Source organism: Caretta caretta, chromosome 11, assembly GCF_965140235.1.
Source record: "Caretta caretta isolate rCarCar2 chromosome 11, rCarCar1.hap1, whole genome shotgun sequence".
Lineage (NCBI taxonomy): Eukaryota > Metazoa > Chordata > Testudines > Cheloniidae > Caretta > Caretta caretta.
Window position 1 is genome coordinate 40678635 of NC_134216.1, and position 143055 is coordinate 40821689.

The window sequence follows — 143055 nt, forward strand, 5'->3', positions numbered from 1 at the left end:
AAATCAGATCCACTTACCAGGGGCCTCCTCTCCTGTTTGTGCTTTGCCAAGATCCGACTGCTGTGATTGGCTAAGCTCCTCCAGGGTAGAAAAGAGCTCCTGACTGCATGCATCTCTGGCCTACAAGTCATCCTCTGCCTCTGGGACCCCTCCCCCTCTTGGTCCAAGATTGCCGCCGCCTCCTGGCTCGGTCCACTCTCGATTGGCACACAAGCCAACGAAGTATCCACAGGCTCCTTTGCAGTGGAGGTGAGGTCACCAGAGTATTGTGTCCAGCTCTTTGTAGAACTGGTAGCTTGTGGGCGCAGCACCGGAGTGGCGGTTTGCCTCCTGTGCCTTGTGGTAGGCATTCTGCAGCTCCTTCACTTTGACCCTGCACTGCAGGGTGTCCCAGTCGTGGCCCCTTTTTGTCATGCATCTAGAAATGCACCGTGGGTATCATAATTCTGATGGCTGGAGTGCAGCTGTGATTGCACTGCCTCCTCTCCCCAAATGCCGATGAGGTCCAGCAGCTCAGCATTGCTCTAAGCAGAGGATCGCCTGGTGCATGGAGCAGGCATGCCTGCATGGAGCAGGCATGCCCACCTGGAAAGCTGCACTGTGACCACGGCACGCATCACTGAGCAAACAGGAAGGGGACTTTCAAATTTGCAAAGGAATATACGGGATAGGGCTGCTGGTTGATCACCTGAGGGCATGGCAGCTGAGTTCAAACCGATGGCCAGAGAGGTGAGAACAGGCAGCGTGGGACACCTCCCGGAGTTCCAGGCACAGCTCTGTAATCACCACGGTGTCTACACGGGCACTGCAGTGCTGTAGCCCTGGTGCAGAAAGCTCTACGTCCCTTGGAGTGGTTTTTTTAGAGCACTGCAGCTGCGCGGTTTCTGTGCACGATGTGGCTTGGCCGTGTGTGCACCTCGGGAGTTACAGCACTCAAAGCTGCTTTACTGCGCACAAACTTGCCAGTGGAGACAGGGCCTTGGGAAAGTTTTCAAGCCCTGCTCTGTGACGCACTTTCTGAACGGAGCTCAGAGACGGTCTGGCAGGTTCCAGTGCTGCTTGTTCCACCTCCTCACTTTAAGAGCTGTCCAACCTCAATATTATCAAGAGGAGCTCAGTTGGATGCCTGCAAAAGCGGCTGTAACAGGGGCGAGGCCAAGCTAGCTGCCTCCTCCAGTGCTACAGCGGCTTAGAAGCAGGAGGCCGCAGCAGGCTCATGACTTTCCCTTGTGAGCACTGGCAGTAAGGAGGGGGGTGCGGAGGAAGGGAAGGGAGGGCTCGGGAAAGGGCGGTGGGCCACCAGCGACCCGTTCAGCTGGGGGCTGTAGGGAGGCGGCTTGGGGACTTCTGCCCTGCGAAGCGTAGCACTCTCGGAGCGGGCCGCGGGGGCTAGAGGCCTTGGGCAAGGAGCCGAGTGACCAGGGCGCATGAGGACACCCGACAGTGGCCCTCAGCTGGCCCAGGCGGCGGCAGGCCGGTGGGGCAGCGGGCGGGGCGGGGCGAGGCGGCAGCCCCAGGCGGGGGCGGGCTCTCCTCTAACCTCGCTCTCCCGCTTCCGTTCTCCAAGGAACCTCGGCCGGGAAAGCCGCGCTCCAGGGACCGCCGGGCCGGCTGAGAGCGGGGCAAAGCCCCAGGCGCTCCCTGCTCCGAGCCCGGCGGGCAGAGTGGCTCAGCCAGGCTGGGCTGGGGGTCGGGGCGCTGCAGCATCGGTTACCCGCGACCAGCCGGGAGGGCGGGCTGTGCGTGCGCTGCGCGCCCCTCCCGCCGGGCAGGTCCCCCACCCCCGCCCCAGCCGCCCGTGCCCACGTGACGCTGGCCCATCTGTTCAAGATGGCGGCGCCCAGGGCTGCCTGCACGCTGCTGAGCGGAGGTGAGTGAGTTCCCCACTCTGTGCGTGGCGGTGAAAGTTTCCTTGTAAAACCCACTAACGTATCTTTCCCCGGAGGCGGCAGCCTTACCAAAAACACCACTTAGCAGAATCCTTCCTCCGCCCCCGAGAGAGACACAATCCTCCCCCCACCCCGGAGACCGACTGTAATAAACCTATACAGCAAAATGATCTTCTCTCCACACTCCCCTGCTCGGGAGACGCTAACGCCCGCTGCTGGGCTCCCCCATGGGAAGAAGGTGTAACACACACAACAAAATCACTGATCCCTGGGAGACAGACAGTGACGAACGCTGTCATTTTCCTTTTCCAAGGAGGCGCGGTGTAACTCGCAACAACTTCATCCTCCTCCCCTTTTCCTTGATGGAGAGACTGTGTCTACGCTGTAGAAATTTTGGGGGAAAATTCCCACTAGGTTTAACATTCTTGAGAGATGTTGTGTAGACAAGGTTTCAACGGCTGGACCTCTTTACTGCCATTGTAATTAATGGTAAAAGCAAGTGTAACTGAACAATGGTAAAAATTGGTCCTGCCATGGGAAGCTTGTGTACACTTTCCTCTGTTATGCTCACACCATTTTAGTGGAACTAACAGAAATTTTATTTCTGAGTTTCTAGAGTAGACAATGCTTTTTATAGATGCACACATACGAGAGTAAAATCCCACCTATACGTTCTAGGGAGTTTCAGAGGAACAGCCGTGTTAGTCTGTATTCGCAAAAAGAAAAGGAGTACTTGTGGCACCTTAGAGACTAACCAATTTATTTGAGCATGAGCTTTCGTGAGCTCAAATAAATTGGTTAGTCTCTAAGGTGCCACAAGTACTCCTTTTCTTTTTGCGTTCTAGGGAGTGTAAAACACACAGGAAAATATCCCTCTTCCAAAATCTTTTCAAGGGGAGGGATTCTCTTCCTGTCCCTGCAGGCAGAGATTGTGACCCAAAATAACCCATTCCTACAAGTGAAACTATTATGCAGATATAGAAAACTCACCATACCCAAGGGAGAGGGGGAACACAGTGCTGTCCACCCCGACACACTACTACACACAAGGCACAAACAAACCCATTCCTACAGAAGGTCCCAGTCTACATCAGGATAACTTTCAAAAAAATTCTTCTGTTGCTTGCGCTGCATCAGCTCTACCAGAATTAGTCACTTTGGGAGCCTTAATATAAAATGGCAGCCTTCATATTGGGTATTACTGTCTGTGTTTATTAAACCAGCTCTGAGCAGGATTAGATGATGCGGTCTTAAAATCATATCAGGCCCAAAGTACTACTGAATACATAATATAAAGACACAGGATAATTATTTTCTTCTAACCATTCAGTTATAATTTCAGCTGTTGTTTGTATCAGCAATAGGTTCAATATATTGACAGAAGTGTGTGCATGCATCTCAGCTACCTCTTGTCTCCTTAATAAGGGTCCAATCGTGCAAACCCTCATGATTAGTGCTCACTCCGTACCTTTTTCCACACTGCCACCTATGTGCACAATATGCTCCCCAAACTTATTTGCCAGGTCATCGCTCTCCCCTTGTTCAAATCCCTCCTAAAAGCACCACTTCTAACATGAAACCCACAAGAAGCGAGTCAGCCAAGACAATTTATTTTTATTTAAGTAGCATATTGATTAAAAACTATTTTAAAAAATTGTTCAGACATGCTATGCACTTACCTTTGCTGAGTAACTGTATAATCTTATTGCTGTGATTTCTGTTGTTTTTCTCTCTGAACCCCTTCCCCACTTCGTTTTATTTTGTCACATGATATAAGATTGGAAGCTGTTTCGGGCAGCCATGCTTTTGAGGGGTTGCAAATTAATAATCCTATCAAAGTACTTGCTTGAGTAAGAATTGGTCTCTAAATCTGTAAGGAGTGAGAAATAATGGTCTTTCATGAAGGAAAAGTTCTTTCATGTTGTTCTGGAAAAGTCTGTTAAATAATCTGTTACAATAACAGAGCATAAACTGAAAATATTAGAACCATTAACTGTAACATTAAGCCAAACTCTGCATGCTTCCAACTAAAGCATAAGGTTAGAGCTAATACGTAACAAAAGTTCAGTCTCCTTTCTCTTGTATAAGGAGCCCATATCTTCTGCCATACTTCTTGTTTTAAGTCTATACAACAGTTTTGGAGCAGACTTTGAGTTTGAAAATATAAAAGTCCTTTGTATATAACCCTGAACTTTGAAGGGCAGAAATGTCAGTTTCTTTAGTGATGAATGTTTGTATCAGTAAGGAAATTTTACTTTACTCAAGTCCGTAAAAAGCCACACGGTTTGTCCTTCAGATTCAAACTCTTAGTTATTTATTTTTATTTCTGGTACCTGGTGGATCTTCCCTCTGTCATTCACATCCATTCTTTTCCCTGAACTATGCGGTAGCGCTGCTCTGTGTATAAAGAGTTATTTTCTGGCTTGAGTCTCAAATTAATTGGATTTTAACGTAACAGTTTAGAGGGCTTCACACTGTCACTTTTCTCTAAATTTCAGAAGCTTCAAAACCTGGCAAGGTTTTCCAGGGCTTCTAGTCTAGCATGTCTTGCTTTGAGTGCTTTGTTTCACCAATTTCTGCTTTTGTAGCTGGGACCTCTGCAGCCTGGTTTGAGCATTGGCCTGCTTAACCCAGGGTTGTGAGTTCAATCCTTGAAGGGTCCATTTAGGGATCTGGGCCAAAAATTGGGGATTGGTCCTGCTTTGAGCAGGGGGTTGTTGGACTAGATGACCTCCTGAGGTCCCTTCCAACCCTGATATTCTATGATTAAATCTTGCTTGGCACTTTCTTTCTCCCTGTGGGTGCAAACTTGTGTCTGTTATCCATTTTATTGTCCCAAGTTATTTTTATTTTGTTTAGATATCAAAGCTCCTCTCAGGGCACCTTACTTTATCTAGTTTCCTTCTCAGTTCTGCTTTATGAGATGTTTGTAAACCAAAACCACCAAAGCGTTTGTGTAGGGCTGATTTTCCCTGAACTGGACAGCCCAGTTTAAAAGATTGCTGTTGAGCTAAGGGAATCTATTCCATCTAAATTGAATATAAATTACCTTGTTTTTGTCAGCTGTGCCTTACTGATATCTTTTAATGGATTTTTAAAAATATTTTGATAAATTATGAAAAAGGATTGTTCATTGTGATGGAACTGTTTCTAGAAACTGGGAAAATAAGCATATCTGAAAACCTTGGATATTGGGAATTTGAATGCTGGGTAAATACCCTCCACCAATTATCAAAGAAACTTGATTGGGGAGCATACTCTTTTTTTTAGAAAACTGTGTATTTTTAATGTTAATAAAAGTTGAATTATTGTGATAGGTATGCTTGTGGAAAGATAAAAAGCTCTTTTATATTCTAAAAGTAAACGTTACTACAAATTGATTCAAATAGCGCCTGCTTTACTGTCTGTAGAATTGCATTTTAAAACTTTTAAAACATGATTGAAACTCCTGTGCAATGAGAACTGGTTTACAATAGTATGAGTGGTCTGCACAAATGCAGGTGGGGGCAGAACTGCATTAGATGTACACTTTAAAAAAACTGTTTGAGACAAGCCTTACAATTATCCTAAACTCAATTTTGCTACAACTATGTTTGAACCATATTAGTAAGAGTTTTACAGCCAGTGAAGAGAAGATCTAATTGTATTTGCCAATTTAACAACTTAATAGAAAAGGTGAAAGTGCTGTGTCTTTAACAAAGACATCCTGGATCCCAGATCATTTATTTTGTGTTTATAGTACCACCTAGATACTCTTACTAGAATCCTGGTGCTAGACGCTATATGTATATATAGTACAGAGACAAGGTGGTTGAGAGATAATACCTTTTGCTGGACCAACAACTTCTGTTGGTGAAAGAGACACGTTTTCAAGCTTACACAGAGGCTGAGGGAGCTGGGATTGTTTAGCCTGCAGAAGAGAAGAATGAGGGGGGATTTGATAGCTGCTTTCAACTACCTGAAAGGGGGTTCCAAAGAGGATGGCTCTAGACTGTTTTCAATGGTAGCAGATGACAGAACGAGGAGTAATGGTCTCAAGTTGCAGTGGGGGAGGTTTAGATTGGATATTAGGAAAAACTTTTTCACTAAGAGGGTGGTGAAACACTGGAATGCGTTACCTAGGGAGGTGGTAGAATCTCCTTCCTTAGAGGTTTTTAAGGTCAGGCTTGACAAAGCCCTGGCTGGGATGATTTAACTGGGAATTGGTCCTGCTTCGAGCAGGGGGTTGGACTAGATGACCTTCTGGGGTCCCTTCCAACCCTTATATTCTATGATTCTATGATTCATCTTCAGGTCTGGGAAAGGTACTCCAGAGTGTCACAGCTAAATACAAGGTGGAACACATTGTTAAGCATAAGGAGTTATGTTTTTGCCAGAAGCTGGGAATGGGCGATAGGGAATGGATCAGAACAGGTAATCATACTCTTACTAAAATCTAACCCAGTATCCTGACCACTGCTGGAAGACAGGATACTGGGCTAGATGGACCTTTAATCTGATGGTTGTTCTTATGTACATGTTGCAAGAGACCATTCGAGGTGAAGTGGGCAGTTAACACCTCTGCTGTCCGAGGACAAAGGAGGGTTAGTGGGTTGCAGCTTGTTGTAACAAGCCATAAATCCAGTGTCTTTATTGAGTCCATGGCTTTTAGTGTCAAACAAAGTTATGAATTTAAGCTCCCAGGCTCATCTTTTGAAGGTGTTGTGTAGGTTGCCTTTGTGGGCAAGGGCTAAGAGGTCAGATAGAGAGTGATAGTTTTGTGAAAAGTGTTTGACCATGAGTGATATTGTCGTTTTGTCTTTTATCATTTTTCTGTGTGAGTTCATTCGAGAGTCTAGTGATTCTCTCGTTTCATTCACATAGTTGTTATTGGGGCATTTAGTGCACGTGATGAGGTATGCCACATATTGTGATAGGCATGTGTAGGACTCAAGAATCCTGAATGATGGGTTGTGGAGCGTCTTGATCATCGTAGCAATGGAGATATTCTGCAGGTTTTGGCAGAGTCTGGTGCTGCTTTGAGATAGCGTGTCTTGGTCAGCTTGCTTCTGATGATGGGCTTGGCAAGGCTGGGGGCTTGTTTGGAGGTGCAAAGAGAGAGTTTGGGAAAGATTTCTTTAAGGATGCGGTCCCCACTGAGTATCAGTTATAATAGTTTAATGACACCCCAGATGGATTCCAATGTGGGATGGAAGGTGACTGCTGGGGTATGCTATTGGTGTTTTTTGTGTTTTTTCTTTCTTCTGTATTGAAGCAGGTTCTTTCAGGGTATTTGTGTGTCCTTGCTTGGTGACCACGGTTTTAAGTGTGTTAAGGTGTCCTGGGCCTTCTCCTTGGAACGTATTCTGTGGTATCTCTGAGCTTTGATTTCTTGATGTGCTCGATGTGGTTACTGGATCTGTGAAGGTAAGTGTGGTGATCTATGGGTTTCTTGTATATAGTTGTCTGTAGGATTCCATTGTTGAAGCTGATGTTGGTTTGGAAGTGTTCTAGAGAGAGGGTGAAGTTGTGGTGGAAATCTGTGCAGGAGTATAGGTTGTCTGTCCAGGGGATGAAAATATCATTGATGTTACTGAGATATATCATTGGTTTCATGGTGCATTTGTCCAATAATTCTTCTTCAAGGTGGCTTACTGGGGACCCATTCTAGTCCCCATGGCTATTCTCATGGTTTGGACAGTGCTTGTTGCTGAATGTAAAATTTTTATGGGTGAGGATGAAATGGATGAGTTTGGCGATGTGTTTGGGGTGGATATCTGAATGTTTTCCATTGTCTTGTGGCTATTTGAGGCAGGGAGCAGTGCCATCATGGTGAGGGATGTTGATGTAGAGGTGATTTCTGTGATGACAACCAGGATGATTACATCAATGAGGCCAACCTACAACTCTCTGACACCACCTGCTATAAAGAACTCAAAGAATACCCCATACCATAATTCACCCAAGAATTTAAGGATATCATCAAATCTTTCCCCAAACAACTCCAAGAGAAACTCTGCAACCCCATCCCCAGGGACCTTCTGCAGTGCTGTGATGAAATACCGCCCACAACACACCTTTCAAGATCCATGGGTCCTCCACATGCCTATCACAACATGTGGTGTACCTCATCCAGTGCACTAAATAACTCTGTGGGTGATACAAGAATATCACTATGTTCTTGAATGAACTCTCAAAAAAATGATAAAAGGCAAAAAGACCATATAACCCATGGGTGAACAGCTTTCACAAAACAGTAGTCACTTCATATTTGACCTCTTAGTCCTTGTCCTGGGACCAGGGGAGTGTGCAAGGAGGGGGTGGGGGCAAGCAGGGGCACGTGTCCCCCCCTGCTCCCCCAATTGGTAGGGGCAGAAAACTCCAGAGCTGGGGCAGGGAGTGCAAGCTCCTCTGGCCCTGGGCTGGGGTGGGAGATGACAGCTCCTTTGACCCTGGAGCCACGGCGGGGGGAAACCAGCTCCTCCAGCTGCTGGGGGAGAGTGAGCGCCACTGGCCCGGGACTGTGGAGGATGGGGAGTAGAGCCAGCTCCACCGGCCTGGCTGTGGGAGGGAGAGTCAGCTCCTCTGGCTGCAGGGGAGAGGGACAAGCCAGGTCCTCTGGTCCTGCGGGGCACAGAAAGTGCCCCTCCAAAAGCGGCCAAATTTTTATTCCTGTACACACCCCTGCTTGGGACCAACATGGCTACAACAACACTGCAGACAACATATATATAGTACAACGCCCACTGCCCCAAAGAGCTCATTGGCTAAATAAACAAGACTAAAGAGTGGGGGGAAAGGAATTATCTCCATTTTACAGACAGAGAATTGAAACACAGAGGGTCTGTGGCACAGCCAGTCTCCAGAGTCCCACATAAGTGTCTTAACCACTAAACTACCCTTCCCTTAAATTACTCATTGATGTTAAATAGCTGGCCAAAAACCCTGAACAAACAAACAAAAAAGTTCTTAAACAGCCTGACTAAAAATGTCTTCCACTCAGTTGCTGAACTGTCACTTTCTTGGTTCAAGGCCAGTCCTTGCCTACAGACAGCCCCCCAACCTGAAGCAAATACTCACGAACAACCACATACCACACAACAGAACCACTAACCCAGGAACCTATCCTTGCAACAAAGCCCGTTGCCAACTGTGCCCACGTATCTATTCAGGGGACACCATCACAGGGCCTAATAACATCAGCCACACCATCAGAGGCTTGTTCACCTGCACATCCACCAATGTGATATATGCCATCATGTGCCAGCAATGCCCCTCTGCCATGTACATTGGTCAAACTGGACAGTCTCTACGTAAAAGAATAAATGGACACAAATCAGATGTCAAGAATTATAACATTCATAAACCAGTCGGAGAACACTTCAGTCTCTCTGGTCACGCAATCACAGACATGAAGGTCGCTATCTTAAAACAAAAAAACTTCAAATCCAGACTCCAGCGAGAAACTGCTGAATTGGAATTCATTTGCAAATTGGATACTATTAATTTAGGCTTAAATAGAGACTGGGAATGGCTAAGTCATTATGCAAGGTAGCCTATTTCCCCTTGTTTTTTCCTACCCCCCCCCCCCCCCCAGACGTTCTGGTTAAACTTGGATTTATGCTGGAAATGGCCCACCTTGATTATCATACACATTGTAAGGAGAGTGGTCAGTTTGGATGAGCTATTACCAGCAGGAGAGTGAGTTTGTGTGTGTGTGTGTGTGTGTGTGAGAAAACCTGGATTTGTGCTGGAAATGGCCCACCTTGATTTTCATACACATTGTAAGGAGAGTGATCACTTTAGATAAGCTATTACCAGCAGGAGAGTGGGGTGGGAGGAGGTATTGTTTCATGGTCTCTGTGTATATAATGTCTTCTGCAGTTTCCACAGTATGCACCCGATGAAGTGAGCTGTAGCTCACGAAAGCTTATGCTCAAATAAATTGGTTAGTCTCTAAGGTGCCACAAGTACTTCTTTTCTTTTTGCGAATACAGACTAACACGCCTGTTACTCTGAAACCTTGGTTCTCCTAGTTTCACTAGTTCTCCAGTCACCATAGAGCCTATCGGGCTGGAAGAGATTTGAATTTCTAATAGAAAAAATAGGGATAGGGAATTGATATAATTAAAATAATAATAAAACCAGGCCTTTGGTATACACTATAAAGAAGGAAAAAACAACACTATCTCGAATGCTTTTTTTTTTTTCCCTTTACACTCTCCCCAACCGCTCTTTTTTAACTCCCTACCACAGGCTTTCACTTAATTTCTCTGAGAATGAGAATTAATGGTTTGACTTCAGGGCCTGCCTCTAGTGACACTATAACAGAATATTCCTGTAAACTCTAGTATGCTCACCACATACTTACCCTCAAATTTTCTTCATCTATATTAAGATAGGTTTCAGAGGAACAGCCGTGTTAGTCTGTATTCGCAAAAAGAAAAGGAGTACTTGTGGCACCTTAGAGACTAACCAATTTATTTGAGCATGAGCTTTCGTGAGCTATAGCTCACCGAAGTGAGCTATAGCTCACGAAAGCTCATGCTCAAATAAATTGGTTAGTCTCTAAGATGCCACAAGTACTCCTTTTCTTTTTATATTAAGATATCTTGCAGTGGACGCATCCATAGATCATATTCCTATATGCAAGAAAAAAGATAGTTTTTTCTACTTAAGCTACCATATATCGTGAAGATACAGTGTGTAATACTAAAGATACAGCATATATGAAATGGTTAGTTATGGTCACATCTAATAATAGTTATGCAGCTGAAAAACAGACTGATTTCTACAGGATGCCCATATCTGTATTTATCTCTACCAAACAGGCATGAAAACTTGCAAGCTCCAATTTTGAAAATATATTATTCCTACTGTTAGCTAAGGTTAGCTGGGAAAATAAAGCAGCTACAAACTATATTTTCCTCCAATTATATATCCTTACCAGTTCTTAGATTTTACATTATTAAAACTGAACAAATAAAAATCTAATTTACTCTTCACTGTTCGTTTTTTGATTTTCTCATAGAGATAGGCCCAACTTGTCCAGATTAGGATCTGAACTCCTCAAAATTTAGGAGTGTTTGAATCCAAGGTTTAGGTATTTGCCCATTTTTACTACATCCATCTCGCTCAACTGAATGATGACACTAGATCACTCAGTTTCATTTTTTGATTCTCCTAACCTAGTACAGTGGTGTTTGTATTTCCAGCATTACAGGGCCATGTTAAAATGAACAAACAACTGTTTTTACTGACATTTAAACAAAAGTAAAATGGGCTTAAAGTAAGATGACTGTGCCCCTTTAAAATAGGGACCAGCTTTCTGTGTTTTGATAGTGTCCTCATTTCGCTTTAGCTTTCACACTTAATTTCATTCTTTAGTCCTGAAGTCACTTATAACAGTCATAGGCAAAAATATCACAATATATGTACTAGTGGAGTTCTAATATACTATGTTGCATATGTTTTGTAGCCCTGGAAAACTGTTTCATTCTGACAAAATTCCAAGTTCGTTTTGTGCACTCTCAAGGCTGATAGAAGCAAAAACAAAGCAAGCAAACAACAATGCCAGCATTCTGATTTGTATTTGATAAGGCTAAAGTCTGAAGTTTTTGTCTTTAAATGGTGGAATTGTTCTGTGTAAAATCTGGCCACAGCTGAAGTAGAACCAGAAAGAAAATGGTTTTCTAGTTTTAGATCCTATCCAGTGTGGTTTTTGACTGTCTTGAACCAAGAGCAAATGAAAACAAAAGCTCACAGTTCAACATGAGGAGTGTTAACAGTCACAATTTTGCTGTCCCAACCCAATTAGATAGTCTTTTAAAAGCAACAAATGTTATTTTACGTGATCTATAACTTCAGAGAATGTTTGTTTACATTAAAACTGTTTCTAGAATCCATAGCTGTAGGTAGATAATTTTCAGAATTATCAAGGTACAAAAAAATTTATCAAGGTACCAAAAAAACTGAGGTACAAAAACATTTAAATGAACACATTTTCATAGCATTTAGAAATTGTTTTAAAAATATTTTAATGAAGGAAGGGAAGAGTAGATTCCATTGCTTATTTGCTTTTTCATGCCACTTTACTGGATGGTGAGATCTCGAGCCTTCATTTGTTTTTCGGTGGTTGTTGCAATTGTAGGCTTTTGCAATTAAAATGAAGTGTTAGTGGCTAACTTCTTTTATTAAATACATGAGAATGTTACTGAAAGTATACAAGGAGTTGTCTGTGTTGTGTACAGTCTCTGTTTTACAGTTATGACATCCTATAGAAAGAGACTGTTCGACTAAAGTAGTGTTTTAATTTCATTTTTTAGATTTTAGTTACACATGTCTGGCAGGATCCCTGACCACTGCTGTTACCTGGTGGCGCCTAGACTTCATCAAACAGTCTACCTAGACCTAGGCCCAGATGGACTGTTGTAACTGATGAACATGATCCCCTCTGTTAAGGAATCTAAGACCTATAGTACCAGAATTCCCAAGGAAGTTGAGCTGTAGCTCACGAAAGCTCATGCTCAAATAAATTGGTTAGTCTCTAAGGTGCCACAAGTACTCCTTTTCTTTTTGTGTTCAAGCTTTGGCTCTTGCTTTTATTATTTTATTTGCTGGTGTTACATGGTATCATGTTATACCCATGGGCTAGTGTACATCACCATTAGTGAAACCTCTTTTGGGTTTTTGGTAATTAAGGGAAAAGGATTCTTTTAAAATAGAATAAATACAAACACAGTCAACAGTTTATTCAGTGAAAGAAGTTATCTTGATATCTCTTGATTACTGCTTACCAAAAGAGTGACAAATTATTAAATAAAATAATAAATATGTTACTTATAGCTCTGTAGTTATCTGCTGATCTTTGACAATATTACTACCATTGTTTATACTAACAGAATTTAACTGGTAGACACAATTACATTAATTTTGTTCTTACATGTTTTATTTCTCTAGTCTGGTTCATAGTCTCTTTATAATGGTATACTATTTAGACATTATACAAATATATTATTATTAGCTGCATAATATTATCTTGGTGGATCTTTCATTAGAAAATATTTTAACATTTGTTATGATTGCAGGGTGAGTGTTAGCATTCAATGTAATTAAACTTAATTGCATTTCCTGTTTGGTTTATTTTTAGTTTGCTTCTACATGCCTTTATTTTCATCTGGGGCTGTAAGTTTGTTGTGCATATATAAGGAAAATATGGATTTGGTATGGCAGAAGCAAAAGCCATAGGATTTTGTTTAAAAATAAGCCATAATTATAACCTCAGGCCATACTACTTTAAAACAAAATAAAAACCACTTTAGTTTTAGAGGACGCTTTTTAACTGTTTGCATACTCAACAGCTGCCTCTTCATGTTGTTTAGGACTCTGTCTCCTTGCTGGTTCTTTTTTCTTATTTTTTTATTTTTTTTATTTAAAGTTTTAGAGGGCCAATATGAAGTGGCTTCTTTTCCCTACATCAGCTGTTCTGTCCAGGTGAGCCAGGCATCCCTTCAGAGAACATTCATTACTTTTTCTGCCTGTGACACTTCCTGGGGATGCCCAGGGGTGTGAGCAGGGATCCTAGTTTTCCATGATGAAAAAACCAAAATTCTCTGACAGAAAAACATAAAAATCCATGTTTTTCCATGATTAAAATGAAACGCTGAACTTTAGTTTCCCTCGACTGGGGCTCAGACTATCATGTACTTGCTTCATGAACAGAACATCCCAGCCACGCCTGGCTATAATACGCTGGAAGAATTTGGGGTGAGCTTCAGTTAACACACAGAGCCGGAGAATGAGGCTCAGATAAACAGGTTTCTAATGTATATGGTTATTATTTTTCACAAAATGTAAAAACTGAAGGTTCTGTGTAAAAACGCAAATTCCACATTTTTCCATGGCAAACAGATTTCTAGAATCCCTGGTTGTGAGGCATCTTGCTGCCACTTGCCCTTAGTGTGAGGACATCTTGTCTGTGCCTGCTGGGGTCAGCTCCCTGACTCCACCAGCTATGGGCAACACTAGTACTCACCGGCCCCTTTCTCTTTCTTCATGCAGGTTAGTGAAAGGTGCACTCCAACCCCCCGAGTCCTCTCAGAACCCCCCTGCAGTGTCAAGGCCCTGATCTACTAGACGTTCTCAGAAGTACTGTTCCCAAAGGAACAGTACACGATCACCACAGCTTACTTGTTAGACCACATCTTGGCTTAACCTTAGATTTGTTTATAGTGAAAACAAATATAAGTCTATTTAACAAAGAAAGAAGATTGAAATGATAGCAAGCAGAAATATTTGAAACAGAGTTACATATAAAATAAAATCATAACACACGTATTAGAGCCCAAACTTAACTACAGTAATAGGACATTATTATGTCATAAAAGCAAAAGCTCACCCCAAATCCTTCCAGCGTACTATAGCCAGGCTTGGCTGGGATGTTCTGTTCATGAAGCAAGCCCACTGTCTGCTTACTTCTTAGGTAAAAGATACCAGGGTGGTCCTTTGCAAGCCCAGATATATCAAAACAGTCCTTTGAGCTTTATCCATAAACTGGACACCGTCCTGCTGTGTGTTCCTTCCTGTAGATTTTATCATATCTTGTTAATTTCAGAATTTTGATTAGCTGGTGGATTAATATGCAGATAGGTATCCATTGCATATACAATACTCAGTTTGCATATAGCCCAACAGATAGATAAGCAGCCCCTGCGTGCCTGAAAGGGACATGTATGTCTTCTCCTGGTGACCTGCTTCAACTCTCAGACCTTAATAACATAATTTTCAGTATAGGTACATAACTCCTTAAATACTATCTTTGCATACGTTTTCAGAATGGTTAGGATGACCAGGGTGTTACTGGCTCTCAGTAGAGACCTCACGTGACATCCTTCAGTGAATTATTATGCATATAACTGATCCAGAATCCCTTAGGACAGGCCTAACAAAGAAAATAACAGAATGCCACTAGCTGTCACCTTCGGCCCCCAACTAAAACCCCTCCAACGCATTATTAAGGATCTACAACCTATCCTGAAGGATGACCCAACACTCTCACTAATCTTGGGAGACAGGCCAGTCCTTGCCTACAGACAGCCCCCCAACCTGAAGCAAATACTCACCAACAACCACATACCGCACAACAGAACCACTAATCCAGGAACCTATCCTTGCAACAAAGCCCGTTGCCAACTGTGCCCACATATCTATTCAGGGGACACCATCACAGGGCCTAATAACATCAGCCACACTATCAGAGGCTCGTTCACCTGCACATCCACCAATGTGATATATGCCATCATGTGCCAGCAATGCCCCTCTGCCATGTACATTGGTCAAACTAGACAGTCTCTACGTAAAAGAATAAATGGACACAAATCAGATGTCAAGAATTATAACATTCATAAACCAGTCGGAGAACACTTCAATCTCTCTGGTCACGCGATTACAGACATGAAAGTTGCAATATTACAACAAAAAAACTTCAAAACCAGACTCCAACGAGAGACTGTTGAATTGGAATTCATTTGCAAATTGGATACAATTAACTTAGGCTTGAATAGAGCCTGGGAGTGACTAAGTCATTATGCAAGGTAACCTATTTCCCCTTGTTTTTTCCTACCCCTCCCCATTCCTCAGACGTTCTTGTTAAACCCTGGATTTGTGCTGGAAATGGCCCACCTTGATTATCATACACATTGTAAGGAGAGTGATCACTTTAGATAAGCTATTACCAGCAGGAGAGTGGGGGGGTGGGGGGTGAGAAAACCTTTTGTAGTGGTAAACACCCATTTTTTTCATGCTTTGTGTGTATAAAAAGATCTTCTATACTTTCCACAGTATGCATCCGATGAAGTGAGCTGTAGCTCACGAAAGCTTATGCTCAAATAAATTGGTTAGTCTCTAAGGTGCCACAAGTACTCCTTTTCTTTTTGTGAAACTCTGTGCTCCTTGAGCATTCTGCCAGATGAAATCGAGAGGTTCCTGGTTTGCACTGCCAAACAGGTTTTAATCCCCTTACTCCCTTATCTTTTCTCATATATATTCATTGCACTAACTGTTTATCCCATTGTACATTTGTACATATAATAATAGCCTGAGAAATATCGAAATAAGTGTTCATTACAGCAACCACCATAACATTTGAAAGGTTAAAGGTGATCTGTGATGGGAAAAAATTGGGCATGTGCCCATTGTTCCTTCTTTATGATATATATTTATTTACAAAGAAAGCTTTTTTAAAAAAATTGGGTTTTGTTTACTCTGGAAGACTCTACCGTGACTGGAGCACTTATGAAGTTCTGGTATCACATGAGGCAAGAGGCTGAAAGTTGAGCTGTTGGGAGAGGAAAGAATTGTCAGACTACTTAACACTTTTATTTTTACATATTTAACTCCAATGTCTAACAAACATTTCGGAGAATATTTTAGCACCCTCCTCCCCACCCCTTCAAGTAGACCAGTCTTGATGTACTTAATATTTCTGAGGTAAAAAACAGGATAACCACAAAGAGGGCATAATCCCATTAAAAAAATATCCATTGCAGGTGAACAATAATGGGGAATTGTTGTGGCTGCTAGATAAAGGTAGAGCCATGCTCATCACAGAATTGTGGATAATTTCAGGAGGTCTGAGACATTAAGCAGAAGTTATTTTATTATTTGTAGTAGGGCAGTACCTAGAGGCCTCATCTTAGATTGAGGCCCCTAACACTAAACCCTATAAAACCATATAATCCCTGCCTTGAAGAGTTTATATTCTATATAAACAAGGCAGACAAAGCATGGGAGAGAAAGTATAGGCACAGAAAGATGAACTGACCATGGTCACCATCACACAGTAGATCAGGGCAGAGCTTGAAATAAAAATCAGTTCTCCCAAGACCTTTTCCAGTGCTGTGTCTATTGGACCATCCTGCTCATTTTCAGACATGATAGGAGATCTTGTTATCCTGCCCAGCATCCCCTTCTCAATAGGACAGGTTCTCCTTTCCACAGCTGTACATATGTGAAAGGTGTGATCTGAGCACAGGACTAGGAGCCTTTGGATTCTGATCCCAGCTCTGATAATATGTGGCAATGACAAATCACTTAATCTCTTTGTCTGTTTCTCCACTTACAGAATGGAGATGTTTACCTATCTCACCAGTGTGCTGTGAAGGTTAACGATTTGTTTGTAAAGTACTTGAAGATGAAAAGCGCTGTAAAAATGCTAACTAGTAGTATTATGTGTGAGCTCTTCATAAGTGCATAATGGCTGTTTGCCTGCACAATATTTAAAGCAATTTGTAACACCCCAAGTATGAAAGGCACTACATGAGATCAAAGTCTAGTTTTCTGTTGTCATTTACAAACGTTCTCTCATATTTTGTGTCCAGGAGTTTTTAACATGGAAGTTAGTCCATATCTCCCTCCTATGCTGTCTATAGCAAAAATCTGAACTTCAAAATGGTTTTTAAAATTGAACAACAGGAACTCTTTTTCAGAATTGTAAAAGTTAGATCTTCATAGGACAGGGATCTATTTTCATTCAGTTCCCTTCTCTCTCCCTCACTGCACACTCTTGTTTCTTCCTTTCTAACATCTCTCAAATGTTTCATCTCCTTCCTTTCTGCCAAAAGCCTTGTCCATCTCTTGCCTTGACTACTACAATCTTTCCCACCCCAGTGGCCTGCTCGCCTTCAGTCCGCCTGAAAGACTGCCACTAAAATCCTCTTCCTCTCTTGTCACTTGCATCATGTCTGTTCACTGGCTCTCTCCTCACTTTCCATGTTTATCATTATGGCAATGCCTAAAGGCCAACCAAGAAGACAATGAAGGAGAGGGAGGATTGGGGGAAGCAGCCAATCCACACAGGGCAGAGAAAGTCAGAGAAGTTTCTACAGTTTTGACTGGAATGTCCTAATGTGGAAAAAGGTCCCTGCTTTGGCTGCTTGTTGCTACTGGCTGGAGTCTGGCTGGCTCCTCTCTGCACCTTTTCCCCAAGGCTGTTGTGTGGGGGTGAAGCACCACCTGGATCCTAATGCCCTTAGAGTGTGTGTGGGAAGTCTCCCCTGTATAGTTCTGGGTCCAGGAGGTGTAGCATGACTGATTACTGTCTTCTTCTCACTTTCCGCATTATCTCACTCCCACCACCTCATGCTGTTTGCTCTACCCACGACTCCTTTTTATCTTTCTTCTACTCTTGGTTTTTTGTCTTCTTCCATGATGCATCCTGTCCTTGGAACCGTCTTCCTTTTCTAGGTTTCACAGTAACAGCCATGTTAGTCTGTATTCGCAAAAAGAAAAGGAGTACTTGTGGCACCTTAGAGACTAACCAATTTATTTGAGCATAAGCTTTCGTGAGCTACAGCTCACTTCTGACCACATTCAGTTTGTAAGGATCCATCCTTGAGACACAGTTCTTTTGGATATCCTGCCGACAGTGATCCACTCAGGAAGAAAACAACACAGAAAACTCAAACCAAAAGCAACAGTGCACCACTCTGAGACTGGACCTTCTGGTCCTTGATCACCTTTATGTATTTGCACTGTATGGTCTGTCCAATTTAAATTGTAAACTCCTCAGCTTAGGGGCCTCATCTTGCAAATGCTTATTTTTGTAAGTATGGGTTTTCAGGATCAGGACGTAAGTATTAAAAAAAACCCCAACAAAACAAATGCTCCAATCTTGTAAAGACATGTTTACAATTACTCATGTGAGAAGTACCACTGACTTCTCTATTACTACTTGTGAGCAAAGTTGTGCACTTGTGTAAGTTCTTTCAGGACTGGAGGTAGGTGGAATAGAAGGCAGTAAGTATCTCTACTGAGCCGAGTTAAGGTTCTTTGGATTTTTGCACAAACAAAAAATTCCAGTCTGTGGCTGTGTTACTATATAGTGTATTAAGCAGTATCAAAATTGTTTGTTTAAACTTAGTTATTTTCAGTTTTTAATGTGTTTTAAATGAACTACGTACAGGAGTAACCATCTTTGGAGTAACATTTACCAATCTTAACTGTTACTCAGTGAAGTTTCATTGTTTCATTTCATTTGTGGAAAGTTGAGAGACCAAGAATACTAGCAAAAAGAAAAGGAGTACTTGTGGCACCTTAGAGGCTAACAAATTTATTTGAGCATAAGCTTTCGTGAGCTACAGCTCATTTCATCGGATGCATGCAGTGGAAAAAAACAGGAATACTAGCACTCTCTAGGCTATTCTTTGTAACTCTCCATTCAGTTTGTTTTATGCTCTTTAAGTAAGTGCAAGGACATGATGAATCCTACTCAGATAATTGCATTGGTTTTGTTTAATGTACTGAATAATGACTTTATTGAACTGACTTTTTCAATTTAAATAAATGACTTCAGTAATATTGCTGTTGCATCTAATATCACCATTAAAAACTGACAGATGTTTGGGTTTCAAGGTCTGAGGGCATAACTTTATTAAAGCCTGTACAAAAGGACAACTTTATAAAAGCCTAAAGAAAGTTTTCCAAACACTTCTTAGTCTTGCAGTCACAGTTAAGATCACTGCAAAGTAAAGAACGAATTACTGTAAGCTACTGACCAAGTAGCATGAGTTGTGGTCCTCTGCTACAGCCCTTGTGTCAAGCCTTCCTCTAGGGGTATTAGGTTCTTTGATAGGACAAGCCTTGTACTTGTGCCTGCTCCCGTGTTCAATTTCCCACCTCTGTACATACCACAAGGTCTCCCATTTCAAAAACAATATTCAAGTTTGGAGATGGGGCTAGGACAATGCGTCTCCCTCCACACTGTCAGCAAAACACAGCTGTGATTCCCACCAATTCCTGGTGGGTAATCAAAAACTTTTCACTATCCACAGATAGCCATAAAAGTTATAATCAGTCCCTGTGTCTTATAAATGCAGCCCATTCCCTAAAAAGATCTGGCCAACTATAGCTCATCTGATAATGTTTAATAACACAACCCTCGCTTCTGAAACAAAAAGGTGTGTAATATTTTATATATTGGACTGGCATATGATCTTAACAATGTGGGAAGATCTGACATTCCAGGGTGCAATCCAGATGAGTGAGGGGCTGTGGCACCTCTGCCTTGCAGCCTTGGATGCCTTACAATGCTTTGACTTTGTGGCTCCCAACAAGAGCGCCTCACAAACAGCAAGCAGGTCACTCCTGGAGTGTCTGTGTATAGCCACAGTCCTGGTTTTGCAATTCTGACTCCAGCATCCCGTCAGCAAACACCAGCCAGAATCTGGCTTCCAGCAGCCTTGGTTATTATATTCAGGGTGACCCCAACTCATCCCCAATCCTGGATTCCACCCCCCAAAAAATGTGTATTCTGTACTGCGCTGTCCAGCCCTCTCCTGACAGTTCAGGTAATAAAGGTCCGTTGTCCCTATAAGGGAGCAATATACAACTTGCCAGCTGTAGTGAGGCAGAGTGGCCTCCCACAGACCCGGAGGGGGAGGAACCCCTCACTGAGCCCTGGTGGGTGGAGCCAAGCCGGACTCACCTCCCCACCCCACCCCCCCCGAAGACAGTGGGCAGGAGAGGACGTAGAAAAGGCGGGTCTGGGAGCTCAGTTGGGCTGCAGCCGCCAGAGGAGGCAGATGCTTCCTGCTTGCTTCCGAGCTGGGAGACTGCTGCAGACCCCTGGGGAGCTGAGGACTGGCCAGAGCCGCTGAAGCCATACACCGACCCGACCACAGAGGAGTTGCCAGGACTACCAAAGGCCTTCTACCCTGATGATCTGGACTACCCTCTACAGACCCAGGTACAATCCAAGGGTGAGTTAGGAAGTGGCCCAGGGGCAGCAGACCCTAGTCTGGCTGCAGCACTGCCTGAATTTAGGTCAGTGTGTTGTGGTCAGGATCCCCTCTGACTCAGTTGCAAATCCCGCTGCCACTGTTAGAGTCTTGGACTGGGGCTCAGTGGAGTGAGTGGGCCTGTGCGCCCCTGCCATCCCAACCCTGGGGTGGCAGTCTTCCTCTCTCTAGGCTAAAAAGCCAGTGCTTGTCAGCCATCTACTGGAGCTAGGATGCCCGAACCCGGTGCTGCTTGGCTCTGAATACAGGCCCAAGACATAGGTCTTTGTTGCCCACCCTGACTAAGGGCCTGGGCGCCTTAACTGTGTTTGCTGCTCAGCCCTGAACACAGGCCGGAGCTATAGACTCATTGCCCTGCGCTGACTGAGGGCCTGGGTTACTTAACTGCCTTTGTTGCTTGACCCTGACCACAGGCCCGAGCTATAGACTCTTGCCACGCCACTAAATCCCCATGACAGGCAACGCCCAGAGACGTAGTGAGGTGGAGTGGCCTTCTATGGTCCCGGAGGGGGAGGAACCCTGCCGCTGAACCACTACACCACCTTACATGGAATTATCCACACAGCTCACAAAACTGAATTAATGGTGATTAAAGAACAAAAAAGTTTATTTAACTACAAAGAGAGAGATTTTATGTGAGTACAAGTATTAAGGCATTAAAGTCAGAAGTGGTTACAGGAAGAATAAAGATAAAATGCTTTTTAATACTCAACTAAACAAACGAGGCTTGGTTCAAAGTAAAATTCTTACCACATGCTCCCAGCAGCGCTATTGACCAGTTTTCAGGTCAGGATTGCTCCCAAAGTCAAAGAGAAGGATTCTTTTGTCTTCCTAGGTTAAAGAGAGAGTGATAGGCAGCTTATAACTTGGTTTCAACAATACAAAATTTGAGTCTCACGCAGTGACTCAAGTTTCTAGAACAAAAGATATTTTGATTAGTCAGCTGTCTTTCACTGTCCATGGCTGTAGATGAGCCATGGTACCATGGAAGGCCCTCTGTTGACTCCTGGCATCAAGGCTTGAATCTTGTTCACCTGAAAAATACTGGCAGTGCTGCTGTTAAGCCCAGGAACACACATTGCAAATGAATTAATATTATGCATCAGCCATAAATTTTCATGTTTATAGTAGACACATTAACTTTGGTTGGCCTACGTGCAAGGGTAACTCCTGGAGTGACAGCTGATCACATTCACTTCAGTTAGGTTGGCACACCTGGGGCCTATTGTGGATCCTCTTTTTTTTTTTATTTTTTTTTAAATGCTACAAACAACAGGAAGAACTCCAAGAAGTAGATGGTCATGACTAAACCCAGGGCTGCTTTTTGGATGGCTACTGTTTTGGCATATTATTTACCCTAAAAATAAACTACCAAGTCAGTGCTGATGGAGGTTTCTCGCTGTACCTGCATATCTTTCTGGATCCTGGACTCTCTGCATTGTAGTAGTGCCTCATTAATTTGAGCATGGATATATTCCACACTTATCAAGCTCCTCTCATTTCTATTGTTTATCATAATAAAATGGTTTGCTTATATACACTCCTGGTGGTTGTGGAAAGACAATGGCAAAACACCTGCACTGGGGCAACAATGGTGCATGTGAAGTGGAGTTATCAGAGAACTGGCGATAGCTGGTGTAGAGTGACCTTTAGCATCTCTAGGATGGTACAGTCCAAGAAAGGAAGCTGGATAATACACCACCACATGCAGTTCAATGAACTGGAAAACTAGAGATGGTTAATGAAAGCACTGCAGTAGTTCACTAGTAGCCATGGTCCAAACCACACAAGCTTTTATAGCTGCAAGCCAAACACCTTGTATTACACCTAGAAGTATATAGAAAGCCAGTGCAGCTTCTGGAGAAGAGATGTTGCGTTTCTTATCACAAGCAACATTCAGCAAGCAGAGCCACACTCAGCAATAATCAAAGCCTCCAAATGGTCTTCACGTGTAGAAGTAGAACTTATTGCAGTAATGTCACACAGGCATTAATGGTTATGTTGAGATCCATTATGTTTAAATAAGCACCAAACTGCTACCATGCTACCTGGGACTCCAGCAGCAATAGGGGATTCATAAACACCCACAGATTGCTAACCAAACATATAAAGCATCTGCATTAACAGGAAAGATGCCATCCCTGTCAAGCTTTTTCCATTTGATTCCCCATGCTTCTCAAAAACACATTCATCACATCTGGGTTAAAGCTTAACTAACTCAGGCCTGGTCCACACTACACAGTTTGGTTGATGTAAGCTGCCGTACATTGACCTAATCATATCTGTGTCTACACTGCCAGGTCCATTCAACTGACATAACTTGCCTGCCATGTTGGCTTAATTACTCCACCCCCGTCAGAGGTGAAGCACTTAAATCAATGTTGTAAGGTTGATGCGGAGGCAGGGTAGACACAGCATTACTTACGTCAACTTTACTGGCCTCCAGGAGGTGTCCCACAATGCTCCGTTGTGACCGCTCTGGTGAACGATTTCAACTCCACTGCACAGCAGCCAGGTATACAGGAAACAGCTTCTCCCTTGTTAAAGGACTGGGAACTTTTGAATTCCCATTTCCTGTTTGATCAGTGAGGAGAGCTCACCAGCCCAGCTGATCAGGGTGACTCAGTGTCCCAAACGCACTCTAACCTGTAGTACACAGGAGGTGGTGGATCTTATTGTCTGTGGGGAGAAGAGTCAGTGCAGGGCACAGCTCCAGTCCAGCTGTAGAAATGTACACATCTACAAAAGGGTCACGTGGGACATGGGGGACAAGGGCAACACCAGGGACACGCAGGAGTGCCACGTGAAAATCAAAGCCCTTCAGCAGGCATACCAGAAGACAAGGGAGGTGAACAGTCGTTCTGGTTATATACCTCAGACATGCCACTTCTACAGTGAGCTACATGTGATCCTCAGCGACGAACCCATTACGAGCCCCAAGAGCAGTGTGGCTACCTCTGAGGAGTCGGAGTCCTGGGCCACTGCAGGCAACACTGAGGAGGTGAATGGGAAACAGGTGAGGGGGGGATCCGTTCTCCCAGAGAGCCAGGAGCTCTTTAAAACCCCAGAGCAGTCCAGCTGGTTGCAGAACAGCATCGTGGCCAAGCGTGATGTCAGGGAAGGGACCGTTGGTGAGTATGCAATTCCAATTCATATTTTCCAGTTCACATTCTTATAGTCTGTTTAATTTTTTTAAAAAATAGGTGAGGTAGACTGGCTATCTGCTTTCCAGTGGCCAAACCAGCTAGGCAGAGGACTGTTGATGTCCAGAGGGGTGGCCTGGGAATCCTCCACAGAAATCTCCAAGAAAGTTTCCTGGAGGTACTCTGCAGTCCATTGCAGAAGGTTTCTGGGGAGGGCTGCCTAATTTCTTCCACCATGGTAGGGCTCTTTCCCGCGTCACTCCAGTATTAACTCTGCTGGCATCACTGCAGTACACAGCATAGCAGCATAAGGACCCTGTCTGTACCTGGACGCTTGCCGCATCTGTTCTCCTGCCGTCTCTGTTACCCTCAGGAGAGTGCTATCAGCTACGCTCACCTAGGGAGAGGATGGCACTTTTCATTTCAATTGTTCAGACTGCAAACAGTAGTACATGTGATCGCATCCCCATTGTGCTTTTCCGCTCCTTCGTGGTTTCCCAGACATGCCGGTAGTTTGAGTGGCAGGGGTTGGCATTGAGCTTAGCACCTGCGAGCCTCAGGCCATTGCTAGCAGCAGTGGCGCTGCGGGGGTTTAAGGGAAGGGAAATTTTCTTGTGCACTCTCGCCATCGCGAGCCCACCCCCAGTGCTGCCTCTGCTAAGGCTTGTGGTTTGGGAGGGTCAGCAGTGGTCTCCGTTCTCCACACAACATTCATGTTACAAGGGACAAGTGGCATTGGCTCCCTGCCCACTTGTGCTCCCACCATGGGTTGCCTACCCAATGCTGTAGGTGGTCCAGCGCCCATGTCCCTGGGCTATACTCACCATGACTGGGACAGCAAGCTGGTTCAATGAATACCTTGTGTAAATGAAAATGTTCTGCCTTGTACTTCAGTAGAATAAGGGGAGTGATTTTTATATAACAGCTGTGCACTAGACCCTGGGTCTGCACTGACAATGATTGCTTTGTGCTTTCCATGTCTTACAGCTGAAAGTGTGGTCTTCAGCTCTTCCTCCACACTGGTGGAGAGGTTGTCCCAGATTAGAAGAAGGCAAAAGAGAACATTTGACGACATGTTCAATGAGATTGTGAACGCCTTTGGGACAGCAGACACTGAGCAGAGAGCGAAGAGGATTTCTCTCTCTGAAAAACTGGACATGGACATGGCGAGCAGGAGACCAGTCCAGGAGAGTGAGCATGGCGTGCAGCAGAAAATGCTGTGGATTCTGCAAGGATTCTGTTGAGGTTTCTAGTAGACCTTCAGGAGAAACACCTGAGGCTAGACTCTCTTTGCAGCCCCTGCAGAATGGCATTCCTGCAGCTCTGTATTCCCCCTCCCCCTCTCGCAAATCCTCCAGGAGGTGAGGAGGGAAAATGCTATATCCCTTCTACTCAACATTGGGGGAGGGTCCTAAGAGTAAAAGCCGCACATATGATGATGTTTGACAGGCAAGGCCACTGTGCTTTTAAAGACAATATTGATGTGTTTTTCCCCTCCCACTTTTATTCCACTGTCTGTCCAAGATTAAATTATCTTTCTGATCTTTCAGTTTCAATATGTTTGTGCAATAAAAGTGCAGGTCCTGAGAATGAAATAATCTTTATTACTTCACACAATAGAGGGAGGGGAGAAAGGGAAGGTACAGGGAAACTGAGGCAACAGAAGGGATTTGCTGGAGACAGAAACCCAGTAGGCACCGCAAGGTTCACAGTATGGGAAGACACAACTTAAGAAGCAGTGCACAGTACTTGGTCATTACTAAATCGGGTTTTTAAAGCCTCTCTGAGTTGCAGTGCTCCATGCTGAGCACTCTTATTCCGCTGGTATCTGGCTGCTCAAAATTAGCAGACAGCCTATCCGCCTCCACACCCTACCGCTGTGGAAACTTCTCACCTGTGGCCTCACAGATATTATGGAGCACACAGCAGGCAGCTATAACCATGGGGATATTGCTTTCACTGAGGTCTAACCTAGTAAGTAAACTGCGCCAGCAACCCTTTAACAGGATCTTTCCTGGTCAAAGGCACGTTCAATTCTGCACTTGCTCAGCTTATTGTTGCTGTCCCGGCTGCTGGTATATGGCTTCATGAGTCGTGGGAACAAGAGATAGGCTGGGTCTCCCAGGATCACTGTTGGCATTTCAACGTGACCAGTGGTTATTTTGCATTCCAGAAAGAAAGTCCCCGCTTGCAGCTTTTTAAACAGACCTGTGGTCTTAAAGATGCAGGCATCATGCACCTTCCCTGTCCATCCCACGTTGATGTCAATAAAACGCCCCATATGATCCACCAGCACTTGCAGCACCCATTAAAAGTATCCCTTGCTGTTTATGTACTCTTTGGCATGGTGGTCTGGTGCCAAGATAGGCATATGCGTGCCATATGTTGTCCCACCGCAGTTAGGGAACCCCATTGCAGCAAAACCATCCAGTATGTCCTGCACATTGCCAAGAGTCACTACCCTTAGCAAAAGGCAATTAATGGCTCTGCATACTTGGATCATAGCCCCCACAGTGGATTTACCAACTCCAAATTGATTCCTCACTGACTGGTAGCAGTCTGGCATTGCAAACTTCCACACAGCAATCGCCACTCGCTTCTCCATTGTCGGAGCAGATCTCATTTTAGTGTCACTGTGCTGCAGGGCTGGGGAGAGCTCCGCGCACGGTTCCTGGAAAGTGGCCTTGTGCATATGAAAGTTCTGCAACCACTGATCAAAATTGCATAGCTGCATAATGATGCAATTCCACCAGTCAGTACTTGTTTCTTGGGACCAAAATGGTGCTCAACCATGTTTGGCTGCTATGGGATTGCCAGCAGCAACCAGGAATTGTTTTGTTCTGAGGCTTCCAGCAGGGGTGCTTGAAGGACATTGCCATATTCTGCGTGGCTGCTCCTCTCCCAGCTCTGGGAATACTGCAGGATAAAGCATGTGGTATTTGTAATGCTCAGAACTAGAGTGCACAGCTGAGCGGGGTCCACGCTTCTCGGGATATGGTGTACGCGTGGCTATACCAGGCTGTTGAAAAAAGGCATGAAATATTATGGGTTGCAGTTGTGAGAATGTTTTAGTACCAAGAGGCATTCCCAAGCCCTTCCCCAAACCCCTGTGGCAAGCTGTGCCATGCAAGAGCTATCCACAGTGCGCTGCTCTCTGCAGGGCCTAATTTGTAATGAAAGAGGCTCAAGCAGATTTTTTACATTCATAACTGATGCAAAAGCCCCTTCATTTTCAGTTTAAACCCATTTTTACCAAAACATTCACAGGTTTTACAAAAAGTGTTGTTCAGCTTTTTTCTGATTTTCACCCGACTTTTGTATCATTCAAATATATAAAAATAACTTCTGTTATTAGGAAAATACAATACATTGCATGAGATATATGTATTATGATAATACATTAGTCTACACTACAAAATTAGGTCGATATTATTGAAGTTGATTTTTAGAAATCGATTTTATACAGTTGATTGCGTATGTCCCCACTTAGTGCATTAAGTCGGTGGAGCGCATCCTCACTACCGTGGCTAGCATCAACTTATGGAGCAGTGCACTGTGGGTAGCTATCCCACAGTTCCTGCAGTCTTGTTGCCCATTGGAATTCTGGGTTAAGCTCCCAATGCCTGATGGGGAAAAAACATTGTCGCGGGTGGTTTTGGGTACATGTTGTCAGTCACCCCTCCCTCCGTGAAAGTAACGGCAGACAATCGTTTCATGCCTTTTTTTCCGTGCAGACGCCATACTGTTTTCAGCAGATGGTGCAGTCGGACTGCTAACCGTCATCATCCACTGCTTCCGCTGCAGCTCTACTCTGCTGCTTTTGTCTCACTAGCAAATGTCTCCATGTTGTCTGTCATGGGCTTCCGGGTACGTGTGTTCTTCCTCGGGAAATGTGTGAGGTGCTAACCGTTGTCATCCACCGCTTCCGCTGCAACTCTGCTCTCCTGCTCTCATGAATCCACCTTGCAGGTCCTCTCATCGTTCTCTATAAATATCTATTCTCGTGGCATCCATTGTCAGCCACTGCTTCTGCTGCAACTCTGCTCTCCTGCAGACTCCATACCACGGCAAGCATGGAGCCCGCTCAGATCACCGCGGCAGTTATGAGCATTGTAAACACCTCGCGCATTATCCTGCAGTATGTGCAGAACCAGAACCTGCAAAAGCAAGCAAGGAGGCGACGGCTGCGTGGTGATGAGGACATGAACACAGACTTCTCTCAAAGTATGGACCCTTGCAATTTGGACATCCTGGTGGCAATGGGGCAGGCTCATGTAATGGAACACCAATTCTGGGCCCAGGAAACAAGCACAGACTGGTGGGACCACATACTGTTGCAGGTTGGTGATGATTCCCGGTGGCTGAGAAACTTTTGCATGCGTAAGGGCACTTTCATGGAACTTTGTGACTTGCTTTCCCTTGCCCTGAAGCACAAGAATACCAAGATGAGATCAGTCCACACAGTTCACAAGTGAGTGGCGATAGCCCTCTGGAAGCTTGCAACACCAGACTGCTACCGGTCAGTCGGGAATCAATTTGGAGTGGGCAAATCTATGGTGGGGGCTGCTGTGATCCAAGTAGCCAATGCAATCACTGAGCTGCTGATATCAAGGGTAATGACTCTGGGAAATGTGCAGGTCATACTAGATGGCTTTGCTGCAATGGGGTTCCCTAACTGGTGGGGCGATAGACGGAATGCATATCCCTATCTTGGGACGGGACCACCTTGGCAGCCGGTACATAAACCGCAAGGGGTACTTTTCAATGGTGCTGCAAGCACTGGTGGATCACAAGGGATGTTTCACCGACATCAACATGGGATGGCCGGGAAAGGTACATGATGCTCACATCTTCAAGAGCTATGGTCTGTTTGAACAGCTGCAGGAAGGAACTTACTTCCCAGACCAGAAAATAATGTTGGGGATGTTGAAATGCCTATAGTTATCCTTGGAGACCCAGCCTACACCATAATGCCATGGCTCATGAAGCCATACACAGGCATCCTGGACAGTAGTAAGGATCTGTTCAACTATAGGCTGAGCAAGTGCAGAATGGTGATAGAATGTACATTTGGATGTTTAAAAGCTCGCTGGTGCAGTTTACTGACTCGGTTAGACCTCAGCGAAACCAATATTCCCATTGTTATTGCTGCTTGCTGTATGCTCCACAATATCTGTGAGAGTAAGGGGGAGACGCTTATGGCGGGGTGGGAGGTTGAGGCAAATCGCCTGGCCACTGATTACGTGCAGCCAGACACCAGGGTGATTAGAAGAGCACAGCAGGGCGTGCTGCGGATCAGAAAAGCTTTGAAAACCAGTTTCATGACTGGCCAGGCTACGGTGTGAAAGTTCTGTTTGTTTCTCCGTGATGAAAACACGCCCCCTTGGTTCACTCTACTTCCCTGTTAGCCAACTGCCCTCCCCCCTTTGATCACCACTTGCAGAAGCAATAAAGTCATTGTTGTTTCAAAATCATGCATTTTTTATTAATTCATCACACAAATAGGGGAATAACTGCCAAGGTAGGCCGGGAGGGGTGGGGGAGGAGGGAAGCACCGGGTGGGTGCTACCTCATTTCCGATAACAAGCAAAGCCTGTTGGGTTGGCCATTTAAAAGGAGGGGCTGCGGTTTTCGGGTTAACGTGCAGTACAAACCCAACTGCCCCGCCCCCCGAATTCTCTGGGATAATTGCTTCACCCCTCCTCTCACCGCGTGACTAGTATCAGGGAAGATCCCTGCCAGCCAAACGCGAACAGCTGAGCGTGAACGGGGCCCCCACCACCGCGTGGCTAAAAGCGGGGATGATTTCTTTTCAGCCACAGGGAAACAGCCGAGCAGGAACGGCCACCTCTGAATCTCCCCAGAAGATTTCTGCTCCATCCCCAGACACGTTAACAGATTTTTCCAGTAGCTGTACTGGCCGCAAATGCATCCCAAGTCTTCAGGGCAAATTAATCATTAAATCACACTTGCTTTTAAACCATGTATTATACTTACAAAGGTACACTCTCCAAAGGTGCCTTCTCCGGTTTCATGGTCTGGGAGCCCGCCTTGGAAGAGTATTGGCTCCAGGGTGAAAAACAGTTCCTGGCTGTCGGGGAGAACGGTTTCTCCGCTTGCCTGTTGTGTGGTATCCTCATCATCATCTTCCTTGTCCCCAAAATCCTCATCCCTGTTGCGTGAGACTCCACCCTTGCATGAGTCCATGGACAGGGGTGGGGTAGTAGTAGGGGCGCTCTCTAGAATTGCATGCAGCTCATCACAGAAGCGGCATGTCTGGGGCTCTGACCCAGAGCAGCCGTTTGCCTCTTTGGTTTTTTGGTAGGCTTGCCTGAACTCCTTAATTTTCATGTGGCACTGCTCCGGGTCCCTGTTATAGCTTCTGTCCATCATGCCCTTGGAGATTTTTTTCAAATATTTTGGCATTTCATCTTTTGGAACGGAGTTCTGATAGCACGGATTCGTCTCCCCATACAGCGATCAGATCCAGTACCTCCCGTTCGGTCCATGCTGGAGCTCTTTTGCGATTCTGGGGCTGCATGGTCACCTCTGCTGATGAGCTCGCCACACTGGCCAAACAGGAAATGAAATTCAAAAGTTCCTGGTTCTTTTCCTGTGTACCTGGCTAGTGCATCTGAGTTGAGAGCACTGTCCAGAGCGGTCACAATGGAACACTCTGGGATAGCTCCCAGAGGCCAATACCGTTGAATTGCGTCCACACTACGCCAAATTCAACCTGGCAATATCGATTTCAATGCTAATCCCCTCGTCAGGGAGGAGAACAGAAATCGATTTTAAGAGCCCTGTAAGTCGACAAAAATGGCTTCATCATGTGGATGGGTGCAGGGTTAAATCGATTTAACGCTGCTAAATTCGACCTAAACTCGTAGTGTAGACCAAGGCTAAGTGTATGTGCCTGTTGAAGTAAAGCTATGTATTAGTCTAGAACATGCACGCAATAAACAAACAGGCACGCACTCTAGCTCTGAAGTGCATGCGCATCTGTACGTATTGATGAATCTCACACCCACCACGTACACATTTCAAGCATACATGCCAAACCCACGAAAAAAACGCAGAAATTGGGCTTTTTTTTGGCTTAATTGGCTTGGGAGTTGCTTGTTGGTTAGTTTTTGGCTTGTAGCTTGTTGCAGCTCAGGGGTCTCAAATTCAAATGACCACGAAGGCCACATGAGAACTAGTACATTGGCCCGAGGGCCGCACCACTGACCACCACCCCCCACCCACTGCCCCTGCTCCACCCACACTCCACCCCTTCCATGAGGCCCTGCCCCTGCCCTGCCTCTTCCCACCACTTCCCTGCCCCCATTCTAACCCCTTCCCCGAAGCTCCCATTCCCCGTTCCCAGTCAATGGGAGCTTCGGGGCAGGTACCTGGAAGCGCGGCCAGGGCAACACACAGACCCCTGTGCCCCACGCCCTTCCTCCAGGTCCTGGCCACTTTCCGGAGCAGTGTGGGAGCAGAGTAGGCAGGCAGGGAGGGAGCCTGCCCTGTCCCCGGTGCGTGCTGGGCCGGAGCCTCTTTAGGTAAACGCTGTGGGAGCGGGAGGGCCGCGGGGAGCTTGTAGGCCGCAGAAAATAACCCCGCGGGCCGCGTGTTTGAGACCCTGGTTGTAGCTTGTTGCTTCTTTTTTTTTATTGGGTTCCGGCAAACAGGGGCAAGGGGGGGATAGAGTCGGGAGGCACAGTAGGTGCACCACAGTCTCAGACTGCACACCAGGGGGATCTAGTCACATAGAGTGTTGGGGTTCTTAGGGATTGGCTTGTTTTGACCTTGTTTTGAAATGAGATTAGCTTGATTTTTCGCTTATTGTGAAAGTCAGGGTGCTTATTTACCACGTGAAAGTTGGCAACTGTGATTTCAAGCTGTTAGCAGATAATGGTTTAAAGATTTGACACACTAAAGTGGGAAGAAAAGGAAAATCTATATCAGAATACGTTTCAGAACACACAGAAGTATTCGAAAGTTTAAAAAAAACAAAAACCAGGAGAAAAGGATGGAGTTGAATGTATGTGCTGCAAACGGTATTGCCCAATTATTAAATGTAAATATTTATAGGCTAATAGGTCTAAGACTAAAACAGTACACTGTTTATTTAAATGAGAAGTTTTATTTGGGGATTAGAGATATATTGTTTTCTTAAACTTAGAGGTTTGAGTTCTGTAGCGAGCCACATTGATGAATGGAACTCATAGCATTAATCTACTGAATACTTTTTCCCCCTGTCTTTCCGTCCACCAAAATAAACCCCAGTATTTACCTAGAAAAATTATTAATAGTTTTTTGCACTGATTTTCACCCGTTTTTGTTGTTGCGGTAATAAATAGTGATGAATTCCTGGGAAAAATTAAATAAAATAAAAACTGAAAATGAAGGGCCTTACTGATGCAGCAAGCCTGGAGGTGCTGGAGCTCAGCCCTCATCAGCCCAGGCAAAAATTAAGCACTGGCTCTCTGCATCGATGCAACTGATGACACACTCCATCGACACAAGAATTGTGGTGTGGACACACAACTGAATTAATTACGGCGGCCACTGGATGTCCACTTAACTGAAGTTGACTTCAGTTTGTAGCAGGGCTTTGGAGCTGTGCTCTGGCTCTGCTCCAGCTCCAGGCAAAAACCTACTGCTCCGGAGCTGCTCTGCGCTCCAGCTCTGGGCTCCACTCCAAAGCCCTGGTTTGTAGTGTAGATGTGCCCTTACCCTGATTCAAGCCCCATCATCTATTAGGCATTGGGAAAACAAAGAGACTGCATTACTTCCCCATTTTGTGCGGGGGGGAAAGGTAGAGCTGTTTGTCACCTGTATATTGATGGCATTGCAGCACAAAACGGGCTCTTCCAGTTGCCTCATATATGTTTGAACAGGATAAGGTCACAGCACATACCCCTCCAGGCAAGAGCCCTTTGAGTAGATGAACAGTTGCCAACCAGATGATAAGAAAGAACCAAAACACTTTGATGTATCCCACCTGGCGTCCACAGATGACTCAACGCCACCTTGTCAGTGGTAGCAAAGATTACTAATTGATCTAAAAAAAAATCAGCCCAGACGCCTGTGCTTTGATTGCCTTTTAGAAAGGGGTGATCCACTAGTTAGACTCATGCAGCATCAGATTCGTGGCCATAAAATGTGCTCTGAAAACATGGACCAGAAAATGAAAACCAGCATAAGTCTCACCCTGCAGCCCCCAAGAATAAAAATGATTTGTGTCTACTATTAGTGAAAATGTATAAGACCAGCTTAACTCTTGTATAAATTATAACCCTAGTGTGAGTAGGTGGCTTCTCCCAGACTGCTCAAAACATAGGCCATACAAGTTTCAATGACTCAAAATTTATCTCCATCCTAGGGTTTGGCTTTATTCACCTAACGAATTTGAAAAAAATATATAATGCAGTCCAAGCTTTCTCCTTATGTGTGGTTGCTTCTAGGGTTCCTCAAAAAGGACTGCTCAGCCCACACACTAGATCTTGGTCTCCCCTTTCCTTTATATCCAGGTGGAATAAAGAGCCAGCTGCAACAGAGTGTCAGTAAAAACCCATTTTATATCAGCAGGATCATCTCCTCTTAACAGCAGGATTTTCAGATAATGCTGTTACACAGTGATGAGACCAAATATGTTGTCTCTGGCTCTGTGCGCACTTTCCGTCATGTAATGCAGTTTGCATGCTGGGGAAACTGGCTTGTTCTTTCAGTGTTTTTAAATGTTGTAAATTCTTCATTCACTGAATGGCTGAAACTAGTGTTTCGTACCTAATCCTCCTGTTCCCATCTATTTCCACCTTGTTTTGTACTTATGCACTTCCCCTAGCACTTAGTGGAAAAGTCTTCCCTTTGCACAGGCATACTACATTATTTATAAATTACAATTTTCCTTGCAATTTGCCATATATCAAAATTGGCCTTAGATTATGGTTACATAGTTTGAGAATAGAGCCTGTGGTCTTCATGCACTCGGGAACAATTGCTAATAAATGGCCTGATCCTGCTCCCATTTACTTCAATGGGAGTTTTTCTGCAATCTGTATTCGCGTAAAACATCCTTTGTGCCTGTCACGGAGTCCCTGGGCGATGCTCTGGAACTGCTCCCCATGAAGCCAGTCAGGACTCTGGGGTAGTCGCCTTTCTGTGAGCAGCCTGTCTTCAGGAAACACAGCTCACACAGCTTCCACCTTCCTGGGTCTGACCTCGGAGCATTCAGCATCCTCTGCCCCTCCGTGCGCTTCCCCCCAGCGAGTCCGCTCAGGCGGCGCTCCTAGGGAAGCCAGAGGGTCCTGCACCCCAACTTTGCAGTCAGACGTGACTCTCAGCCAGCCAGTAAAACAGAAGGTTTATTAGACGACAGGAACATGGTCTAAAACAGAGCTTGCAGGTGCAGAGAACGGGACCCCTCAGCTGGGTCCATTTTGGGGGGCAGTGAGCCAGACAACCCCGTCTGCACTTCACTCCATGTCCCAGCCAGCCCCAAACTGAAAACCCCCTCCAGCCCCTCCTCCTCTGGGCTTTGTTCCTTTCCCGGGCCAGGTGGTCATCTGATTCCTTTGTTCTCCAACCCTTCAGCTCTCACCTTGCAGGGGGGGAAGGGCCCAGGCCATCAGTTGCCAGGAAACAGGGTGTCGGCCATTCTCTGTGTCCAGACTCCTGCACACCCCTGCCCTCTAGGGCTCTGCAATGATCATACACCCTTACCCCACCACCTAGATACTTCAGAACTGCCTAGGGGAAACTGAGGCACCCCCACACTATTCAGAGGAAACATTAAGAACAGTCCCACTTCGTCACATCTCTCCCCCCTTCGAGATCGAACTGAGCGGGGTCACTTTAGCCGGTGACCTGGGGAAGTTCGAAGCCACCAACGTTCCCATGGATGCCCCAGCATCTCTCCCATTCCTTGGTAGGAGTTACACCAGGCCCTTCCAGTTTCACATCCTCCCTTAGGTCAGGGGTGGTCGATAGCACTCGCAGGCCGCATGTGGGAAGGTTTATGCAGCCCATGCCCTTTGGCCACCCCAAGAATGTCTCCCCATTGACCATCACCTTCTGCTCCCACTGGAGGTCCGAGGGGCCTGGCCCCAGGAAACTCCACACAGACATATAGGTTGGGGTCAGGAGTGGGAGCCTGTCCACATCCCCAACCATCTGGCTGACGGAGTCTATGGCCTTGGGACCCAGCAAGGGAGCTAGACACCGGGGCTTTTCCGCAGGGTCCCCTTGGTTCAAATCGCCAGCCTGCTCAAAGGCAGTGAGGTGGGCATCCACACCCCCCCCGCCCTTAACCAGGGGCAGCAATTTAGTCTCGAGGTTCCCTGTGGAACTGGCCCCCCGGGATCTATCCCCACTCACCCCGGGGAGGTCCCCTAGGCCTCTCCGCCCCACCACCGCCAGTTCATGCTGCTGCTGCTTCTGCAGCTCTTTCTCGGGCTCTCGCTGTCTCCCAGGGTCCTCTTGCTCTCTCAGACTCAGCTCCAATCCCGTCCGTCTCGATCCCTAGATGGGGAACCCGATCGTGAAGACCCCCGTCTGGTCGGGGACAGGAGTCTTGGCGATGCCTGGCTCCCGCTCCAGCTGCTCCCAGATCCTGCTATAGCCCCAGTTGGGGTCAGGAGTCTGTTCCTTAGAGCGGTCATCCTCCTCCAGCTGCACGATTAACTCTGCTTTGGTGAACTTTCCAACGTTCAACCCTCTCTTTTTGCACAGGGTTACAATGTCCTTCTTAAGGAGACGGGGACAGGCCATCACTCCGCTCCTCCCAAGTTGTTGTGGACTCACAGGCCCGTGTGTTCTCAGCTCCCCACGGTTTCCAGGGAGAACCCCTAGTGTGCCAGCCCTTCTCGAGGTCACCACCTCTTTGCCAGGGTCGAGCTGCAGACTCCTCCGCCCCTGAGACTGCTCACTGCAGTCCCCAGGGGGACCCCATTACTGCACAGTCCTTCTCGCTGGTCACACACTCCCAGGGGTTAACCGCCCCCCGAAACCGCTCCTTTCTGAGCCTTCAGCAGGCCTGGTCCTCGGCAATCCCCCTTCGTGTTACTGCTCCCCAGTCACTTACTGCAGGAAGCGCCATCCACGGGGTGCAGTACATCCCACCGCTGCCACCAGTTGTCACGGAGTCCCTGGGCGATGCTCTGGAACTGCTCCCCATGAAGCCAGTCAGGACTCTGGGGTAGTCGCCTTTCTGTGAGCAGCCTGTCTTCAGGAAACACAGCTCACACAGCTTCCACCTTCCTGGGTCTGACCTCGGAGCATTCAGCATCCTCTGCCCCTCCGTGCGCTTCCCCCCAGCGAGTCCGCTCAGGCGGCGCTCCTAGGGAAGCCAGAGGGTCCTGCACCCCAACTTTGCAGTCAGACGTGACTCTCAGCCAGCCAGTAAAACAGAAGGTTTATTAGACGACAGGAACATGGTCTAAAACAGAGCTTGCAGGTGCAGAGAACGGGACCCCTCAGCTGGGTCCATTTTGGGGGGCAGTGAGCCAGACAACCCCGTCTGCACTTCACTCCATGTCCCAGCCAGCCCCAAACTGAAAACCCCCTCCAGCCCCTCCTCCTCTGGGCTTTGTTCCTTTCCCGGGCCAGGTGGTCATCTGATTCCTTTGTTCTCCAACCCTTCAGCTCTCACCTTGCAGGGGGGGAAGGGCCCAGGCCATCAGTTGCCAGGAAACAGGGTGTCGGCCATTCTCTGTGTCCAGACTCCTGCACACCCCTGCCCTCTAGGGCTCTGCAATGATCATACACCCTTACCCCACCACCTAGATACTTCAGAACTGCCTAGGGGAAACTGAGGCACCCCCACACTATTCAGAGGAAACATTAAGAACAGTCCCACTTCGTCACAGTGCCAAATTCACTTCTGACACAAATGGGCACAACTCCTTTGAACTCAGCAGAGTTGAATGCACTTATGCCAAGAGTGAATTTGTCCCATTAACTTCAATGGCAGTTTTTCCTGAGCAAGAACAGCAGAGTCAGACTTCTGTCTGATTTCTGCAGTCCTGGTCTCACACAGCACATCTGTACTGTTGGTAAACCAACTAGTGGTAAGTATCAGTGGTAAAACAGATTTTCTAGTTTAGTTTTCAAAGCATTTTTCTTCTAGCTGTCTAAATGATTAATGTGAATAGGAAAATACTGTTGACCCATTTAAATCATGTCAGACAACATCCATTGCTCATCTGCATAATGAAATACACACCGAACATTACATCTTAAGTATAGGACCCAGTGAACTACAAAATAATATTTTACTCATTTAGATTATGAAGTATAATATAGGACATTCGTACTAATCACAGTATTAAATATTAAGCCATGCAAATTGTAATTGTCAGTGAGAAAGAACTATAAATTGAAAAGGCTATTAGCATTTCAGCTATAACAGTTAATTTGTGTAGTCTTTTTTTTTTTTTGCAAGTGTGCAGTTTAGAAAAGTCTATATGTCAAAACACATTTTGTAATAAAGCACTAAAATCAGAGTATTTGTTTTGTATCGTTTTATTATTTACTTTCAAACATTAAAGAAGGAAGTTAGAAATATTAATTTGCAGGACTAAAATATATTGATGTGCTTTATAGCACAATGATACTAAATTGTTTCTTTATTTGAGTAAAATCAAATTTAAATGGCAAATTATTAGTAATTGAGTTGGAAAGTCATTTTGAGCACTAGTTAGGAAACAAAGGTGAGTTGAGGCTTTTGAAAAAATATTAATTTAATTAGATAGAGACGTCATTTCCAGCATTTTAAAATGAATACAAATTTTAAAATATTTAATTTAGGCTGTCAAAAGGTTTCTGTGGTTATCCACCTTTTCAACAGTTTTGTGAGATGTGCAAATAGGTCTATGAGTCACTTATAATTATTTGTTTTTTGTTTGTTATATTAGTAATTCTGTGTTCAGTTTGAATCTAATACAGTTCACACTGCATGCTTTGGTTTATGTATATTTTAGTGTGTCTGATTGACAGTGATTGAGCATTTCTTATTGAGTGCTTGGGTTTTTTTTGTCATAAATGATGTATGTTGGTTGTGCTGAAAATGTAAACAACGTCTTCCTGTATCACTGTTTGATAAACAGGCACTTTTATGCTAAGGAGATCTTTGTATATTTTAAGCAAGAAGGTAGGGTGTTCTATTTAAAAACAACAACAACAAACAAAATATTTATTACACTCTTCTAAACAGGATCTGTAATCCTATAATTCAGATTCGCTCAGTGAATCAAATGTCACATTTATGAATAAACGCTGTAGTTACGCAGTGATATAATAGTGCATTTTAATGAATAGTTGGTAGAAAAATAAATACTGTGATAAAGCTACCAAGTTTTAGCTATAGTGAGCTCTTGATTGGGACATCTTTGTTACACAGTGTATCTTCCTATAACAAAATAAGAGCTTGCCTCCCAACCCTCACCAACATAACTTTGTAATCCTGCAAAATATTACATTTGCTCATATATTTGGAAGAATAGGTTTTAGAGTGTAATGGCCCAACCTTGCAATATTTACTCAGGCAGAACTCTCATTGACTTTAGTGGAAGCTTTGCCTGAGTAAGGAGTGCAGAATCAGACTCCTAGTTTATAAGCTGGTGACATTAATCATAGTTTTGGTAGTGGAATGACAAATATCCTAAAGTCTGTTCTCCATCATAGATGTGCTGAGGGATGGATGCATGTAACTTACATTTGTAAAGTCTCTCAATGGGGGACTAACCCCTATAATATATAAATTGTGTTTTTAGATGCTTGCAGCCGCTGCTTATAAAACAAGATAATACAGATAATTAACAAAACTTGACATAGAGCTGGAAACACCTGTGGTTATATGTCATTATTTCCAAACAAGAGTAAAATTGTAAGTATTTTATTGAAAGATTTCTATCTGAAGAAATTGCTAACATAATTTATACTTATCTTCATTGTTGAGATAACACTGGTTTGTGATTCAAGAATCCTTTTGTTTTAACTCCTCAGAGATTCAACTGCAGAAATGTGGAACTACATTAGTATGATGACACATTACTGTAGTGGGTGGTATCTTTTATTTGGGGAAAAGATTACCAACTACAAACTCTCACTGCTTCAGCTTAGAGGGACTACATAGAGAATATTCAGATAATTATCATGATAGTCCACAAAATTTCTATGCAAACTTATGCTCTTATTTTATCAATCTTTGTCATGGTTTTGCACAATGAAAGAAATGATGTGTAAAGCATTTTTGTGAGGATACGGATATAGGTTTGTGAAGTTCAATGGGAAACAAGGCGTTTATAGCAAGATTTATTTTTTTTAGCACCATAACATTTAATAGTATATCAGAATAGTGATACAGTATACTGGACATAAATGTGTTATTTGAAAAACAGTTGTGTTCCATATACTATCTGAAATTATTTTATAACAGTAGAATTCAATAGATGTTACAGCTGTGGCTGTGTGCTTTTTAACAATGAGATTCTATACTGTGTATGTGTTGAGGGTGTGTGTGATTTTTTGAATCATTTATTATTTTAATCAGAACTGGGCTTGGGTATTTTGTTTTATTTAAAGTTAAATACTTAAGCCAAACAATGATCAGTTCCTTGAGAAAAGCAAAGTAGTTAATATGTCAGCTATTCTTTCAAGCTGGACTAAACTTTATGTTTATAAAATTCTTAGAAACCATTCTTAAGATGTATTTCAATGTGCAAGCCTGAGCAAATATGTTTCTGGTTCTAATTTGTGCATTTTAAGATGAATTCATTTATTTTCTTCATCTTAACAGGAATGTAGTAAGTTAATGGGAATGGTTCATTTGTTAGTTAGAAAAGTTGAAATTTGCCAGATGTGTTGTGCTGATTCGGGGCTTATATTTCCTTGGAATTAACTGTGTGTGAAACTCTTAATATTGCCTTGTCCAGGCTTTGGGATCTGACTTGTTTCATTTTGCTGCTGTTACTGCTGTAAACAACACTTGCCTTTTGTTTTCTGTTTATGTTGTTATGTTGGAGACAGAAAAATTTGGATGTAAGATTACTTCTGTTGTTTTCTTAGAACCTCACTAGAATGTACAATCTTAATAAACCCAGTTATCCCAACAGGAAAGATAAAGTATTTCTTTGTCAAAGAAGCTGCCTGTCTGTGTGTTGCAGAAATGTTAAGAATCCTGCTTTTAATAATAGAAACATATGGAATCTAGTCACACTTTAATGGACAATGAAGTTCCTTTGGGGTATGAATGAGCCCGGGTTGTAATACTCAGACATAGTTATACTCAATTATTGGTTTTGTGTTTCCTAACCCCTAGTATGTAGTGGCAATATGCTCTGACAATACCAGAATTTTCTTAGTGAAGCAGTAAATTTAACTTACCTTACTGGCTTTTTGATGTGACTTTTTTTGGTACAGCTGCTCAGGGAATCATCACCAGTTGAAGATCTGGGGATTTTTGTTGTAAGGCTATTGGTTTGTAACATGTAAAATTAGAAGTTTTTCTCTTTCTCTTTACTTGTTACACACTATTAATTGCTATTGATAAAGTGTGGCACAGAGCCAACTTCCTGAAAGAGCAATGGGGAAGGGTCATGGCTTGTCATGACCTGGGTGCTAGTACTTGAATGTTGTTATTATTGGGCTGGAGTACCCTCGGGCCGTCATCCTTCCTGTACATGGAAGAGGTTCTGATTCTTCATAGTTTCCCAGTTTACCTACTTCTAAGATATCTATTCTATTGGCTTTAGGTTTGGGCTCAGTGAAGAATTACAAGAACTGTATTATCTTAGAAAAGATAGTATTGAATTATCTTAATGTGAATATGGAAAATATTTTAAGAAATAATAAGCAGTGTCAATATTTGTGAAAATGTGAAGTGAATTTTAATATAATACTTTACAAATTAAAATATTGTCAAAGAAGGTCTACTCCTGCTCCCAATGAAGTCACTGGCAAAACTTCGAATTTGTGGGGAGTAGTATTGGGCCCTAAAGACAATATCCAACTTGCCTCATGCCTTTGAGGAATCCCAGTGATGCCAGGTTTGGGGCTTCATCCTGCACCATTGGAGTCAGTGAGAGTTTTGCTATTGATTTTGATAGAAACAGGACAACTTCATTGGGTCTGAGTAAGTCGGACAGGAAGACTTCTAGGTACAGTATTTAATAACCAACTTCTGTCATAAATTTCTATTTCATTTCAATAATTGAATAAAAATAAATTCTGTTTTAGCATTATGTATTTAAGGACCTTGGCCTTAGGTCAATATTTTGCCAATATTTTGCACAGTCAGAACCACATAATTGTAGAGATTTATGCTAATATATTGTTAATTGTAACCAAAGGCATATCTATGCTGATGAATGTTATGTTTCTCCCAGGCATGTTGTTTAAAACACAGACATGCTTATCATGCATTTTTATTTTTTCCTTGTCAACACCTTATTGTCAGCTCTGGCTAAATCTTGTGTAGAACTGCTGCTAGATTAACATTTTCAGTAGTCTTTTTATGCTTTGCTTTTTCCTGATATTGTCAATTAGAGGAAAATACTTCTCACAAGCTTGTTTTATGGATTTGGTCTTCTTCCTGTAATGACACACAGGCCTGTAACCCAGGAAACAGTGGTGTATGGTGTCCATATCCATGATTTCTTGATGTGGGGGAAAAGTGTGGAAAGCATCTGGAGAAAAGGAGACTCCCTTTACCAGCTAGTTTCCTGTAAGCCAAATTGGGAGACCTTGTCTGTGCAAATAGATTTCAAAATAGAGCCTGCCCTTTGACTGTCTCCATAATTATACGGCTCTCTCTGTATTTTATTTGGCTGCCAGAGCAGTTAACCCCTGGCAGTAAGGGACTGATGGTGGCGTTACCAGCACGGGTATGGAGACGCGACCATGTGAATACACTGTTGTTTACAGAAGCCTGTAGTTAAGACCTCATTACAATATATTTTTACTGAATTTAAAAATTATTACATGTTAGATTATGTTGATTAAGACATGTTACATCTCTCATGTACAGATAATGCAGAGATATTTGTTAAATAAAAAAGTCCTTCATTGCTTTGATGTAATCAACATCTGTCAACAGAATGAATTTGCTTTTGTTTAGTTTCAAGGGCTCTTGTTCTTCTATTTTGCCCAATCAGTTTCAACTTCTGCCTGAGGCATTCTTCTGTGTTGTTCTTTTCTTCAGCAAATGCACAGGTTATTGCTTGTGAAATGTGAGTTGCTCTTCTGTTGTACAGGTTACATAGAGTTGGAAAGAACCTTTAATCTTTCGCATTTTATTTTTGAAGCACATGTGCACCTCTGTAACACGGGCATTACAAAATCAGTGTTGTATGAATAAATTTTTATTACAATAACCTGTGCCACGAAAGATCTGCCAAAAAAAGTTGGAACGTAACTCCAGTATTTTAGATAGGGTCATTGAAAATTTGTATCTAAACATTTTGTAATTAACAATAAAAAATTATGTACTCTTACTCTAGTTACGCTGGTTGAAGTCCAGGTGCTGTTAGCTGTGGTGCTTATTAAATCAGCCACTTCAAACATCATTCCTTTCTTTTAAAAATCAAAACTGGCAGAAGCAGCATAATTATGTATCAAGGTTAAAATTATCTGATAGAGCAAATAAAAAATTTTAAATGCTCATTTTTTACTCCCTCGTGTATATTTCATGTAAATCACCAAACTCCATTTTGAATTCAGATGAACTAATGCCCAATATTTGAAAATAGGATAGCAAAACACTGGTTTTGATGTTGGTAATTGCTAATTATTTTGTGTTATGCAAGGCTCACTTCACCAAGAATTAATTGCCTATATTTGTTAAATCAATTGGATGTTAATTCTGATATCCCATAAATATTTTTGCTGGTACGCTTCTGTAGTCTACTGATCATTGTAATAGTTGAAAAGATTCTAAAATATATATTTCAGAGTAGCAGCCGTGTTAGTCTGTATCTGCAAAAAGAAAAGGAGGACTTGTGGCACCTTAGAGACTAACCAATTTATTTGAGCATAAGCTTTCGTGAGCTACAGCTCACTTCATCGGATGCTGTAGCTCATGAAAGCTTATGCTTAAATAAATTTGTTAGTCTCTAAGGTGCCACAAGTACTCCTAAAATATATATGTTTTATAGTGTCTATCTTTTTAAAGGTACGTTTTAGTTATTGTACAGTAGAATCAGACTGAAGCTTATGCTGTAGTAATTTTTCTGCTTCTTAATTGGTACACTTGAAATCTTGACTAAACGAGTATTAAAGAGCTTAATGACGTGAGAGTATTGGCACTCAAATCTGTTGAATAATGTAGACTTATGGTTTTGATGTTGGTAGGCCACAGTCATTGAAACATACAGCATTTATTCTTTCTACTATTAAATAAGAAACATTTTAAAAGCAGTCATTTAACAGTTCATTCCTGACCTCTCCCTTAAAAATACTTGTTGACCAGAAGAAAAATTACATTTAAATTACTAAAATCAACTTAATTAAGGGTCATTAATAGAGGTACATATAAAAAACCTCACTACTCAGTGGGTGAGATGGGAGAATTTCATTATATGGTATAGCATGCATGAACAGATAACAATTAAAATAGACCTGGAGTAAAAGGCTAATAAATATGGGGCACATTGTGCTGCAAAATTAGTCACTTAAAATGCTTCCCTCCCATCATCATTCTTGATTTCTGTATTCAACCTTTCTGGCTGAATCAGTTAAAAGAAAATCAAATGTAATTTCCATAAAAGATAATTTCATATGGTAAATTGCAATAACTCACATATTTGTGCATATTTATATTATTAATACAAATTAAAGCATGGAAGATATGCTGGGGGATCCAGCAGCTTCCAAAGACATACATACAAGCTGCACAGTGTGATTCACCATGGAGTAAAAGAAGCAGTTGTCTATAATTTTCTGTGCTCAGCACAAACTGTTGATGTGATTTTTTTTTGATTTTTTTTTTTTGTAACACTGGTAATAAGTCTCCTTATTGCAGCTGATAGTAAATATTCTGTTATTCATGGCAAATAACACAGATTTAGTGTTAGGGGGGAAAAAGAAACCCTGTAAATAGTCAACATTACACCCTTGCTATGATGATCTGTGTGTTACAAGGCTACTGCTTTCTCACTCTGATATCTCCCAGATGTTTATAATTCCCACAGGAAACATCATAAACTCTACATTTATAAAATTATATCTTATAAGAATTAATATACACACTTATGGCCCAAAACAGCTTAACAAGGAAAATGCACTGCGAACTGTAGAATAATAGAAGTAAACAGGACTCTGACAGACAGCAGCCTCCATGTGTGTCAGCGGCTCTGGGAGTCTGCGGACAAGAGTTATGGAACACAGCCAGTTGTTCTTGTGTCTAGTGATTGATGATGTTGGTGTATCAAATTAGCTGTGAATAGGGAAGCTTAAAAATTAAGAGTAGTTGTAGAGACATTAAAAATGCATTCTTTGTAAAGGAAGCATGGTGACAGTAACTAGATATTTTCTCCCCTAAACAAACACTGTGCATTATTTTTGTAATGCCATTCTATTTTTTTTAAAGAAATCTTAGAAGAAAATATTTTAATATTATATTTATTCCTTTAAATAAAGGTTTCGTTATCCTATTTTTGTATTTCTTACCAATTTATTTTAGGGCTCTTGTGATGATCTAATGGCATTCATTTGGTTTATGCATTTCACCAGTGCAAGTAAAACAAATTTCTGGTTTGTAATGAATAGTTAGTGGAATAACAACACAGTACAGTACCTTATTATCCTGTTACCTTGTGACAACACCTATAGTATGGCTTTTATGGGACAGAGGTGAAATTTTCACTCTAAATAAAGAGGTATCCCTTTGATTTTGGGGTAGCTGATAGGAGTGCACCAGTAAATATAAATTGATTTGATGTATACTGGACCCTCACTAGAACGTGCGTCTATATAACACAAATTCAGATATAATGCAGTCGCAGCCATGGATCCCAAATGTAATTACAGTACAATTTTTTTGAGTGTAGACGTGATAAATCAACCGCTGAACACTCTCCTGTTGACTCTAGTATGCCACCAGAACGAGGAGCGCAAGTGCAGTTGCCGGGAGAGCGTCAGCGTCTTAGATTGACCCCGCGTGGTAGTGTAGACAAGCCTTATGACGATTGCTGTAGGCCTATAACGCCATGCAAATGTAATGTAATAAAAATGTACAGGTACAGTACTGTATTTATCTTTAGAAAGATGTCAAAAATGTTGGGGAAAAGGAAGGCTTACTCGGTGCAGGAGAAATTGGACACTATCGAACGACTTAGAAATGGCGAAACACAGGTAAAGATTAGCCGTGGTATTGGCATTAACGAGTCCACCTTTTGTGGATGGCTAAAGGATGCTGACAAGCTCAGAACTTACATTCATAACCTGGATGAAGAGCATGGTCTTCAAAGAAAATGAGCCTGTTTAGCGAATGATGCCGATCTTGGTTCTGCGGTGGACACGTGGTTCGTGCAAGAACAGCAGAAAGGCATTCCGATCTCTGGTCCGCTTATAGCCATGCAAGCGGAAAAATTCAACCGGGAACTTCATGGTGAATTCAGCAATTTTAAGGTGAGTTCGGATTGGCTGTGGTGATTTCAGAAAAGACATGGAATCTCTCAGATTGCAGTTTCGGGAGAAAAACGCTCTGCTGACGACGATGATGCACAATCGTACCCTGAGAAGTTGAGGGAAATTTTATGGGCAGAGGGTTACTCGGAGGAACAGGTTTACAATGCAGACGAAACAGGAATTTATTATAAAGTGTTGCCCGATAAAACCCTGGCTGTCAGAACAGGTGAACGTAAGAAAGAAGGATATAAACGGACAAAAGATTGCCTTACTTTATTGTTTTGTGTGAATGCAACAGGCAAGCATAAAGTAAAACCATTGTGCATTGGAACGTCTCGCATGCCTCAGTGCTTTCATCACGTAAATGTGAATTTCCTGCCGTTTTCATACAAGAACTCCAAAAATTCCTGGATGACAAGAGAGATTTTTGAACAATGGTTCTTCACCGAATTTTCCCCTCTGTGTGAAAGCATTTGCGGGCAAAAAGCTTAGATGAAAAGGCCGTTCTTTTGCTAGACAACTGTCCAGCGCATCCTCTGGCCAAAAAACTCAGAACCCGTGAAGGTAAAATACGGGTTGAATACTTACCTAAAAACATGACTTCCAAAATTCAGCCGCTTGATCAAGGTGTTATCGCCATTTTTAAGCAGCACTATCGAAGGAACTTGGTACGACAAATGATAGAAAGCGAGTTGCCTGTCACTGATTTTCTGAAGAAGTTGACTATAAAAGACTTCTTTTACATTGGCGGCAATTCCTGGAATTTAGTACGCGCTGAAATGGTAAACCACTGTTGGATGGTGGGACCAAGAGAGTCGTTTGGCCACCCGCTCCTGGAAGAAAATTAAGAAAGCAAATCACAGTCTGACGAGGAATTTGACTTCAAGAGATTTACGGAGGAGGAAGTTGGAAGAACAGACATGGAGTGGATGCAGGAGCTGTGCCAGCAACTGTCCGGGCTCGGGGTAACTGTTCTGCCATAAAATAACAAGTCCTGGATAAGAGGTGACGATGAAGCAGAAGAATTTTGTCCCGTTGCTGAAAGTCTAACGGATGACCAGATTCTTCAGGCAGTACGACCAAACAACATTCCAGAAGATGAAGAACTGGCCTTCACTGTGGAAGAAGAAGAGGAAGATGAAGTGGACATAGTTCCAACGTCAGCTGCGACCGTAGCTGGCTTAGAGACTGCTTTAAGATGGTTTGAGATGCAAGACATTGAGCCTATAAAAATTATGCAGCTACGTAGTATTTTGCAGTTTGCTAAGCGGAAGCAGCACAGCAGCAAGAAGCAAAAGCAACTCACCGACTTTTTTAAGAAAAACTAGACTAGTTTATTATAATGTCTACTTTAAATCTCTAGTAAAGCAACACTTTTTTTTCTTGTTTGTTTCCTTCAAGTAGGAGTTTATTTTCTGGGTGTGACATTTACTGTATACAGTAATTTCATTTTAACGTGGTCCCTGCTATAACGCGGTACTTGGCATGGATCCCAAATCCCGCGTTCTAGCGAGGGTCCGGTGTATTTCAGAGCATGCATTTGTAACGTTTAGAGTTCTATTGTCAAATAATTAACAAGTGCACTTGCATCTTTTTTCCCCAATTAAACTTCTATGTGGCAGGACACGTGCATCGGCAGCATGCCATTCATGAAGGAGAGCATCTGAAATGCACATTCACATCCTGATATCTGAGTGGACTCTAGCTGACCACATCAATGAGGGTGGATTTTAAATGGATTGGAAAATTATTACGTTTGTATAAAACTGCACAGAAAGAGCCTCTATTTGTACTAAGAGCAAGATACCTTCATTACACTCTGTAGAAGAACTGTCTTATTGTGGTCTGATCACACTGATCACACACAGTAGACTCATTGCTGCTACTTCTGATAACCTAAATGTTGCTGCTTCTGCAGACTCTGTACTTAGTGCCACTGAAAACTGATGCAAGTTGGGCCACTGAGTTGTGTGTTTGGCTCTTTGGGGATGAATGCTGTGTGTCAGCTGGTAGGCTGGGTTAAATGGTCCAGCAAGTAAGAAAGAAAAACCAGCAGGTTTTTCTCTCTTAGGTACCATTCTTGGAATCCAAGGTACACAGCTCAAAAAAAAAAAAAGGATTTTACATAAACAAAAAAGCAAACAGAATGAACCCAGCTGGGGATACAACCCAGCCATCTAAAAACTGTGAAGCTCTGCCTCCTCAGAGGCCCCTCTATGCTCTTTAACTATTGCGGAACAACTTTCACAGAATTCCCTGGCTTTCGTCTGAGAGCCTGATTTGAACTTTCAGCCCCCATCGCTACTTCATTACTTTACCCGGTACCCCTGTGGGAGATCTAAACAGTAATGTATGGGGCCTCTGCACCGCTTCAGGGTGCTATAAAGATATGAACAATATTCATTAACCTTGTCACTTGTCAAAATATGAAAATATCATTAAAAGTCCTTCTGTGGCGGAGCTTATTCAATAATTCCATTTGTTCTATACTTTTGCGCTCCTGAAAGAGTGTCCTACTACTCCTGTACTTTACATAGACCATGGAACACTGTAAAAAGGCTGTCATAAATATAAAGGGAAAGCTAACCACCTTTAAATCCCTCCTGGCCAGAGGAGAAAACCCTTTCACCTGTAAGGGGTTAAGAAGCTAAAGATAACCTCGCTGGCACCTGACCAAAATGACCAATGAGGAGACTTATCTTTGAAAACTCGTGGCGAACGGGGGAAGTCCCGGATGACTGGAAAAAGGCTAATGTAGTGCCAATCTTTAAAAAAGGGAAGAAGGAGGATCCTGGGAACTACAGGCCAGTCAGCCTCACCTCAGTCCCTGGAAAAATCATGGAGCAGGTCCTCAAAGAATCAATCTTGAAGCACTTGCATGAGAGGAAAGTGGTCAGGAACAGCCAGCATGGATTCACCAAGGGAAGGTCATACCTGACTAGTCTAATCACCTTTTTTGATGAGATTACTGGTTCTGTGGATGAAGGGAAAGCAGTGGATGTATTGTTTCTTGACTTTAGCAAAGCTTTTGACACGGTCTCCCACAGTATTCTTGTCAGCAAGTTAAGGAAGTATGGGCTGGATGAATGCACTATAAGGTGGGTAGAAAGCTGGCTAGATTGTCGGGCTCAACGGGTAATGATCAATGGCTCCATGTCTAGTTGGCAGCCGGTGTCAAGTGGAGTGCCCCAGGGGTCAGTCCTGGGGCCGGTTTTGTTCAATATCTTCATAAATGATCTGGAGGATGGTGTAGATTGCACTCTCAGCAAATTTGCGGATGGTACTAAACTGGGAGGAGTGGTAGATACGCTGGAGGGGAGGGATAGGATACAGAAGGACCTAGACAAATTGGAGGATTGGGCCAAAAGAAATCTGATGAGGTTCAATAAGGATAAGTGCAGGGTCCTGCACTTAGGACGGAAGAATCCAATGCACCGCTACAGACTAGGGGCCGAATGGCTAGGCAGCAGTTCTGCGGAAAAGGACCTAGGGGTGACAGTGGACGAGAAGCTGGATATGAGTCAGCAGTGTGCCCTTGTTGCCAAGAAGGCCAATGGCATTTTGGGATGTATAAGTAGGGGCATAGCGAGCAGATCGAGGGACGTGATCGTTCCCCTCTATTCGACATTGGTGAGGCCTCATCTGGAGTACTGTGTCCAGTTTTGGTCCCCACACTACAAGAAGGATGTGGATAAATTGGAGAGAGTCCAGCGAAGGGCAACAAAAATGATTAGGGGTCTAGAACACATGACTTATGAGGAGAGGGCTGAGGGAGCTGGGATTGTTTAGTCTGCAGAAGAGAAGAATGAGGGGGGATTTGATAGCTGCTTTCAACTACCTGAAAGGGGGTTCCAAAGAGGATGGCTCTAGACTGTTCTCAATGGTAGCAGATGACAGAACGAGGAGTAATGGTCTCAAGTTGCAGTGGGGGAGGTTTAGATTGGATATTAGGAAAAACTTTTTCACTAGGAGGGTGGTGAAACACTGGAATGCGTTACCTAGGGAGGTGGTAGAATCTCCTTCCTTAGAGGTTTTTAAGGTCAGGCTTGACAAAGCCCTGGCTGGGATGATTTAACTGGGAATTGGTCCTGCTTCGAGCAGGGGGTTGGACTAGATGACCTTCTGGGGTCCCTTCCAACCCTGATATTCTATGATTCTATGAGACAAGATACTTTCAAAACTGGAGTGTGGGGGGGAAACAAAGGGTTCTCTCTGTCTGTATGTTACTTTTGCTGGGACCAGAGCAGGAATGCAGGTCAGAACTCCTGTGAAGGGCTAATAAGCAATCTAGTTAGATTCTGTTTTGTTTAAATGGCTGATAAAATAAGTTGTGCTGAATGGAATGTGTATCCCTGTTTTTGTGTCTTTTTGTAACTTAAGGTTTTGCCTAAAGGGATTCTCTATGTTTTGAATCTGATTACCCTGTAAGGTATTTACCATCCTGATTTTATAGAGGTGATTCTTTTTCTTCAATTAAAATTCTTCTTTTAAGAACCTGATTGCTTTTTCATTGTTCTTAAGATCCAAGGGTTTGGGTCTGTGTTCACCGATGCAAATTGGTGAGGATTTTTATCAAGCCTTCCCCAGGAAAGGGGGTGCAGGGTTTGGGAGGATTGTGGGGGGGGAAGACGTTTCCAAGCAGGCTCTTTCCCTGTTATGTATTTGTTAGACGCTTGGTGGTGGCAGCAATAAAGTCCAAGGGCAAAAGGTAAAATAGTTTGTACCTTGAAGTTTTAACCTAAGCTGGTAAAAATAAGCTTAGGGGGTTTTTCATGCAGGTCCCCACATCTGTACCCTGGAGTTCAGAGTGGGGAAGGAACCTTGACAAAGGCTATCTAAGAAGCCAAACATAAATATAGAGTGAAACTTCCATGCATTGGTCACAATAAGCATATTTGGAGGGGAGGTAGAACATGCATCCCTGATATGGAAGAAACGGGTGTTTTCTAAGAAATATAAAGAATTTTAATTGGGACATTTAAAACTAGATTACACAATACAATAGGAAATGTGCAGTAGGGGGAAATGGTGCATTGACAACGAGTTAAACTAGATGATTCAAGAGATTTTCCATCACTAATTTTTCTGAATCTAACCGGAATAGTTAGCTCAGGTTTAAAAAACAAAACAAAAAACACTGCCCCTTTATTGAGGAGTCATTATCTGTGTTGCCAGACATCAGTGTTGCTAGTGTATTTGTGTATATATGACACCTTTCAAGATCAATTAATTTATTATGTGAAATTTACTCCATAATGCTGCCAAACATTCTTGTATGAGTTATTGAAAGTTTAATGGCAAAGTACACTGAACCAGCCTGTTGGTTACTCTGATACAGACACAATCCAAACCAAAACACAAATGGAAAAATTGTATGTACTATCATCTCTACATCCTTTTCTCTCCCTTGACTTCTAGATACTGTTCCTTGTTTTACTGTTGCCCCAAGGGTTGGCCTGTCCAGACTAGTAATTCAAGTCATTGAGAACAGGGCCCTATTATAGGGTCAATTCTACTCTTGATGCTCTGGGGATTTACACAACTTTCTCATACATCGCACCAAAATAGATCCAGTATTTTGCTAGATAAGGCTTTGATATGTGGTTTTGTTCTCAGTGCTTCTAAATGTTAACACACTTTTTTCATTATGTAGATTTATATAAAACTACAGATAAGTAATAAATATGTTAGCAAAATCATAATTAAATTAGTGAACTGGAACTTGCTATTGTATACAATCTGATTATCTTTTTTATCTAGGGTTTTTTCTTTGGCATAGTCACCACTTAGTAATTTGGTAGTAATAAAACGACTTCTTGAACCATTTTAAAAAAAAAACATTTCTATTCACAGGGTGTGTGACTCACTGCCGTGGAGTTTTCTCTTCACCGGTCAATCATATCTGCTTACACAAGCAGTCATGCAGTCAACAAAGAAGATATTTCTTTTTCCAGAGACAAAGAAATACTGCTTATAGTATAGTTCGGCCGGCTATAGTTTCTCTAGCTCACCCAGTTCCTAAGGTACTGTAATTTCTATTATCTGATCCTTTTTCCAGTCAGTATAAAGATTGACTGCACGAGTGATGAAGTACATTCATCCTCTGACAGCTGGGAGTTTGAATCATGGTCTTGTTACTTGATTTGGGATTTGAAATAGGAACAGTGGTGTGAGAAGTTTTCAGCTCCCTGCCATGCTAAACAGAGTGGTGTAAATACGCCATTAGGGAGTTTAAAACTGACAGTTCTTCATATATTATGTTTGTTACTGTAACTGATCATCTTATAACATTTAACACTTTTAGATCCAAACCCCTTTGGCTACAGGCAGTGGTGGCATTAGGCATACGCAGCAATTGCGTAGCGTGCCAGGCAGCTTAGAGGTCCCTGATTTAGTTTTACCCCCAAAATACCATGCCTCTAATTTCATATGGAGTTTTTAACCAGTGTATTAGTATGTGTTGTGTTGGTGTATTTTTTGGTTTGCGAAAATAATGCAATTAGTATTTTTAGGGAGTGGGTGAAGGAGATAAGGGAGGTGGAAAAATATTCCTGCTTAGGGTCCACAGTGGTCTAGCAGCACCTCTGATAGAAGCAGATAGTTCCAGCTGAAGTCAACATGAGATGCACATGCTCATCTGAGGGCAAAATATTGCCCTTTCAATGTAAATTTCTAACACATTAAGTCTCAAACATTTACATCCTCCTGCAGTTTTGGTGATTCGGTGATTTCAGGCTTAGATGAAAGCATACATCAAAATGTCAGCCAGCTGCCCTGCTATGTAACTTATGAACTAACCTTTTCTGTCATTGACTAAATGTTGTTTTTTTGGAAAGTACATTTTTTGTCTGCTTTTGAATCCATTATGACTTTATTTAGAGCTGTTCTAACAGGTGTGCTATTGCCCTTTCCCTGTTTCTGCTTTAATTGTAGTATGTACTCTGGCTGTTTCATACCCTTTATTTAATGAAAATAATTTTGGATAATATTTTTATAGTGATATTTATAAGTAGTTTTTTATTTCTTTTATAAGAAAGTAGATTTCTAGCACAAAATATAAAATATTTACATTTTCCTAAGGTGATAGTAAAAATTGAGGATGCTTTCTATAGAGTTCTTAAGCCTAAAACATTATAGAAGCTTTGGATACACAATGAATATAGGATCAAGACCCTGTATATTTTCAAAGATTAGAAAAATTGTTGTAGCACTTGTAGATATTTCTTTCAGGATGAATACAAAAAATAAACTGTCATGCTGAAAACTAATCTTCACAGGTTGCAATGCTCATCTTTAATAATCTGTTCATTTTTCATCTGCCTACAAAAGAATTACAATTTAACTAGGATATAAGAATAATTTAGGAAATATCTAAATAATGAGGGAAACTTATTACAGGAATATATATTATTGGGGGGAAAGAGCATTTTTTCTACAGAATATCGCAGAAATAATATTTATATTAAAAATGGCATATGAATTTTACAGATTTTTGTAGGAAAGGAGAAATGGTGAGAAAAGGTAGACATAAATGTCTGCAGCTATACCATCTTGAGCTGCTATCTCATCATATCTCACAAGCTAAACAGTGTCAGGTCTAGGCAGTTATTGGATGAGTGTTCTCCAAGGGAAAACTCAGAGTGCTGCAGGGCATGGAGCTAGTAATTCAGGAGGTGGGATTTTTCCCTCCGATTTAGAAATAAATTAATGTCCTAGTATGGTGTGAACAGGTTCTGTGCTGCTGGGGGTGCTGTGTGTTTGAATGAGATGTAAACCTAAAGTCCTGATGGCTTGGGATCATTAAAGATCCTATGACACTTTCTGTAAGCATAGGGACGGCCAAACACCAGTTGGGGTAACTATAGTCTACCTACCTGAAGTCCCCCTTTAGAGTTAATTGGATACGCCATTCTTCTTCACTTCCTACACTAAAATGTTGTGTAGTCTTGCTGTGTGCTGTTTAAACAGCTTCTATGTAACTACCCTACAGCCTGGGTCCTATGTCCATTTAATCCTGTGTGCATTGTGGGCTTGATCCTGTCTCCACTGAAGTCAATTGTAAAACTCTTGCAATGACTTGAACGATGCAGGACCACCAGGCCCTTTGTGATGGGTAAAGTGATAATTATATATAGCTTGTAAATATTCTGGAATCCTTAGGAGGATGAAATGTGCTTGTATATATGTGTAAGATATTTTTATTGTTGTTACTATATATTCGTCTTAGAATTATAATGTTGTTGTTTTTTTTTAAATGGAAATAGAATTTTACATGCATGAGGCCTGAGACCTTTTCATGAAATAAAAATATATTATAGTTTTCCTTGAAAGACAATGAATTAGGACATGGTTGTACAGTTGGGTTATTGCTGATTATGTACTATATGTATCTTATGATTTTTAAAACAAACTTGGTATTTGTGGATAATCTAATCACTATAGCCAGATGTACATTTCTTAACCTGTGTATTATATATATTTATTTACATTAGCTTTAATAAAAAAATTAAATCTGTTAAAAAGAAATATGTGTGTGCAACATAATAGATATCAATGCGATTAAAAGACAAGGTGCGGGAGGTAATATCATTTATTAGACCAACTTCTGTTGGTGAGAGAGAGAACAGAAGTCGGTCCAATAAAAGATATTACCTCCCGCACCTTGTCTCTCATTCATATCTATTATGCTGCACATACATTTTTCTTTTTATAATACTATACATGCGTATCCAAATTCACCTTGTCTCTCTCATATCCTATGATTGATACGGCTTCAACTACGCTTGAATGAGGCTGTCAGCTAGAAATACTGAGGTTCTTAATCAGGAAAAACTCCCATTGAAGTTAATGGGAATTTTGTCTGAGTAAGAAGCTCAGGACTTTCCTGTACAACTGTACATATATTTGTTCAGTGAGAGTGTGTGTAATGGGCTTCTATATAAAATTTACCTTTGTTTAAAAATAAAATAATGAGCTTTTAAGTCTTCCTCTGATAGTTTTAAAGCTCACAGCTATTTGGACTGAAAGACTACTGCAATATCTTGAATTTCAGTACTGTAAGGTTAATGCACTGTCTAAGTCAATAGTAACAGGCAATGTTAAGTTCAAAAGGACATTGGAAGAAATACTGAGGCAGCCTTGAGGGCTTGCCCTGATGGCTTAGGAAGGTCAGTACTATGACAGAAAGGGCAAACTGCCATGAAGCAGGAGGCACTTTCTGAGAAAATGATCCCATTGTCATGCTCAGTTTTCTGATCTTCATTTTCAATCCTTCTTCTCCAAGCACATAAAGAAGCCAGACTATGTGACGACAGGCATTGTACCAGACTGGGGAGACTACATAGAAATTAAGAATGAAGATCAGATTCAAGGGCTTCATCAGGCTTGTCAACTGGCCTGTCATATTCTACTTCTAGCTGGAAAGAGTTTAAAGGTAAAAGTCACATGAGGTCCTGTAACAACTTGGATGCTTTCTGTGCTTTGTTTTTGTTTTTATTTAATGTACAGCTAACTTGCTATTAAATTACATACTGAATAAAGGGGGGGTATTAATTTTAATGTTTTTTTTGCTATATAAGATACGTGTTTAATTTCTTTTATCACTGAAATCTGTGTGGGGCGTGATTACATTTACTCATTGTTAGAAGTGTAATCCTTTTAGGTCTGCATTCTGACCTGCCAAGTTGCATGGGTTTGTCATAAGGCACATGGGATTCTATATGATTTTGTGACACAGCAAATCCTGTGATTCACACTTTCTGCTTTCCAGCTCTACATTTCCATAAATCTGACGGATTGGGCTGTTCCTTCCATTCTGCTGCTCCTTCTCCTCTGGCCAATTGATCAGACACGTCACAAACTACAGAACCACTGTTAAAGAATGCCACTGTAAAATTCCATGCACCTTGCCAGAGTGCACTGATAAGGAAAACTCTTGGTTTTCAGTAATGTTTTTTAGAGAACATTTTTGTGGGATGCCTCCCACATAATAAAGGGGAACCTCCTTAAAGTCTTTGGAGATGGAAAAATGCTTTGGTAGCTTCTCCCTTTCTTTCATGAATAACATACAAGATAGGGTGAAATATATTCTATAGTTAGTAGATATGAGTGTGGCGGTATAGAAAGGGTGTTCAGAGCATGTGGAGGTACAAAATGTATTTTATCAAAAAAAGACACTGAGAAAAGATTAATATTGCACAGTTAAGCACTCAAAAGTCAGAAAATGACAAAATTATGTACCCTTCCCCCTCATGCATATGCATTATAATACAGTTTTTAATTACATACTATTTCTTTGATGACCATATATAATATACTATTTTTCTGCAACCTTAAGTGCATGTGTAGCATTTGTTCATTATTTATACTCACATTAATTTCATCATTGTAATCTTCCTAAATATCTTTATTAATTTAAAATGTTTATATTACTACTCTTAGTTTAGTGCTTTCAACCTGAAAAATTTTGTCAGAATTCATCTAGTGTGCATTTGCTTTTCAACCATCAATACAGCTTTCCTTAGGGGTAGTTCAGGAGATGATGCAGCAAATAATAAAAGTAACTTAGACCTCGATCCTGCAAACACTTGTGGGTGTTTTTAACCTCTTCTATGTGAGTAATCCCATTGACTTCAGTGGAACAGCTCATATGTATGTTAAGCCCATGGATAAGTGTTTGCAGAATCAGGGACTTAGCGCCAAACTTACTTGGATTATAAATAACAGCAGTTTCTCACTATTACTCTTTGATGTTGTGTGGTAATGTGTAGTGCTCTGTGTAAGTGTAGTTTATGGTGTACTTTTCATATTGATTATTCTTTTTGGCTAGAATGTACAAAGTAATAGGAGATGGCACGTATGTGTGGGTTACATTTTGTGGGGGGAGTATATTTTGAGAAATAGTATGTCACTATGTAAATTAAAGGCTATATTGTAATGCATACACACAGGGGACAGAGTTAAGGCTGAATGTATGGTCTTAACTTTGTAATTTCCTTACATTTTTGTGCTTAACCATGCAATCATAACATGTTCTTCACATTATATTTGATGGAATTTTGTAGTGTTTTTTGGAAAAAAATCAAATTCCACAATATGGAACTGTGTGGCAAGAGACCACCAGAATACCCTATCCCAGGTAGCAGAAATGGTCCACCAGAGGATGCTGTTACTGCCCCTCAGACAGTATTTTCAATTAAAGCAAAATTGCCTGATGTGTGAAGTGGTGGCAAAAGGCTCTTTGGAACACATAAGCCTCACTCCCATGCTACGCAGGAGATCTGCCCACTGAATGGCCATGCACACGTGCCCAGGCACTCTTTGTGCACCACAGAAAGGAGCTGGGCACCAACGGGTACAGAAGGCCCATGCTGCGTGTGCGTCAAAAGTGTTATGCAGGTGACACAGGATGGGAACTATGGTCTGTGTTTGATCCAGTGGCCCTAGTATCTAATACAGTCTGTGTGCAGGGGCTGTGACTACAATTCCAGCACATAGATTGGAATAGTTGCTGTGGGATAGGGGAGCAACATAGCATCCTGCCCTTGTTGGGAGGGCGGGGGGGAAGTGGGCAGTAGTTTTCACCTGACCAACCACAAGTTCATCATGAATGAAGTAAGGGGTCCACAACAGCCCTTATTCCTTGCATGCTATGTATGCTGCCTCATTCACCATGCACAATTGCTAAATCTTTCACTGCACCGCTAGGAAAGCCATATGAACACCTGCACCGCAGCCATCCTTTATTCCAAACGATACTAAAAAGTACTCAAAAATCAAAGTCACTGTAGTGCATATGTGCGAAGTGTGATTTTCAAAGGCTTAAAACTCATTCAAATAAAAACTAATTTTCACAGGAACACTCCAAGGTACTTCTTCTCAATGAGGGAGGTTTCGCTACCAAATTTCAACTTTCACCTTGAACCATTTCAGAACTAAAGCTGATCCAAAAGAAAAGCTGGAATAATAATATTTAAAGTGTGTGGCATTTTTTCACAAGTCAAAAATGGCTAAACCATTTCTGTTAATCTTACAAAAAAATTCACCTTCAGAAAAGGATTGAGTATAGAAAATTTCAGTCAAAAAATGAGTGTTTCTGAATATTGTAGGTCACTGAAATAAGGGTGCTAGAATGGAAATTCTAATGCAGATTTCACTGTTAAAGTCACTGCTGTGCCCACTGTAATACAAACAGCTCCCGGGTATGAAACCAAATATTAAAATTATGTATAAATGAATTAAAATGGTTTCAAAAATAATTTGAAGGAAAAAATAATTGACAACAATATGACCGTAATCTTATTTGCAAGTCATAAGAATTAAGGATTTATCTACAAATGGCTGCAAATGTTTTAAAAGGTTGAAAGCATTAAATGCAATACTTGTAAATACAAATTGAAGCTACTGTATTTTTAATTATGTAAGGGGGATGGAAAGAGAGAGGAAGGAAGTTTAAAAAAGCAGACACTTCTATAGCAGCTACTGAACAGAGAGGCCAATAGAAAATCGTGGCCTTGAGAAGGCAAATATAGATAAAGAAAGAAAGTAGACAGTATTTTCAGTTTTCTGGAAGCTTTTAAGTGCTCCCTTTACTGTATGCTTGATTTCTCTCTAAATAAAACATAATGTATCTATAAAGTGTATCAAACAGTTTAGTGTTTTGTATCAAAGCATTTGATTTGTATCATCCTAGATTTCACTGAAGTGCATGACTGTGATCACATTCAGTAAATAAAAGAAAATGTCTTCAATATTTTTTTTCAGCACAATTTTTATTTTATATTTTAGGTTGGCATGACAACCGAAGAAATAGATTCCATTGTTCATCACGAAATAATCAGACAAAATGCCTATCCTTCACCTCTAGGCTATGGAGGTTTTCCCAAATCTGTTTGTACCTCTGTGAACAATGTGGTATGTCATGGTATTCCTGACAGGTATTCCCTTAATAACACACATTTTACCACTGCAAACAAAAATGTTATGTTAATGTTCATAATTTAGAGGTTAATATTAAACATGTTTCAGTTTACCTAAAAAACACCTATAAACCTATTGCAGCTGCATAGCATGCAACGATACTGTGGCGATGGGCACTTTGGGAGTTTGTTTAATAATAATAAAAACATAATCGACTGTTTGTCATGACACTCATAAATTGTGGTGTAATGCCTCCAGAGTTTAGAGTCTGAAAAAATACAGTACAGTAAATGCTTCTAATTTTTCAGCAAAATACATGTAGTTTAAGGAATTGAAGACATTTGATGTAAATTTTTATTATTAGCAATACACTAGGCTGCTCACAAAGTAAAATCAGCTCACTATAAATCAGAGAAGTATGGTGGTGGATTTTCAGACACTGATAATGTTTTCTGTCAGTTGTTTGTCATTACATTATATTCATCTGTACTTGTTCTTTAAGTAGCAAGAGCTGAAGATTAGAAAAGGTTATTCCATTTGTCTCCATCCTCCTCCACCAAAAAATATCTTCTCCCCTCTCCATCCCCAGATTTGTGTGTGTGTGTGTGTGTGTCATTAGGTGTTTGTTCTTATATTCCCTTTGTTGAGAACTGTCTGTCACCATTATTTTTTTTTGTCTGTTTATGTTTCAGTCGACCTCTTCAGGATGGAGACATTATCAACATTGATGTCACAGTGAGTAATTCATATAAAAAATAGTCTTTGATCAACTTTACAATTGCTAGTAGCAACAGGAAGAGCAGTAGATTGAAAATGTGGAATGCACAGATGGATGTGTGCTGTTTATTTCTAATCCAAGGCACAAGCAGCTGGTTTCCTTTTTTGTTTTTAACTCTGTGTTTATTCCAACTAGACCCAGGCCTGACTTGAATTTAGGGCTGGAATCAGATGCACTGAGATCAATGTTGGCCTAAGTGAAATGTCAGCCCAATCCTGCTATGTGTCATGTTTTTGAGAAGGTGTAATTGTTATTGATCCACTGTGTAGTTAACGCAGAGCACCACAGTACTGGGCAGCAGCTGAAGACAGATGTGTATGAGATGAGCTAACATGAAGAAAGCCAGCATTTTTCCTTCACTCTGCCAAGATTGATCTTCTTCTTCCTGCTGATTTTGAGTGGGGCCTGTCATTATCTTACTCTGTCATTAGAGGCTACATTGGCCTGTGTATGTCAGTCTATTTGGACAGCAACTCTTTTGCTAGCAGTGTTCCCTACATTTATTAAAATCCCTGAAGGTAGTGTTGTGTTCCATTTCTGGTATAAGAGCCTTGAACCCTTTACTCACAAACAGATAGTGTGATATAACCATTGACTTAACATTTTCACAGAATGGTCACTTATACCATTTAAATAAAGGCTGACCAAATTAGCATTAGAACAAAAAAATATGGAAACAGAAAACCTAATTGTGATGCCCTTTGGTATTTTCATTTATTGAAATGGGGATTAATCATGTTTTGTGGTTCTTATTTTTGTCCCCAAGTGGTAAGTTTCCCCAAAGCTTTGGCAATTTATTTCTAGTGAATACACAAATGTATTCCTGAATTCTAAACATTACTTTACAATAATAAATGGTGTAGAATAAAGTAATGTTTTGTAAGGGAAAGTTTTTTAACCATTAAAGAATTTCCTGATACACTTATCTGTACCAATTGTTTGATATTGCTTACCATGGGCCAAATTCACCCCTGGCATAAGTGGGAGCAGCTCTAAAGTGCCATAACTCTGACCTCACATTTAAAGCTTTTTAGATAGCTCTTTACATTACATTTAGTCAACTTGAACTTTTGCCCCATTATACCATTCACTTGTGATCCTGTACTGGGTTTTTTAACTTATTTTACTGCATTCCACCTTACTCTACATTTTCTAGCTGTAGGTATTTGTTCTATTTGATTTACATAGGATGATCGGTATTCTTCAAAATATATTTTTGGCCCAAATCCTTGACTGGTTTGAATTGATGTGGCTTCACTGACGTTAGTGAATTATGTCCATTGACAGCAGCTGAGAGGATCTGGCCTCTTCTTTCTTTAAATCAAATCTGGTTTAAAGTTAATTTTCCTTTTTTTTTGTATTGCCCCCAAAGACAACATTGACTCCTTAGATTAATAACGAAATTCACATTCATACAGGTATTTTCCACAGTGACTGTTCTAAGCATTTTTACACTCGTTTTTCTTTGCTTTCTCCACTCTTCTTTTCAAATAACATTTGATTAAATAAGAGGGATATTTTTTGAAAATACATTGAGTTTTTCTTCTGATTAACCTCATAAAACAAAGTAAATCTTGCAAGTATCCAAGAATATGACAGTTGTGGGAACAGCGCTCATGTGTCTTTGACTACCTATCTTTGGGTTTGTGTGTGTGTGTGTGTGTGTGTATTTATCACTGAAAATAAACATTGTGTTTGGTAATTGTTCATTTCCAATATGTCTGAGGAAAAAATATTGCTTTGTAGTGTTTATAATTGACCTATTAGTTTATTTTTAATGAGAAAAACTGGGACATTTCACAGATGGAAACAATTATGGACATAACAGTACAGTTACAGTAGACATTCTACAATAATTTGTTTATGGCTGTGTACAGGATCTATAAAATGATTACATAATAATCTGCCAGCTAGCAAATGTAAATACTTCACAGTGAGTGCAAGTTATCTGGGAATAAAAAATTAAATGTATTTTACACAAGTGGGTTTGTGAAATGTCATAGATGAAATATAAAGGCATTTTATTGACTTAAATCAAGTTGCCTTTAAATTTTCAAAAGAATTATGGAAAAAAAACATTGTGCTTCACCAACATACTACACAGCACTCAACCATCCGTTATCAAATATTGTGTCCTACGTCTTAGTTCGAGCGCTGGCTGTTATAGAGCTACCATATCTTACTTTCTGTTATGGTAATTTATTAATGTCAAAAATATGTAATTGTGATAAGTGGGTTGTAGTAAACCCTAATTGTATTTAAGAAATTGTTTTGATAGTATTAGATGAGTCCTGCTTCATTAATTTAGGTGCCAATCCTCCAAGCCCTGAGTGCATGCAGTTCTTATTAAAGTCATGCAGAGCTTGCAGGATCAACTCTTCCCACCCCTACCCCCACCACCACCCCGACCCACCCCCCGTGTTCTATTACAATTGTGCTCCTTTTTCTGACATGGTAATGATCAGATTTTTTTACAGTTTGGTTTCTGATAGATTGAGAGTTGTTCTATTAAAAATGATCTGGTCCTATTAAAAGTGAACCTGCTAGAACAAAAACTGTCCTATAACATATAACAACATAATGAAAAGCTGCAGTGATGTTCTTAACTGGCAGAAAAAGGTGTATAACTAAGGGCTTGAGTCCACTCTCATTGTAGCCAGTGAGAGCAAGTGGGGCCTTTTTGTTGAAATTCAACTTTCATTATAACCCTGTTACCACTCACTCATAAGTATATCTAAAAAATGTTTCAAGTCTCAAGTTGAATATAATATTTTTTTTGCAGAAAAGTGTGAGGAAAAATATCATTAGCTATTTTTTGAGTTTGGGAGTGGGCAAAGAATACCTGACCATTAAAAAAAGAGTCACAAACCTTCTTTCACAAATAGCTCACAAGTAGCAGAACGTTAAGCACTGAAGTGTGTTAGTCTCTGAAGAGTAGTTGCCCACTAAGTTTGAGAAAAAGATATTTTATAACACCAAAGTTATATGCAATTAAAATTGTCCTTTACACATTTCGAAAATTTCGAATAGTCTTTCAGTTACATTATTGCCTGAAGTACTGTGGAGCTGCAAAACCCTTTTTAATGCCACATTATAAGACTTCACAGTAAAAGAGCGGGGTTTTCCTGTGTTTGTAGAGAAATCTATAGGGTGCTGTAGTTCACAACCTATGTTGCTCCTGAAGAACAGTTGCATAATTACATAGTCAAAAAGGTAGAGGTTTTGTGTATCTAACAGAATGCTGCATTTCTGTTGTGGGCAACTTCATAGTGCCAGAGCTACGTGTTTTCTTTTTTTAAATTAAACCATGGAAATTAAATCCAAAAACCTATGCTAATGCAATGTTACAGTTTGAAACTGGAGTTTAAAAAGTAATTAAGTGAAATGCGCACAACAACAGTGGCCCTGTACTGGGTTATACTAACAATGAATTTGACCTAAGTTTTTTATAGCTATGTTAATTTACACACATTACATCTTTGTAGTAGTTTGGATTTCTAATCAGGCTGTTAAATGTACATTTTAAAATTCATTTTGGATGATATTCACTGTGGTGTGAGGAGCCAATAAAAGGTCTTCCCAGCCACCAACTCCAGGTGTAAGGACGGTCTCAGCACCCACTGTATGCCATGAGTAGGGTCTCTGCACCGCCTAAGCCAGTGTGTAGGAAGGCGTTGAGGTCAGAGAAGCCATGGGATCTGCAATTATGTCAATCCAGTGGCACCACCATACCCTATATAGGCAGATGGCATGGATGAGCAGCTGCAGCAGCTACTATCCTAGCCCACAGGGTGATGTTGTATCTCTGGGAGGGCTGTGCTGCACCCCTGCACCCTGGCCCTGTTTTGGGAAGTGGTTTTCATCCTCCTCAGACCCACTCCCACCTCTTGCACATCTTTGACATAAAGGTCAATTACTCTAAGGGCTGGTCTTCACTACAGGGAGATCATGCTGCTGCAATCGATGCAGCAGGGGTCGATTTAGCGGGTCTAGTGAAGACCAGCTAAATTGATGGCAGAGCGCTCTCCGGTTGACCCTAGTATTCCAGCTTCCTGAGAAGATTAAGGTAAATCGACGAGAGCAACGCAATGAAGACACCATGGTAAGTCGACCTAAGCTACGTCGACTACAGCTACGTTATTCACGTAGCTGGAGTAGCAAAACTTAGTTCGACTTACTCCGGTAGTGAAGACAAGACCTAACTTCCTGTAGATTAAATGAATTTAATTGTTTGTGTATTTAGGGCTCTTAGAACGTTCCAGTTTTGCATTTCCAGTATTTGTTCAAATGTTCAGCCCTAGACATAAAATTGAAGGGTTTTACATATAATTTATCATTACAGTTGTACCTCAAAGTTGCATTTTTAGGTCTAATTTCTAATCTTTTATTTCCTCTACCTTATTTTTGCAAATTGAGCTTGAAGGCAACCTAAAAGAAAACCTTAAAATAAATAGGATGAATTTAACTAACAAGAGATCTGTTTCTGAATGTAAAACAAGAAAATGTCTTTACATTTCTACATGTGTTTAGGTATATTACAATGGCTACCATGGTGACACTTCTGAAACATTTTTGGTGGGCAATGTGGATAAATCTGGTCAAAAGTTAGTGGAGGTTGCCAGGAAATGTAGAGATGAAGCAATTGCAGCTTGCAGACCAGGGGCTCCCTTCTCTGTAATTGGAAACACAATCAGGTAAGCCTTATACTGACAAGTAAAGGGAGGGCTGGCAAGTGGGACAAAGGTTATTGGTGGTTTGGTATAAAGCTGATGACATGTTTTATGATTCAGAACCATCATTTCAGTCTGATATCAGTATGTGAACTGCCAGGCTATAATGTTGTTCCTTGGATAAGAAAGATTTAAAAAAGTGAATTACACTGGGATCAGCAAAGATACCTGTAGAAAGACTCAAAGATATTTATCAGACTGCTGTGGTTTTAGATTAAGAGGTGTGATTTGTAGTGTTTTACATCCCCTTTTTTTTATTATTATTTTTACCTGAAACGTCACATCTTTAATAGAATCACTGTAAGAAGATGAAAAACCTACATTCCTTTTGTTGTATAGCAAATAACGTTATAAAGGAATTAGTCAAAATCAATAAGTCACTTTGTTAAAAAGTACAAAAATATTTAGCTCAGGAAATTCTTACCTTTCAAACCAGAGTGCATGCAAATATCATAAGGAAAGAGCACCCTCTTGAAGAAGTTTTCCTATTTTGCATTTGTTCTTTTATATAAAAGTAATCTTTGCTTTTGTTCTTGTTGGTTTGAATTAAAATATGTCACTATTTCCTGAATGTATCCATTTCTTTGATTTTTTTTAAACAATTTTTTTTTAAATAAACACGTCATATACGTTTTCCTTAACAGGTACCTCACTGGTACTTTTGTGAATATTAATGGATATGACAAACTATTGCATGCATTCTGATTGCTTAAAAGCTGCAAGGCTTAGTCACTTTGAAAAGATACTGCCTTTTTTTCTTTGTAAATCTTCAAATACTTTAAGGGGGAAAAAAGAGAGAGGCAAAATATCAGTTAGATGTATTTATAGCTTTAAAAATATTGTAACAGAGTCTGAATCGAACTTTAGTAAAACCTCTTTGGGTTATGTCTGAGAAGCCTTTATTGAAGACTTTGTAGAAAATTGTGTTTTTGACAGTTTTAAATTATAGGCTAACTAGCCTGGGGAAAAAGGATAGTGTCTTTTTGTTCTTTCATAGGAAATGTTGAATCAGACCCCTACTGGGAAAAGAAATTTAATGCATATCTCACTATCTTACTGTCCATGAATATAATAGAAGTGAATTCAAAATGTAGTTTTATTTTTGCAAATGGGATGAGTCGATAGAGGCACCTCATATTTTTGAACACCTAGGGTTCAACAGATTTACTGGTGGTGCTCTTGCATTTTAACAAAATTTATTCTTGAGTAGAAGGGGGAACAGAACACTAGATTCTTATTCAAGCATTCTATCGAGCTCTGCATTCATGGCTGTGTCTAAAGGGCATGTCAGCCTTTGATTCTCTCTGAGAGGTAATTATCCTTTTCCTGTCACGGAACAACAAATGATAGCTAACTACAGAGGCACATTTGCAGTAGTCACATTCATCAACTGCAGAAAAAAATTCAATTTAATTGTGCAACACAGCTGCACATAGGCTTTTTGAGCATTTCTGTTGTTCTCACTGTCTTGCTATTCCTCCCTCCAGATCTATTTTTTAAACTTTTTTTTCTGGTTATTTTTTTCCCCCTTTTTGTCTCTTCTTCCATTTTTACTCTCTGTACTTTCTTGTTAAAGTAATTTTCCTTTGTGGCTCTCATTCTTTTTTCCCCATTGAAGGCTATGAATGTAGAAAATTATCACAATTACTCATATAATTGAGCCTCTTTGTAGCAAGTGCAACTCCAGTAGCCTTTCTCCATCATGAAAATGGTTTCATTATAGGGTTTTTCATATTCTCTGACACCATCTACACAGAGGAACAGGCGTGCAGATGAGATGTACTAGGAACAGGGTAGATCAGTAAGGTCACAGTAGGAATAATTAGCTCTGCTATGGAAAGAGCATCTAGGCCTTTTACTGCTACATAAATGTACTGTCCGTGGCTTTTAGTCACAAAAAAACTTACTAACAAATGGAGCTCCCGCCTACTACTTTGAAAAAAAGATTTGTATCAACACTACAATTTTCCATCATTAAGACTAATAACACAGAGCCTAGTATACATCAAGGGGAATAAAAAGAAAAATCTCACATTCAAGTGGCGGCTGGGTGCTGACCTTTGTTCCCTTTTTTTGTGTTCAACTTAACTCTTCACAAAAAAGAGCCACACGCCACACCAACATGCAGGTGAACTCCAGCTAGTGCTAGCAAAGCATGGCATTCAGTTGGGAAATCTGATAAATCTCCATGCAAGATAATGCATTTCATTACAGATTCACTACATTAATTCTAGCTATATTAAAACAAAAAACAAAACAAAAAACAAAACAGGAGCAGAATTGAAAGTGACGTTGGATTTTCACTGTGTTGATGAAGAGGTCAGTTTTCTCACAGAGTGTAAATATGTATGCAAAGGCTCCACTGAAAAGCAAATTAATCAGAACTAGTGCTTGTTCAAAACTGCGTACAAAATAACAGATCGTGAACTTTTTTTTAAAGATTTTATTGTGCACGCTATTTTAATGTTCTGTTTTGTTTAAAACTACTCTAACATTAACTCTGATGAAGGAATGTCCTGATATGTTGAATCATCATTTTCTGTATATTTGTCATTTTACATTTACGTATGCAGTAAAAATCTTAGTTCAGTGGAAAAATATATAATATAAATACCTGTAAGCAAACACCTAAAGCTAGAAGTGTTCAGACCCATCAAAGTGGAATATATAGTATATAGTAGCTCTTCAGTGTCATCAGGTGGAACTTACAAATAAAAACATTACATGAATGGATCAATTTCCTTTGCCTAGCAAATTGCTAATCCTTTGCTAAGCTTCCTGTTAAATTGATGACAAAGGTCTCATCGACTTCAGAGGAAGCAGGATTGGGCCCTCATGTTCTATTTTCTTATACCCTTTGAGATGCTTTTCTTTAAGATTAAATATAGTTTGAATTATAGTCTTTATACATGTATACAGTGTAGTTGTTATGTAGTGAGTTTAGATATGTGAAAGTGTTATGAATATATTGATCCAAACAATGCAAATGTGGCATAGTTAAATAAACCAGTTTCAAACTCATAGGAAAAAATTGCAGCGATGAAAGTATTAATAAATGGTTTTTAAATGTTTAACTCATAAGTATATGTTTTGATATTAATTTAGAACAATATAAAGCAGATTTAAAAAAATCTGTTTCTATCAGATTATGCACATTTAAACAATAAGTGGCTCAGGCAAAATAAGTCATTTTAATGTCATCTGTGATAGATTTTCCTTGACAGCTACTGTAAATTACAATTACACTGCTTCTCTCTACACTTGAAAGTAAGCATTGCAATAAATTATCTTTTATTTCAATCCATCATGTCTGCTTTTCAGAAACAGAGAACCTCAAATAAAAGTTCAACACTATTGTAAGAAAAATACAGTAATTTGTGTTCCAGTTTGAAACCAAAATGTACCTTTCTTTCAAAAAACAATTGTTGGCTTTCAAAAATATTACTAATTATACTTCAACATTCGTTGTCATTAAAGGGAATCCCTGAACTTGTGCATTCCCTCAATCTAAGATTACTACTTAAAAGAAAAATACCTTTAGAAGCGTGCAGTTGGATTTTGTAATTTACCAAATGAGGTTATATTGTAGCATTCAAAATAAATATTTTATTCATGAGCAAATATGATTTAAACTAGTGATGTCTCTTTAAGAACGTGCAAAAAATAGTAATGTCATTCAATAACCATAATTTACAAATAATAATATAAAGAAAAATGTGATTTTTTTAAATTCTAAGGTGCATTATGCTTTCATATTACTCCCTATGCAAGAATTATTTTCATAGCTTTGATATTCTTGTCCCTGTTTGCAGAGCAGTTTTCCTGCCTCATCAGTGTGGGTCAGATCTATTTAGTAATTTTAGTCTGTTGTTGTTGTTGCTGCTGATCTTTAACACCATTTCAGTTAAGTTTTAATTTTTTTGTAAGGAAACTGGAATCTACAATTAGAGAGTCAGATTCACCAGTAGCCTTCAACTGCTTTATGAAGCAGCCTTAACCTGTCTTAACTGGCTAGTTAACAGCTGCTTTGTGTCACCAGAGCATGGAGTAAAGCAGCTAGGGTGTACCACTATAAATGCTTACAATGGGATTTGTTTCAGTTGTGTTTCTTGGGTGATTGCTTAGTGCATTGGGCCAGATCTGCCCTCCTGTGGAAAAACCTTCAAGAGAGGGTGAAAGAAACTGCCAAGTTCTCCCCATTTTGGCAAGGGATGGGATTTGCCATAGATCCCTCTTGATCCCCCAGGACCTTAGGGGATCTGCTAGAGGCACAGGACCAGCTGTACGAGGGATCTGTGCCACCACATTGGCACTGGAGCCCCTGAGCCTGCTCTGCAACTTCCTGGTAGGAGGGCTCTGGGGCTTACCTCAGCCACCTCTGCCCCAGAAGACCTTTGAGAGAGGTTCTACAGCATCAAGGGATAGCATTGTAGAGAATCCAGTCCTGCCTCTAGTTGCCTGTAGCTTTTCTGCGGCTTACCTGTAGGGTTTGTGGAGGGATGATATGTATCTGCCTATTGTCCCATTCTTCTGTATGGATTCCTCTGTTCACAGAGGGCTGTCCATAGTTTGGGCGACTCTGGGAAGATGATGCTCTGGTGGTGGCTGATGTCCCACTTTCCCCTACCGCTCATAGGAAGGGTGATATCTGAGTGCAAATGGTTGCATGTAGGCATTTGGGAGGGAGGATCTGACCCATAGTGAGCAGTCCTGAATTCTGCTTACAGTTCTCTACTTACTGGCTGTGTGACCTTGCTTTAGATATTTAACCTCTCTTTGCCATTTGTAAAACAGGTATAATACCCAGGGTCCTGTGCACTCTGCAGCATACTGGGATAAATTTCCTGGCAACCACCAGACTAAAGTCTGCTGCAACATTGAATTACTGTGTTGTCACTCCTGTCCTTCCTACTCCCTAACACAGCTATGGCTCGTAGCTGAAAATACTCACTGAGGTAAAACTTGTCAATAGTTATTTTCAATAGGGATTATTTTGAAGAACGTGTTTTTTCTCTGTGCTCTCCAGGCAACCTGGCTCTGCTCCCCAGCCCTCATTCCGCCATGTTATCCCAGTAGCCAGACTCAGGACCTTTTTCCCCTTGTGTGACCCAAGGGACGGGAGAACTTATACAGCTCATCTCCTTGGCAACCAGGGCCTCAGCACCAGGGATGTACTTCCGGCAGCCTGGCTCACCAGTTATATTTTCAGCTACCTCCACTGCCTGACTTCAAGTTGGACTTCACCTCTGGCTCCTTGATCTGTTGCCCAGTGCCATGGAACGGTGGCAGAAGCATGCACCGTTGTCTGATAAACAACTTCTTCTGGAGAAAGCTGGAGAGAGAGTGAGGCTAGTGCAGGCAAATCCTGGTAGGGCAGGGAGCCAGACAACAAAACATTGAGTCCCAGGCTGCAGCAAATGGTGAATTCCATGCCAAAAATGCTGAATTCTATGGTATCTTGACGAAGAATCCCAAATTCCACAGCCCCAGCATCACAAAGCCCACAGGGCCCTGACTGAGGTGGGCACCTCTCTGAGCGATGTTTCAAGCTCTCTACTGACTCAGGAAGACATCACTGGATCAGTTTACAGTCAGTTCATATTTACAAGGTTACCTCTGCACTATCAGGACTAAAAGCAATTTTTTAAAAAATGAATGAAGGGATTTTGGAGCACAGGTTGTTAGCAAAACCTTAACTCCATGAATGTGGAACTGAGGAATACACAGGACCCTGAAGATCTCCCCTCACAGGTGTTAACACTTGTAGTCTTTTAAAATTCTCGGATGTGAGGTGCTACCATATGTAAGTGTAAATATTAGAAAGAGGTTGAAAGTGGCTGAGTTTCATACCTACAGCTTTTTTCTCCACAGATGTTCTGTACAACAATGCAGGTTCATATGATACATTACATTTTATGTAAAGAACATCCATACTCTGCACCGTTTATGGGTGAAGAGGGAAGGTCAGTTGAGTACTTCAGTGCAGATATCAAATACATATGAGCACAAAGATTCCTATTTTGATCAGACTGTAATAGCATAAGTAGTGATGCTAATAGAGTTGTTTTCATGCTCTTGAGCAAGGAAGAGGCAGAATTAATCAATGCAGTGCACAAGAACTACTTTCATTGTATGAGGAAGAAAAACTGTCTCAACCTTGTCTTCTCATGATGATGACCATGTTGCTCCTACTTTTGATGCCTCAAAGCAACTGCTGTTGCTTCTAAAGTCTTGGTGTTGAACATTATTCTCTCAGTGGCTAGTTGAATGGTGCACACTGGAGCTTTCCATGCCAAGATAAGGATAATTAGTTTTGGTACTTAGAGGACGTACCTCCTAGATAGAAGACGAGTTTTGAAAAGACATCCTATAGCAAAGTTGTAAGCCTAAAAAAATGACCCTGGGGTCTATCAACCTCTTTGAATGGTATCAGAGGGGGACAGGCAAAACTGAATAGTGAATGGGTTTGCTTTTGCACTGGCCAACATACTTTAAGAAAAATAGAGGTGGAACAAAAGCTTGCCAAATGTTGCATAAATAGTCTTCCACTCCTCTCCTCCCCTAGGGTAATTGTTTAAGAATATTTCATTGTTACATGAAGTGTTGCACTAATTCTGGTTTTCTACAACTCACATCATTTCACATTTTGTTCTTTATATGTTAGTGAATAAACTAATTTTCTAATTCCTCTCCACATCCATTGCTTCCTCCTTGATCTTTACTATCATCATATCCAAGATGCATCCTATTTGGCTTTTCCATCTCTAACTTACATTATTTTTTTAATGTTATTTAAATTGTGTACTTCATGGGATAAAAATCCCAGCAGAATGGAGCCCAAGATCTTGTACCATTACTAGCCATTTATGCCAATAATTAGGAGAGTCTTAAAGAAGTTGGGGATATCTTAAACTGAGGACCTTGTTTCCCTTCAAAGTCAAATGAAGTACTATCAAACATGCTTGTTAGCTTGGAAGGCAGGTACTAGATAACATATGGAACCTTTTCAAGCATCCATTTTAGATCTGAGCTTTGTAACATTATTAACTACCACTGACCTGATTCTCCACCCTGTTAACACTTGTTTTACAGCAGCATTACACCATTTACTTCAGTTGTAGCAATGGTAAATTCTTGGCCTGTGATGCACAAAGGTGTAAATATCCCGGCTTCTGTAGGAAATCATTTAGCAGTGTGTTTAAGTACTTACCTTTCATATTGACAGAAACAACCAGGTCCACTGGATTTGAAACCAACAAATTCCGCTTTTCTGTGTTTTAGGTGACATTTTTTAAGTGTAAAACTAATCCTTTGTTCTTTACAGTACTCCTGTGTGGTTTTAGAAATTGGATGGAAGTGATATGGATGAGCACAGCTGCCATCATGGCCGATCTCAAATTAATAAGATAAAGACTTATTTGTAGGTCTAAGATAATGCTGATACATATAGTAGTAATTTGACTTTCCCAGTAACTCAGGCTGGTGATTGTAAACGCTCTGCTTGTGGTTCTGAATCTAATCTTTAAAGCTTTGAAAGCACAGCTACCTAACAAGACCCTCTCTCTCTCTCTGCAAATAGCAGTGAGCGGATGGAAATCTATAGCCCTAGGCTGAAACTTTTGGGGACTGGGGTAGGACATTCTTGAGGAAGGGCCCTTAGCTATAGAACTGTATGCCTCCCGAGAACAGGTTCATCCCAAATTTCTCATATTTTGGATGCAATGTAAAACTTCGCACAGGCCTTCCCTAAACAGATAATGGTGACTGCAGAATAGCCTAGAAGTTTCTGTTCTGAAAGACAACCACCCAGAACAAGCCTATATTAGAAAGGCATAGAGAGGAGCTGAGTGATCTGGCCCTGTTTCAGCTCTTACTGATGTTCTGGTGCCCAGATATTGTGATTATGGACATGTTAGAAACAGGTGGACTGTTTAATTAGCATTACATGCATTTGCTAGACTTGTAACTTTTTTAAAGGGCCCCAGACTGGTAGACCCCAAATATGACCTGCTCTTTTTCTTTTATCTCTGCAAAAATCTGTGTTTGCAAAAATATTTGTAAATCTGTGTGTGTAGAGTCCAAACAAATGCCTCAGTGTCCATTTCCCAGATCTGCTGCAGGGTTCAGACTGTTAAGTGCTGGTATACAGGAGTCTCCTTTATTGGGTAGACCTGCCTCAATTTCTGTATTAAGTTTTATTTACAACAAATAAGATTCTAGCACACTTGTTTGCCAAGACAACCCTCTGGAATATAAACTGATCAAGCTCTCAGAGTCCACAGAGAGGGTCGGAACCAATAGCTCTGAGCTTCCAGATTCCAGTGTATTGGTATAAAAAAGCTGAAGCCTAACCATGACAGTTACACTGGCGACATGGTTCCCTGTTCCACTGCTGATAATTCCAGAGACACCCGGCTACTTTTCGATTGTGGGTGGAGTTATGAATTGTGGGCGGGGCTTGAGTGCACCTGGACTCTGCCCCCCCACATAAAGAATGCCTGGAGAAACCTCCACTAACGGTGTGAATGTGTCATTGTGTTACACTCCGAAGAGATTATCACCAGCCACACTGCCTGACACGTGTTTATTGTGAAAGTGCCTGGAATTATCCCAGTGTCACTGCTACAGTTTGGGGCTCATACGTTTGTGAGTGTTACACAGTCCGAAACGCGGGGTTTGCGAGGGTCTGATGTCTAATTGGAAATGGGCTTTGTCTCTCTCTCTCTTTTTATCTTATTGTATTTTTGCTGTCCCTTAAAGCCGCATAGCACATCAGAATGATTTCCGAGTCTGCCCCTACTTTGTTGGGCATGGAATAGGATCTTACTTCCATGGACACCCTGAAGTTTGGCATCATGGTAAGGAAGTCCATTGTGAAAGATACGTAGGAATCTTACTGAAGTATTTTAATAAACGTAACCCAGCTGCAAAACCCGACCCCCCCCCCCCCCCCCGCCTAGGGGTCATTGCAATCTACCAGTCCTGAGACAGCAGGAGCTCTTCTTCCCTGCGAATACAGCCCCCCTCCTTAGTAGTGACTTGGGGAGATTGCTGCCGGATCTCTGGTGGCTGGTGTGGTTTGAAGGCACTGGGATTACTTCTTTGGGAGAAAAGTTAAAATTAATAAAAACAAACCCTCGCTGCATCAATATCCCAGCAGGCATAACCGCTGACTCTTGCTGTTAAGCTGCATTACATTCCCCCGTGCTGACAGCTGATGGAGCAGCAGGTTCTTCTGCGGGGAGTTCTAGGCTGCGGGGCCCGGCCAGCAGCCCGCCTTCTCCTGAGCGCTGGCTTGGGCCCCCCCGGGCAGCCCTGCCGGGCGCTCCCACTGGCCTGGCCGGCGCCGCTGTCAGGCGGATCCCTGCGCCCATTGAAATCAATAGACAATGGCCTTGCCGTTGAGTTCACCGGGAGCAGAATCGGACCCAGACTCTGCGCTTCCTAGGGGCTGGCGGGGGGTAGCAGTGATCAGCGCTGCCTGCTCAGCCTTGGCTGAGTGTTTGCTGTTCTCCTCACCCCTTCCTCCCACTGCCAAGCTCTGGGCCAGCTCACAGCATGGCTGGCCGGCCACTGACACCTGATGACAAGAGATGCTTCAGAAGGCTGACAGAGGCCAGGACGAAGACACCCAAGGCTCTGCAAGGCCTTCAAATACAGTCTGCAAACTATTTCGGAGGCCCCTTGAAACCGCCCAGAAGGTCCTAGCGGAAGCTCAGCAGCTCAGTATCTCTGAATAGGAGTAAATCACTTCCCCCTCTGCCGGGCCTTCCTTGGCCATAACCCCCCTTGCAGCGGAGGCTCTCTTGGGAGGACACTCAGAAGGTGTGACTTGCGGAGCATGTTTAGAAGAGGTCTAAATAATACCTAAGATCACAATAGACGGCAAAGTGGAAAGTAGGGCCTCGGCAGCGCTCTCTTCGGAAGCAGACATTTGAAACACCATCCCTAGATGACGACCTATCCTATGCCAAATATATTTGATTTTGTTTTGCAACAAAAAGCCTCGGTTAAAAGAATAAGAATCGGTTAAACTTTTCTGTTTGACCAAATGCAAGTTTACCTGCAGGCTTTCCCCTTTTATAGTCAGTTTTGTTCTTCAGGAACAACAGATAACTTGTTTAAAGCCAGAAAGACTAAAGATCAATATGAATACAGTCCCTATTTTTATTAGTGTTCTTCACCGATAGTCATAAGCTGATCGAAACGGGCAAAGTTTATTGCAAAACAAACAAACAAATGACTGTACTGATTAAATTTTAAAATTCTGTAATTCCCTTAGAAGTGAGCGGGTACTCAAAATAGTTTCATCTATGCATAATAGAGTGATCTTCCAGATCTTATACCTGGTTTGCTTTGCTTTGAGATTGGGAAGATTATTTTAAACACTTTCCTCGGATATTTAAAGGGAATTGCCTTACATGGTACCTGCGGGACAAAAAAGGGTTTCTGAAAGCAAGTGCTGGTTACATTTACTTAAAAAACAAACAAAAAACCCACCCACCAAAAAAGCATTTTTGTTTTCTTTTGTAGACAATGACAGTGATTTGTTAATGGAAGAGGGAATGGCGTTTACAATAGGTTAGTAACAGTTGCGAATGTTATTCTTTTGCTTTCTTTTTTAAAACCACATCCCTACCTTCTCTTTCTTTGACTATCTACTCTTCAGATTTTGGGATTTCGGTTAGGCTAACCCCATGGGAAGCAAATTGAAAACATCCTTTAAATTTTCATTTGTGAAATAATTCGTGGAAATAGTTGCCATGTGATAAGATCTGGGAGAGGAAAATGCCCCCAAAATCTTATTAAATAACAGGTTTGCTCCATATTTTTGTAGGGTAGAGACTTATCCAGCACATTTGGGAGCTGCCTTTGCAGAAATAGTACAATCTAATTCTGTTACCAAAGCAATGTTTTTACCACCAAGCTATCTGGTGACTATTTTGTCATTTGCTTCATGACAGGAGCTGTTGTGTGGTTTTTGATGTATTACATCCTAGCTAACCAGTCAGAATCCTTTCCCTGGAAGGTTGAATGTGCTAAATACCAATCATAGAAAGCTTAAGGGGGAAAAAAGCCCTCTTCTCACTGTGTGCCTAAATGGCGCAGCAATTAGAGGGAAATAAGAAAATTGTTGTTTTGCTGATTTAATGAACATTTTAAGCCTGTTTTTAAAAATTCAAATATTTTAAAACTATCTGCTGTTTTTAGGAGTGGTTGGTGCTTTGGTTATTATCCACGGGGTCTTAATTAAAGCTTGATTAAAATGCCCTTCTTTAGTCTTTCACCAAAAAAAATACATGAATAACGTCATACTTCAGAGTTTCCTCTTCCTCCTCATTAGTTCTTATGTTAGCGTAGCGATACAATTTCAAAACTCTACCTTTGGGGACCCTTTCTTTTCAGAAACAGGACAACGATGTGCTGTGGCCAGTTTAGCAAACGTTTTTTCCCCCCCTATTACAGAGCCAATAATAATGGAAGGATCCCCTGAATTTAAGATCCTAGAGGATAAATGGACTGCAGTTTCTGTCGACAATAAAAGGTACCTGAATTTACTTCTTATGTATTTTAAACTGTGGAATTGATCACTGACAGCCGGAAGGAATGGGTGAGTTTCATAGGCACTGCTAGCCACCTTTGCCCCCTAATAATTGCTAAATGTGTATTTCAGATCAGCCCAGTTTGAGCATACCATTGTAATTACATCAGGAGGAGCAGAAAGCCTTACTAAAGTATTGGAAGACTCTTAAGGTCGGCTCAAGAAGTGGCTGAAGTTACTATGCTCCTGGAATGCCTGTCAGCTTTACCAAGCCAGAGGAGGTTTCTGGAACTTTTACGGGGAATAGGTGCTGTGGCTCGTTAGAGGAAATGGAGTGGACAGCTTTTAGAGCAGATGTGAGTGACACATACTGCGGATCACTGCCTGATAAGTATTTAATACAAATCAGTTGATTTGTGTAAATCTTGAAGCTACCGTGCACACTCTAAAAGCAAGAAGAGTTTGGGTTCTTAATTATGAAGGGTGGGGGGAAGGGGGCAGATACACAAAGTTATTACTCCTACTTCCAGATGCTTACATTGGACAAACACGTATCGGATGATACTTAGTAAATGCAATTGAGAAGACAGAGGGAAATGGTAGTTTCCTATTATAGCTGAACTGTGGAGAGCTATGGAACAATTTCCCTTCGTTGTGATGAGCACACTGCTATTTCCCAAGCTTGTGATCTACGCTACTAGGAAAACTAAATAAATAAATTCAAATACTTAATTTCCGAAATGCGGCCTTTGTGCTATCAAACACAGAGATCGTATTCCTCCAGCGGGCCTGCCCAGCTGCTCTCTGCCCTCTTGGCTCGGTTAATGTTTTTGGTTTTTTTGTTTTTTTTTTTGCACACAAGAAAAAGTGATGAAAACGAGATTCCGGGTGAGCTAAAAAGCGTCTTTCCCTTGTTAGGATCAACCATCGCCCTGATTGGAGAATTAGCCAGCTTGCACATGTTATATTGAGCATTCCTTTTTCTAAAGATCTCAGCTCCAGCTATGAGAAACTCATTCCGCATTTTTGAACGTTTAGCAAAAATTAAGAAGTGGGTTTTAGGATCTAGACCCCTAGTTAGATGACCCCAGCTTCCCCTCCGGTGGTTGCTTATTTGGGGGAGTTTGGACTTTTAATAAGAACTGCAACTGTTCTGATCCCATGAATATTGATAATAACTAATAATTAATCCAGCTGCACCACTCCAAGATGAATTGCTAAAATCTCAGGCCGGACCTGTCCTGAAGATTAAGGTTTTGATCTGCCATTAGGTGGCTGCTAATCACCCTGCCCGAATATATAAGTGTTTTGAATCTGGTATTTAAATACACTGGGTGCTGCTGCTGAGCTTGCAGATCCCCAGCCCCGGCACTGCAAAGTCAGAGATAGACAAGTGGCATTCAAAACTGCCACAAGGCCAATGCATCCGATGAAGTGAGCTGTAGCTCACGAAAGCTTATGCTCAAATACATTGGTTTGTCTCTAAGGTGCCACAAGTACTCCTCTTCTTTTTGCCAACGCCAATCTGATACCTTACTCTTCATCACTTGCCTTCTCTTTGCGAACTGCTTCCTTTAGCCTCTTACCAGCCCAGCGTGTCATGACTGATGGGCGGGGGGTCAAAGTAACCGAATTCTACTAAATTTACTCTGCTGTTTGTTTGTTCTGGAACACAAAAAGCTGTCAACTCTGTTCCTTTCTTACAGCGGTTTTGGCAAAGCACAATTCTGACTTCCTGGAGCCGTGTAAAGGGATTTTTTTTAGGCATGCAAAGTGATATTTTAGGCACTGCACAGTCGTTCTTTAGATTAATTTGGAAGATAGCTGGCCCTTAAAACCTGTACAAGAAATGATGGATCAAACAACTTTACTAATACCCAGAAGTTAAATAGTCATTGATCCCAGGAAGACGTAGAATCCATAATACAGTATATTGGGGAATAGATTTTGTTTCCTGAAGACGAAGGTTGGGCTACCAGTGCTTGTGTTTAGAAAAACGCTTTGCTATTTCGCCCTGTTGAAAGGTTTAATCCCTACAAAAAGTAACGACAATTTAGTAATGAAATAAAAAGAATACATTCCCCCCCCCAAATTCCCACTGAGTTCTGTGTGCGTCAGGGATGTTGAATCGGCCTTAAATGTTAAAGTAGAAAGGTGGAACAATAAAATATCCTACCACCTTCCCCTTTATATGTGTCTTTTCATCTCATTTCTTATTCTTTACCAACAGTTGGGTTGTAAATATGAAATGTCACTTGTATTGGCCTGGACTATCAATCGAGAATGGTAATATTTCAGCCTCCCAGATGAGCTGTTCAAAAGCGACAGGCAATGGACTTTAGTTTGACAAAAACACAATTAGCGATTTACAGAAATGTCTAGTGATAAAGGTGAGCAGCAGCGTTCTGCATAGCTCTGTGGGTGATCGGCACGAACAATACAATATAGGGAGATAGATAGACCGTTTCGATGTGATAAACTGCTGAACCAAAAAGTGATTTCTCCCCTCAAAGTGTAATCGGATTGCTAGCAATTAGTCCAGCATCTTGTTTTAGTCTCTGTTTACTCTGAGGTTTTCCCAAGTATAAATTTATTAGGACTGCAGGATTTTACCAACTGCTGTGGTAACAAGCTGTTTGGGTAGCAATTATACCGAGGTGATGGTATTTAGGGTACACATTTATAATCCTAATTATAAAGGTGACTACTAAAGTAAAAACGTTTCGGCTGTATGGGAAACCAACTCGGTTTTAAATACTTCACTCAGGCTATATGTTTCAGGCAGACATTATGAAGGAGGCTTAGAAGGTTTTAATTATTTTTTCCCCGTTGATTTGCTAGCACCAAACTTTTCTCAGCTCGAGGATGGGCTTCACAATGCACCTGGATACCATCACATCCAGGTACACTTTTCGCTAGGGCTGTCCTGCTACTCCCCAGTGACTTTCCAAACAAGTAAATATTTGGGAGTCTTTGCATGGAAGAGCATATCTCTAGTCTGTGTTCAGAACCACGCAAATAAAGACAGGCTATCTGGGAACAGGTGTTATGTACAATTACAGTGGGCTTTTGTGTTCCATACTTCCAAAGGGTATAAAACCAAGCACAGTACTGGTTGAGAATCATAACGATCTTTTTGACTAAGTGAGGATTTAAAAACACACACACACGTTGGAGCGTGTGTGTGTGTGTGTGTGTGTGTGTGTTATACACACAAAACACCAAACCCAGTAAATAGAGAGGAGAAAAAGCTAAGCGTTTTCAGCCTGCGCTTTTATCTCTTGTGGGACATGCAGCTATCAACATTCTGAGCTCGTATATGTAGAGCACGTTTAACAGAATGGGGCAGATTCCGATCCTTTACACCACTGTGGATCAGGAATAAAGATAGTGAAGACAATTGAGTTACTCCGAATGTCCACCGGCGTAACCGGGATCAGAATCTGACGCCCATGTACCCAGAGTGGAGTCCATCCATCCTATGGTCCAGATGTGAAAACACTCAGGCACCGCATTTATCTAGCAATGAACATCCTCAACTGCACACGCTTGTTGCTTAGTAGTTGACATATCTGCAGCTGTCTGGAATAAATTACTCAGTCTGGCTAGCCAGTTCCCTTCAGTTTGACTATAGACATTACTTAATTATTGCTTATTAATCACACCTCTCCTAGATCTCGGATAACGGTCACCATTCCCTCTCTGTCCAAGAACTCAAACCCGCCTCGAATGATCACTTACATAGCCAGGGCTGACAAGATGAGCACGGGGCAGAGAGCTGATGGCCAGCGGAGTCCATGGGGGGATAGACCATTGCCCCTTCTTCCCGCACCAATCCGCAGCTACTTTATGAAAATGAACTTTTCGCATCGCAACCAAAAAGGATATAAAACAGGCGCTAGGAAATGGGCAATTAAAACCGACAGAGCCACTAAAGCAAAAAAAAAAAAAAAAAAAAAAAAAGAGCAGAGAGGCTTAGACTTGTCAGCTTGCACGGTCATTAGCTGGTTGCTTCAAACATCACCACTGCCCGAAGAGTTTACACATCTTTTAAACGCCGGCAAAGGTCTCTGATTGTATTTTGGGAGTGAGTTGAGTCCCAGCCACGCTTCCTGCCATATTTGTGCCCCCACCAGATACCCTGAGAGAGAAATACCGTGAGCAGGAGCTGCAGGAGCTCAGGGAAGAGAAGCCTCCATTAATATCTGTAACGACATCAGCAATGTGATTTGTTTTGAATGTTCATTTTTATTGGTGTTCTCCCTTTGCCAAAATGCGCTTGATTACATAGATTTGGTTCTGTGATAACTGCGCACCCTAGACAATCTAGGTGTAACCGAGAAAGTTCAGCTCAGGCCAGATCAAATCCCAGGCTGTTTAATGCTGAAAGGCTGCATGTTGCTATTAGTGTTAAATATATGGCTAATTATGCGTATGAAAATTAAACATCGGTGTTATGCTAATGGGGCCGCCTTCAGCTGTGGATCAGAGCACTTGAGACTAGCATTTAATCAAATGAATCAGTAACTAATACATCTGCACGTGTGAACTTTCACAAGATCATTTTCCTGTTACAGCCACACACCACTACATTATGAAAGAAATAATTATCCACACTTTCTAATTATCTAACAAAGTAATTTGGGATTCAGCGTAGGCTTTCTGTGCAGGATCTCCAAAGTCGCACCTTGTCACCACGCACGTACACGGAAGTTTTCATCCCAGGTTGGGTTTCAATGCACAATTTAGGGAGGAAAAAAATTGAAAAGGTCCAGCTCAGGTGATAGCAAAAACTTAATAATAATTTATGAGATGGTATAAATCAGTGTGGCAGATATTAGTGATATTTGTGTGTGGGTACAGAATGCATGCCTGTGGGGGTGTGTGTATATATGAATGCAGAGAATTCAAAGAAGCATGCATTGTGTCTATGGATATGCGAGTATGTGTGTGTACACATTCACATACAGACACAAAAACTATATGCTAAAACAAATACAACACTCACTAACAGTATGCTCATTGCAGCTTAGCTCACACAATTGTCTATAGGTACTAGCTCCTTTATGGTGAAGTAGAAATCAGTGGGTGGCAAGAGGCCTTTAACAGGAGCCATTGGATCTAGTCTTGCTGTGAGGAGACACGCAGGGCCACCTTTCCCAGAGCACTGTGTTTCAGGAAGGACCAGGACTGTCCTGCCTGAGGAGCAGAGCTGCAGAGGTTGGTGTGATGACCCTCAGGGCCTCGTGCCGGGGAAGGGGGAGGAGGGAGAGATCGGAGGGGATTTGCTGTGACTCCTGCGTTCCCTTCGTTGCCTGACTGCGTCCTATGCCGTTTCTCTCCATCTAGCGCAGACAAGGCGATTCCGCGCGCTTGTTTACTAATAGATTCTGGACGCAGCGAATCACGGGGTGTCCGGGCTGGGGAGTGGGCTCTGGGGGGGGTGCACTGGGGTCTCCCAGGAGGATGTGAAGCCCCCTGGCCGGCAGGCTCCCCGCCTGGAGTAACTTTGGGCCGCCCGCCCCTGGCTTGAAAGTCTCTCTCTCGCCGCCTTCATTGTGCGCCCCGGCGTTGTCTGTTCCAGATGATCACACGCAGGGGACGGGGGACTCTCAGCTCACCAAGTCCGGCTCGTCTCACTCACTAGGGTCCGGGCGAGCCCCAAGCGCCTTTGACCAATCCAAAGCGATTATGCAAGACGGCGGACCAATCAGCTCCACCAGCTCATGAATATTCATAGGCTTGGCTGAGTCAAAGCTTTTAGGCGAGTTTGTGTAGATCTACGGCATCATGCTTAGACTTTTCAAAGAGACAAACTCCATTTTCTTATGAATGGAAAGTGAAAAGCCCTGTTCCGCTTAAATTGGGTTCTTTCCTGTCCTGAGAAACACAACAGACCCCCAAAAGGCAGGCTGAAGAGAGAACCCACACACAGACCAAGCGACAAGAAATGACCATGACTACCATGCCAGAGAGTCTTAATAGCCCTGTCTCAGGGAAGGCTGTCTTTATGGAGTTTGGGCCACCCAGCCAGCAAATGTCTCCTTCTCCCATGTCCCACGGACACTATTCCATGCACTGTTTACACTCAGCTGGCCACTCTCAGCCTGACAGCTCGTACAGCACAGCTTCGTCCTTCTCCAGACCGCTGGGCTACCCCTATGTCAACTCGGTCAGCAGCCACTCGTCTAACCCCTACATCAGTTCAGTGCAATCCTACCCCAACAGCTCCAGCCTGACTCAGACCCGGTTAGAGGAGACAGGTAGGTGCACTTGGCTTTGGGGAGGGGGGAGGGGGGAGGGGGGGAGGGAAGTTGCTTGTATCAAAATATATCTATAAAAATAAAATAAAAATAATTAGTCAGAAAAGGCTGAAGCTCAGCGAGGATCAGCACACAGAGCACACAATGCCCGGCTGGAAAAAAATCAACCCAGATGTGCACGTATTAGTCTTCGTAATTATTTATTGCGTAGCGCTATAAACAATGTATGCAATTATGGGTAATTAAACCTAAACTGCAGCCTGTAAAAATAGCAAACTTTCTCTGGGAAGGAGCCTGGACTGCCACAATCGCCTGGAGCCTTTGTTAGCTCGACTTGTTCTTCACTTTTCTTTTCTTCCTTCTCATTATTGTTATTGTTGATGCTGCTTCTCTTGTTACTCCTATTTATTGTGCATCGTTTGTGGTTGTAGGGGCCGACTCGGAGAAAAGCACTGTAGTAGAAGGAGGGGAAGTTCGCTTTAATGGGAAAGGGAAAAAAATCCGCAAGCCCCGGACTATTTATTCCAGTTTGCAGTTGCAGGCTCTGAACAGGAGATTCCAGCAAACGCAGTACCTGGCTCTGCCCGAGAGAGCCGAGCTCGCAGCCTCGCTGGGACTTACCCAGACACAGGTACAGAGCCGCCGCTCCGTCCTACCCTCCACACAGCCCGCCTCATCGCTTTGCTTTTTCCTCTCTCCCCCCTTCTCTCTCCCTCGCACCGAGTGGCCCTGCCCTGCACCGAGAGCCGCCTTAGCCCGGCTTGTGGAAAGCTTGTCCCAGGATCTGTCCGGGGGCTTTGGGGCCACGCGTGGCCGGACTGCTGGAGCAATAGAGCTAATCACTCAGCCTTCCACACCCCAAATCTACCAGCATCGCCCTCCTCTTCCTCCCGGCCAGCCTTCGGGCCGGGTTTATTTGTGTATTCACTGTAAGTGCTTCGCCACAGCGTTTCTAAATTGATCCTCGCGGCATTTTTGAAAGGGGAGACGCGAAGCTTCCCACAGCGGAGGGTAGGTTTTGCCAGCTGTGGGCGCCTGGCCGTTTGGGGTCGGCTCAGTGTTACCTCTCTCGGCTAGTTTGGAGCAGCAACAATAAAGCAAAGTTGCCTGCTCCGGGAGAAGAGATCGAACAAAACAAAATACGGTTTCACCCGCCCCGCTAGCAAAGGCAGGGGGAAGGAAACCCTGGAAATGAGCCTGCTTGGAATGAACAGCTCGCCCGGAGACTACAGGGAGCGGGGGGCCTGAGTTCATTTCCAAAAGGGACGATTTGTTTATTGATTGCATTACTGTTTCAAGCCCGTGCTTAAACTGTAACTCCAGTGTATGTTTCTGCCCACGCGCACCCATTTTCTGGGAGGGGAAAGGGGGAAATGGGCTCTGCTAACCCCTAAATCTTTGCTTTGATAGCAAAATGCCGTGAGATTGCGAAAGGATTTCCTGCTGTAAAGGCAGTTTGGTTGGAAATTTCAAAGCCTGATCCCGGCTGTCCTAGTCCTTTGGCCAGTATTAGGGGTTTATTTGTATCAAACTTCTCGCACTGAGATTAGGAGTCAGGGCGAGCTAAGAACTTTCCATTATTCGGCAATAGAGGCGCTGGCTAGTCTCTGTTCCGGGCACACTGTCTCCAGACTTTTACACAAAGCCCTATGAACAATCCCGTCTCCCTCTGCCCTTCTTCCCATTCAGTAATGGCTTCATTGTATTCCAGGTGAAGATCTGGTTCCAGAACAAGCGATCTAAATTCAAGAAGCTAATGAAGCAGGGAGGGGCAGCTTTGGAAAGCAGCGCTCTGGCGAATGGCAGGGCGCTCTCGGCCAGTTCGCCCCCAGGCCCCCCAGTTTGGAACACCACCTCGTCATCGGGTAAGACCTCTACGGGGACCCCGGGCACTTACATACCCAGCTACACATCGTGGTACCCTTCAGCCCACCAAGAAGCTATGCAGCAACCTCAGCTGATGTGATTACAAACCAGTTTCCCCATTTCAAGCACTATCGGTCCAGAAAAATAAATAAGCCCAATCAATAAACAGAGGGAAAAAAGAGAGGGGGAAATAAAAAGAACAAACAATCGGGAAAGAGGTCTCTTGCCCACAGAGCCATTAACACTGCACTATAGCGTGGTGCAGACAAGCACAGATGTGATGCGGGGCTGGTTCCCAACTGCTGACAGCTGACAGAGCAGCCATTAGCTCAACCGGAGAACAGCCTGGGAGCAGAGAGAAAATCCGACCCTCGGCTTTGTGGGACAATCAGAAAAATATGTTTGTAGAGGAAAAAAGCTCTCCTCTGTCCTGTCTGTCTGTCTGTGTCTAGCCTGATGAAATGTAGGTCATTTATTTACTACCCCACTCCTCTTTAACGGCAATGCGAAAACAACCTGTACTATAGCCAGATATTTTTTCTTTGCATTTGCCTGTACCATTCACGACTCGTCTGTGTACATTTTTATTGTTGTTGTTAAAGCGAGAGATGGGGATTTAATTTATTGACTTAAATTACCACTGTAAGAGTGCTAGAAACACACGGACTATCTGGTTTGCAAAGGGCACTGTTTCAACGCACAGTTTACTTTAAACAAAACAGAACAAAAACAGCAAAAAGAAGGATGTGATTTTTAACTTTTACAATAACTTTTATACTTTGCTGGTGTGGAGAGGTTTGTTCCGAGTGGTCTGCATTTTTCACATCTCTAGAGTTATTTAGCAAAGAAAATAATACACATTATTTAATGGAAGTGGAATCACGGCAGCTGTTGATCGCTTTACGTAATGTGAAGAGAGGGAAAGGAAGGCAATAGTTCCCTATACTCAGCAGTTGGAAAGAGATGGCAGGGAAGAAGAGATGCCAATTGGCTCTAACGTGACACAATTCAGCTTTAAACGAAATCTCGAGGCTTTACCACAGAATGCCAATCTGAAGTCTACATGCGCTACTGAAGTGCAGGATCTGATCGCTGTACATATTTTATTCTTAATTATTATTATTAATTATTATTATTATTGTTCTGTAAACACGTTGCACAAATTTAGCCTTTTTTCCGTTCCGTTTTGTGTGGCTGTAAAACATGATGCTTTGTGACCTGAGATCTTGACATTTGACTTGTGAAGTTCGGAAGATGTGATAAACTGAGATCAGTCGTGTTTAGTGTTCTATATGTCAAAGTTTAGTTTTATATTGAGAATGTTAACTTATTGCTTTGTATCTGGGGGAAAACACAAATCTTTGTACATAAGTTATAAAGTTTCTTTGAGACAGTAAAATTATGGTTTGGAAAAAGAGCCTCTGCATGCGTGCTGTTTTCTCACGTGCGGCGCTTGTAGCAGACTCAAGAGCACCGGGGATGGGAACCCTGCAATCCGATCTGAAGGGACATTGACAGACACTGTCCGCTGGGGTTTCACACTCTTTCCTCAGCAAGGGAAAGTGCAAGCCTCTTTCAAGCCTGGGAATTAGGCCTTGGCTAAGGGACCTGCGGCCTCTTCTATATATCTGAGCGTCGTGGAGACCAACCCACGTGGGAGACTTTCCAGAGAGAAAGATTTTAACCGGGCGAATAAATCAAGAGGTCTCATTGACAGATCTCTATCGGCATCTAAATAAGGGGCTCGGTGTGTTCCACACATGGGGTGTGTGTGTGTGTGTGTGTGCAAATATACATATGATATGATATAAGTGATATATATGTAAGATCCCAGCGGGCATTTCACACAGGCAATATTAAGAATATCCTGCCTTCCGATTTCAAAGCGATCCTGTCTGTGGGAGACGATACAGACAACTCACGCCGTGCAAACTCCTTTGGGTTTTATCTTCCCTTCATTGCAACTCGCCCACAGTCACTGGTTGTTTGTTGTTGTTTTGATGGGGAGAAAATAGACCTCGAGAGCGCAGTGGGGAATGTTACTCACATCAGCTTTGGCTACGTGTTTAGTCCCAATTCTCCGGCCCGAAGCTCCTCTTTAACTCATTTCTGCCGCCCTCTTGCCCCATCATCCCCCTGTCTCTGTTTTGATGCATCCTTTGTCCTGTTCATTGCAAACGGAGGTGCTCCCGGCTTCCTCTTTTTGCCTTTCTTGGATTGGGCGCAGTCTTTTCCCCTAGGCTGAATGGCGGAGGAAGCTATGATGTGTTTTAAGTGAATGGTTAGAAGAAGAAGCAGGTGCTGCAGGAAAAGGCCGCGGTTTGGAGGAAAGAAAGTTAAAGTGGAGCTCAGGTTAAAAAAAAGGAGGGCTGACAAGTTCAAAGGGGCCTGGGCTGGGTGCTGGGGTCTGAGCGAGCACCTTGAGTGGCAGCCCCCTCTGGGCTTTAAAAGGAGGCTAACGTGCTCCCTGCTGTCTAACCACACAAGGTGCGTTTACACCAGACGTCAAAAGCGGAGCGCCGGCATGGCAGAGGGCGAGCTGCGCCCGAAGCGAGCCGGTGTCCCAAGCGGCCTGGGGCCCAGGGCTTTGCTTTCGCCTTTCACGGGACGGACACGTTGTAAAGCGAGGCTGGGAGCGTCAGGACATCAGCTGGTACGGAGAGTTCCAGCTCTAGGACCCGGTGCCTCCCTTCAGGGCCAAGCTAGGGGCTGCTGGGGGGTGGCGTGGGAGCCGCCTCTGCCGGCTAGAAGGAAGAAGGGCTGAGCAGGGGAGAAAGGGAAATATTCCCCGTAGTCCCCCGGTGTGGGAGTGGGCGCGGGAGGCTGGATCGTTTGTTCAAGCGGGTGCCATAGTTTTGGGTGCCCTGGTACTAAAGCGGGGGGCAGGCCTAGCTTTAAAGACCCCAAGCAGAGTTTATCCAGCGGCAAATTATGCACCACAGGCTTTGTAGGCTCCGAAAATGTCTCCCGGTGTTAGTGGAGCTGCACTGCGCCTTGCCAGCTTTCCCGTTTTTCTGCGGCGGGGGCAGGTTGATGTGTGTCTGTGGTGGTGGTGGGGACTCCGGTACAAGGATTTGGCAAGTCGTTATTATGCAGAGGAGATTTTCCCTTCCTCCCCATGTTGGATCTGAGCAGTTCTGACACGCAGCTTGTGTGGGCCGTGGAGATTTGCTGTCCCTGAAAACTCACTTGGTCAGGGCAGGAAATGAAGGAGCATGTTTCTGAGCAAGCCGCCAGCAATCACGGGGATGCTCTGAAGGATACAGTTTGCCCTCAAACCCCCCAACCTTAAGCAAAACAATCGCTGCTGGAAATTTGCAAGCTAATAAGGCTATCAAATAGATATAAAATAGAAGAGTCCTGTCACAAATCAACTCAATGGAGATGTGGTGGGAAAGGAGCTCGAGCCCGCTACGTGGTTCTGTAGCTCACAGTAGCTGGGTTTTTTTGCAAAATTTAATTTTCTGACTAAACTAATCTGGCCACTTAAAGAGTTATTAAGACCGATGTTTGGGCTCAGATATACCAACTTATTAAAGTGGCTTTGCAAAGATCAGATGCCCACAGCTGTAATTTTGGTTAAAGCTTTATAAATCAGAGCAGAATCGTCACATGGTAGATTTGATCTGGGAAGTCGCTGCATCTGCTTTGTATTCCGATTGCAATGTGGGGATCTGCATGCAGTTTCCATAGTGGGGGGGAATCCCTCCCGGGAGGTTGTGTGGAGGAAGGTAATGATAAATTGTATCGATTTTGTTGTGACACGCACCCATTTTTCAATTCTTGGTGATGAGTGATCAAATGATGCGGTCATGTCTAATGTACGTTCAAAAGATAAGGCACGGGGTGCAGTTACTGCTAAACACAGGATTGGAGCAGGAGACTAAAGGGGAGAGATAAGGGAGATCCGCTGCATTTTGAGTTCACAGGGAATGAAAGATTCTGCCTGGAGAAACACTGAAGAAACACTCTGTATTTCCTGCAATGCCACCGGCTAAAATGTGAACACGAACAGCCCCTATCTGAACAATAATTGCCTGACTCAGTGGCTACATTATTTACAGATAATAATGCAAATCTCACACGCCCCAGCCTAATGCAGTCAGAGACCAAATGCCTTTGACCGGACAGGAACGGTGTGGTCAAGCATATTGGAACACTTTAAGATATATTAGCTTCTACTAATTCAATAACGTCTTGCTAACCGTTCAAATAGAGAAATTATTAGTTTTCTCTCAACTAGGCGGTCTTGAGTTAGAGTCTATTATAATTGTACATTTGAAAATGTTAATCTCAATAAAGATCTAATTAATTCTGCCTTGTTGCTGACAAGTAGTTCATCAAATATCTGATTCGAAGATTTTCATAATGAGGATATTAATTAAACTATGAATAATCCAAAGGTGTTTATATTGAAACAATACCTCATTACAATGATTAAATACTGATTTCGAATATTATACCTTTACCAATTGTCACCCTGCAAACACAACCGTATGGATGGGTCTGTAAATGGCAAAATGCAATTTTGGGACATTTTTTTTCTTGTCGGAAAAAAATGTGGCCCTCATTTTCAAACACTTCTGAACTAGGCTACACACCGCTTAATGATGATCAAAATGACTCTTTTCTGCTAAAAAAGACCCCAAAGTGTGCGTACAGCTGCAAACCCAAGAGGGTCAGCATCATTTCACTGTATTCTCTTCTTGATTACAAGCCGAGCCCATCAAACACAACATAATTACAGTAATTTCAGGTTTATTTATTCTAATGCAGTTTCCCCATCTCTCTGGTAATTATGAGCAATTTTTTCGCCCAGGGAATCTTTTTGCATTAACAAAAGAGATAACGCACTGAAAGCCAAATTTGCTGTGCATTGAGAAAAGGGAAGGAAAAAAATAATAAAATAGGTGCGAGCTGCCATCTCTGCAATTCTCCTATATTGGAGCACTGCAAATTGCTTGCAGGTGTATGGAGCCAGACTGTCAATAGGAAGGGGCTTCCAAATTAGCAAATGCACAATGTCGAAGTAATGAAGACAGACTTAGCAAAATTGCCAAACAACAGATATCTCTTTAATATCTTCTACCAAAAAAAATAAGAAAAAACCCTCTGGCGTGTCTTCTAGAACTCCCTGAATGGCTGTTGTACATATGTCAGTCTAATTGCAGAGCAGCGCACAGCCTCTGACTCTAGAAATGTTTTAAAAATCAGAGTCCAAACCAGTTCACATCGGATGTCTCCCCCCACGTGTTAAAAATAAATCCACATTTTGTCCAGATCAAATATCCTTCCACAGTCCGCTGGCTTCCCTGCAGCTCCCTCACAAGTTTCACAGCAGAGAAAAAGTTTGATTTGGCTTTTGGCTACCCCCGATATTTATTAATCCGTGAATAATTTTAACGTTTGCGAAAAATCACAGAAACCAGAAAATACACCCTAAATTCACTAAAACATATCAAAGAGGAAACTGTTCAGCTGAGCACCAACTAGAAGAAGAAACGGTAATCAATAAAACCAGGTTCCTCTTTTGTGCGTGAGGTTTCCCCCTCCTAACAAATGTCCCCACTCTGCATCGCAGCCTCTTTATTAAAACAGGTGGGAGGAAATCTCGTATTTGATCGCACAGGTCAGCAGCTTGTGATCATCACACCGCTGCACGTTTGTCTGTAGTTCTGTTATTTCTGATTTTTTCCAAAGCAAACACTGAAATCCAGCAGCCCCGCACACACAGTATATGCTATACACATCCACCAGAGACCCCTTGAACAGCAACATCTAGATTCCTCTACCGCCCCCCCCATTGCACTATGAATCTTAAGGGATCTAGCAGCAAGGTTTCTCCCCCCTTTTAATAATCTTGACACAACTGACAAGAAGTTTTGATGGAAGAATTAGTTGGTGCATATATAATCACTCCCCCACCCCCCTACTCCCCGCGCTGGGAAACTTATCGACACAGCGCATCCATCCACCCTTCAGAAAAATGAAACCGTGTTGCCACCCTTACCTTCAGTCTCAATTTCAGTTAATCTGGACACAATTCTGTGCTTTACAACAACTCAAAGGATGGAAGGCGGCATTTTGCTATGAAAGTTACAGGAGAAAGAGAGTGGGAGAGAGAATGGAGAGGAAGAAGAAAAAAAAAAGAAAAAGAAGAAGCCAAGCACAATAATAATATCCCGAGAGTGCAAATGTGGATTGAAATCCCCCAGAGATGAAGATGCCTCGGAGAGCAGAGCCTTTTTTGCAGCTCCGCTCTTGCAGAATATGACTGAAATTTTCTGCTATATAGCCTCTGTCTTTATAGCTGATGAAAAAAATTGCAGATTATTAGCATAAATGTTTACTCTTCATTACGCTGATGACATTGTGCACTCGAGATCTTGGTAATCTTTGGGAAAATTATGAGTAATTTTTAAAAATTTTAAAGCAGCAGCAGTTACCATGCAATTCAGGCTAATTCTGCGTAGGCTCCGAACGGATATAATTATCGAGGAGTCAAGATGTTATGCTAAAAACTATGCATTGATATTCCCATTTATTATGTACATACAACTTTGACAATGTTGATGCTTGAAATAGCAGGAAATTGTCTTGCGCAAAAATTACAGTCCATATTAGGACATGTGAAATTGCGAAGAATTATATAGTAATTGCAGGCTTTCAGATGGGAGAGCCAGAATGCTCAAACTAGTGCAAATGTGGATAAAATTACAGATCAGAGCAAAAATTAGGGGAAAAGGGGGTCTGGGATTTTTCAAGTTGGCTATAGGATTCCGGAAGTGTCTAATGCCACATGATTGCTACAGCTTTAGGGGAGACATTTATGCCTCAAGTAACTCCTTTGCCAGAGATGCTTTAATTCAATTTCTCATGCCTTTTCTCTTAATAGGAGCAAATGAGTAAATTGCCTACCCATGGCAAAATTTCACCAGCCTCTCCCTGCAAATTTGCCAGGGAGATGATTCCCCTGGCTCAGGTTGGATTCCGGGCTGAGTCCCCCTGGCCTCAATCTGGTAACTGAGCTGGAGAAGTTAATTATACCAGATTCCCTCCCACCCTTCTTCTTTCTCTGGCTCGGCTCCCCATCCGCCTCCCCACCCGGGCTGCAGCAGGGAGATCCGAGCCTGCTGCACAGCTCTGACCCACTGCAGGAGCCCTAGGGTGGCAGCCACCCCACAGGGAAAGAGGGCGCGGCGGGAGGAGCCCTTCAGCAGCAAGTCACAGGAGCAGTTCAGGCAAATCCGAGCACGCTTGCTGCTAAAGGTGCGAGAGGGTGGGGGAGAGAACTGAAATCTCCAGCCCCACTTTCCTCCGCACCTTTGGAGGCTAACCTTGAAAGCGCCCCAGCGGTTGCACGTTCCAAGATCAGCCCCCCCCCCCCCCCACCTCAGCCCCTTTATTCCGCCTGCAAACGTGATTTGCCCACCAATGCTTGGCGGCTCTAGGGCGCAGCTCTTCCTCCGGGCATGGGAAGTGTTCTGTGTTCCCGCCGCTGGCCCCTTGCAAAGCCTAAACTCAATGTCGCTGGGACCCAGGCGGGACAGGGCTCACTGCTCTGGGGGCGCCTCATTTAGCCTGGATAAGGCAGGAAGAGGGGGAACAATAATGAAAGAGGAGTCTGAATGTAAAGTATCGCAATGTGTTTGCGCCTTCCCCCTAATGAATGTTCCGTGCGTGTAGAGCTCGCGTAAAGCAAGCCCAACGCAAAATAAATAGCACCCGAGTGACTGAGAGGGGGGCTGGTTTGGGAACTGGAAGCAATGGCTTGAAAGACGAGACACTGGGAAATGCCAAGGAGCGGCCAGTCCAAGTGGTATCTGGATTACACGGAAATCAAATAAACGGAAAGGATTCTCAGGACAAGTCAGTCGGTCTGTCTGTCTTCCTGGCGCGATCGTCTAGTTTTCCTATTTCTCAGTGGGGGCGCTTACACGGCTATATATTTTTGACAGCCCCAGGGCGTAATGTAGCATCTTGTAATGTAGCAATCACTGACAAAGTACATCCCTATTATGCAGAAGGTCCCGCTCCTCGAGGCGTCGGAACCCTGCTCCCTCCCCACATCCTGCTGTTACGCAGTGTCACGATCGTGGCGGGCGCTTGAACCCAATCAACCGGGACAAGCTTCATCTCCAGCGCCGTAGACCTTAACAGCGCTCGCTGCTGCGGCAGGAGCCCCGCGCGGTTCCGGGGTGCGGCGGGTGCACGCTCTGCCTGGCTGCTCTGTGTCGGGACTTCATTACACAAAATACCAGCTTAGCAAATGACTTTCTTGGTTCCAGGTGTAAATCCACCCCGGGCCCTAGCGGCCTGTTGCAGCCTGGCGGGGTGAGTAGCGAGCGGGGAAATGCTTGGCGAACTTTTCACCTCGTGGAGCAAGCCCCTCTCTGTATTGTATGTGATGACCGCGGCTGAAATAAGGCGGTGTAAAGAGAGACGTCTTTTATTTATCAAGATACAAAAGGTGGGACTGCTTTTAAATGAGCTCTTGGCGCCTGGCGCGCTGTACACACGGTGCATTTCAAAGCAGGCATTAGGAAGCAAAAGCAGAATGTAAAAGGGCTCCTCCATTTCTGTACAAACACGGCTCAAGTGTCCCTTCAAAACCTCGCTAAAGAGGCTCGGAAATGGTTACACACAGAGGGATATTCCCAGTTTTTTACCCTCCAGGCTGAGTGGAATGAGGAAGCCGTCAAATCTAACCCGCATTTCTGTCTCTGCTGATCACACTGAAAAGTTTGGGGGAAGGGATTTGTTTTTTGTTCGGTCCTTGCTGAACTGCAAAGAAACCAGCAAGGTTCAATGCCCATCATTTCCAGGGTATTTGAATTTGAAACTCTTCCTTCGCCTCCAAAGTGCCTGCAGAGCTCCTCGCAAGCGAGCTCCTCGCAAGCCTGGTTTTATTTCAGTGGTTTGCTTCCAAGCGAAACATGAAACGTATACCCCTGACCACAAATAATCATGTCTGGAAGTTTGGAAACTCCTGTGGCCCTGCCGTGGTTATCTAAGGCAGAGGCTCTTAGTTAGCTAGATTGCCCTTCCCAGCACCTGCCAATGCCTGGCTCTCCCCTGACACTGCTCTGGTGCAGGTCGAGAGGGATTACAATTAAGATTTATGGGTTTGATAAAGTCGGGATGTTTCCCGGTGGATGCAGGGGAGTTGACTCTTTCCCATTTCCATTTGTCATCAGCACATTTGGAAGGCCCGTTCATCACCGGGGGAGGGGATGTCTGCTAGGGGCCGGATCACAGGGCCCTGTGTCTTGGAGAGAGCTGCAACTTGTGAGAAACGTTTCCAAGAGCTTTGCCTGGGGCGGCTCTGGAGACTCTCGCTTCCTCCCCTCCCTTCTCTGTCTCCCATGCTCTCCCGCTCCCTTTCTCTCCTCTGTCTCTTTCTTTCTCCCCCTCGGCTCCCATCTTTCTCTCCTTCCCCCACGCTCCGCTCTTCTCCTGACTCCCCCTTTCTTTTTCCCGTCCCTCCTCCCCTTTCTTCTCTCATTCTGCTCACTCGCTCCTCTTTTCCCTCCCTCCTCCCTTGTCTCCGTCTCATCCGGGGTGAGTGTGTTCGTAGCTCCCTGGAGCAATCTGCCCTGCCAGGCTCCAAGACTCCGCCGCGTCTACGGGCCAACCCAGCCCACCCAGCGCCTGTCCCGCCCGCCCGGCTCTCATGCCAAGGCCTGTTGCGTGATTCCAAGTGGGGCTGCACATTCCCTGCCCCAGGCGCTGTGGTTTAGGCCTCTTAATCATCTCGTCTGCAGCAGAGGCCTCAGCACTAGCCACTTCCCTCTACTCCTTGCGCCAGTTGGGGCTGAAGGGTCCACTTGCCGAGCAACAGCAGCAAGATCTACAGCGGCTCAACGGAGAAAAAGGCCGCCTTGGATTTGGACCCAAGCCTGCTTCCGGACAGGCCTCTTTGGTGCATGGCTTCATATCCTGCCGAAAGGCTCTTTCATGTTACAGCCCTTTGGGGGCTACCTCAAAGATTAGCATGATTTTCAGAGCTGCTCTCTGCCCGAAAATGCCTGTGTCAAAAAGCAGCACCAGAGGCATGAGATGTTAGCGCTGACGCTGGTGCATCTTGGTTAGAGCGGGACTCCCTCCCAGGGACTTTGGCCGGTGGTTCGGACCCACAATTAGGCTTTGCTAAAAATAAAAGCTGTTGCAAAAGCTGGTGGCAGCAGAAGCATTTCCATCTTTTTCCCTGCAATGCCAACAGCCTCTTTGGGCTATAAACAGTCCCCTGCAATAGTCACAACCCAAACATAGGGGCTCTTGAACAGTAAAGTCAAGTGACACCAACTAGTTGTGCTTGCCCTGCAGCCAGAAGCTGAAACTAAACAATGCTCCTGGTAACAAGTTAGGGCCAAAGGGGGGGGGGGGTCAATTAGACCAGTTTAAAAGGAGTAACTCCATTGATTTCAATAAAAATTACTCCAGATGAACACTGGTGCAACTGAGCAAAGTTAAGGCCTACCTAGTTGGTTTTATTTTTTTTAAAAAATCTTTGTTTTATTGGTAACCAAACTAGGGAAGGCTGGTAAAGAATTGGTTACCCGCCTGCAATGTAACCAGCCTGCACATTGCACTGACTGGGCCTGATTGGAAGAGGCTGATAGAGCTCCATCCAGCTCCCCCTTGGCTGGTGGGGAGCTGGATTTAGGGCTACTTTGAAGGGAGGTCACTGATCAGGTACCATGGAACACACAAAACACCTCGACTGGCCCAGGCGTTCGCACAGCAATAACGTTGTAGGATCCCAACCTTCCCCTTAGCAGCAATCATGCAGGCAAACCAGGGCAGCTCTGCCTCGCAGCCAGCCCCAGCGCACTGCAGGGCCCTCGAGCTTGGCACTAGGTAGTTAACAATGAATTTTAAAAACTTCTTGGGGCTAGGGGCGCAGCGCCCAGTGCAGACCGGTCAGGGCTGGAATCGGTTACCAGTGTCGCCGCCCCGTGTGTCACACTGGAGCCCGGAGGAGCTGCAAGTCGGCAGGAGACAGTCCCGGGCTAAATGTCTGTGGCGCCAGCGTGCTGGGAGGAGGGGCCGAGTCTGGCATTGCTAGGGGCTTGCTGAGTGATTCATGGCTGCTGCAGACTGGCAGGGGCGAGATTTGACTGTGGAGGGGAAGGGAAGGGAAGCGAAGCGAAGGGGGAGGGGGCGGTCAATTACTCAGCGCAACAGTTGTAAGGAGGGCAAAGAAAGCCACGTAAGAAACATACAGACCCCTCCTCCAGGGCTGGGCTGTAAGGGAGTGCTAGGTAAGTTTGCAGAGCTGCAGGGGCTAGTGTAAATAGGTGTCTATAATGTGTGTGAGTCTGGATCCCGAAGGAAATACAGACCAAGTACAGTGAAAACAAAATAATTTATTTAAATAATCTCTTACTGTAAAAGCAACATTAAGAGTATTTTGTGTCCATAATAAATAACCAACAGTACCTTTTTTTTTGTTTTTAAGGTTTAAACAACGACGGTGAGGGGTAAATCAGTAGCTTATTTTGACAGCAAAGAGAAAACGTATCAAACTGAAAATAAGCAGGAAGGTGTGGCGCCTACGCAGAGAGCTGGGAGTTTCCACACTTTGGTCACAAAAACCAAAAATGAAATACAGGCTGATCCAATGGAATTTTTTTTTATACAAAGAAAACATGAAAAGAATCTGCACAGACAGCTTTATTTACAAACATTTCCTCGGGAACGATAGTCCTGCACCCATTTAAAAAAGATAATTTAAACTCGGGAATTTTTTTTTAAATCTACATATAAAAATTATTTATCTTTTTTCAACATCAAAATGAGGTCATCCGCAAAGGCACCTATAAACTTTTAAAAAACAAAATTAACAAAAGTTATCCACTGGTGATTTGATGAAAAATAGAGGAGGGAAGGGGAAGTTTTATTTTCTATTTGCTGTGAACTACACGGGAAGGGGGACATAAACCGCAGGCAGGAACTAGTCTGCGAATTGGAATAGAGAAAGACACGGGGTGAGGGAGACACAGAGGTAACCGAGCCCGGATCAGAACAAAGCAAAGTCTGCAGGGAAGAGTTATTCGCCTGTTTAATGTGCCAGAGGGAGAGGGAGGCGTTGAATGCCGAAGAAATTCTTCATCAAAGCACCAGTGTCTGTACCTCAGTCCGCTCGGGTGTGTGTTGGGTTTGATCCCCCTGGATTTCTGCTCAGCGGGGCTTGTTTGCTCAGTCTCTGCCGAGTTAGAAAATCGTCCCTGCACTGATGGCCGCGCTGTGGTGATGGTGATGGGGCTGCGCTTGCTGCAGGATCGGGGAGGCGGCTTGCAGGTGAGAAGCGGTGTTAGCCGCCTGGTGATACCAGGAGTAGTTACCGAGGAAAGCGGCCGCTCCGCCGCTGGGGCTAGATCCCGAGCTTCCTCCGCTGCTCATGCGCTGGTGTGGAGCAAAGTCCCAGGTAGGGGCCGAGGTCGGAGGCGAAGCGCAGGGGGGAGAGGCGCTGCCTCCAGGATGCTGCTCCGAGGGGATTTCGCCACTTTTCCACATCTTCTTGAACTTGGACCGGCGGTTCTGGAACCAAATCTTCACCTTTCCAAAGGGAGACAGACAGACAGGCGTGAGGGCTGGGCTGGGGAGGTGCTGGGTGTGGGGGGGCTGGCAGGGCAGGGTAATGGCAAGCCAGAGGTTATTATGAGCAGAGGGCTTGCTCCAAGATCCTCAGCTGGGCCAGGCACAGCATGCGGGTGGGCGAGCTGGAGGGCAGTGGGGGTGGGGAACGGGCGCTAAAGAGAGCAAGAAGGGCCAATCAGTTGTTTCAACCCCTCCGTATGCCGGAGAGCAGACGAAGCGCAGATAACATTTCTCTGAGAGTTTTGTTAATCCCAGCGCCTCCCTCCCACGGACACGAGTGGGGTAAGGGCCACGGCCCATTTCATCATCCCGGGAGCGCAAAGTGGGAACTGCAAACAGGGTTCTCCGTTACTGAATGTGTAACAGCGGGCAGGAAAAACAGACCTGACACGGTGAGACACAGCAGGGAATATGCCACCTGCCCCTCTGAGCCAGTGCTAAAAGGCACGGACCCTTTGCTGCAGGACGCAGGGTGCAAGGCGTAAATTCTGGCCCTGTTGAAGTCAATGGCAAAACTCCCACTGAATTCAACAGGGCCAGGAGTTCACCCTGGGGATGAAAAGTACCGGGGCATCTTACCTGCGTCTGGGTGAGGCCTAGGGATGCCGCCAGTTCAGCTCGCTCGGGCAGTGCCAGGTATTGGGTCTTCTGGAAACGCCTCTGTAGAGCGGCCAGCTGGAAGCTGGAATAGATTGTCCTGGGTTTCCGCACTTTCTTTGGCTTCCCGTTTACTATCCTGACCTCGGGCTCGCATTCTTCCTTCTCTGCTATAATGACAACAACAATCACCACCATCACTCACCAGCCATGCTGTAAGGAAAAGTTAACCTGGAATCAACAAAAGGCAGCTGATTTGCAAGACGTTGATCCCCATGCAGCCTATTCCTATAAGCCCTGCGTGAATTACCGGGAGAAACGTGGCCAGTCCATCCCCTTGCTAGCCTCTTGCTCCCATCCCCCGCCAAACCAGTGATCCGCAGCCAGAGCGGCTTGATTGCCTTAAAAAGGAGAGGGGGAGGGAGGGGCACATTTAAAAATAATGGACCAAATCCTCGTCCGGTGTAAACAGACCAAGCTCTGTCTAAGGCGATGGAGCTGCTTTGTTTGACACCAGCTGACCCCAAACTATTCCCCCCAGAGGCTTAGCCCTACCAGACTCATTGTTAGCCGGGGAAGCCCTGGTTCCATAAGGTCCATAGGAGCTGTAAGTGGCAGTGTAACCCAGGTCGTAGCCGGCTTTGGCGGAGTAGGGAACCGTATTGATGCCGCTGGCGTGATACTGGTAAGAGCCCATCTGTGTATAGGGCGACCCGCCTCCTCCGCCGCCTGTTCCGTGCTGCTGCTGGTTGGTGTAGTAGCTGCTGTCGGTAGCTGTGGACACGGGTAAGGTGGGGGACTCCTGGGACTTGTGCAGGCTGCTGTGCTGGTGGTAACTGTTGGAGGTAATCTGGTTTGAATGCATATCTGAGACTAGACTGTCAAAGACTCCAGTCATCCTGATCCTCCCTCCCCAAATGTAGGGTGGGGGGGGAGGCAGCCGCAGCAGCAGGGGGCGAGGGAGAAAGGCGCCTCAGCCCTCAGGACAAGTACAGGGAGAGCAGAGACGCTGCTGCTGGAAGCCCCGAGGAGGAGATCACTGGAGGTCCCACTCTGTTGCTGGAGGAGTCACCATCATAGCCCGGTCACACACTCTCCCAGACACCGGGCGGCGGCCGCAGCAGCTCACTCGGCTCCCCAGCAGCTTTACGATTGTCTGCCGCGGTGGAAGCTGCCAGGCGGGCATTTAACACCAGTCACGTGAGGGAAGGCGACGTCACCTAGCAACAGCCAATCAAGTGCGCAATCACATTGTATCCCCTCGGGTTCCATAGAACCCCAGGACACAGGAGGCGCCTCACATGTGACACGTGCGCGGAAAGGGAGGGGTGCGTGCGGGGAGGGGGAACACATACAAAAGGGAACCAGCCTACAGGGGGGTTTACACAAAACAGAGTATTGCCATTTTAGTATTCACACTGCAGCAGTATGTATAAATACGGCAAACTAGGGGGAAGATGGAGCAGTTAGATCTGAGCCCCGTGAGATCCACGGCCAGATCCTAGCCCAGCAAGATTCTAGTCTAATCAGATGTTACTGTAGCCTAGTCATATTCTACTTTAGCTAGAACTGGTTATGTCCCTGGTGAAGCCCTAGGTATATTTGTTGATATAGTTATCACGGAGGCAAGAAACCCCTGGAGTCTCCGCAAACTCTCATTTGTTCTGGTTTCCCGCTTAAACACATCCTTTTCATGAGAGTTGAGTTTAGAGTGGAGCGGTGGGTGCTATTACTGGAATGATGATGGTATACAGCCAGAATATTATACAGTTCGCACTTAAAGCGTGTCCCTCAGATACAAGATGATGGGTTCCGTTCAAGAATCTAAATAGACAGATAGATGTAATTCAGTGACAAGAGGGCAGAAGAATGGGAGACAAGTGACTTGGGTGCTATACCTAGGGTTACCATTGAGTCGCTTTGTGACCCTGGAGGAGTCACTCAACTTCTCCGTGCCTTGAGTTCTCCATCTGTAAAATGGGGATAAGAACCCTCATCCCTGTTTGTAAAGTGATTTGAGATCTGGGGAGTAAAAACTGCTATGTAGGTGTCAAACGGTATTCATTTTTAATATCTGCATGGACCTAGAGCTGTCAATAATCTGCACCTCAAGCAGGGGTGGGTGTAGCCCTGAGTCCCAGTTAACGAATGTTTGGATTACATAAAGTTCTTTGAGAATCTTGAATGAAAGACTCTATATAACATACAAATTATTATATTTATTACTATGTCAATTCGGGAACATCCTTGGTTACCTTAATCATTTCTATTTTTATGTGCATATTGTTACAGTTATTAGATCGAATTAGAAAGATGAAAAACTAAAGATGTACAATATTTTCTTAACGGAACTGAGCTTCATAATTCCTATCCTTAACAATTAGATTCCATTCCAAATTCTTTAGGGCACTTCCCATTGAACAATATACGGCACCGGTATTAAATGAATTGCATGTTCATGTTTTGTTGCGGTCTCAGGATAACTTTTTATTTCTTAACGATTGTTTACAACATACATTTTTAAAAGCCCGGTTTGATTCTCTTCTTTCTTAAAGTGGGAAGTACAGACTGGGAGGAAGGAAAACACGTTTTATGGATACCCAAGTTAAATTTATGATATTGCCTTGTACCGCCACCTAGCGGGGAAAACACTGTGTCTCTGCGTTCAGGTAGAGTAGATAGACATACAGTCTATTGGTACCGAGGCGCCAGTCTCTACAAACACCCAAAAGAACAATTTACAAAATGGTAATTAAAAGCCACAAAACTGTGCTAGAACTCACTGCCTGAAGTTCCTCTGAGGAAAGACATAATTGTGTCACTGAACCAAATTGTTGCATCAACAGTGTAACGGAAAACAAGTTGGTGGTATGAAAAATATTATCTCATTACACAAAGTAAAAGTATTTTCCCATGTTTATTTCCCTCCCCCCGTTCCTCAGACATTCTTGTCAACTGCTGGAAATGGTCCACCTTGATTATCACTATGAAAGGTTTTTTCCACGCTCTCCTGCTGATAATAGCTCACCTTACCTGATCACTCTCCTTACAGTGTGTATGATGACACCCATTGTTTCATGTTCTCTGTGTATATAAATCTCCCCACTGTATTTTCCACTGAATGCATCCGATGAAGTGAGCTGTAGCTCATGAAAGCTTTTGCTCAAATAAATTTGTTAGTCTCTAAGGTGCCACAAGTCCTCCTTTTCATTTCATGACGAGATCTCAGTTAGTCCCCCGGTTCTATACAGATACAGAGCTTCACTGTAAAAGCACAAGCAAAGTGATATAGCTGAAATATTGTATTTCCCCCTCTGACTTTATTAATAGCTAAATACAATCAATTGTGGATCAATACAATGCTACTTGTCAGAAAATTGTTTCCTAGAGGAACTTATAAATGCAAATTAATCCCTGTAGCGATCCGACCTTGTAAAACACGCACGTAGCTCAGCTGCGTTTGTGGTAGAAGCGATTGCCTCTGGAAGTCTAATAAGCGTGCATTTCATGTTAAACCCACTCTTTTCATTACTAATGTCCTCTATTTTAAGACAAGCTGAGAAGAAAGGCAGCTACTTCGCCGGCAAAATTTATGCGTTAATTGATTTTTAATAATGTAAGAATGGAATAAAACCCGGTTAATTGCTTTCTTTGCGGAGTTTTAAACTGGTCAACAAGTTAAGGCTGAATCTAAAGGTTGGGGGGGGGGCTACAGGGAGCAGTCTCTTCAGCTCCCCCAAACTCCTCCCCCACCCTCAGAAGATCAGATCCGTTTTCTTCCTACACGAGGCCAGCTGTCCCGGAGGGGTGGGTGGGTGAGTGTGCTGTGTAGGGTTGCCAAGTGTGGTCAACGTATTCCTGGAGGTTGCATAACATGACATAATCTCGAATTAAAGATTGATCTCTAATTCCCGGAGACTCCAGGGTAATCCTGGAGGAGTGGCAACCCTAGCTGTGGGAAGGGGGGGGTGGTGTTAAAAAGGAATTTGTGTCTTTATACTTTTGCTTATTCTCCTTGCTATTCAGGCCGAGTTTATGATCCCTCCTATGCAGTGATGCTGTTTTGACCTTCCGAGAGCTTTAAATATAAAGTACTGGGGAAAACAATCGCAATTACTCAAAGCTGAAGCTCCCATCGGCACTGTCCCTGCGGCTCTGACAATGTCTAGGTCGGGGGCTGGACTTGTTTCTGTTGAAGTACCAGTGCCTTGCATGTTGTTTCCTCTGCCCAAATGCATTGACTTCATCTGTATCCATCTTTAGGAAGCAACCTCGAGGTAAGGGAGATTTCTCAGCGTGACACTGATTTCTTTACATTTTAACTTTCTGTTTTTCTCAAGGATCCTCTTTTGCAAGAGACTCATTATCTCCAGTCCCTCTTCGCCCCTAGGATGCTCCAAGATCCATGCTCCCCTGGTCTTCACCACTCCTGGGACACATTCTGCTTGCATTGCCATTGGTGTAAAGGCAGAGTAAATCGGAGGGAGAGTGGGATCAATGAGATCAGTATTGGACTCTCTGAGCGGTTTGTTTGCCATAGATCGCCCTTGTTTACTCTTCAGCCATTGCACTTGTTACAGGTCATGTCACTAACCTGCAGGGCGAAACAACCAGCATCCCTGTGTCTTTGCTCTCCGTCTCCCGTGCCTGCCACAGGCATCCACCTGGAGAGGGAGAGGGTAGGAGCCAAGCTGTGCATCATTCTAGCAATAGCTCCCCCTCTCCCTCAGTGCCCATCGCAGAGGGTCCCCGCCCGGTCGGACCTAGAGCACTGCCTCTCATCCTCCCGGATCCCCCAGCACCTGTACCAGCAGCTCGGTAACCGCGTGTCTCCATCCTCTGCAAACTACACCCCGGGCGAGGCTCTGGTACGAAGGGCTTGTGAGGACGCGAGGAGAGGAAAAGGGGCGGGGGAAGGGGCTGCAGGCTGCTACCAGTATCCAGAGAACAAACGAACTTTCCAAGAGCCCTAGGTTCGAGTTTAACTCCGGTTTCTTCAAACGCCTGCTCTGATTTCCCTCCTAGATGCTGAGTCAGACTCCTCAATGCCCCTACATGGACGACAAGGCTCCTAATGCTGCAGAGCCCTCACTGTCCCAGGCCCTGTGCCCGACGTGTTTGCTTTGAACAAGGAGTTTAAAAGCCTCTGTTTGGCTGCTGAGCGCTTGCTTCCTTTCAGGGCAGAGCTAGCAGCTTCCGTCTCTACCTGCAGCTCACAGAAATGCCCTGGTCTAAGGTAAGCGGGACCTATTCTGGACGTTGCACGCATGTGCTCTCAGAACTGTCACGGTGCGTTTTTCACAGCAGGGGAGGATACAGAGAGGGTAAGAAGAGAAAACTAAGACGAGAAGCTCTTGTGGCTAAGTCATAGCACCGAGAGGCAGGAGACCTGCGGCCTGATTCACACCCCCACTGAAGCTAATCAGAGTCTTTCCATTGACATCATGTTCTGCCCCAATCTCTCCCTGCCTCAGCTAGTGTCCTCATCTGCAAAATGGAGATAATGATACTTCCTTCCTTTCACAGGGATGTTGGGAAGTGTCAATCAATTCCTGTTTGTAAAACAGTTTGAAATCCTCAGATATAATAATAAATAATAATATAATTAATAACAATCCACACATTATTAATTAAATCTGATCTAAAATAAACAATGTATTCAAACCCATACCAGACAGAAAACATACCTGATGCATCTAGTTAAATCCAGTGTTTACCTAGGGGGCCTCAGAAGCCTGTTTGTTCAGTGTATGGGTGGAACAGTAAATATCAAAGCAAATTCAGAAAAATGTAGAGAATAAATTCATCTATTATTGTCCCTTGTAAAAACTGGTACATTTTATACAGATCACAAGGTTTGCTGATTTCCAAAGTGCATGTTCTAGATTTCCAATGTACTCCAGATGCATAATCCGTAGATCTTGACAATAATATTTCCCCTCATTGTTGGCTTGAGACCAGCAGCTGAAAACAGCCATTGAATAGTACAAAAGAGGAGAAAATGTTCAGAGATTAAAAACAGTGATCAGAGTAATCAAAATGGTACTCTTTATAATTTGATCACAAACCACAGTTTTAAGCCCTCAAAATACTCATTAAAGGTGAGGTACAAAGGGAAAAAATTACACCTTTTATTACTCCTTTCTGAATGGGCTGAGAAAGATTTTTTAATCCTAGTCTCTCTGTGTCTTTATATGGCAGGCTTCAGTTGTCTAAAAATATGAAATATTTTTATAAGGTATTAGAGGTTGTTAATAGTTTGTATTGTTCCTTATGTGTGCATGGTGCACACCTTTACTCTTCTGAATAGTTCTTACTTATACACGTAGCCCAACTTCAGTCAATGGAACTTTGCACATGTATGAGAGTTTGCAAGAATGAGCGCATGGTGGTTGCCCAAGGGGCTTACAGTCCTAGGGCTCATTCTGCAATTCCTTATATATGTGAGTGATTTTACTTACACAAATAATCTAACTGAAATCAATGAATGAGACCATTAACATCAGTAAAGTGATTCATCTACATTGGCAGGACTGGCTCCTTAGGAAACCATCCAGCGATTCTTACCCAGCTGAATTGTCCTTACTCACGTGAGTAATTCTATTGACTTTAGTGGACTATTCCTGTAAATAAGGGCTTGCATGACCAAGCCCTAAGTAAAGGCTAACTTTGATTGCAGGGGAGATTACATCAGGCAAGGGGAAGAAAGGAGGGCAGAATACACAAAACAAGGGGGCTTATATTACTATAGATTTTCAATCAAAACTCTACACTGAAATTAACGTGGTTTTGTACTGTCAGTTTTTAAACAGAATTCCTACTGAAATCAGTAAAAACTGGTGTCATGACATAGCCTATGCTTATGCAGTTGCTTTTTTTTATATGAAATTAATCATAGTCTATTTTCTTCCTCTAATTGCTTTATATGGTTAGTTGAGAAGTTTAGCACAACATAGTGGAATACTGTTGGAGTGACTGTGGAAAATGGGGATTATGAGGAGAGATTTAAAGGGAGACAGCCAGTATCAGTGCTTTGTATACATTGTTTAACTCTTCAGCAATGACAGAAGTGTTGAATGGATTTGGAATTATAGGTCAGTTGTTTGTGACCTAGTAGTTTGGTCAGAAGGTGCACTGTAAATGACACAAAATATTTAGAGGCTTTAATCAGGCAGTCACAAATGGGAGAGAAACACATTGCTTTTGATCACTGAAAGGCGCACTGTCAAAGGTTTTAGCTGTGAGATTCATATGTACTGTGAATCATTCAGTTGCAAAGGCTGCAAGAGAATTGAACTGCTTTTTGTTAATTTGTTTGTTTTAGAAGCATCCACATACCCATTTAGAGCTGGTTAGTAAGAATGCCGGTGACATGTTTTGTTTATTAAATTAACAGTACATATTCCCAAGAAACATCCAGCTCCTACTAAAAATCAGCATATCCGGGGCTGATCATTCAATCCTTTCAGTGTGCATCAATTTTTGTACAGTCTGGCTGCAGATGACTCACATAAATTATTAAAAACATGTTTTTCTTGCACAATATATGTTATATTTCCTTTCTTTCCTTTGTGAATTTAATGTTATCAAAAGGCCCCTAAAAGATAGCATTGGAGGTTGGATTCCTCTGTGTACAGAATAGGTTTAACACAGGCACGAGCAATGCAAGCTGTCCTACAGAGATCTGGCTCAACCCTGACCTGGAGGGGACTAGATCTAGCACTGAGAAAGCAGTTTACTTTTAATACCCAATCAGTCTTTGGCCTTTCTAGTGAGGATGCCTATTGTGGTGCATTATTTTGCTCATTAGAGGTCCAACTCTGACCTAACTCCCATTCAGTGGATCAGGCTTAACAAATGGATCAACTCATTATCCATAAGACTAATAAAGAGCCATTGGATAGCAGTAACCTTTGATTACTAACATCCTGGAGCAGAGTTGATTCAAAGGTGAAAGACTCAATAGCCAGTTACCTATCCCCTGAGCCACTGTTTTCCTCCCATGTTTTAGTACAGTATTAAGAAGAGTAAGAATAAATATCTCATGCTGTTCCTCATGTGAAATCCTAATTCTCTGCTTGACACATCACAGCTGGTTTATGTTGAAGTAACTGTGGTATCACAAAGGATTATGCTTTTAGGTGAAGAATAAGTAGGTGATGAACTCCTGAGAAACAGAAATCGTGGTTTAATCAGATGCCATGAGTAGTAAAGAAAGAAGGATGGGCAATATAGAATATAGATGATGTATAAGTGGAATTATTATGAAATAGAATTTTTTTCAAAGTTTTCCATGGGGTGTCAGTGATCTGCAACAATTTGGAATGTGGTGGCAATGGAATACATGTGCTCACACACAGTTATAAACTCTCTTATAGAAACAGCAATAATTTCTATAATAGTGCCCCATCAGCTGATCTAGTCTTCTTCTTTCCAGGATTGTAGCAAACAGTTTCCAGTGGATGAGTAATGGCATTTCATACAATCCTAGGCCTCTGCCTACATAACAGAAGGGTAACTAGTTAGTAATGTGCCAAATTAAGTCTTGAGGATGGTTAATACTTGCATTATAACCAGGAGATCAGGCACTTAATTTTGAAATAATGATAACAGTTACACTTCCTTCTGTGAGGGTTTAAGAATATCAGCTTTAGAAAATAACATAACCCTGGGACAGTTTTTTTAATATCCATCCAGAATCTTCCTGCCTGCTGTGTTTAGTTTCAGAATCCAGTGCTATCATTTTCCTCTCTAAAAACTGTTTATTCTCTCATCCATCTGTGTACCAGATTACTCTATTCTAAAAAATCACAAAACTCTTCTGGGGGAATTGCCCCCTTGCCTGGCTCTCCCAGAATTTCCAGTCTTTGGTCCTTATTGTAAACAGCTTATTCAAGCTTTGTCTGAGACATGTGCTCTGCAAAATCCTTCTGGAGTTGTTTATTAAGCCACCTTGACTTCAGATTATCTCCTTCACTGAAGATACTATGGCAGCTCAACACCTATAAACAATGAAAACCTCTGCTGGAGGACAATTTATGCATTTTAATAGTGGATTAGCCCAGTGTTATTTAAAACAGGTGTTTCCTTACTTTGTTTCCAGGCACTGTGTTGGGGAAATTCATATTGTGCAATGGCTCTCAAGGCTGCGCTACCTGCTGCATGGGATGGCAGTAAAACATCAGTTCCCTCTGGGATGTAATCGCTGGTATAACCAGAAAGAGAAACTGTTCTGCCCGCAGAGCAAGAGACAAGAAAATGCTAGAACAGCGGTTTTCAGTCTGTGGTCTATGGATCATATGCAGATCAGTCAGTCAGTCAGTCTAGGAGCTCCCTGCAGTTTCTTCTCCCATAGTGATGGAGTCAGGCTTAAGGCGGTGATGCTTCCTGGCAGTCTGAATCTTTGTTAGGCTTCCCAGAGGCTTTTTGATCAACTAAATCATGGTCAGTAGAGAAAGAGGGCTCCCATGGTCATAACTTTCTACTGTTCGTGTCTTCCTAATAACAGAAAGCGACACTGATTTAGAATGTTCGACAGGAATATACCAGGAGAAACTAGACTCCAGAAGTTTTTCTCTCTCACCTTAGGAGAACTGAGAGGGGACAGCTGCATTCTAGGGGAGCCTGATTCACTACAGGCAGCCTCACTTTCTTCCTAATGAGGGGTCCTATAAAGAGAAAGCAAAGGAAGGCTGTTGTAAGGGGAACTACTCTCTGTTGCCCTAGGGGCTAGCCAACGCTGCTTGGCCAGTTCCTGGCAATCAAGCCCACATCCTGTATATTATTACATTTATTCTTTGATTTAGTTGAGTAGCCAGACCAGAGGCACTGTCAAACTGAAGGGGTAGCAAATGCACAAGAAAACAGGAGCAATCAGATTAGAGTAATTGGAGCTGGAGGCTAGGAGTGGAGATTTTGAACTAATTAAGTATAGAATCCTACACTCCTGGAGAGGAAAAACAGCAGAGATATGAGGTGGGAGGCACATAATTAAGTGGTTGCACTGACTGCATTTAAGTTTATTTGCATCTTGTCTTCTTTCTCTGTATTGTTTTGGTTTTCTCTTTCCATGGAACTATACAGTGAAAATGCTGCAGGGAAGGTGTAGGGGTGGGCAGGGTGGTGATCAGCCATCACCGTTCTCCTTGATGAAGTCAGCCTGTGTAGGCTGAAAAAACCTTGGTCGCAGGGTAGGGTTTCCTCACCCTGGATTCCTTGCTGCAAACAGTCCTCACCCACCCCAATGACCAGTTCAATGCCATGTGCTGTATTTATTACATGCTCTACAAGTGTTTGTTTCTCACAGCATAAGGCTTTTCTCCCCAAGCCTTTACCTACCACCAAGGCATATTTGGGACAGTGGGAGGGGAAGCTTTGCTCTTGGAATTCTTTGGGCCTTCTGTCTCCCTACAGTTTTTTCCTGCCTCTCCTTTAACTGTTTTCAGCTGAAGACCTGACTCAACCAGCTAATTAATTAATCATTTAGTACTTAAACTGTTACCTTGTCAATTTACCCCATGTGGGGACACTTCCCAAGAGTACAGAGTGATGAATCAGCCATACGCTACTCACACTCTGTCACAATCTGGTTATTAGCAAGAACCCCAAACTGGAAAATATTATTAGTGATTGCCCTGGCAGATGTATGTTTCCTTCTAAAGGTGATGAGTTGGTTTTTTTTTGTTGCTCTGCCTTGCAGAATCCTCCCCTGCTGTCCATGTCAGAACTGGATAGTCAGTGCAGTATGAAGCTAAAAGGATATTTCTGAGGAGCTGATGTGGTTGTGCTGTTTGCATGCAGCCTCAAATGGTGGAAGCTTCCTTCCCCAAAATTAGATCAAATATAGTTTAGCTTGTATGTGAGTCCCAAGACTATGTCAAAATGGGACTAGTTTTAATGTACTCATTTCCTCACTTCACTGCAAATGTCCTGTGTGATCAATAATATTACCTGCATGGTGGCATTAAAGACACTGATAGTATTCAATGATTTTAACATCTGTGTGGATGACACATCCTTAGAATTCGCTCAGGCTTCTATGGCTACCATGAAAAACACAGACTATCCTGGGTGGTTTCTGATTTAACTCACACAGCTAGTCACGCTCTTGATCTAGTTCAGTGATACTCAGACTGAGGCTCACAAGCTGCTTTTTATTGTGTCTCGTGTGGCTCTTTGCAGTACATATTAAAATATTGTGTGATTTAATTATTAACCAGTATAAGTTATTAACCAGTCAGGATGCTTTTACTATGTTATTAGCCAATTGTAGTCGATAAAATAATAATTGGTCAATCATTTTGCTGTGAGAATAACATATGTATATATAAAAATTAAATATTTCCCCTATCATACTGAATATATAGTACTATAGTAACAATGCATTCACACTACTGTGGCTCTTATGGGTAATTTGGCTCCTGAACCACTGATCTGGTGTTTGGGCTCAGATTAGAGGCTAGACACAGACACTTGTATATTAGCTAATAACATACACCCACCATTATCTTCTGTGTTCTCAGGTTGGGGAACACCCTTCAGTCAGCACCAAGAATCCATTTTGCTGGAGCTCTCTCAAAGGCTAATGGATCCTGGAGGCCTGAAGGAAGGTATTCTTGCTATGACAGACCACTCTTTCAAGGGTTTAATAGGATGCAATCATAAACTTTTATCCTGAGCCATTGGAAGGGTGGCCCTTAAGCATTTTCTTTCCCAAATTGCCCTTACTATTACCAGAGAAAATCCTCTAGCCTCAATTTTGTATTTCTGATCTCTATTCTGAATAGCAAAGCACTTACCATAAATATAAATGAAAGGGTAACCACCTTTCTGTATACAGTGCTATAAAATCCCTCCTGGCCAGAGGCAAAACCCTTTCACTTGTAAAGGATTAAGAAGCTAAGGTAACCTAGCTGGCACCTGACCCAAAATGACCAATGAGAGGACAAGATACTTTCAAATCTGGAGGGGGTGGGGGAACAAAGAGTCTGTCTGTGTGATGCTTTTGCTGGGAACAGATCAGGAATGCAGCCTCACAACCCCTGTTAGTTAGTAAGTAATCTAGCTAGAAATGCCGTTAGATTTCCTTTTGTTTAATGGCTGGTAAAATAAGCTGTGCTGAATGGAATGTATATTCCTGCTTTTGTGTCTTTTTGTAACTTAAGGTTTTGCCTAGAGGGATTCTCTGTGTTTTGAATCTGATTACCCTGTAAGGTATTTACCATCCTGATTTTACAGAGGTGATTCTTTTACATTTTCTTTAATTAAAATTCTTTTTTTAAGAACCTGATTGCTTTTTCATTGTTCTTAAGATCCAAGGGTTTGGGTCTGTGTTCATCTGTACCAGTTGGTGAGGAAAAGGGTTGTAGGGCTTGGGGAGATATTTTGGGGGAAGATGTCTCCAAGTGGTCTCTTTCCCTGGTCTTTGTGTAAGACGCTTGGTGGTGGCAACATACGGTTCAAGGACAAGGCAAAGTTTGTACCTTGGGGAAGTTTTTAACCTAAGCTGGTAAGAATAAACTTAGGGGGTCTTTCATGCAGGTCCCCACATCTGTACCCTAGAGTTCAGAGTGGGGAAGGAAACTTGACAGCACTCCACTCTGAGATGATGCTACAGACTCAGAGCATGCTGAGTAAGAATTTAGGATTTACCCAAAAAAAAAAAAAAAAAAGAGGTGCCCTGACAAAGAGCCAAGTGTATGTGGGTGTGGCTAGGCAGCATCACAGCTCTGAAGTAAAGGACATCAATGAGCAGGTTGAAGATTGGCAACTAGTGAACAGGTGCAAAATCATGCCCAGCAAAGACCTGATGGCCAATAGTATAGTACAGTGGTTCTCAAACTTTTGTACTGGTGCCCCCTTTCACATAGCAAGCCCCTGAGTGTGATCCCCCTGAATACATTAAAAACACTTCTTTATATATTTAACACCATTATAAATGCTGGAGGCAAAGCAAGGTTTGGGGTGGAGGCTGACAACTCACGACCCCCCCTCCTAATAACCTTGCAACCCCCTGAGGGCTCCTGCCCTGCAGTTTGAGAACCCCTGGAATAGTACTACTGAGCATGTGCAGTAAAGGGAAGGGTGAGAGAGAGAGGTCAGTCAGTTAGGCCTCTAGGGGGTCAGAACCTACTCATACCAGTCACAACTGGTTTTAAAGGTCAGAGCTGTCAATCAGAATTCTGAGGTAATGGTCAAGGCTCAACATGTGAGTGTGGTAACTGTAGCTAAGAATAGAAAGCTATATCATAGGTGCTGATTCTGGGGCTGGAGCACCCACTGGCAGCCCCGTCTATCAGCTCCTCCCCCACAGTCCCTCCCACCTGCCCCGGTGGGCCCCACCGGTCAGCACCTCCTCCTCCCTCCCAGTGCCTCCCATTTGCCACAAACAGCTGTTTCACTTGGTGTTGTGCAGGAGTCTGGGGGAGGGGATGGAACTGGGTGGGAAGAGGTGGGGCATGGGTGGGGCCTGGAAGAAGGGGTGGAGTGGGGGCCGGGCCAGGGGTTGGCTTCCCCCCCGCCCCCCCGCTTTGAAAAGTTAGAGCCTGTGAGTTATATAAAGAAAGAGCTAGAACATTGCATAAAAGGCCACCTGCTAGTAAAGTGCATCTGAGAAGGGGAGGGCTGTGCAGAAGGAGCTGGGAAGCTAGTAAGAGAAGCTAAAGACAAACTGATGCAGAGAGAGAGAGAAAAGAAAGCTGGAGTGGAGCAAAACTCATTGACTAGGAGCTGAACAACAGCAGTAGTGATCTGATTTTTTTAAAAGCAAGCAGCAATGGATTTATAGAGTAAGCTTAACATTCTTTTAATTATAGTTTTGATATTAGTTTAGGGTTGTTTTATAGTATTTAATATGTGTGTGCTTGAGGTGCGTATGTGTGTTTTACTTACTTAGGTACACTTTAAAGCAATTTAAGATCTCCTGTCAGTAATTTTGTTGCAAACTAGCCACTTGCAACAAATTGCTTTGCTTAGTATCATTTGTACTATATGCTATTGTAGTTTAAGTGCCCTTTAACTTGCAATAATGGATTGGTGTCTCAGGGATTTTGTGCATTGTTTAGGATTTTTAGGATACACTGTATTAGGGATTATTACTTTAATGAAAAGATAATACTTTTGTTTTGGAAAGATAACTGCCTATGTCAATTACTTTATCAGTAGGTTATATATCTGTCCTTTAGAATGCTTCTTTAGCAACCCTGGGAATTCTTACCTCAGGAAGAACAGATTAAGGCAGATTAGTGTAGCAGTGCCCCAAAACTCATTTTATGGGGTAACATCACAAGGCACTTGAATTTATGATGCTTTGATTTACAGATGACCTGTGCTGGATGAAGCATGAGGGAAGCTGGTCAGAGTAAAGGTGACAGTCTCAGGCTGAAGATGATCTCATTTATATCATAATGGCTTTGAAGTTCCTGCATCATCATTGGATGGATGGCAAAGAAGAGGTTCTTTGCTTCTATCTTAACAGCCACAAAATCTCAATCAGTGGATTTGTTGTTCACAGTGAACAGCTTGGTTAATCTAAACTGCCTTGATTTGGTAATTGATATTCATCTCTTCTGTTGTGATGAGATTTCAGATTGTTTTGTAGGTAAAACTGAGCAGATTGTCTCTGTTCCTTGACACAGACAGACATTTGAGAAGACCTAATATTGCCCTCTTCAATCTTCTTGGCTAGTTTAGGCAGGTAATACTATCTGAGGTGTTTTATCCTATGTTTTGTCCTTTGGACAAGTGTCCTTCCTGGCTGGTGAAGAAATGGGGTCCATTGCTAGTGGAGACCATGAACCCTCCTATGGGAGGACTGGATGTTGGCTTTTCTTCAAGAAATGGTTACTAGTTTTTGCTCAATACACCATTATTTGAGGAGATTAGACTGCTGCCATGCGCTCTTGACAAGATAGACTATTGCATTGCAGTCTACATGGCACTACACCTTAAATCCGCTCAGAAAGTACAGTAGAAATGCAGCTGCCAGCCTATTAAGCAGTGCCTCTTGGTAGGGGCATAGGACGCCAATGCTCCATGACCTACGCTGGCAGCCAGTTGGTTTCCTAGTGTATTTTAAATACAGCTTTTCAATTTCTTTTTTTTGGGGGGGAGGAAATTTAATGAATTTTTTTGGCTGTGTATTGGTATATAAAGAGGCCAACAGTTCTCAAAGTCAAAATTTAGACAAATTGCACACACAAAAATCAACATTTTTTCATTAAAGTTTTCCCACATTTTTCAATTAGTTCTCATTGTAAGGTGTTGATCTTGACCTGGAGAATTGTAACTGGCTTGTAAACTCTCTGTTTGAGAGACCACCTTCTCCTCGTGTCCTGCTGCCAAAACTGAAATCCATTAAGGTGCTTGAGCTGGAGTCAGACCCCTGAGTATGAAAACAGGGGGAGCTGCTGTCATGGGATTCTCTCTGCTTTGAAACTTGCCCAACCTTGGTCTGAAATAGTCTTTTGGAGGGAGGGGAATGAAAAGGACTATTATTGTTTTCAGATGGGGAAGATTTGTTGGCCTTGAGTTGTACTGTGGCTAGTTATTTTGGGCTTATGGATGGGAAGTACTGGCTGGCTTTATTTTTAATTTGCTTGCATTTTTAATGTTCACAAGGGTGCCTAGAGCTGAGGATAGGGGCTTTCTAAAGATGTTATAAATCTAAACAAATCAAAGAAAAATAATGTCCCTTTTGTCTTGGATGCATGCCTGTCACAGTTGAGCACTATGTCATAACAGCAGGACAGCCTCTTTATGTGGGCCTTCTAGTATACATGGATTCTAGCTGAAAGAGAATTAAAGGAAAAGTTAACAGGAATGTGGGGTGTGTAAAGTGGTGTGGAGTGCTTTTAACAAAGGGTTATGTAGAAGGCTTTGTGGGAGACCAGCTGAGAGAACCCCATTGCATTTAGGGCTCATAACTTTATGAAATGAATTTAGATCTGAATAGAATCCTCAGACAACATGGCTTTGAATAAATAAAGTAAATAATAATAAAAACACTTAAGTGTTAATAATCTAACTGGCCACTGGATGTCACCACTGTTCCACACTAATGTATCAGGGCATTTATCCTGTAGTACAAAGCTTCACACTTAACTATCCGACACACGCCCACCCTGGCCCATGATTTAAGGATTGAAATTTACTCTCTTGTGCACTGTATTGAGCTGCATGTGATATGCCTTTACTAACTGAGAAGATAGCTAGCTATGCCTGGGTTGAGGATTAAGTTCAGTAGTGACTGCTGCTTATAGAGGGAGGAAGGAAGAAATTTAGTGAGCCAACCAAAGCTCTTCTGTGTTAGGAAGTTCAGTGAACCGTACAGAACAAAGTAGACAAGGTCTGAGGTTTTTACTAAGATTATTCATTTGTTGTGAATAGACAAAATATGATTGGAAGATCATACTGGAAAGAATCAATTTAAGTTTCCCTTGGATTTGACCAGGGCTGCTGTAGTTGGTTGGCTTGTGTTATGCTAGTTAAACTCCTGCTCCTCTTTATGCTGCTGAAAACTTGAGGCAGCTCCATTGATTTTTTTTTTTTTAATGGCTTTCCTCTGGCATTAGTGAGAGCAGAACTTGAACTTGTATACTGGCAAATATCTTCTAATACAGACTAGCTAGACAGACCTACAAAGCTTAAGGCAGAGCTGAGAAGAGAACCTAAGTTTCCTGATTCAGTCCTCTGCTTTAACTACCCAGTTCCTTTAGCAGTCAGATATGGAACTCAGGTTCTTTCTGCTGCAGATAATGAATAAGAATGGCTAATAAGAGAAGGTTTCTTATAGGATGTGCCATCTAAATAACAGACAGGTCCCCAAAGTTATTTATAAATTATACATTATGGGCCAGACTATGGTTGTCCCTACATGGATATGCAAGGGGAAGAGTAAGGAGCACAACGTGTTTGCTCCGTACTAGGACTGGGAGAGTGGAGCCAGCTAGTGACACTGCACTCCCGTAAAGGGGCAGGGCCATAGTCCCCTCCTATTGAGGGTCTTAAAAGTGTAGTGGTGACCCTTGCAATATGTGCTCCTGATGCCTTGGAAGAACTCCGATGAGTCAGCCAACATAAACCTGAATATCTTTATTTTAAGCAAGTATATGTATAAATCCAGCTGAGCTTAAGGTTAGCTGAAAGTTCTCATCACCTCTGAATATCTGTCTCTAAACGCTTAGGATCTGCTGGGTTAGACTACCTCAGCCCCCAGATGAGTGGTGCCTTCGTAGTTCCAGTGGAATCCTAGAGGTCAGGTACTGTGTATATGACAGAGGAGCACAGCGACACTTGTAGAGCTGTCCTGCCCAGAAAGTCTTATTGGATTGACTCATCTGCCTAGCAAAAAAAGGGGTGGGTGAATAGCAATATGGTGACCATTCAGCTTGTTGGGAGAACTGCAAGAGGAGATTATTCTGTTCCTAGTAGGTCCTGGCTTTCTCTCTTTCCTCTAGGTGTATACCACTGTTTAATTATGCTTCTATGTCCTTACTGCAATTGCGCTTTTCTCATCGATCTGGGATCATCCATTGATAACAGCACAACATTTATGGCACCCTGCAGCCTTGTTAACTCGACAGTTATCTAGCAACGGTATGTGTCTATACATGATTTTCTAGCCTAGTTTAAATGGTACTGTAGACCAGATCTTTCTGAGTCTGAGTAACGGTGAGTAAATTGTGAGCAACTTCGAAATTCATTAGCTGCTACAGTCCATGGCTGGCTTTTCACTTGTTAGGAGTGTGGTTTTTTTTTTTTTGCTTTTAAAATCTGAATGCAAACTGACACTCAAATAGCTGCCTGTGTGCACAGCACTGAAAGAACATGTAGGGAGACTGTGCTCTTTCCATGGAGGACTTAGTCTAACTCATATCTTTGTGACTGTACATGTTGGGTTATAACTGAAAGGTCTTGGTTAGAAACTCTACGCTGGGGGGAGAGAGGCATTCTAGCTGTGGCTTCTCTTCCAACAAACAATGTCTTCTGTGCACATTCATGCTGGGGTATATTTCATGAATTTTGTGGCTGTAGTTTTCAAGGCTGGGTGTGGATTTTTATCAATAGATCCTATTCTAGCATCCCTCTTGGTATGCACAAGACTTCCATTGGGCCAAACTAATCTGGTTATAACTGCCTTTAAATTGAGTCCCCTTACACCAGTGATAGATTTGGCTCTTTTGGCTTCAGTAGTAGCTTTGCATGGAACAAAGAAACTCTGATGTGAGTTGGCATCTGGGCTCACAAAACCCACAGCTTTAGCTCTGACTCTTGTGATCATATACATGTCAAATCTCAGCTCAGATATAACATAAAAATAAGAGCTGTGAAAATATGCTGTGAGAATGATCTCTTTGGTGAAACTGATCACTAGGGAAACAAGCTTTTTACTGTGTTCTTGGATCTGAAGGGCCAGAATTCTAGCTCAGGCTCTTTAAATAATGTATTAAATAATGGTGGAAGTGAATTATGGATCATAGGACAGTCAAATTCAGAACTGTAATATTTTAAGATCCTTGCAGTCCTCTCTGGCCAGTTCCTCAACTAGTGTATTTCTAGTATACTTGTATTGATTTGGTCAAAACTTCATAATAGAGTTGGTGCTGGAAAAAGTAAACAAATGAAGAGGAGGAGGCCTGACTCTGGCAGTCTGAACTTGTGTCCTCCTTGCAAAACTGTAAGCTGTTCCTCTTGGGTAACGTGTGCTATCTCTTGGTTGAGGACTAAAAATGCTTATGAGCAAATGGTGCAGCATGTGTGGTTTTTTTTTTTGTGTGTGTAATTTCATAAACCTTCCTGTCTCTCTTCACCCTGGGGGGAATTTGTGTGTGTGTGTGTGAGAGAGAGAGAGAACTGCAACAATCATGTGCAGTTCCTGCAGTCCCTGGTGGGGAATCCCAGCCATTATATGGTTCTAGAACAGGGGGTCTCAAGCATGCGGCCCGCAGAGTTATTTGCCGCAGCCCGCCATAGCTCTCCTCATCTTGCAAGTGTGCTGCTCCTCCGCCTATCTCCCAGCGCTTCCCACCGCCAAACAGCTGAGACTTTCCAGGTGGGAGAGGGGAAGAGTGGGGATGTGGCATGGTCAGGGGAGGAAGAGGATGGTCAGGGGATGTGGCATGGTCAGGGGAGGAAGAGGTGGGGCTGGAATGGGGATTTGGGGAAGGGGCGGGACTTCATGGAAGGGGTGGAGTGGGGCCAGGGGCAGAGGGGTGGGCTTTTGTATCTTTGTATTAAAAGGTGTCAGTGATGCGGGCCTCGGGCCAATGTACTAGTCCTCATGTGGCCCTCGTGGTGATTTGAGTTTGAGGCCCCTGGACTAGAACCTGTCACAGATGGTGCTACGTCCCTTCACAAGCTCCCTCCTCACCTGCAGAAGAGGCAGTGTGCCCTCTGGCTACAAGAGGGGAAGGGGCAGCTCAGTAGTGAGATGTAACATGGTCTAGCTGTGAGACAGAGCAAGGGAGTTGTCCTGTCCTGACCCATCTTTAATATGTAGCTTTGGCCAAAGCATTCTACCTATGGTCTCCACTTCCCTAAACATAAAATAGAGCTACTGGTGAATATTCAGCAAGGGGTGATTAGCTGTGACTGCCAGTTAACACTTAACATAGTACACTCACAAATTCTAAGTTTTAGTATTAGTGAGCTGGGGGAGAACCCTACAGACAGAATGGTATACTGGAGGGAGAGGAAGGCTGTGGGAAAATCAAACCATATATTTTTGCCATATAGGAGACTTTCACTTCCTTACAATGAAAAGAGATGCTGCAGACTGACTAAATCTTACATTGCATTTATTTCAGAGTAGCAGCTGTGTTAGTCTGTATAAGCAAAAAGAAAAGGAGTACTAGTGGCACCTTAGAGACTCACAAATGTATTTGAGCATAAGCTTTCGTGAGCTACAGCTCACTTCATCGGATGCATGCAGTGGAAAATACAGTGGGGAGATTTATATACCTAGAGAACATGAAACAATGGGCGTTACCATACACACTGTAATGAGAGTGATCAGGTAAGGTGAGCTATTACCAGCAGAAGAGCGGGGGGGAATAAACCTTTTGTAGTGATAATCAAGGTGGGCCATTTCTAGCAGTTGACAAGAATGTCTGAGGAACAGTGGTGGGGCGGGGGGGGGGAAGGAGGGGAATAAACATGGAGAAATAGTTTTACTTTGTGTAATGACCCATCCACTCCCAGTCTTTTTTCAAGCCAAAGTTAATTGTATCCAGTTTGCAAATTATTCCAATTCAGCAGTCTCTCATTGGAGTCTGTTTTTGAAGTTTTTTGTTGAAGAATTGCAACTTTTAGGTCTGTAATCGAGTGACCAGAGAGATTGAAGTGTTCTCCGACTGGTTTTTGAATGTTATAACGCTTGATGTTACAATGTCTGATTTGTGTCCATTTATTCTTTTATGTAGAGACTGTCCAGTTTGACCAATGTACATGGCACAGGGGCATTGCTGGCACATGATGGCATATATCACATTGGTAGATGTGCAGGTGAACGAGCTTCTGATAGTGTGGCTGATGTGATTAGGCCCTATGATGGTGTCCCCTGAATAGATATGTGGACACAGTTGGCAACGGGCTTTGTTGCAAGGATAGGTTCCTGAGTTAGTGGTTCTGTTGTGTGGTGTGTGGTTGCTGGAGAGTATTTGCTTCAGGTTGGGGGGGCTGTCTGTAAGCAAGGACTGGCCTGTTTCCCAAGATCTGTGAGAGTGATGGGTCATCCTTCAGGATAGGTTGTAGATCTTTTGATGCATTGGAGAGGTTTTAGTTGGGGGCTGAAGGTGATGGCTAGTGGCGTTCTGTTATTTTCTTTGTTGGGCCTGTCCTGTAGTAGGTAACTTATTGCATTTATTGAATATCATCTTTGTCATATGTCAGACCAGGCTGTGCCAGATTGGGCACTTTAAATGTTTCGGAACCTCTTGGGGTTCTGGTCTCCATGACTTTCTGTCAGGATTTTCAGTAGGGCTGGATATAACTTATTAGGATTGGATTCTTATCTATTAACTTGTAAAGATATCTGTCTGTAGGCTGAGAATGAAGCCATATCTACACTACAAACTTTGGTCAATGCAAGTTATGTTGGCATACAGCCGCCGAGTTTGTATATAGTCTGGGTGTGTGCATAGTTGGCTGATGGCGAGTTCACACAGCACTGACACAAAGAGTGCTTTTCACGGCAAAGTGCATGTATGAGTGTAGATACCCAGTGTGACACATGCTGCTGTCCTGTGCTAAGCCTTTTGGAAAATGTTGGCAATGTGTTGTGGAATAGAAGTGACTTGTACAGGGATCTCTGGCAGCTAAGGGTCAAGTTCCCAATGTGCAACTTTCTCTGTCCCATAATGCCTTGCATAATCTATGATTTACTCATCTTTTTTTAAAAAAATTAGATATATAAAAATAAATCCTACAAACTTGTATGGCACTTCTCAGTCTGTCATTTCTGACAGATGCATGGAGCCAGCAGAGCTCTGAACTATTCTCATGAATACTGCAAACACAGGATTCTCCTGTATTTGCAGACCATTAGGAAGTACTGCAACAACTAAAGACATAATGATTTCTTGGACAGTTTACTGAGGGACATAGTGGAAAACCAGTTCAGTATTGTTGGCATTCAGGGAGCAATTGCAGATTGTGGAGTGGCATTTCTGGGCCTGAGAAATGAGCACCAGCTGGTGGGATTGTTATGCAGGTTTGGGATGATCAGCAGTGGCTGCAGAGTTTATGGATGCAAAAGGTCACATTTCTGGATTTGCTTGCTGATTTCACTCTGTCCCTCCAGTGCTGAGACAGTAGAATGAGAGCTGCACTGACAGTGGAAAAGCAAGTTGTGATGGCATTCTGGAAGCTTGCAACTCCAAATTGCTACCAGTCAGGAGGAAATTATTTTGTAATTGGAAAATACATAGTGGGGGGTGACTGGCATGCAACTGTGTAGGGTTCCTGCTACTCTCGGAAATGTGCAGGACATGATGGATGTGATGCAGTGGGGTTCCCAAACTGTGTTGGGGTAATAGATGGCATGCCTATCCCTATTTTTGGCACCAGCCTACCTTGCCACAGAGTATATTAACAGACAGGGCCCTAGTTTTCTGTGGTTATACGAGTGTTGGTGGATCACCATGGACGGTTCACTGATACCAATGTACTCTGGTCAGGGAAAGTGCATGATGCTCATGTCTTTAAGGACACAGGCCTGTTCAGAAAACTGCAAGTAGGGATGTTCTTTCTTGACTGGGGGATTGCCATTGTTGTTGAAACACCAAGAGTGATTCTGGGAAACCTAGCCTACCCCTGGCTACTGTGACGCATGAAACTGCATGCTGGCCACAGCACCAAGGAAAGATTCAACTACTGTCTCAGCAGGACGGTGTTTGCATGATCTCACTGAACATACCCTTCCTACTCCACCTCTTTTTCTCATCAGACTCAGGTGTTCTGTGGATGTGGAGGGGACATCCCTCAAGGCCACAATGGGAGAAGCTGCTAATAATATATATTAAAAAAAAACCAAACAAAAACTGAAGTATCACTGGGTTAACAGTCATAATGAAAAGGGAAAGAAAAGATTAAAAGTATTTATGGGCATGAGCCCTGGTCTACACTAAGAGTTGGTCGAATTTAGCAGCATTAAATCGATTTAACCCTGCACCCGTCCACACGACAAAGCTCTTTTTTTTGACTTAAAGAACTCTTAAAATCCATTTCCTTACTCCACCCCCGACAAGGGGATTAGTGCTGAAATCGGCCTTGCCAGGTCAAATATGGGGTACTGTGGACGCAATTAGATGGTATTGGCCTCCGGGAGCTATCCCAGAGTGCTCCATTGTGACCGCTTTGGACAGCACTCTCAACTCAGAGGCACTGGCCAGGTAAACAGGAAAAGACCCGCGAACTTTTGAATTTCATTTCCTGTTTGGCCAGCGTGGCAAGCTGCAGGTGACCATGCAGAGCTCATCAGCAGAGGTGACCATGATGGAGTCCCAGAATCGCAAAAGAGCTCCAGCATAGACCGAACGCGAGATCCAGGATCTGATAGCATGGATTCCTCTCCCCATACAGCAATCAGAACTATGTTCCAGTTTTCAAAATGCCAAAATATTTGTCAAAATCTCCCAGGGCATGAAGGACAGAGGCCATAACGGGGACCCGAAGCAGTGCCATGTGAAACTTAAGGAGCTGAGGCAAGCCTACCAGAAAACCACAGAGACAAACAGCTGCTCCAGGTCAGAGCCCCAAACATGCCGCCTCTATGATGAGCTGCATGCCATTTTAGGGGGTTCAACCACTGCTACCTGAGCCGTCTTGTTTGACTCCTTCAGTGGAGATGGAGGCAACACGGAAGCAGGTTTTGGAGACGAGGAAGATAGCTCACAGCAAGCATGTGGAGAAACCAGTTTTCCCTGACAGCCAGGAACTGTTTCTCATGCTGGACCTGGAGCCAGTACCCTCTGAACCCACCCAAGGCTGCCTCCCGGACCCACCAGGCAGAGAAGGGACCTCTGGTGAGTGAACCTTTTTAAAATAGTATACCTGGTTTAAAAGCAAGCATGTTTAATGATTAATTTGCCCTGGCATTCACAGCTCTCCTGGATGTATTCCCAAAGCCTTTGCAAAAGGTTTCTGGGGAGGGCAGCCTTATTCTATCCACCATGGAGGACACTTTACCACTCCAGGCCAGTAGCATGTACTCGGGAATCATTGTAGAAGAAAGCATTGCAGTATATGTTTGCTGGCATTCAAACAACATCCGTTCTTTCTCTCTGTGTTATCCTCAGGAGAGTGATATCATTCATGGTCACCTGGTTGAAATAGGGTGCTTTTCTTAAGGGGATATTCAGAGGTGCCTGTTCCTGCTGGGCTATTTGCCTGTGGCTGAACAGAAATGTTCCCCGCTGTTAGCCACGGGGAGGGGTCAGGGGTGAGAGGTTAGCCATGCGGTGGGGGGAGGCAAAATGCGACCTTGGAATGAAAGCACATGTGCTATGTATGTTATGTTAACAGCAAGGTTTACTGTGAAAGAGTGTACCCAATGCTCTATTAAAAATGTGTCGTCTTAAATACCACTGTCCCTTTGTTTCCTCTCCACCAGCTGCATGTGTTTCAAGGATCACAGGATCTTCTCCTTCCCAGAGGCTAGTGAAGATTAGAAGGCGAAAAAAAACGCACTCGTGATGAAATGTTCTCCCACACTGACAAAGCACAGATGAATGTGTGGAGGCAGACAATGTCAGAGTGCAGGAAAGCACAAAATGACAGGGAGGAGAGGTGGTGGGCTGAAGAGAGGGCTGAAGCTGAAAGGTGGCGGCAGCGTGATGAGAGGAGGCAGGATTCAATGCTGAGGCTGCTAGAGGATCAAACTAATATGCTCCAGCATATGGTTGAGCTGCAGGAAAGGCAGTTGGAACACAGACCACCGCTACAGCCCCTGTGTAACCAATTGCCCTCCTCCCCAAGTTCCATAGCCTCCTCACCCAAATGCCCAAGAATGTGGTGGGGGGGGGGGGCCTCCGGCCACTCCACCCCAGAAGATTGCTCGAGCAACAGAAGGTTGGCATTCAATAAGTTTTCAAGTGCTGTGTGGCCTTGTCCTTTCCTCCTCCACCACCCCTCCTGGGCTACCTTGGCAGTTTTCACCATACAAATAGGGGGATTTAGTAAAGAACGTATGAATGTGAAGCAACAAAGACTTTATTGCCTCTGCAAGCAGTGATGGAAGGGAGGAGGGGAGGGTGGTTAGCTTACAGGGAATTAGAGTGAACCAAGGGGTGGGAGGTTTCATCAAGAAGAAACAAACCGAACTCTGACACCACAGCCTGGCCAGTTATGAAACTGGTTTTCAAAGCTTCTCTGATGTGCACCGCACCCTCCTGTGCTCTTCTAACTGCCCTGGTGTCTGGCTGCACGTAACCAGCAGCCAGGCGATTTTGCCTCAACCTCCCACCCTGCCATAAACTTCTCCTTACTCTCACAGATATTGTGGAGCGCACTGCAAGCAGTAATAACAGTGGGAATATTGGTTTCACTGAGGTCTAAGCGAGTCAGTAAACTGCGCCAGCGTGCTTTTAAATGTCCAAATACACATTCTACCATCATTCTGCATTTGCTCAGCCTGTAGCTGAACAGCTCCTGATTACCGTCCAGGCTGCCTGTGTATGGCTTCATGAGCCATGGCATTAAGGGGTAGACTGGGTCCCCAAGGATACCTATAGGCATTTCAACATCCCCAATGATTATTTTCTGGTCTGGGAATAAAGTCCCTTCCTGCAGCTTTTGAAACAGACCAGAGTTCCTGAAGATGCGAGCATCATGTACCTTTCCCGGCCATCCCACGTTGATGTTGGTGAAACGTCCCTTGTGATCCACCAGTGCTTGCAGCACTATTGAAAAGTACCCCTTGCGGTTTATGTACTCGCCAACTTGGTGCTCCGGTGCCAAGATAGGGATATGGGTTCCGTCTATGGCCCCACCACAGTTAGGGAATCCCATTGCAGCAAAGCCATCCACTATGACCTGCACATTTCCCAGGGTCACTACCCTTGATATCAGCAGATCTTTGATTGCGTTGGCTACTTGCATCACAGCAGCCCCCACAGTAGATTTGCCCACTCCAAATTGATTCCCGACTGACCGGTAGCTGTCTGGCATTGCAAGCTTTCACAGGGCTATTGCCACTCACTTCTCAACTGTGAGGGCTGCTCTCATCTTGGTATTCATGCGCTTCAGGTCAGGGGAAAGCCAGTCACAAAGTTCCATGAAAGTGCCCTTACGCATGAACCTACCCCATTAGCACCATGATGCCCACATTGCCAGGGCCTGTGCTTTGAGAGAAGTCTGTGTCCATGTCCTCATCACTCTCATCACCGCGCTGACGTCTCCTACGCGCCCAGTTTCGCTTCGCCAGGTTCTGGTGCTGCATATACTGCTGGACAATGCGCGTGGTGTTTAATGTGCTTCTAATTGCAAAAGTGATCTGAGCGGGCTGCATGCTTGCCATGGTATGGCGTCTGCACAGGAAAAAAAGCGCGGAATGATTATCTGCCGTTGCTCTGACGGAGGGAGGGGCGACTGACAACATGGCTTACAGGGTTGGCTTACAGGGAATTAAAATCAACAAAGGGGGTGGCTTTACATCAAGGAGAAACAAAAACAACTGTCACACAGAATGGCCCCCTCAAGGATTGAACTCAAAACCCTGGGTTTAGCAGGCCAATGCTCAACCCACTAAGCTATCCCTCCCTCTGGTATTTCAGGCAGGACTGAATCGCTGTTAAAAGTTTCAAGGTGCCCCGACAGACCTCACTAAAACGATTGTCGGCAGTTGATTTCAGGGAGGGAGGGAGCAAATGAATACAAAACAAATCTGGTCTATTTCTTGTTTTGATCCACTCCATCTATCTTTATACATCTTTGGCTGGCAGCAGACAGTGCAGTAGGACTGCTAGCCATCCTCATCTCTTACCTGCTCACCGTAAGATGGTACAATAGGACTGCCTGCAGGACTAAAGAGAATGACCTGGTCGAGTCACTCCTAATTTAGTCCCTGCGCCCATGTCTGTCCAGGTGCTCCTAACCGACTTTACAGAGGTGGCCAGGAGCACCTCGGACATGATGAGGATGGTTTTCAGGCCTATTGCATCATCTGCTGCCACAAGGCAATGGGTTGCTGCTGCTGTGTAGCAATGCAGTTCCGCATCTGCCAGCACCCAGGAGCCATACGGTGACAGTGAGCTGAGTGGACTCCATGCTTGCCGTGGTATGGCGTCTGCACAGGTAACTCAGGAAAAAAGGCGCAAAACGATTGTCTGCCGTTCCTTTCATGGAGGGAGGGAACGGGGGCCTGATGACATGTACCCAGAATCACCCGTGACAATGTTTTTTGCCCCATCAGGCATTGGGATCTCAACCAAGAATTCCAATGGGTGGCGGAGACTGCGGGAACTGTGGGATAGCTACCCACAGTTCAACACTCTGGAAGTTGACGCTAGCCTTGGTACTGTGGAACTCTCCACCGAGTTAATGCACGTAGAGCATTTTCTGTGGGGACACACAATCGACTATATAAAAACAATTTCTAAAAAACTGACTTCTATAAATTCGACCTAATTTTGTAGTGTAGACATACCCTAAGGGAAAGGAGTTTTGAATAAGACAACTTGACACTTTGGAGTATGTGTGCATGGCACTGCTCTCCAGTCCCCACCAGGGTGAGTATGGCCCCCCATGGGTAAGAAGGGGATGGACTTTCACTTGCAAGAAGCAGTAAAAGTTCAGCCCCTCTTCCCTGGGTATAAGTACAGGGCAAAGACACTGAATATCAGTACTGTTTTCCCTTATTACTGGTGGCTGTAGGAGATTTCTCACTCCTGAGGGTAGAAAAGGTACAGAGAGCACAGCTGCTCTTGGTGTCCCAAAGCTGTGCAGCCCATTTGCCACTCGCCTGTTTACTGCGATGGTGCCAGCTGAACTCATTGTGCAGTGGCCTGGGAAAGTGTCCTACCATGGAGGAAGAAATAAGACAGCCCTCCCTAGAAATCTTTGGGAGACTATTGCAGAGTATCTCCATGAAAGTTTCATCAAGGTCTCCGGAGGATAAAAGGGACATCCCTATTCAGATAAACCGAGTGGTCCACACATCCCCACTGCCTAACCCAACAGGGAGTGAAAAGCAAATGCCAACTCTACCTCTCTTTTTGTACTGCTGCCTCTTCTCATAGGAGTAAAACAATGAAAGTCAATACTGTGTTTTGTTAATGTGGGGATGGGCTGGATGCCATCTTTAAATTTAAACATTGCAAGCCAAAATACATGCACACACTTTCCCAAGGTCCCTTTCCCTTCATTGTGCTCAGCTGGCGGAACTGGCTAGACTGTAGCAGAGTCTCCCCCTCCTTCTCTTCCACCTTGCTGTTCACAGCAAGGATCTCTGCCTTAGGTTCCTCCAGGGTGCTCTGTGGGGGTGCTGGTGGGGTCTCTGCCCTGTATGGTGTGCAGCTTGTTGTAAAAGCAGCAGGTCTGTGACTCAGCATCAGATCGATTGTTGGCTTCCCTAGGCTTGTGGTATGCCTTGCAAAGGTTCTTTGTTTTCATATATCCTTGCTGCTGATCGCTGTCCTGTCCCTTTGTCTGCACCCCCCATGCAATTTGTTCCTACATATCAGGATTTGTACAGCTGGTCCATAGCTATGCCTGCACAACCTTCTCTTCCCACAGGCCCAGGAGATCCAATATGTCTACTGCATTGAGTCAGCATGGTCGGCTGGGCAGTTGCATGCAACAAGAGAGCTGCTAGGTGTGCTTGCCAAGGTGGGCAATCAAGCAAAGGCATTTCAAAAACACACATAATTTCTTAAAGTGTTGTGTCGCTGATAGTCGCCCTGATTCCTGTGCAGTGGTTTATAACTGTGACCAGAGCTGCCCCATTTCCTGCAACAGTGGCACGGTGGGACCCCTGCTTGGAGGACTGTAAGGGTTGACACAAAGTCATACAGTGTCTAAACTTGCACTGTGTTGACCTCAGTAGGTTAACTGTGGCTCTGTGCCATTCAGGGGGTGGTTTTACTGCATTGCTAAAATGGGTGCTTATATTGGCCATAAACAAATTTGAGTGTAGATAGTTGGGCAATAGGTTGAGGCTAGGTTACTTACTTCAACCTAACTTTGTAGTGTAGATTAGGCCTGCGGTTGCCTTAATTTCTGGCTTGAATTACTTATAGTTCAGACTCCTTAGCAGTGGCACTGTGTATTTAGCCTAGGTTCTACAATAATCATGTTGGTAAAAAGAAAAGGAGTACTTGTGGCACCTTAGAGACTAACCAATTTATTTGAGCATGAGCTTTCGTGAGCTACAGCTCACTTCAAATAAATTGGTTAGTCTCTAAGGTGCCACAAGTACTCCTTTTCTTTTTGCGAATACAGACTAACACGGCTGTTCCTCTGAAACATGTTGGTAAAAGGTGCTCTTAAAGAGTCATTCAACTTCACTGTATTTAGCCCTCATTACGGAAATCAATGCTGGTAATATCTTGAATGGATAGCAAAGTAAACACACAAGCTATTGTATATCTGTCCTGTCTATCTGTTACACAAACTAGCAGTTGTTTAAGCATATCATTGGAGTCAAACAAATTGGAACTTCCTGTTTCAGGTGATGTATTTGACATCAAGCAGTTTTCTTGCCTCATCTCACTCATTCTCCTACTAGTGTTGACAGAGGCTAGACGGACACATCTGATATGCTATCTTTAACGTAAGTCCCATGTTTCAAGTCCATTAAAGCAGTCAGTCAGTGATGCATAGTCTCCTTCAGACAGGATATTCTATCAATATTATTGCCTGGTAGCATCAAGGAGGAATTAAGGTTCTATCCCATTCATGAATGTTTTGTAAACTTGTGTGTATATATTTTTAAAGGCTTTATGGGGTTAGACCAAGAACTTGGAGCTAGGAGACTGTGTAGTTCAAGTTCCAGCTTTGTTGCAGACTTCTGTGGGATCCTGGGTAATTCATTTGCACTAAAACTTTCAAAAGTGGCCACTCTTCTTCGGTGGCCAGCTTGAGACACATTAGATCTGTTTTTCCTGAAATGCTGAAAAGTCAGAACTGCAACTGAAGTCCAGTGGAAGCAGTGGACACACACCTTTGTCAGCTAGGCCCAAGTTGTCTCCCAAATATTGAGGCATTCAAAATCCAATGATCACTTGTGGAAACTTAGACTATTATCTTTTTGATCTGCAGATTTTTTTTTTTTTTTTGTGGCAGAGGGGAAGGGAGGATATTTTCCTACCTCACAGGGCTCTTTTGAAGCTTAATTAACACATGTAAAGTGCTTGGAGATTCACAGATGTGCTTTCATATTGGAAGCTCTTTGGGGGCAGGATCTGTCACCTTTTTCTGACTAAAAACTCCCTAACAAACTGTGCGAGGTCCTAGTCACAAATATCTAATGTAATGGAAGTAAAAGAATAGTAATTTAGTCTCTTGAGGAGACAGTTGGGAAAGCACTTTCAAAACTGATCTAAACTGTGTGCTCAGATTTCCCGTTTATGTACAGAATGGGTAACTATGGTGAGTATCCATTCATGGGCACAGGTGTGAGACTTGCACAGGTGGTTTTGATGACCAGTTCTGGAAGCTTGTCCTCTCTCTGTGGAGGGGTGGGAGTTAGGGAAGTGATAAGAGAAGAGTATACACTGAGAACTGGGTGCAAATCCTCTTCTGCAATGAACTGCGGTGGTATTCTGGGATCCTTAATGCCTTTAGCTGAATGTTAGTGAAAATAGTCACCCTTAGAGGTGGTGGTAAGAATTCAATAGTCTTAGTGGAAAACTTTCAGTTGTCACAATTGTTTTCCTCAACACACGTTGGATATAGTTGAAAAGTCCAATTTCCCTGTAGAGCATACAAAGGAGATTCCCTGAAATACCTCAGGGTTCATAAATAAAGTGAACTATACAGTACCATGAACTTCAGGTTTGTTTGTGTGTGTGTGTGTGTGTGTGGGGGGGGGGGGGTTAAAAAAAAAAGAGTATGTACTACAACACACGTGTGGCTTAGATTGCCTCCAGTTACACACCCGCTGAATGGTGTGTGTGTGTAACTTCATCTGTAGCCAATACGTGTGCTAGTATGCATCAGAGTAATAACATTAATACAGTAGACTGGTATTAACACACTTTTTACAAGTGAAAAACAATGTCTGAGCTTTTACTTGGGTGAAAGCTTTCCTCCTAAACGCAGGTTTTATTTTCCACATCTACCTAGTGGATGCTTCCATATCATCCTCCAGAGCAGTAGTTCTCAAACTTTTTTTTTTTCCCTGTGGACCACTTGCAAATTGCTGAAGGTCTCGGCAGACCACTTACTGGTCTTTCCAAATGTTGTTTGTACCATTAGCTAACTATTGTAAAGCACTCTGGATAAAAAGCACTATATTTATAAAAAACCTTAAACTTTTTTGTTCTACAAATAGCACACAACTCATATTTTTGTTTAATCAGTAGTTTTACCTTTCTAATGCGATAAATGTGCCCTTTCTCCAGCCGGGGCAGCTGGGGCTGGGAAGGAGAGGGGGTCTCTTTCCCCAGCTCAAGAGCTGCAGGTGCTGGGGAGTTGCCTCTTTCTTTCTCTGGCCGTTGCAGCCCTGCACATCCCAAATTGCCCCTGCTGCCCCCTCCCACCTATCCCATATTTCCCCTATCCCCCCCCGAGGCCACCACCTCATCTTACGTGTGCATCTTCTCCACGGTCCAGGCAGGTGTGGCTCCGTTAATTAGGTGGGTGGCCCTCCATTCTGTCGGGTGTGGTCGTCCAGGCACGCACCTTTGAGGGAACTATCTGCGGACCACCTGAATAGAGCTTGCGGACCACTGGTAGTCTGCAGACCACAGTTTGAGAACCTCTGCTCTAGAGCAGGGGTTCCTAAACTGTGGGCCACGGCCCAAAGGTGGGCCATGAAGCAGTCCTGGGTAGTCCACCATGGGCAGAGTTTGGGGGGAAGGGGTGTTGCTGGTGGAGTGATGGCTGGTGGTGGCCACTGCCCAGGGCTAGGGGAGCCCAGCACCCCTGGCAGGCAGCAGAGGGTGAAGTGGAGCAACTGGGCTGTAGTCAGAGGGCGAGGAGAAGGGGCTGGCCCTGAGAGGCAGCAGCTCCCATGGTGGCTGGACGAGGCTGGTCCGTTTGTGGCCATTTCCGCTGTGAGACACCGTGCCCTGTGATCCATGGCTGTTGGGCCCCCTGGAGTATCGGCCTTCCAACCCCCCGACCCCCCATCAGGGACTGGGGCTGGGCAGTGCCACTTTATTTCTGCCTGGACAACGCTGTGATCGGGACTGTTAGGTGATGTGCGAAGCACCTGGCTCTGTCCGGCACTGGTAGCCTCTGAGTTGCTCCCTTGTTCCCAGGCAGGGGTGCCTGTGAGGCGCGGCTGGGTGGGTTATTGGGGCAGGGCTGCCAAGTGACAAGCTCAAGGCACTCACCAAGCTGCTAAGTGGAGGGTGTTGGCAGGGGCTGGCTGTGGCACCTGCCTGGCCCCTTCACCCTCTCGATGGTCCTGGTCTCTGCTGAGGTAAGGGGCCACACGTGCTTGGAGCTGCCCCTCTCCCTGATGGACGCTTGTTAACAGTGAGCCACAATGCCTACTGCAGCTGCACAGGTGGGCCTCGGGGGGCGGGAGGGAGGGTTTGGGACCTCCTGTTCCAGAGTCCTGGAGCCTGACAATGCCTCTTGCCTACAGCCATCACTATTATGTTGGTCTGATTAACGTATGGTTTCAGAGTAGCAACCGTGTTAGTCTGTATCCGCAAAAGAAAAGGAGGACTTGTGGCACCTTAGAGACTAACAAATGTATTTGAGCATAAGCTTTCATGAGCTACAGCTCACTTCATCGGATGCATATAGCCGAAAATGCAGTGGGGAGATTTTAAATACACATAGAACATGAAAGAATAGGTGTTACCATACACACTGTAACGAGAGTGATCAGGTAAGGTGAGCTATTACCAGCGTGGGCGTGGGGGAACCTTTGTAGTGATAATCAAGGTGGGCCATTTTCAGCAGTTGACAAGAACATGTGAGGAACAGTAGGGGGGAGGGATATAAACATGGGGAAATAGTTTTACTTTGTGTAATGACCCATCCACTCCCAGTCTTTATTCAAGCCTAAGTTAATTGTATCCAGTTTGCAAATTAATTCCAATTCAGCAGTCTCTCGTTGGAGTCTGCTTTTGAAGTTTTTTTTTTGTTGAAGAATTGCCACTTCTAGGTCTGTAATCGAGTGACCAAAGAGATTGAAGTGTTCTCCGGCTGGTTTTTGAATGTTATGATTCTTAACGTCTGATTTGTGTCCATTTATTCTTTTACATAGAGACTGTCCAGTTTGGCCAATGTACATGGCACAGGGGCATTGCTGGCACATGATGGCATATATCACATTGGTAGATGTGCAGGTGAACGAGCCTCTGATAGTGTGGCTGATGTGATTAGGCCCTATGATGGTGTCCCCTGAATAGATATGTAGACACAGTTGGCAACGGGTTTTGTTGCAAGGATAGGTTCCTGGGTTAGTGGTTTTGGTATGTCGTGTGTGGTTGCTGGTGAGTATTTGCTTCAGGTTGGGGGGCTGTCTGTAAGCAAGAACTGGCTTGTTTCCCAAGATCTGTGAGAGTGATGGGTCATCCTTCAGGATAGGTTGTAGATCCTTGATGATGCGTTGGAGAGGTTATAGTTGGGGGCTGAAGGTGATGGCTAGTGGCGTTCTGTTACTTTCTTTGTTGAGCCTGTCCTGTAGTAGGCGACTTCTGGGTACTCTTCTGGCTCTGTCAATCTGTTTCTTCACTTCAGCAGGTGGGTATTGTAGCTGTTAATGTATGTACTTTCTAAATGTGTCCACTTGGTTGCACTATAGCTTTATAAATGTTACCCCAAAAAAGTTAAAGCTTTCTCCTTCTGATTTTGTTTACTGGTTTAGTACTTCTGCTTTGTTGGGGGTGTGGGTGACAAACTTTATCAGGGGTCAGACTCTGGTTGTTCCCAGAGCTCAGGTCCAGTACTTCTATGAGATACTGAGGCTGTAGAAGAGCATCCTGAGTATGGAATGTAAATCAACAGATGTAGCAACCCATGCAGTGTCAGTATTCCTAGGTCCACCATATCCTACAAGAGTATAAAACAAAAAACCTAGAGCAGAGTTTACCTAGGCTGGGGATGTCACAGTGATGCACATCTAATTCTATTTGCCCTAATATCCAGAGTATGGGAAGATGGCCTGTTGCATGTAAATCTAGGTGAAATACACATTTCAATATTGCACTCTGAACATATGCAGGTCAAAAGTGTAGGGAAACCTGCCATGATTTCTTTTATACCCTGTAATGGGATGCTAACCAGTTGGGGGAAGAAGGGGACAACCTTTCTTGGCTGACAGTAATTGCTAACGTCTTCCTTGGCCTTCCCTCCACTGGCCCTCCGTGGTGGTAATTCTCTGTAAAATCTATTCCATTGTATGAGGTATTATGATTTTTCATGTGGGCTTTACCAATTACACATCTTTGGCAAACTGGATTTCTTCTTGTGATGCAGACAAATTATCAGCAGAAGTGGGTCAATAGCCCTAGAAATTAATGTTATTTTAGGTAACTCTGCATGTGTACTCGAGGGTAAAGATCCCATAGTCTTATTTGTTTTCTATCTAAAAATGATGTACATTCAGGTGGGTGCAATCTACTCCACTTAGTCTATATCTCCAGTTAAACTAGAACACTTGATTGAGCTGTGAATTGCGTTTTAGTGGAATTCTCCCTCAAACTACTGTAACCTATGAAGTTAATGTATAGATTGCTTCACTTGAGCACTTTCTTAGACCTAAATTTTCTACTAACATTCAAGTACAGTATTACCTTTAGTTTAGTTTCTTTAAAGATCAGGCATAGGGGACGGTGTTAAGTAATGTATAGTATTAACAAAACTGCATCGCTTGGCAGCCCTGCCACCCAGCTCATAAAAAGACTTTAGCTTTCATATCAGAGAAATCTTTGTATTGCTGCCAGCACGCTTTCCACAACACTGCTTCATGGGTGTGTAACACTTCTGAGAGGGAAAGACTCATAGAAATAACAGGCTACCCCATTGTGCAACAAGCTTATACACAGCTTGTCACAGATGAAGTGTTAAGTACTGACTGAGTCATCCAAGAGTGACTCTTCACATCCTGTGTATGTGTGTGTGAGAGAGAGAGAGAGAGAGAGACTGGATAGCTGAGCTGTTTGCTTCTTTATTGCTAAGGGCCTTGCTTAGAGGTGGCTCTGAGAGAGGTGACCTTCACAAATAATGACTATTTAGATAGTGCCAATGTCAACTAAGCACCAATCGTCCCAGGAAGCAAAGATTCTCTAAGCTTGCTTTGAGCCTTGTGGGTTACATCTACCAAATTCCTTAAGACAGAAAGCCTGTTAGTTAACTACCTTTCATACCTCAGAGGTGATCCTGATACGCTCTTTACACATCTGATGAAGTGAGCTGTAGCTCATGAAAGCTTATGCTCAAATAAATTGGTTAGTCTCTAAGGTGCCACAAGTACTCCTTTTCTTTTTGCGAATACAGACTAACACGGCTGCTACTCTGAAACCACTCTTTACACAGCTTAACACCCACATACCTCAGACACAGACCCATAAACAACAGCCCACTTTATTATTATAACTTGAGGGAGGGGACGCAAAGTTACTCTGCTCTTTTGACAAACGTCAATCTGTAAAAGGTCTCCCTATTATTTTTAATACACATTATTTGGGTTTTGTTTTTTGTTTTTCTCTTCTAATCTAATGAGTTTCTACTGGGATGCCTAACTGCTCATTGCATGTGTCCATATTTCCAGGCAACACTGCCTTAATTCTAAGTTAGCACTGAATAAATGTGTTACTTCAGCTATGAAACCTTTAAAGTAGGTCTACATGGGAATGAAATACCCACAGTTGACTCAAACTTGCAGGGATATGAAATTGCAGTGTAGATGTCTGGGCTGGAGCTCTGGGACCTTGTGAGCGGAGAGGGACCCAACCTCTAGCCAGAGGTGGAATATCTACATTGCAATTTTTAGCCCCACAGCCTGAGCCAGCTGTAGGTGTTTTAATGCAGTGTAGACATAACCTTAGAGGACATAGTCTCCTCCAAAATACTTTCAAATGTTGGTCTGGAAAGTCACAGTTAAGGTTGCACTTCACAAAAAGACCCACAGTATTATGGAAACATACAGCTGAGGTCATTCAAATTTCAGAGTGCCACCCTGAGAACAATCAAAATGATGATTAAACTGCCTCAGTTCTCAGTGAAACACACACATTCTAATTATTACTGACCATTATTATCTTTAAGCTGTGTGGTGGGTGCAGAACTTGTGCAGAGCAAAGTCTGTGGGCAAAAAAGCAAGTGAGCCTGATTTCCTGTGTAGCCTAAAAACAGGTAAAGCTGTGTATGCATGTGTTAGAGATGGGCAGGGGGACAACATGGGAGGGAAAGCTTAAAATGGCTTTTATGTAACCATAAAGGACGCCCTCTTCCCTTTTTGCTTTTGTTTTATAGTTAACAAAGGATGGGTGTCTCTGCTAGCTCTTCTGCGTTGCTGGTATATCAAATGTGACAACTGGTATTCAAGGGTTGTTGAGTTCTGATAGTCACTGACGTGCTGTTAGAGTAACATGTCCATTGTCTCCACTGTGCTTTCTCAAGATTTCCTTCTGTAAGTCACTGCAAGTAGACCACTCTGTGGCAGGAACATAACAGTAGGTGGGTAGCAATAATGGTGGGAATTAGGACTATATAACTGCAGGAGAAAGAAGGGAGGATGCCATAGGGTTAGGGGACCTGCTACTGAGAAGGAAAGAGAAAATACAATTGAGGAAGGAGAAGGAAGAGTTAAGGGAAAATGGTAATGCCAAAGTGGAAGTCAAATGTATCTAGAGATCTCCTATAGATTCTGGGGGCTTAGCTGGCCTTCAGACTTCTGCCTATTAGGTCACTAATTTCTGGCTTCAACTTCTCTTCTTCTTTTTTGTAAATCTCTGGTATGCTGGCATTCCTTCATATTCCCCCCTCCCTCCCAAACACAAAGCCAAATCTATATGATTAGAATGAGGCCATTGTGCTAAACCTCCCACATGTGGTTGCAGCATAGAAGACTCAAAGGAGAAGCTGATGTTGCAAGAATACAACAATCTGCACAACAAAATGTGTATTGCTTCTCTCGCCCCCACCCCATCGAAACACCTTTTGTTTCATGAGTACAGTTTGAAATAAGAGGTCTCTAATTTGCAGGAAGGAAGGTACAACCCAGGGCTTCAGATAGGGTGGATAAAAGCACTGGTGGCAGATTATCTTCTTGTGGAGTAAAACTGGGGACCTTACTATAACTCTCAACAGTGCTGCTTCTTGGTTTGCTTCTGCACAAGAGTCGAGGGGGGAGGAAGTGGCTAGTTTGGAAGAAGAAGCTTTCCCAAAAATACTGGTATCTTATACCTGGCCACCATCTCAATGTCTGTCTTTTGACTCAAGTATTTCTTATGGAAGACTTGTCTTAGTTGGATAGTGCTATCGCTAAGGCATTATACTCTTAGCAAATTTTTCTTTCCCAATCTAATGCATAGCATTCTCAATGACTTGTCAGCTCTCCCAGTGGGAGAGTTGAATATATTGTCTTCAATGGTAGCTTGTCTTCTGGTCTCAAGTGACTGTAAGACAACTATACTTGGCACACTGATATATGGAGCCAGATCCACAGCCCACCCATGGCACCTCTGTGCTATTCTGGTGGTCAAAGGAGAAATAGTGTTGTCTTAACCAGCCTCTGGGGAATCCTTCTAGTGCAGCAGGAGTCACTGGGTGGCACAGTGCCAGTTTAATAACCATGCTATCCCTCCCAGCCCCTGGCCTTGTGGTCATGCCTGGAACATCTTACCTCTGCAGTTCCTGGTTGCCAGAATAGTCCCTTGGACCACAGGGAGTTAGGCACATTTCAGCACAGTTTTAGGACTGATCTAGAATGCATTGGCTAATCTGTGGCACCGTCTGCCCCCAATATCAGATTAGTGCAGGACTAGAGGGAGTCAACTCAGGCAATCACAGCTCTAGAAGACCACACCATCACCCTGTGATCTGATGTAACAGCAGTTGGCAATTAGCAGAAGAGGGAAAACTTTCAGACTTTCCCCAATGATACAAATTCTTTACTCAGCTTTAAGATATACAGCAATAGTTACAATGGCTTCAGCTGCTAACCAACCATAAACGGGAGTGCCTCACTCCTTCCAAAGATGAGTGACAGTGGATTGACAAATAGTAACATCCAATCAATGTCCAGCAGCAGTGCAACTCCATAGGCTGTAGAGATTCTCTTGTTAAATGAAGAATTCAGTGCCCTCATTTCTTGCACCGTGTAGAGCTTTGAAAGTGTGGGATTAGGGTAACTGGAAGTGCTTATAGGGACCCTTCTCTCATTTATTTTGGACGGAGTCCTGGCATATTGCAGAAAAGTACATTCCAGCCAAGAATGACCACTGGCTAAAGCACTGGGTCGTCACAAGAGCACTGTCTGCATTTACTTCTGGGGTTTGACAGTGTGGTCAGGCTGACAGTTGTGCAAGTTCATTCAAGCTTATTCTTGTCCTTTAGGCTCCATCATTAGCAAGCTCTGGCTTGCCTCTTATACCAAAGCTTGTGCTTACTGGAGATGTACTCCAGACAGTGTCTTTAATATCTTTACTTGTAAAGCAAAGCTGTAACTGGGGAGTCAAATCTTGACGTCCTTAAAGCTCCATTGGCCAACCCGCTTGTGACCTGCAGAGGGCCTGTCATAAATATAAAGGGAAGGGTAAACCCCTTTGAAATCCCTCCTGGCCAGGGGAAAGCTCCTCTCACCTGTAAAGGGTTAAGAAGCTAAAGGTAACCTCGCTGGCACCTGACCAATGAGGAGACAAGATACTTTCAAAAGCTGGGAGGAGGGAGAGAAACAAAGGGTCTGTGTCTGTCTGTATGCTGCGTTTGCCAGGGACAGAACAGGAATGGAGTCTTAGAACTTTTAGTAAGTAATCTAGCTAGGTATGGGTTAGATTATGATTTCTTTAAATGGCTGAGAAAAGAATTGTGCTGAATAGAATAACTATTTCTGTCTGTGTATCTTTTTTGTAACTTAAGGTTTTGCCTAGAGGGGTTCTCTATGTTTTTGAATCTAATTACCCTGTAAGATATCTACCATCCTGATTTTACAGGGGGGATTTCTTTATTTCTATTTACTTCTATTTTTTATTAAAAGTCTTCTTGTAAAAAACTGAATGCTTTTTCATTGTTCTCAGATCCAAGGGTTTGGGTCTGTGGTCACCTATGCAAATTGGTGAGGCTTTTTATCCAACATTTCCCAGGAGAGGGGGGGTGCAAGTGTTGGGAGGATTGTTCATTGTTCTTAAGATCCAAGGGTCTGGGTCTGTAGTCACCTAGGCAAATTGGTGAGGCTTTTTACCAAACCTTGTCCAGGAAGTGGGGTGCAAGGTTTTGGGAAGTATTTTGGGGGGAAAGACGCGTCCAAACAGCTCTTCCCCAGTAACCAGTATTAGTTTGGTGGTGGTAGCGGCCATTTCAAGGATAACGGGTGTAATATTTTGTACCTTGGGGAAGTTTTGACCTAAGCTGGTAAAGATAAGCTTAGGAGGTTTTTCATGCAGGTCCCCACATCTGTACCCTAGAGTTCAGAGTGGGGGAGGAACCTTGACAGGGCCTTTGTCCTAGGAGCTACTGCAGCCAATTCAGTTCAGTAACTGTTGTCATATAGTTCTACTTGCTGCACTGGTTTGGAGGAGGAAAGGATTCCACCTCTTCAATCCCAGCAGAAGTCTCCTGCATGCAGCTCATTTACTTGAGCCGGGGCAAGGACTTTGCCTTCAATCTGACCTTTTTCCCATGGATTCACAGAGTTCAAGGCTAGAAGGGACCATTATATCCGATTTGACCTCCTGTATAATACAGGCCATTGCGTTTAACACAGTTACCCCTGTACTGAGCCCAGTATTTGTTTGCCTAAAGCATCCTTTTCAAAAGTGATCCAGATGCCAAGAGGTGGAGAATCAACCATTTCCCTTGTCAGTAGAACTGGTGCAAACCTTCTGACAAAACACTTTTTGTTGGAAAATGCCAATTTGTAGGAATCAAAACTTTTTGTGGGAAAGGGTCAGTTTTGGCAGAACTGTAACTGGGAAAGGTGTATCAGGCCCACAATCCATTTCCACTGGGCTGTTTGTGGATGTGTGTGTGAGTGACACCCTCTCATGCCAGAGCCACCAGTAGGGTGGTGGTTAGAGCACTAACTGTGGATGTGAGCATCCCTGTCCTACCTGATATGGAATAGGGGCTCACACCTATGTCTTCTAATCCCAGGTCAATACCCTTACCGCTAGGCTATTGGCTGTTTTGGGGTTGGTCTCTTTCTGTCCTTTTTCACAATTTTTTTTAAAAGATATTCTGTGTCGTACAAAACTAATGAGAAACTCTCTGAAATTGCAAAAACTTCTCTTAGGCATGGGAAAGCTGTTTTCCATCCAGCTCTGCCTGGTAGTTTGTTCCAAAGGTTAATCTCCCTCACTGTTTAAATAGTTAAAAAAAAATAAGAAGAAAAAATGCGCCTTATTTCCAATTTGAATGTGTCTGGCTTCTGCTTTCAGCCATTTGTTCTTGTCTCACTTTTCTTAGTGTTAGATTAAAGAGCCCTTTAGTACCTAATATTTTCTCCCTGTGAAGGTCCTTGTACACCATAATCAAGTTACCTCTCTTTTTGATAAGATAAACAGATTGAGCTCTTACTCCAAGGTGCCTTTTACCCTCTCCCCTTCTTTCCCCCGCTGCCCCCACCCCTCCATGGGGGAAAAAAAAAGCCATAAAGAAATGTGAGCAAAACTTTCCCTGACTTGCATTGGATATTTTAGGAAAAAATCAATGGTCACATGTGCAAAAGAAGACGACTACTTTTTCCTGATGCTTGAAATATAACTAAAATGTAGCTTCTTTGTTTCTTTTTTTAGCACTTCATATTCAGTCAGTCTTGTCACTGTGACACATTGCTGTCATTTATACTGATATTGCGAAATGCTCTAACCAGCATGCTAAAATAAAATTGGATCACAAAGCAGTTTTGAAGGGACTCATCTCTTATAGTACAACTCAGTAAGGTGTGGAATATCCTAAAAATGAATGTGAGGAAGTGGCCTTAACCTCTGTTTTCTGGGCAGCCTAACAGACTAGTAACAAACTGCAGGATTTAAGTCCATAATTAAGAACTCTGCTAGAGTGTCTGCCAAGCACATTTCTCAAGCCTGTCATAATTGTCTGCTTGATCACTCTTATTTCATGTAGCACAGTCCCTCTGAAATATCCTATGGTGCTCTGCAGTCTAGGATCAAGCAAGATCATTCTCTTTAGAAAAGATTTTTTTTCCCCTATAGCACCTTTTTCACAGGAACTGAAACAGCTTTACAGACATTAATGAATTAAGTTTCCCAAAAGTCTTGTAAGATGAGTAAATAACATGAGAAAAGGCACAGGCTAAATGACTTGCTCAAGTTGTGGCAGACAGGAAGGGTGATCCAGTGACTAGCCTGAGTCTTGATACCTGCCCCCTTCCCTCCGCCATTCAGTCCATGATTTGCCTCTTATTTCAGGTGTGCTGAGAGAGAAAGACTTTGAGGAGGCCAGATACTATGGTAATAGGGTTATACAAGTACCATAGATAGAGTGGGAAATAGTCCAGGTCTCTTACCTTAACTACAGTACCGTCCTTCCCCCTGTGTTACAAGATATGTGCACTAGGCTGTCTAGCTACCAATTTGGTAGGTATTATAAATATCTTGGATAGAAAGAACATACCGTTCTGAGAAACACTGCAAGTATAATTCTCACAAATCAACATCACAGTTTCTAAATTTCCAAACGCTTTCTGTTTGCCTCCCTTTGAGTATCAAAGGGTCTAAGAGGATAATGTAAATAAACTCTATGACAGTTTGTCAAATATTGAAAATCAAAGGCTGAATGCAAAGGACTTAATGGAGCACCAAGGAGAAGGCTTCAGTGCTGTGATGTTATACCATGGTCCTTGTTAGAGTATGACAGCAGCACAGGAATTGTCTGGTCATGACAGTAGGAAGCTAATGGGTGTGACAGATTGGTATATGTAAGAACATAAGAATGGCCATACTGGGTCAGACCAAAGGTCCATCCAGCCCAGTATCCTGTCTACTGACAGTGGCCAATGCCAGGTGCGCCAGAGGGAGTGAACTAACAGGTAATGATCTAGTGATCTCTCTCCTGCCATCCATCTCCACCCTCTGACAAACAGAGGCTAGGGACACCATTTCTTACCCATCCTGGCTAATAGCTATTAATGGACTTATCCTACATGAATTTATCCAATTCTCTTTTAAACTCTGTTATAGTCCTAGCCTTCACAACCTCCTCAGTCAAGGAGTTCCACAGGTTGACTGTGTACTGAGTGAAGAAGAACTTCCTTTAATTTATTTTAAACCTGCTACCCAATAATTTCATTTGGTGGCCCCTAAGTTCTTATATTATGGGAACAAGTAAATATCTTTTCCTTATTCACTTTCTCCACACCACTCATGATTTTATATAGCTCTATCATATTCCCCCTTAGTCTCTTCTTTTCCAAGCTGAAAAGTCCTAGCCTCTTTAATCTCTCCTCATATGGGACCCGTTCCAAACCCCTAATCATTTTAGTTGCCCTTTTCTGAACCTTTTCTAATGCCCATGTATCTTTTTTTGAGATGAGGGGACCACATCTCTATGCAGTATTCAAGATGTGGGCGTACCATGGATTTCTATAAGGGCAATAAGATATTCTCCGTCTTATTCTCTATCCCTTTTTTAATGATTCCGAACATCCCCTTTGCTTTTTTGACTGTGCCGTTGCACACTGCGTGGGCGTCTTCAGAGCGCTATCCACGATGACGCCAAGATCTTCCTCCTGATTAGTCTTAGCTAAATTAGCCCCCATCATGTTGTATGTATAGTTGGGGTTATTTTTTCCAATGTGCATTACTTTACATTTATCCACGTTAAATTTCATTTGCCATTTTGTTGCCGAATCACTTAGTTTTGTGAGATCTTTTTGAAGTTTTTCACAGTCTGCTTTGGTCTTAACTATCTTGAGCAGTTTAGTATCATCTGCAAACTTTGCCACCTCACTGTTTACCCCTTTCTCCAGATCATTTATGAATAAGTTGAATAGGATTGGTCCTAGAACTGACCCTTGGGGAACACCATTAGTGACCCCTCTCCATTTATTGCTACCCTTTGTTCCCTGTCTTTTAACCAGTTCTCAATCCATGAAAGGATGTTCCCTCTTATCCCATGACAACTTAATTTACGTAAGAGCCTTTGGTGAGGGACCTTGTCAAAGGCTTTCTGGAAATCTAAGTACACTATGTCCACTGGAGCCCCCTTGTCCACACGTTTGTTGACCCCCTCAAAGAACTCCATAGATTAGTAAGACATGATCTCCCTTTACAGAAACCATATCTGTCTCTATTAATTTGAAAACTCCATTCTATTTCATGAATGCCATTTTGATTGTAAGACTGTACTGAGCCTTTACTTTGGCTCTGCAGCCTCTATCTTGAGCTGAATTGTCCAGGAAGTGTCAGGAGAAATCCTGGCTCCCAGTAGAAGGCTAATAATGGAATGTAATCAAGAGTTGCCAGCCTGGATGTCTTCCACTCAAATGGAAGCACCCCAGAACAATGAACTGGCTGCAGCTCTGGTAACCAGCATTCCTAGTCTAGACTGTAGGTGGGCTGCAACCAAGCAACAACTCACTTGATAAGAAACTTGAAGCTGCAGGGGGTGGGAGGGTTACTTGCTAGAGGTAGCTGAAACTATATAAAAGGGAGGCTCCCTCACCAGCCACTTTGGGATAAGACCAGAACAAGAAGACAAGACTGGTGAGGAGGGTCCTGGGACCATGAAAGGGCTATGGGAATGCTGAGGACATGGGAGAGGGAGGAAGTTTGCATCTAAGTTTGTTTTTCTGTAGATTTGTATAGCCCTGGTGCTTTCACAATGAGTGAAATGTGTCTGATTTAGAAACTCCTTTGAAAAGTCTATGTATCCCCTGCTTTAACTATGTAGTCTCTGAAGAGGGTGAAACTCTGATGTTTGTGGCATTAACACTGAGAAGTTAAAAACATAAAACGCTCTTGCTGGAAGATTGCAGTGTAACACTACTTTATTTCTTAAAAATCAGAATGCTAACGCACAAGAACAACAAAAACCAACAACAGACCAAGCAGGCTGCTCCCTGAAACAGAGAGGCACAACTCACCCTATTTTACTCTAGGCTGTCTGCAGCCTGACTGCTGCTAGGCCCAGATCACATGCTTCCCTACAGAGCTTCCTGCCCTGCAGATAGGAGCAGGAAAACCCCTAAAATTTAAAGTGACAACTTATAATGTTTATAGTTTTTTCAATACATCTCAGCAACAGTGATCCAGAGGCTCCACAGATCGAGTGGAGTTCTGAGGTGCATGTATGAGTTCCTAGGAGGCTGGGGAGAACAGCACTGGTTTCAAGGCCTAAGCAGGTAGACTGCAGACTCCCAATCTTCATGAGGAGTCCAAGGATCATACTAACCCTAAGGGTATGAGGGAGCCAAGGTTTGGATCTGTTACACCAGGCTGGTGAACATCCACAAGGGGAAATTCAGGCAGATAGGATGACAAATCATCCATTTCCACACATGTTGTACAGACATGGAACTCTCGGGCTCTCGTCTACCAAAAGTTATGTCCAGTTAACCTCAGACTCCACTCCTGCCCCCCATATCTAGTGAGACAAGGACTACAAGGGATCTGAAGCTGAAAGGATTCTTTGAGAAAGTTTGAACTTGTGTCTAAAACGTGGCTTGTAATACAAAGTCAGTCCTACCTTTACTGACAGCACTTGCTACAAGTCCATAGTTTAACTAAACTTTGTAGCAGTCTCTTCCTTCAAGGCTATTCATAAATGAGGGATGTGAGTAAAGCACATTCTCAAAGTTAATGACTTGTCAACGCACTCCATTTGTGAGGTAAATCCCTTCTCTTCATGTGTCAGTATAGTAATGCTTGTATCTGTAATTTTCACTCCATGCATCTGAAGAAGTGGGTTTTTTACCCACAAAAGCTTATGCCCAAATAAATTTGTTAGTCTTTAAGGTGCCACCGGACTCCTTGGTTTTTTTTTTTTTTTTTTTTTAGGGTTGTATTTGCAGATCGTCATACAACTGCTGGCTAGTTGGGACTCGCTAATTTTTTCCAAATGCCTCATGACTTCTAGACCCTCACAATGATTCACCTGAAATCTTGTATGAAGAACATTAATCTGTTCACTGTATTTGGATTTAAAAAAAAAAATCTGTCTCCCAGTTAGGAGGCAGAACAATGTCATGTGATGTAAGTGTCTGCCCACACATAAATGACCACAAAAAAAAAATAGTCAAAGCAAACTGTATATGAACAGTTTATAGCCTTGACTATTTACTAGATTTGCAGAAAGCTAAGATTGATCTAGAAGCAACTAGCTAACCAAAATATGAAACTAAACTGGTAATGAAAATTCACCAGTATGGCTATCTCTAGGTGCAGAGAAGCATAAAAGGAAGCACTTATACAGAGTAGTCCAATAGTATGTTTGTGGTCAGGACAAATTCTGAAAAAATTATTCCTTTTCAACAAAATAAAGAGTGCAAGGAAAACCCTTCTTGTTTGCTTTGAGACTTCACTGCCAAAAATTACCCCACTTGGCAGCGATGTGCTCTTGCATTGTAAAAAGCAAAGTGTGGTGATATGACTGGAAACCAGTGTAGGCCCTCATATCACACGCTTTCAGAAAGCAGATCGTGTTTACAAGGAAATGTCTGGAACGCTCTGGAAAGACTTGTAGCCCTTTTGTCCAGAGAAGAACCTGCTAACTTGGGGTTTATTTCAGTGGGAGCAGAATGAATAGCCCATTGACTTTAATGGGATAGGATCAGTCCCTGTGGCAGGGAACAATAACTATTTCATTTTATGTCCTCTAATCTTGCTCTATACTAGCCAAAGAGTAGGCTTCAAATGGCTAGTTTCAAAGTGGCTAAATACACAGACTGTAATTTAAGTAACACAATTTTGTGTATTAATTGTGTATTAGTATTAATATGTTAAGACTTCTTGATAAAGAATTGGTAGCTTTTTTGAATACATCCTATCTGGCTGAAATGTCTGAATATGACTAAATAAGCTTTCAAAGTTCTGTCTTTTGGATACACTGGGTTTTGTCTGTATGTGTTAATCCCCAGGAATTGGGGAATTTGTTTGTAGTCTCTGGCTGAACTGTTTCAGTTACTTCAAGTTGAGGTCTGGCATATTGGTGTATTTCATTTACTTCCATTCAAATACTCCAGACTTACATGGATGAGGGAGATCCAGAGAGGTGAATGGGCCAGATTCTGAAACTGTGTGTGTGTGTGAGAAGTTTGCTACTGTGGGAGGCCTCCTTAGAGCTGAATGTGTAAAATCATTGTTGAAGTACTTTGTCACCTCGATTGGGTCTGACTGCAATGCTAGTGGTTGGTTGCCATTGCAACAGGCAGAAGTGGGAAGGGGACCGGTGTTCAAGAGATGGGATGAAAGGGGGAAATCCCCCTTCCTTCCCAGAAGAAAACAGGTCTGTGACTCTTAAAATTTCCTTTTGTTAGTCTGAGTACAGCAAATCTGCTGCATGGGTGAGGAGGTGGCAGTTGAGGTGGATGCATGGAGC

General features: G+C 43.3%; 3 protein-coding genes across 8 annotated transcripts; 2 read left to right on the forward strand and 1 right to left on the reverse strand.

Annotated features, from left to right (window-relative positions):
- Positions 1-1080: 1080 nt before the first annotated feature.
- METAP1D (methionyl aminopeptidase type 1D, mitochondrial) lies at positions 1081-77578 on the forward strand. Of its 5 annotated transcripts, none has more exons than XM_075117959.1 (10): positions 1081-1229; positions 51274-51443; positions 54704-54853; positions 58207-58355; positions 59031-59073; positions 63647-63810; positions 72607-72704; positions 74380-74427; positions 75313-75391; positions 75521-77578. In XM_075117959.1, the coding sequence occupies exons 1-10, from the start codon at positions 1217-1219 to the stop codon at positions 75597-75599; spliced, it is 993 nt and encodes a 330-aa protein (XP_074974060.1). In that variant the 5' UTR covers positions 1081-1216; the 3' UTR covers positions 75600-77578. The 5 variants fall into 5 exon arrangements, with proteins under 5 accessions (XP_074974060.1, XP_048724522.1, XP_048724524.1 ...); XM_048868564.2 differs by lacking the exon at positions 1081-1229 and adding an exon at positions 1536-1870; XM_048868568.2 differs by lacking the exons at positions 1081-1229; positions 51274-51443 and adding an exon at positions 1541-1870.
- A 3758-nt stretch (positions 77579-81336) lies between these two features.
- On the forward strand, positions 81337-84934 carry DLX1 (distal-less homeobox 1). The gene is made up of 3 exons (XM_048868572.2): positions 81337-81651; positions 82083-82282; positions 83363-84934. The coding sequence occupies exons 1-3, from the start codon at positions 81339-81341 to the stop codon at positions 83615-83617; spliced, it is 768 nt and encodes a 255-aa protein (XP_048724529.2). The 5' UTR covers positions 81337-81338; the 3' UTR covers positions 83618-84934.
- Positions 84935-94866: 9932 nt separating this feature from the next.
- Positions 94867-97873, reverse strand: DLX2 (distal-less homeobox 2). Of its 2 annotated transcripts, none has more exons than XM_048868570.2 (3): positions 97273-97873; positions 96700-96884; positions 94867-96078 (listed from the first exon to the last, which is right to left on the reverse strand). In XM_048868570.2, the coding sequence occupies exons 1-3, from the start codon at positions 97613-97615 to the stop codon at positions 95734-95736; spliced, it is 873 nt and encodes a 290-aa protein (XP_048724527.1). In that variant the 5' UTR covers positions 97616-97873; the 3' UTR covers positions 94867-95733. The 2 variants fall into 2 exon arrangements, with proteins under 2 accessions (XP_048724527.1, XP_048724526.1); XM_048868569.2 differs by having other exon boundaries at positions 96700-96887.
- Between the last annotated feature and the right edge of the window lie 45182 nt (positions 97874-143055).

Excerpts from the sequence above, each read along its gene's own strand:
- METAP1D (XM_048868564.2), top strand. The coding sequence starts at position 1,831 with ATGGCGGCGCCCAGGGCTGCCTGCACGCTGCTGAGCGGAG. Across the intron at positions 51,444-54,703 it reads TAGCTCACCCAGTTCCTAAG|CACATAAAGAAGCCAGACTA; the intron begins GTACTGTAATTT and ends TTCTTCTCCAAG. Across the intron at positions 54,854-58,206 it reads TAGCTGGAAAGAGTTTAAAG|GTTGGCATGACAACCGAAGA; the intron begins GTAAAAGTCACA and ends TTTATATTTTAG.
- DLX1 (XM_048868572.2), top strand. The coding sequence starts at position 81,339 with ATGACCATGACTACCATGCCAGAGAGTCTTAATAGCCCTGTCTCAGGG. Across the intron at positions 81,652-82,082 it reads GACCCGGTTAGAGGAGACAG|GGGCCGACTCGGAGAAAAGC; the intron begins GTAGGTGCACTT and ends TTGTGGTTGTAG. Across the intron at positions 82,283-83,362 it reads TGGGACTTACCCAGACACAG|GTGAAGATCTGGTTCCAGAA; the intron begins GTACAGAGCCGC and ends ATTGTATTCCAG.
- DLX2 (XM_048868569.2), bottom strand. The coding sequence starts at position 97,615 with ATGACTGGAGTCTTTGACAGTCTAGTCTCAGATATGCATTCAAACCAG. Across the intron at positions 96,888-97,272 it reads CCCGGCTAACAATGAGTCTG|CAGAGAAGGAAGAATGCGAG; the intron begins GTAGGGCTAAGC and ends TTGTCATTATAG. Across the intron at positions 96,079-96,699 it reads TAGGCCTCACCCAGACGCAG|GTGAAGATTTGGTTCCAGAA; the intron begins GTAAGATGCCCC and ends CCCTTTGGAAAG.